The 144179-nt window shown below is 38.3% G+C and overlaps 4 protein-coding genes across 4 annotated transcripts in view; 3 read left to right on the plus strand and 1 right to left on the minus strand.

Annotated features, from left to right (window-relative positions):
* The first annotated feature begins 16774 nt into the window (after positions 1-16774).
* Positions 16775-50483, plus strand: chst15 (carbohydrate sulfotransferase 15). Its single transcript, XM_079260868.1, has 8 exons — positions 16775-16954; positions 36283-36881; positions 39323-39662; positions 42991-43134; positions 46566-46722; positions 47650-47806; positions 48970-49117; positions 50049-50483. The coding sequence occupies exons 2-8, from the start codon at positions 36441-36443 to the stop codon at positions 50246-50248; spliced, it is 1587 nt and encodes a 528-aa protein (XP_079116994.1). The 5' UTR covers positions 16775-16954; positions 36283-36440; the 3' UTR covers positions 50249-50483.
* Positions 50484-62456: 11973 nt separating this feature from the next.
* Positions 62457-94941, plus strand: cpxm2 (carboxypeptidase X (M14 family), member 2). The gene is made up of 14 exons (XM_079260385.1): positions 62457-62945; positions 64975-65076; positions 73253-73362; positions 74880-75019; positions 81881-81965; positions 82952-83102; positions 83525-83613; positions 86918-87041; positions 87217-87413; positions 88429-88608; positions 90001-90298; positions 90614-90753; positions 91394-91493; positions 93821-94941. Exons 1-14 carry the CDS (start codon positions 62663-62665, stop codon positions 94075-94077), a joined length of 2256 nt encoding a protein of 751 aa, XP_079116511.1. The 5' UTR covers positions 62457-62662; the 3' UTR covers positions 94078-94941.
* A 9804-nt stretch (positions 94942-104745) lies between these two features.
* On the minus strand, positions 104746-109165 carry LOC306771211 (G-protein coupled receptor 26-like; the record flags this gene model as incomplete). The annotated part of the gene is made up of 3 exons (XM_079260323.1): positions 104746-104974; positions 107713-107826; positions 108498-109165. The coding sequence occupies 3 exons, from the start codon at positions 109163-109165 to the stop codon at positions 104746-104748; spliced, it is 1011 nt and encodes a 336-aa protein (XP_079116449.1).
* A 20338-nt stretch (positions 109166-129503) lies between these two features.
* LOC306771358 (uncharacterized protein) overlaps positions 129504-144179 on the plus strand; it is a 17605-nt gene continuing 2929 nt past the window's right edge. Inside the window, exons 1-6 of the mRNA XM_079260524.1 lie at positions 129504-129652; positions 130174-130295; positions 131968-132068; positions 133025-133173; positions 134039-134267; positions 134592-134806. Coding sequence (XP_079116650.1) covers positions 130186-130295; positions 131968-132068; positions 133025-133173; positions 134039-134267; positions 134592-134806 — 804 coding nt within the window. The 5' untranslated portion in view covers positions 129504-129652; positions 130174-130185. The remainder of the gene's footprint in view (positions 129653-130173; positions 130296-131967; positions 132069-133024; positions 133174-134038; positions 134268-134591; positions 134807-144179) is intronic.

The raw sequence follows: 144179 nt of genomic DNA on the forward strand, positions 1-144179 counted from the left end.
CCACATGCCTTGGACACTCGGGTGAAGAGGGGGGCGGAGCTGTCAACTGATCACCACCTGGTGGTGAGTTGGCTCAGGTGGTGGGGGAGGAGGCCGGTCAGATCTGGCAGACCCAAACGTGTTGTGAGGGTCTGCTGGGAACGTCTGGCTGAGTCCCCCGTCAGAGCGAGCTTCAACTCCCACCTTCAGCAGAGCTTCAACCATGTCCTGAGTGAGGTGGGGGACATTGAGTCCGAATGGGCTGTGTTCCATGCCTCTATTGCTGAGGCGGCCGGCCGGAGCTGTGGCTGTAAGGTCGTTGGTGCCTGTCGTGGTGGTAATCCGAGGACTCGTTGGTGGACACCAACAGTGAGGGATGCCGTCAAGCTGAAGAAGGAGTCCTATCGGGTCTTTTTGGCCTGTGGGACTCTGGAGGCAGCTGATGGGTACCGGCGGGCTAAGCGGCATGCGGCTTTGACTGTTGCCGAGGCAAAAACTCGGGCATGGGAGGAGTTCGGCGAGGCCATGGAGAAAGACTTCCGGACGGCTTCGAGGAGATTCTGGTCCACCATCCGGCGGCTCAGGAGGGGGAAGCAGTGCTCCATCAATACTGTGTACAGTGGAGGTGGGGAGCTGCTGACCTCAACTCAGGACGTAGTGGGTCGGTGGAAGGAATACTTCGAAGACCTCCTCAATCCTACCAACACGTCTTCCGATGAGGAAGCAGAGCTGGCGGACTCAGGGGTGGACTCTCCTATCTCTGGGGCTGAAGTCGCTGAGGTGGTCAAAAAGCTCTTTGGCGGCAAGTCCCCGGGGGTGGATGAGATCCGCCCGGAGTTCCTTAAGGCTCTGGATGCTGTGGGGCTGTCCTGGCTGGCACGCCACTGCAGCATTGCGTGGACATCAGGGGCAGTACCACTGGATTGGCAGACTGGGGTGGTGGTCCCCCTTTTTAAGAAGGGGGACCGGAGGGTGTGTTCCAATTACAGGGGAATCACACTCCTCAGCCTCCCTGGTAAGGTCTATTCAGGGGTCCTGGAGAGGAGGGTCCGCTGGATGGTCGAATCCCAGATTGAGGAGGAGCAGTGTGGTTTTTGTCCTGGTCGCGGAACAGTGGACCAGCTCTATACCCTCTTTGGGGTCCTGGAGGGGGCATGGGAGTTTGTCCAACCAGTCTACATGTGTTTTGTGGACCTGGAGAAGGCGTTCGACCGTGTCCCCCGGGGGCTCCTGTGGGGGGTACTCCGGGAGTATGGGATACCGGACCCCCTTGTAAGGGCTGTCCGGTCCCTGTACGACAGGTGTCAGAGCTTGGTCCGCATTGCCGGTAGTAAGTCGGATTCGTTTCCGGTGAGGGTTGGACTCCGCCAAGGCTGCCCTTTATCACCGATTCTGTTCATAACTTATATGGACAGAATTTCTAGGCGCAGCCGAGGTGTTGAGGGGATCCGACTTGGTGGCCTCAGGATTGGGTCCCTGCTTCTTGCGGATGACGTGGTCCTGTTGGCTTCATCTGGTCGTGATCTCCAGCTCTCGCTTGAGCGATTCGCGGCCGAGTGTGAAGCGACTGGGATGAGAATCAGCACCTCCGAATCTGAGACCATGGTCCTAAGCCGGAATAGGGTGGATTGCCCTCTCCGGGTCGGTAGTGAGGTCCTGCCTCAAGTGGAGGAGTTTAAATATCTCGGGGTCTTGTTCACGAGTGAGGGAAGGATGGAGCGCGAGATCGACAGATGGATCGGTGCGGCGTCTGCAATAATGCGGGCTCTGCGCCGGTCTGTCGTGGTGAAGAAGGAGCTGAGCCAGAAGGCGAAGCTCTCGATTTACCAGTCGATCTACGTTCCTACCCTCACCTATGGTCATGAGCTGTGGGTCGTGACCAAAAGAACGAGATCTCGTATACAGGCGGCTGAAATGGGTTTCCTCCACAGGGTGGCCGGGCTCACCCTTGGAAATAGGGTGAGGAGCTCGGTCATCCGGGAGGGGCTCAGAGTAGAGCCGCTGCTCCTCCGCATCGAGAGGAACCAGTTGAGGTGGCTCGGGCATCTGGTCAGGATGCCTCCTGGATGCGTCCCTGGTGAGGTGTTCCAGGCACGTCCCTCTGGGAGGAGACCCCGGGGAAGACCCAGGACACGCTGGAGGGAGTATATCTCTCGGCTGGCCTGGGAACGCCTCGGGATCCCCCCCGCAGAGTTGGCAAATGTGGCTGGGGAGAGGGAAGTCTGGGCTTCCCTGCTTAGGCTGCTGCCCCCGCGACCCGACCACGGATAAGCGGCAGAAGATGGATGGATGGATGGTACTAGAACTTGACTGTGTTTATCTCTCAAAAACTGATATCAGAGAAGCAATCTCTGCAATAGTGTATGATTCACCTGAACCCTTCTCAGAGAGGCCTGATTCAGTGCTGAACACTAAAAAAAAATCATTGTACTTGATAACTTAAATATTGATTTTATTTCTATACTAAATTCAACTAGCTTTTTACAAAATGTCAACAGATCTACACAGTCTCATCTTCATACTCTTTATATTTCTATGACAGTTTTTCCTTATAATTTAGTCAGATAATTTCTTAATAGCTTTTGACTTTACTTTGTCTGTCTACACAATGGTGAAAGAGAAATGTGTTTATATAGAGCTGCTGAGCCATATATTCCTTGAACTCTCAGCTGTGATGACTTCATGAGTGTTACATCCTCTGGAAGGGGTGCAACAACCGCAGACTGAGAGCTAATGGTATTTATTCACAAGGCATCGCATGTGGAAATGCTATGGAGCCTGTGGGGAAGGAAGGGACATTTAGTTGTTCCCAATTAATAAAAACAATATAACAAAGAATGCCAAATTTAGGACCTACTCTGAAAACCAAAATGAAACAAAACAAACTCTTTACAAACTTGTATAATCAACAGAACTTAACCAGAACATATACAGTGGGTGGCAATAACCTCTGGGCCCAGTGTGTCACATTTCACTACATGCAGGAAATGTAAAGGGTGCCCCAAACTTAGTCGACATCCTCCCACCATATACCTGTTCCAAACCCACAAGAAAAAAAAAGAGCAGAAAAATGAGAGAAAGCGTGTCAGCTTCCAGGTGTGCTGCCTCTAAAAGGTGACCTCCAGGGGTGATTGGAGCATTCAAGATGGAAGCAGCCAATGAAAAACCAGGATTGGACACAGCTCCAGTTTGGTCACCAGGCAACACCTGAAGAGATAAGACAGATGAAAGCTGAAAGTTCTGCATGTAACGATGAGTTTCTTCATGTGTTTCAAACAACTGCATGTTTTCATTGTTATAGAAAAATGGTTGTTGACCCTACCAGGTAAACTGATGTATGGTATCCTGTCTAGTGTTCCAGAAACCAGCTGTGCAGGTTTTCTCCAGAGACAGAACCTCTTTGAGAGAAAAAAACAAGGAACATTAGCAGAGCTCCCATAAATCATATGCATTTCAAGGAGGAAAACCTCTGTTTCTCCTCAAGTGGTGCATTTAGCTCAGCTTAGTCAACATGCTATGTGGTTTATTGATCCCATTGAGTTTTGCAGGAGAAATATTCCATCTTTCCATTCGTCTATTGACAGAAAAAGGACAGGCTCCAAAGAGAACAGCAAGGTATGAAGACAATGGTCTGTGGCAGATTCAATTGAAAGTCCCAGTTCGCTGAAGTGCAGAGGCAGCACTGTTCACTGTAGCTTCAGGTACCGATGTCTGCCTCTGATTGTTCAGTCAAATATCTTAGAGAGATTAAAGCAGATTAACACAGGCAAGGATGGTTTCCCTCTTGATCTGAGCTGAGGGCACACATCAGCTCAAGTCATCAAAGAGCCCCCTGAAACCAGAAAAAAAATCTGTCCCCAGTAAGAGGTAAATTAAATCATTATTCCATCTTTAAAAACTATATTCCATAACCTTTTGTTGAGCCATTATGTCGGTGCTAAAGCAAATATTATGTGGTCAGATTTAAATGAGTGCTCAGCCTTGACACACACACACTCACACACCCACACACACACATACAGAATGAAACAGATGAGTGACAGCTGGGGTGAAAGAACTGCTCGGCAGCTACTGCCTAAGTTCCAGGGAATTGAAACCAGAATTCACAACAAGCACCTTTGCACAGATGAAAAATCCAGTTCATTCAGTTTTCATGACCAAAAATACTGGAAGCCTACTGGATAGAAAAGTCTGATTCATTCAAACATGGGTTCAGCATAAACTATGAAATATCCCCATGACTGAAGGACACATCTTTTCCGCCCCTTCACCAACAAGCCATTACTTCTCGTCTTACTTGACTGTCCCATGGAGCTTTTTGCAATGTTACAAACTACTTTTTAAGCGTCCAGATAAGTAAAAAAAAAAAAAAACAGCAACAACACATAAATGTAAAATTATGCAGTCTTGTTTTATGCTTAATTTGTTGTTGCTATGTCATTTGAGGTTTGTGCTCTCCGAGTGCCATGCTAAAACCTAAGGTAATACTAGAAAAGCCCTCGGAGAGAACAAACCTCCACCAAGGGCCAATGGCCCTACCTCACAGTGTTAAAGAATCCTTTTCCTGGATCCAAACGGTGATACGTATGACCACCCAAAATAAATCAGTTCTCCCTTTTCACATTTCCAACAACTTATGAAAATTTGATGAAAATCCATCCATAACTTTTTTTTTTTTTTTGTCTTGTCCAGCATTTAAGCAAGCAGACTGATGTTCTGGATGCTGTGTTCTGCTGAGCAAATTTATTTTGCCAAGGGGAACTTTTGTAGATGTAATGATCCCCTTGTATTTCTTGATTCTTATTTTATTTTTCAATTTGTTTTGGATAATAGCTTGTATTACAGAGTTTATGCTGCTGGACCCGACCGGAAAGGACAGGAAAGGGGCAGAAAGAGAACAGAAAAGAGAACATAAAAAAACAAAAAAAAAACAAAAGAAAGAGATCAATGCATACATGTATATGCACATACATACCCACCTACATATATATGTATATACACTCGCACATACATTATATATATACATATATACATACATACATACATATACACATACATACACATGCATACACACACATGTACACATACATGCATACATAAAGATAGATATACATACATACATATACACATACATACACACACATATATATATATATACATATATACACATATACATACTCACATACATACACATACATATACACATACACATACACACACATACACATACATATACATACATACACATACACTCACACATATGCATACATATATACATATCCATACACATACATACATACACATACACATACACATAAGTACACACACATACCCACCCACACACATAAATATATACACCCACACAAGCCAACTCTAGATTCGTGGAGAACAAAACCGTTGACAATCATGAGGACCAGAAACTAGCAAGTTAAGTCAAAAAGACAGAAAGAGAGCTACCTGCTGTTAGTGAATAAACTTGCTGGATGACTCAGTGACTGTGACACATGCAGAACATTCATGCAGAACATTCAGAGTGGAACGTGTTTAGAGAAGAGTGATCATGCCAATGTGACCCCGCCCGCCTACAGCTAGAGGAAGGCCAGGAGAACCCAGAGGCCTGGGTAACCGACAGTCACCCCCAAGTACAGATCCCAACCCCCCCACTCCAGAGCCAGCCATGCATCTGCCCAGGAGGTGGCGAAGGAGGTGCCCAACCAGAGCCCCCCGCAGTCAGGGGGAACAGGCCCCAGCAGGCCCAGGCCGGCAAGGGCCGATCCCGCCGGGCACCGGCCACCTAGGGCAGACAGAGCGCAGGCCCCAGGGCCCCAAGAGCCCGTGAGCAGCCCCCCGCCCCCGCAGGCAGAGGGCACAGCCCACACCGACGGAGGACCAGGACCCCCAGACCGCCACCCAGCGGCAGCCAGGTCGCACCCCAGCGCACCAGCTGCGCCCCGGGTACAGGACACCACCCCCCCACCACCAAACCACACACACATATACATGCATACCCCCCCCCCCCCCAACACGCACTCCCCTCACACATATACATGCATACCCCCCCCCCCCCCCCCCCAAACACGCACTCCCCTCTCAACCCCCATCCACACAACCCTCTGCACTCCATGCACATCATCCATCACATACACAACCCCACCCCACCTCTACTCACTCACCCATACCAAATCACACGAACCCCAATCGCCCCAGCCCCCACACACGCTCACCCCCCCCCACACACACGCTCACACCCCGCCACCCCATCCCTCTACTTCTACCCAACCACACATGCCCCACCAAACACCCCTCCACCACCCATAGCCCCCCTCCAAACTTCACCCTCACTCACACATCCCATTCCGCATATACACCCCCCCTACACACACACACACACACACACACACACACACACACACACACACACACACACACACACATACCCTCACTCCTCCAACACAGGCACACCCCAATACAACCCACGCGCCAACATACCCCTCCACACACACATCTACTCATCCTCACACATCCCTATCCCCTACCCACCTATATCCCCAACCCTAATCCCCCCCCCCAGCCATCCCACCATCCATCTGTAACCCCATACACCCACTCCCACACATCCTCACCTCACCCCTCCATCATGTCCCATGTGAGATGCCTCAGAGGGGGCAGAGGACAGGATGGCCCCGATCAGGGCCCCCATAATTACCGCCCACCACTCCCAGCGTCCCCCCCACCACCCCACAGATGCAGCCGACCCAGCACCCCCCCCAGGGCCGGCGACAACCCTCCTACAGCCAGGCCAGCCCAGACTTAGGCCTAATGGACGGCACTCTTCCCCCACCCGTACCCCCCCCCCCCAGTAAAGCCCCGAGAGCAGGGGCATGAGAAGACCCTATCGTCCCTGCCTCCCCCCCCGCTTATGACTGATTGTGAAGTATGTATTAGTTGCAATTAAAATTGAGGGAAGTGCCACGCGATGTTGGGAGAGGGACCACCTAAGCAGCCCCGCCCACCATACACCGCATGCTCTTCCCCCTAATCATGTGAGTCGTCAGTGTTTTGGTGTTTGGTGTCTAAGTGTAATTAAAACTGGGAGGTGAGCCGAGGCTGGGTGCAGCGATCAAGACCACCTTGATGGCCTTTCTCACCACCCAGCGCCACGTGCACACCTCCCAATACCCTGCCTGTGTGTGATGGGGAGCGGGGAGGAAGAGGGGTTGAGGGATTTAAGTCTGGAGGAAAGTGAGCTTTCTTCCAGAAGGTGAGCCGCCCGCGGCACTGGGCATGCCCCCTACTCCCAGGGCCCCCCAAGGACCAGGACAAGCCAGGGGCAGCCATCCGCGTAACCAGAGCCTTCGGCGACTCTAACCAGAGAGTCATCACCGACCCAAGAGGGGACCAACCCACCACATGCAGAAGGGGGACATGAGGACAAAGAGGAGGCGGGGCGGCAGAAGGGGAATCCCAGACCGATTGTCCACCGCCCCCTCACTCACAGAGGACACCCCCACCTGGGGACATGAAGTCCCCCCTTGTCCACACATCGGCACTTCACACTGTCTCAGCACACACCTACAGCCACACACACACACACTTCCGGACACATTCAGGTCCACCCAGCCACCCGTTCAGCCCACCCTTAAAACCATCCTCCTGACCCCCACGTCACATCCAAATCTCCCCCACTCCCATCCATCATATCTACACTTATCCACCAACCTACCACACACATGCACCACCCACTCCCCCATACATACACCCCTGCCCCCCCCCCCCCCCCCCCCCACACACACACACAGACAGCACGCCCCCCCCCCCCCCCCCCCCACACACCCGTATACATGCACCACCGCCACTCCCCACATAAACGCATCACCCCACTCCCCTACACACACGGCACTACCCCCCCCACAGACACCACGACACCCCCCCCCACACACGCATCATCACACTTCCCCACCCACACACATCCACATACCTATGTACCGCCACCAGTCCTCAACGCAAACCCAATACACACATCCCTCCATACACACTCACATCCCATCCACACTATCAAACACCCCCCACTCAACAAGTCCCAGGGTCGCAACCAGGCACCACAGCACGTACCTGCCCGCCGCCGCAGCGGCAGGTCCAGGTCAGCCCAGCCCCCCCCCGGCACAAGCCGACCCCCCACCCCCAAGAGACAGGGGACAACCCCGGGCACCGGAGCCCGGGACCCCGCCCAGCCCACCCCACGGCGGCACAGGCGCCCGTTACGGAGTCACGCCCGCCAACCCATCCCCCGCCAGCGACCTTGCCCCGCCGCTGCGCGGCAACTCCAGCCGCTGGCCCATCCAGGTCCACAGTAGGGCTAGAAACCTAGCCACTCCAGCAATGGAGCAGTCAAAATCCCCCCCCAGGAGCCCACCACAGACCCACAGCCCCCAGAGAACCCCAACCGGCCACCAACCCCGAGCGCAATAAGGTCACATTCTCCCCCCATACTAAGTGATGGAGCTGATCACAGGGGACCAGAGGGAATAAAGTTCAGCTGACTGATCTCTTGAGGAGGCAGACATCATCTCGACACTGATGTGATCTAATAAGAGATTTCTGAACTGCTGGATACACAGACTTTGTTTGCTTTTCCAGTTTAGAAGGATAGTTTTCTTTGCGATACATAAACTGGTGAGGATTAAGTTTGCAGAATTAAATTCTATGTTAATTTCACCCAAGTAACCCAGTAGGCCCAGTTTGGGGTTTGTAGGGATGTTACATTTGAAGCAATTTGACAGATCTTTACATACCTGAAACCAGAATTCCTGGACAGGTGGGCAAGACCACAAAGCATGGTAGTAGCTGTCAATTGTGTTGCCAGTGCAGTGTGGACAGATGTTTGATTGTGACAGACCCATCCTGAACATCCTGTGTCCTGTATAATGAGTTCTATGCAGAATTTTAAATTGTATTAGTTGCATGTTTGAATTCTTAGTCATTGTAAATGTATTTGAACAGATTTGTGACCATTCATTTTGGTCAAAGTTACTGGATAAGTCTGCTTCCCATTTAGAAGTTGGGAGACATATGGAATCGTCTAGCTTTGATAGTAATCTATATATTTTGGATAACAGTTTCGGGGCATTGAGATTTAAGAATTCTGCAGCCCTGATAGGTAGCTGCAAGTTTAATTGATCAGGGGTGTATTTCTTACCTATAATAGATTTAGGTTGGTGGTATTATAAGAATTTTGTGCTGCTGATTTCATATCGTGAAGTAATTGTATCAAAAGGGAGAAAGTTCCCATTTTCTATTAAATGTTCTGTTTTATTCCTTTATTCTTCCACTGAGGGAAGTTTATCATTTTCCGGTTTTGCTGGATGTCGGGATTGTTCCAAATAGGTGTAAGTTTGCATGGAATAAGCAAGGATTTGGTTAGTTTAAGAAATTCCCACCAGGCCATTAGTGAGGAGCTGATATTAATGCTTTTAAAGCATTTTTGGCGTTTGACAGCTGTGCTGATAAATGGCAGGTCTGAAATTGCCATATCCTCACACATAGCTTCTTCTATATTAAGCCATGGTTCATCTAGATAGCTAGGTTTAAGCCATTTAGAGATGTATTGTAGTCTATTGCTTATAAAGTAATTTTGGAAATTAGGCAAGTCTAAGCCACCGCTATCTTTAGTCTTCTGGAGTGTTTTTAGACTAATCCGTGGTGGTTTGTCTTTCCAGAGAAATCTAGTAACATTAGAGTCCAGCGATTTAAACCAGGTGGAGGGAGGTTTAATGGGGATCATTGAAAACAGATAATTGATTTTAGGTAGAATCATCATTTTTATAGTTGCAACTCTTCCCATTAGTGATATGGGTAAAGATTTCCACCGTGTGAGATCGTCCTCAATTGTTTTTAGTAGAGGGACATAATTTAGCTTTATAAGGTCTGACAGTCTGGGTGAGATGTTTATTCCCAAGTATCTAATATCTCCTGACTGTAAAGCAGTGTCAGGAGTATTATGGAAGGAACAGTTGATGGGTAGAACGGTGGTTTTAGACCAATTAATGGAATATTCAGAAATTGATGAGAATTTATTGATGAGTGCGATTGTCTGACAGATGGATGATTGTGAATTTTGAAGGAAAAGTAATACATCATCAGCATAAAGACTGGTCTTATGCTCCATATTTCTACAGTTAATGCCTTTAATGTCTTTGTTTTGTCTAATGCTAGCTGCTAAGGGTTCAATAAAGATTGCAAAAAGTGAGGGGGAGAGTGGACAGCCTTGTCTGGTGCCTCTCTGCAATCTGAAGCTGTGAGAAGTTTGATCATTTGTCCTGACACATGCATTTGGATTGCTATACAGTATCTTTATCCAGTCGATAAACGATGAGCCAAACCCGAATTTTCTTAATGTTGCAAATAAGAATTTCCAGTTCACCCTGTCAAATGCTTTTTCAGCATCTAGAGAGATTATTGTAGTTTCCAGGTTATGTATGGTGGCATAATCAATTAGATTTATTAGTCTGCGCGTATTAGTGGTGGAATGTCGTCCCTTGATAAATCCTGTTTGATCAGGATGTATGATAAGTGGAGTTATTTTTTCTAGTCTTGTAGCAAGCACTTTACTGATTATTTTAAGATCTACGTTCATTAGTGATATTGGACGATAACTAGATGGGAGTTTGGGGTCTTTTCCTGGTTTTAGTATTACTGTAATACTAGCCAAATTCATGTTTTGAGATATTCGACCTTTTTCCTTAATTTCTGAAACCATTTTATAAAAAGTGGGTGCTAGTATAGACCAAAATTCTTTATAATATTCAACTGGAAAACCGTCTGGTCCTGGAGCTTTATTGCTGGGCATGTGTTTTAAAGCTTCATGTAGTTCCCCTACTGAAATGGGTGCGTCCAAAACCATTTCCTGATCCTGTTGTAACTTTGGAAGATTGAGGTAGCTGAGAAATTCCTCAATGCTGTTGTCTGATGGATCTGTTTCTGAGGAATATAATGTTTTATAGAAATCCCTAAATGTGTCATTTATTCCATCAAGATCATGGAGGATATTTCCTCTTGAATCTTTAACAGAGGAGATGGTTGTTTTCTCCTTGTTTGCTTTTAATTGATTTGCGAGAAATCTTCCAGATTTGTTGCTATGTTCAAAATTCTCTAAGCGAAGTCTTTGTAGCAAAAACTGGGTTTTTTGGTTAATTATTTCATTCAGCTCTAGTTTAGCCTTTCTTATGTGATTCAGCACTTGCTCTTCTGGAGAAGCCTTGTAGGCATCTTCTAGTGATTTTATTTTAAGCTCTAGTTCAGATATTTTTGAACTCTCCTTCTTTTTCTTGTGATGAAAATGAAATTATTTTCCCTCTCATTACTGCTTTTCCTGCCTCCCAAAGAACACATGCTGATGTTCCTGGTATGTCATTGTTTTCTATATACAAAGACCACTCCCGTTTGAAGTAACTGATAAAATCAGGATCTTTAAGTAATGATGTATTAAGTCTCCATTTGCTATAAGATGGTTTAGTTTTCTTATTCATTAGGGTGAATGATACTGGTGCGTGATCACTGATAGTGATGGAATGGATTTTAGTTTCTGAGATACTGTTCATCATAGAGCTGTTAGTGAGGAAGTAGTCTATTCTGGAGTATGAGTGGTGGACAGATGAAAAGTGAGTGTACTCTCTAGCAGTGAGGTGTTGTGAGCGCCAGACATCACAAAGACCAAAATCCTCCATATATTGTTTAACAACTCTTGCTGACTGCCAGACCCTATGTTTCCCTGCTCCGCCCCCCATCCATAACTTTTTAAGTTATTAAAGGATTCTTTAACATTTTGAGACAGGGTCATTGGCCCTTGGTGGAGGTTTGCGCTCTCCGAGTGCTTTTCTAGTTTCTAAAGTAACTTAGAGGCTTTTCTTTGTGTTCCTGATAAAAAGTCCCGTAAGTGGGGATGTAACTTTTTTGGCTTCCTACCTCATAATGTCAGATAGTAATATTTTAATACATACATCACACTGTTGTGTTTTCATTTCCCACCCTTACCCTCCGTCATAATTCCTGGCCCCCTAGTTTGGGAACCGCTGCATTGGGCTTTACGAAAAAGTGAGGCTGGCTGCTGCTGAAAGGCAAAACTGACTGCAGAATTTGGGACAGAAATCACATCCACGTTCACTTTGAGGCGACCCGTCTTCACATATTCAATTCATCTCAATCTAATCTCTTTATTCAGCTAGATACTATTCAGAAATTATATGCAGTACAATGACCAAAAACTCATATTGGGAAGAAATTATATGCTTGAAAGCCTATTATTTCCCTTGACTTAGTTGTTCTTTGCAATAAACAAAGGGATCTGCAAAATGTTGGCAACAATAGCTGTCGCAGATCTATGGAACTAGCGGAAAAACTACTGATGCATCACAATGATGATGATCGCTGACTAGAAAGCAGGAACATAAATGTGAGACAACATATTTCCCAGATGAGCATGTTACTAAATGAAACTTGCAGACAGAACTGCAGTCCCATGCTGCACAGTCACCAGTCAAGTTCTGGTTTGTGAAACTGTGAATCATCCAGTTGCATTATGATGAATCATACCACATCTTGGTTGGAACTCATGGCTGCAAAATTTAGGGTGAGATGAAACAGAAAGCTAGAAAAAGAAACTTTATTTGGACCTAATATATTATCAATTTTACCTTTCTCTTTGAGGAAAAGGCATTATTTTCATCCAGTGAAATTTCTACAGAGACCTGAAAAATACTGGATTTGGATAGCTGATTTTTTAAAGCTGTTTCCAAACTGCAGGAGCGAAGGCTTATATAAATATAAGATCTGTTAATAGCAAGCTTAAGAGGGTCAACTCAACTAAATAAAAAGAAAAGAAAACCACTTTTTTTCCATTTGCCATCGGCATTTACTGGCCATCTGTCTCTGAGATTTAAGCTTCAAATAAAATGCAATGGGCATTATTCCTCCCACCGTGGTTAGTATAATTCTTTTAATAAAGTAGAGCTATTACTGGCAACATATCCAATTTAAAGGGCAAAACAATCAGTCTGTTACAAAGTCAGTGTCACGGGCTCTACGTCTACTCGTTCATTTAGGACTTAAATCTTCGAAAATAGGCCACAAATATGTTCATGTTTTATCTTTTTATTTGTGGAGATAAATTTCAGTTGATTGTCATTTGATCATGACACACAGCTAAGTTTTATCCATCTGGTAACACTGTGACTTTGTTTTATGGCAACTCAGCTAATGATTCATTGAACCATGAACAGATTACTGAATATTGGGCAAAAACCATGAGGCCTAGTGAGCAAAGGGTATTCTCGATTCTGTCCAAGAAAAGTGAAAGAACTTTAGACAGAGAAGCATAAAAAAAAAAAAAACTGAAAAGAAAGAGATGTAGAATGAAAAAAATGTAAAAATGCAAACTCATTACAATTTGACTCAAAATTACTAAAGTAGAGATATGAAAAGGATGTGAAATGATGCAAAAAAAATCAGCAAAGAAGACAACTGAGCACATGTAAACCAGTAAAACTCTCTGCTCTTTCTGTTTGCTTCGTGTATCTAGGTGACTCATGATGTGGTGATGATTAAGCCATTTTTTTCCCTCCTTTTCCCTAATGTTTTCGACAGTATTCTTTTGACTGTTTAATCTATCCCTTGTCCTTTGCAGCTGCTTGTCTTTATGACTTAAGGCAAACAGTTGAAATATTGCCAATATGAAAATATGAGTTAGAAACGGTCAATTGACTTGGCACAAATAAACAAGCCAGTATAATCCTGCCAGAATGTTGCTGTATTGGTTTGGCCACACATGGTTGTAGGCTAATAAACAGATAATGATAATAATAACAGGCATTGAGGTTTATCAGTAAAATAGAAACGCAGAGAAGAAGAAAAAAACCCAACCCAGTAGCACCGACCACATATAAGGAGGAAAATAAGAACAGTTCCTGTGGATTTTTAAAATGGAAATTAAGAACCTCGTAATAAATGATTGAATGGTGTAAGCTGGACTGGGGATGTTCCCACTCTGCAAGAGGAAACTGCTGATTAAACGAGAAGGAAGTTTCTGAAAATCAGAAATGAACCATCAAATGTCTGTGTCCCATTATTTAAAACAAACACAGATGTTTTCTTTATATAACCACTGACCTTTTAGAATCCAAATGAAATGCTAAAATCTGCACTAAAACATTGACAGTGACCCATTTAATAATCCAACTCAAATCAGTCTAAAAATTTTAAATAAATAAGCCATTCATGACATTTATTTGATTTCACACATAATGAACCTAAGATATATATATGTATATATTTTCTTTTGAAAACGTCATGTCATTTGTTGATGGAGATCCACTTCTGTATTCCAGAACTGCAACACATTCCCCCAAAAACGGCCTGTCTCCCATTTGTAACATTTCTATTCATTTCCAAAACACTTAAAAGATGTTCTGGCATTGCAGGGACTAAACCATTAAATCCTTTATTTGCTTTGTCTTCCCATTTTCTCCTGCAAACCTGTGTTAAGGTTTGCAGAAGTGCAGGGCCACCATTAAGGCGTTTTCTATCTCAAAATTCTCCACACATTCTACAGCTGTCATTTCTGCGTAATGTGTGCAGAAAGTGAGTATATGAGCTTTACTTACAGCACTGATACACAAAATCATCATATAGTCTGTCTTTGGACTTGTTGATGATAACAGTCTGGAGATTCCTTTATTTGTTTTTGGTTCAGGGCACACAACACCTATTTTTTCTTTAATACCGCTCGATGGTCCCTCCGGCTGTTTCTAAACCCAGAGAAGCTGACACAACATATGGACAAGATTAACATAATAAGAATATATTCTTATCTTGCACATTACTGTGGTTGTTGGGCTTGACAAAGGTTTTCCAAAACAATCCTTATTCCATGTAGTTCTAGCCACTATTTATGAATGACAGGTCTTAAAGCAGTGCCATCTGAGGGATCAGAGATAATAGGTGTCCAGTGTCTTTGCCTTCACACTGCAACCCCTTTCAGATGCCCTGAGATTCTCCATATCATGCAGCATAGACAGATAGAAGTGTAAATCCTTTATAATCCTCCTTTATTGGATATTGGTGCAAAATTTTAGCAATTTTTTCAATGCATTTGTTGTCTAACAGAAGATTCTCTGTGCATCTTGTCTCCTGAAACACTCCGCTTTCTGTGATTTTTCTCCTAAATCACCTAAAGACATCAGCTATTTAAAATGTTTTTTTTTCTTCTTAATCTCATTGTTGGCCACAAATTGGTTTGATCAAGACAGTCTCATGAAAAGACATATAAAAGTGAACACAATTAACCCTTTATGGGGCAAGTGACTATTTTTGATCACTTCGTATTCTTTCATATTCAGCATGTAATTATTTTCTTTTTGTTTACGTAACAACAGAATGGAGGTCTCGGTACATACCTGAAGGACAAATTTAGGTAAAAAATGTCTAGTTTCAAGGTATTTTATTGAGTGCCATATAAAGGGTTAAGGCTCAAAAATTCAAAAATGTCATAAAGACATTTCCTGTTCAGACATGCTGTAGCGAGCTATTGTTTCACATGTTGACTTGTAACGACATTATTGTGGTAATGCTGGTTTTCCCAACAGTCGACATGACTTCACAAAGGGAAGGAGAAATTGATGGATGGCATGAGAACAAGGACAATCACGCAAGAAATTGCTAGTTTGAGATTGTTCCACTATTCCTTCACTTCATTTCACTCCCCCCAACTCAGTGTATTACTTTTCTGCCTTGTTCTGGCTCGTGAATGGTTGGGAGTAAGAAGTATATGGTTAGTGTTAGATACAAAATAATGTAAAAAAAAAAAAAAAAAAAAAAAAAAAAAGCATATTTTACTGCTTTAATCCCATGAAGAGATGCTGATGCTGACCTGTTGTAAAATAACTTCATTGCCATCCCATTATTTGCTGATGAGACTGGTATGGTTGCAGGAATGGTGTTAAGGAAAAAGAATACAGGAACCAAACAAAAAAAAAAAAAAGAAAAAAAGAAAAGTAAATTCAAACAAACAAGGGAATAAAAGAGGAGAAGGAAACAGATGGAATACAGGTGAAAGTCAGGCTGACAGAAGAACAGACAAGACTTTTCTTTACTCAGGAGTAATAAGGTGACATAAAGCAACAAGAAAGGAGACATATGTGCAAAATATAATTGCAATAAGACCAGGGTAACCTTAATACAACAGGAGGGTTTCACAAAGACAAAAACACTTGTAAACCATGCACTTTGGTGAGCGCAGGAGTCTTACCAAAGTAACATAACAAGAGTCCAAATACAAAAGATGAAATCCAAACCAAAACACAACAAAACCCAAATCAACTGATGAATAAAATGTAGGATGAGAGAAAAACTTAAAAAAATGTTGCACTAAAAAAAGTGATTTGTAGTTGTATTTCATCATATTGGGGGTGGTAAGAAATCTGAAACTGAAATCTATAAATAAACACGTGCGTGTCTGCAGAAGGCTGCGTGTTCTTTTATTTGATTGGTCCTTTAAATGTGTGTTTTGTACAAACAAAACAAACAAAAATCCAAATAGAACTATTCTCCCATTATTCCTATGGATGTTTTTTTTTTTTTTTTTTTTTTTTTTAGCTTGTATTGCAGTCGCTGGTAGGAGAGTGGTGGGGGAGGTGGGGTCCTCCGCTCCCTCCCTCGTGCGCCCAGCTCACCCCTCACCCTCACCGCCCCGGCAATAAAGACGGAAACACAGAGACTCCCTCCGTTCATATATGGGAGCGTCAGACATTCACGCAACAGCCAACTGCAACTTGCTCTCATGCGATCAGAAAAACACGGAATAGGAATGATTCCACGCGTCTGCAGATGCCGTTAAACGCGCGTGCGGTGACCGGAGTGGAAATACACGCGCCGGCAATGAGAACTTCTTTTATCCGGCTGCTTGTCTGAGCGCACGGAACTCATGGTAGGTTTAATTCGGCATTGTTCTTGTCATTTAACACTTTCCCTCGCGTTTTATTGTGAGGCTTTTATTCTTGCCCATCCCCTGAAACCTGATTGTCTCCACCGTGGGGGTGAAGTTCATGCCCTCGGTTTTCTGGCTGCGTGATTGTGGAAGGAGCGGGCGCATAGATGGAAAAGTTTTTTTGGCTGATTTGACTGCATGTGTGTGTGTGTGTGTGTGTTCTCTGTATAGCCTACAACCGAGACATCACTAATATAACGGACTCCTTTCAGCGGAGAGGCGCCCGCTGCCCGTATAGAGAATGAATGGGTCACTATGCATTCTGGACTCATTTTTACTTTAAGTGTTAGAAAGAATTTATGGTCCTTAACAGCACCATTAATGTGGGCAAACATAACTACAGAAATAAAAAAACAAATCACGTGCCAGACATTTAAGAATGTGACTTCTAAAAGTATTCAGACAAAGGTCTATTAGGCTGTTTGATAAAGGAAGGTTTAGCTCCCACTCATGAGATGCGGGGTTTATCAGCCTGAGAGCCAAAACAAAAGGATATTGTGCTGACCAATGAGAGAAGGGGAAGCCTCAGGAGGGACGGAGTGGTCCTCTGTTGTCTTTGTCCAATCAAAGACACCCCAACAGACCACATAGACCACAGCTGTGAAGCAAATAGGGATGACTGGGATTGCTTGACCTATCAGTATGTCCCAAGTGTTTTCTTTTCTTTTGGATTTCTTGATTTTTATGGGAAATTCCAAATCCATCTTACAATACCTTTTCTGGCAAATCCAAATCATGGTGATCTAAATTTAGAACTGTTCCACAAAATCCTTTCCACTAGATTTAGTTATATTTAATCACAACTTGAACATGTATATTTTGTAATAAGTAATGTGAGGGTCTAAGAAATGTCTCCAGGGTTCATTATTTTACTTTCAGCTTAACATTTTTACCCCCTTTTTCATAATAAAGTTAATTAAATTTAGTTCCAGAGTGCATTGGACTTCCTTTTATGTATAACTGCTTCTTACTGGTATATCTGCCTAGATGGTTTGAAACATCCATCCATCCATTTTCTCATCCGCTTAGTCCAAGTCAGGGTTGGGGGGAAGCTGGAGCCTGTCCCCAGCGGGGCGAGAGGCAGAGGACACCCTGGACATGTCGCCAGTCCATCACAGGGGTTTGAAATGTAGTTTGAAAAGAAGAAAGGGAAGCCACAGGAGGGGGGACTTCTGTTGTTTTTGTCAATGACAACAGAGGACAGCATAGAACAGATAACAGAAGACCAGTGGGATGACAGAGCAGAAGAGATAAGGAAACAGTTAAAATCACTGCAAAAACATGAAGTCATTTCACTAGAAATGGATTCTGGAAACTTAACCTGAGAAGTATTTTTTATTTTCAGTTTCTTTATTACAACAACAGCAGCTCATGGCGATAAATTATGATAACGGTGACAGTTTTAAATAATTCTATTAATAAATTAATTGATAAAATTAATTTACAATTGACCTCTAGGATAAAAATCATATCATGCTTCATAATGAATCTAAGATAAATTAAAAGCAAGCTTTTTCAGCAAATTTTGCATGGAGTTGGATTCTGATCAGATAAAACGTGTGCAATCTGAACACACAAATACAGACACACAATACTTGCTTACATTCACACCTACAGTCAGTTGCAAAGCACAACTTAATCTAACGTGCATGTCTGAAAACCCACGCAGGCACTTGTAAACCTGAAGTCTCCATGCCAGATATTCTGACTATATTCTGATCTCACAGCTCTCACTAAAGCAGCAACAAGCAGTTTTGCTTGGACAAAATGAAGCTACCAAAGTTTTACAAACAAGCTCTACCTATAAAAACCGAATGACTTTTTTTTTTAGACCTGAGCAAAGTGTTTGTGTCAGCTGCTATATCAGAGAAGACAGAAAAGTCTTTTCTAATCCTATTTATTAGAAAATCAACCTTATTTTTTCTCAGGAAGAAAGTATTCGTTTATGTTGTACATTCTAATTTAACAATAACCTCACAGTTCACATGCTTACATTTCCACTCGACACACATTGCAAATGAGGTTACACACCAACTGTCACCCCTGAGTGAAATCTAAAATACGTTCAAGTCATTATTTCCTGCCACACATTTCATAATGAGGCCGTTTACAGGAGTGGTTACACATATGCACTCCGTGTGTCATGTTGGCGTGTGCAGCTTTCTGCAAGTTGATGAAGTCTGTGTGGGAAGCTGAGACACGCTGTAGGCGTTCTAAATGTGGCGAGGATTCTCCTGCACGCTGCAATATATTATGATACAAAGAGTGGGATGGATGATTAGAATGATTTAGGCTGGCTGTAATGTGTGTGGCCTCCAGCAGACACACTCTTGTTTTGCTTTTGCTCATTTCATCTCTTCCGCCGCGGATTTCTGTGGAATGACAGAAACACTTTGATGAATTGTTCTGTCCAGCAGAAGTGGAGCTGCAATACCTCTGGCTGATAGGCCTTGATTTAGATGTAGCGTTAACTTTGCTCTCCATTGTTGAGCTGATGAAGTATTCCTTCACAAAATGACACAGATCTATGAATGAATGACTTTAATGTCATAACTCTTCTGTCGTGTGTATATGTGATCGGAGCAGGAAATGCAGCTGTTTCAATGAACTTACCGCCAACTTTTTGTGTCAGAAATGTGAGCGCTAGTGGTTCTTTCAACAACGGACCAGCTGTTGACTCTTAATTACTGCAACAGACAAAGAAAGACTGTCTTTGTTATTGAAATACTTGTCAGAGATTTCTCATGGGAAGAGCATTCGAGAGAAAATGGAGAGGGAAACAACGGAAATTGGATTTTAAATGGCCTTTTTAAAGTTGCTTCATTATAAACGTGGAAAGCATTTGGCAGCAAACATACAAAGAGTCGTGCCCCTTTTCAGTCATGGGTTTGAGCTCAGTAGACACTGACAGTGATAAAACGTTCATCTGTGTTTTAGCAAATGCAGAACTGCACAGAGGATTAGCGCTGGCTCAGAAGTTGAAATAAACAGTATTGTTGAGTTGTTTCGGGATGAAAAATGGACATTGCAATTTGTGGAACGCTGCGTCTTGAATGAGTTTAGACACTTGGCTTTCCTGTGAATCGTTTTGCTATCCTGCATTTAATGTTACTTAAATTTAATATAGTGATACTTTTGTTTATACACACTTTCATTTTTATATGAAACATGCAATAAATCTTGAGCCAGAGGTCTGACTTGTGTACTGATATATCAAAAATCAGATTTAAATTAGAGGCAGTAATAAACACTGCGCTGCACAACCTGACTTGTTGCCAGCTTTTTTTTATATTTTGTGAGAGCATTGACCTGTTTGGGACATTTTTCACTGTTTGGGGCAGCTGAAGCTCTCTGTTTTTTACTTAAACTCTTTGGCCAGCTCTACATTCCAGCCCCGCTCTGATAACTCTGACACCTTTTTAAAAAAAATTTTCAAAATTTTTCTTGCTTCTACACATCCTTTTTCAGCCTGAGAGCCAGAAGCAAGACTCTGTGCTTCACAAATGGAGCATCTGACCTCTCTGTTAGGGGTCTTTAATTTCAGTCGCTGCTGCGGGATGCTTAGAGTAAAGAATGTATCTGGGGCCAGTCACCAGGGCACGCTAGCTATCCCTTGACCCCCAATCCCATATACCTTTCCTAATATGGTTTTCTAGTTAGCCTGCTTTAGCTACACTGTGCCAGGTGAGTCTGCAGAGTCAATTGTTTTCACAGCAGCCTTGAGTTTCCTTTTTCATTGTGTGTATATTCTATTCTACAGTCATTTAGCAGATACTTTTATCTAAAGCTACTTACATATCCCAATAGGCACATCGGGGGCAATTGTCTTGCCCAAGGACACTTGGGCATATAGTCTTGGGAAGTGTGAAATCCATCTCCGATCTTTCCAGGTGAAAGATGACTGCTCTTCCTCCTGTGCTACAGCCACTCTATAGAAATGTCTACTTTAAAGGGGTGCTATTATGGTATTTCATAATAAAAGTATCTGAGCTTTCTACAGTTTTCCAGTGTTGAATCCTCATCAGACATGTGAACGGCACTGTTTTTTATCACCTAAACGCATGTTTGAGTTTGAGTTCCAGCACTCTCTCCGTTCGGTTTCCATGGCGACGAAAAACGCGTCGCTTTAGAGAGTTTTTTCTACTTGGAAATCCTTGTGACGTCACGGGGGATAAGGTTCGGTGATTGGTTACCTTCTACTGGTTAACAAGGGCATGTACAAATACATCAGGCGGGTGGAAAATGTCGGATAAAGTTATTTCCAACGATGGCTGGTGAGTTTACCAAAGAGAGACATCCTGCTGCATTCGTTGCTGTGGGTTGCTGTTTTCCACTTCGTTTTCAGGCTCTGATTCAGGTTCCAACATGTAGGGCTGTATGCTATGTGTTGACATGGTACTTTGTTTTTTTTATTGAGTTCATATTAGCCTAATCCTTCTGTTTATGAGATGTTACAATGACGGCGAAAGCAGTTGCGGTGCGCGCTCCCGATGTAGTGCAGTGGCGGGAGGCGGGGCTTAATGCGGAAGAGTCTCAATCCACTCATTTTGCCCGCAGGTTGATCTGACAGCCTACAGAGAGGGTCGGTCTGAAGTAAATAAAGCGATTTGTGACAATAATTCAATCAATCCCAGCCCTTCTGGTCTCAGAAATAAAAATAAATTAGCCTGAAATGCACATAATAGTTCCACTTTAACTATTAAAACATGATTGTGAGTTCCATGTTTTTTTTATTTTTTTGCTATTTTAAATAAGTAATATCCAATCGCAGTCATTCAAGAATTTTAGGGCATTTCGTCTCCCAATTTTAGTAGTTTCAGTAGTCTTCTGGAATGGTTTAGTTTTGCTTGATGCATGAGACCTTTCTGATACAGACAAGCATCTTTTCTACCATCATGGGATGTGCCTCCAGACATGGTTGCTTAATAAATGAGAAGCTACTCGCTATTTCAGTTGCATACCTTGCTACTGACCAACATAAGCCAGTGGGAAGCTCTCTGTGTATAAGTTTAGGCCAATTCTGCTCATTTTGCTCTGCAGCTTTTGTTTAAATATTGGCAAACAGAAAAATTAGCTGAGAAATAAAAAAGGCCTTCATGTAGGGATGGGGGAATGCTCTTAAAATCTGCTCACCTCTTCCTGTGCAGGTTATCAAGGTGCATTTTATTTTGCTCTGTTTTGTTGTTGTGGAAAAATACTTGCGCTGACCCTGCACAGCTCAATTGCTCACAGGCATTCAAGGCATGGCTCAATGTGGCTAACCACACCACAATGGAAAAAACCTCTAAGACTTTATTTTTCCTGAAACCAGCTTCCATAAACTCTCCTTAAAGCCACAGAGCAAATATTAATTGCTTGCTGTCTGTATCTGGGCAGGCTTTAAAAATCAATCTCAATTGGGCAAAATGGCCACTGTAATCGTTTGCTTGGAGATTATTGGTCTGTGTTGGAAATACTCATTACATCTTAAACACAATTAGTCAATTTTTGTGAATTTTTAATAAGAGAGAGACACTGTCATTACCAATGGATCTACATTCCAGGCTTTACCTACAGTTAAGAGCTGTGGTTAGGTATCAAAAGAATGAGACTCCAAATACAAGCAGCTGGAATGAGTTTCTTCCGAAATGTGGCTGGGTTCACCCTGAGGGACAGAATGAAGATGATGAGATCCGAGTCATGCTCCTTCGCAAAAATAGGAGCTAGTTGAGGTTGTCTGGGCATCTGGTCAGGATGTTTTCTGGATGCCTCCAGGTATTTTGGACACTGGAACAAGGCCAAGGGGCAAACCCAAGACTTGCTGTGGAGATATTTATATATATCGTGGTCGACGTGGTAACACCTCTATGTCCCTGTGGAGGGACTTAGGAAGATGGACAGAAAGAGGGGAGCCTTAGTGTCTGGTTCCTCCTTGGATGGTCTTGGATGGTTGTCTATAACATGGATGAATGGTACTGATCAGAACTGAAATACCAGGCAGTCTTCTTTGTGGTAGAATCTCAAACACTGGTTTTACTTTGTGTATTTGTTTTTTTTTTTGTTTTTTTTTGGTTAGCATGTTGTGTTTTTTTGTTGTTAGTTTAGAGAGTCAATGTTAGTTAATCAAATAAAAACATTTTTTTAAATGTAAAAAATATATGTTCTAGGTCAACTTGTGTTGGCATAAACACGTGAAGAACATGGATGGATGGATCAATTTTGAGGCTTCAGATTATTTAAGCTTTTCAGCAACCTATCATAACATGCCATCTTCAGCACCATCCCTGACACCAGTGTTCTGTTGCATTCATTGTCATAGCCAGACTATTTTTATGAGCTAAGTGACAGCAGCCACCAATTTTAGACTGAATGTTTTGCACTGGAAACAGTATCCACCTCCATTCTGGCTCTGCTTAAGTATAGGAGTTGGACTTTGAAAGTAATGGTGCATTCTGGGCAACCAGTGATGGATGGATCCTCCAATGAAGTTATGTTATGTATTCCTGAGGACAGTGGTGGTTCGCTGGCGAGGATTTATATGGCTGTGGATGAGCAGCCACTCGAGAAGATGTTGTCTGTATGAAGTAGCGGTCCAAGGCTGTTTGTCATTGTGATTGATGATCTTCCTGTGATTAAACTACCACACTGACAGATATGCATCTGCTTTGTCAAGTGACTTACTTGCATGCATGTTTTTTCTCTTATGTCACTGCCTCCAGTACGTTGTGGGTGGCAACATGCATGCTTCACTCACCTTCTGCATGCTTGTTTTTTCAGACAATAAAAAAAACATTTCTGTGTGGTTTGTGAATTTAAATTCAAACTTGAAAGAAAGGTATTTTCAAGCCATATGAAGCAATAAGTGCAATGTATAATGTTAGAAAACAACATGAAAACAGCTGGCCTCATGTGTAAAATAACATTATTGTGCATAGCGTGTTAGTTTTTGTGTGTGCAACTTGTCATCAAGAGTAAAATATGTCCAATCTTGCTGCTAGGCTTACATTTGAGGTGCGTGTCCACCACCACCAAAGTGAAGGGGTCATTGCTTATATTAATGATGCTTGCAAAGCTAAACTGGCTTTTATTTCCCTCACCATCTGTACCCAGTTGTGGCAGATAGATGAAAGCTGGTGAATGAGCTGATCTTCCTGCGGTTTATGCCATGATTTATGGGGCTGATTGTTGTGGAATAATAAATGTCAGGAGTGTGAACTCTAATCACATGACTTTGACTCAAGTCAGGCTAACAAATGTAATTACTTTAGACTTGTTCTTTAATAGTAATGAGTCAAGAACTTAGTTTAACTTGAACTTTTGATTTGAAAACACTAGAAAGACTAAAGATTAATAACACACGCAAAAAAGTTTTAATGTAAGATAAAGAATATTTTATTTCAGTGGCTAAAAAGTTAATAAAAATGTTGCTTCAAAAGATGGGATGTGATCATTTAATTCATATAGTCAATTTCATACTCAACATATGAGAACATAAATCTCTAGGACATAATTGTAGTTTCAAAAAATCATGTATGCTTTTTAGAAAATCTGCCATATCATTACTTTAGGTTTATTGTTTCAGTTCATATATATTTAAGAGCCCACCATAAGTATGCTGATGTCACAAAATCTATTCTCAGTAAAGTGACTAGTGAGGCTTGGCAGTCAAATGTCCATGATCAGATTGTTTCAGTCATGTTTTTGACTTGTACGCTTCTCTTTATTCGAACAAGTATTTCTACATTTTTGCATTTTGCTGTCATCGTGTTTTGTGCGAATTACTGCTGTGAAAGAGAGAAAGCTGAAAAAAGTACGAGAGTCAACCCAAATGAGTCTCTAAGGTGGTGTTACAGTGAAATTAGGCATGAGCATTTAATTATTGTGTTTTTATGTTAAACATACCGTATACCACTCGATCATGGATGCTTTCATGTGGCACACGCAGTCCCTTTGGGTAGCAGAGAGAAATGCTATTAGTGGTTGTGTTTGTGTATGCTGCTCAGTACCCATCACCCAGATGTCACGGTAATGGGGCCTCATTGTAGACCCGCGGGGACCCTAAACAATAAAGCCCCAGAAAAATGTCTTCATTTTTTCAGTTTTCCATATACCTCAGGGTCTTCCTTTTAAATAAGCAGCTATTTTGTAGCTTAGCCATTACTGGTTTTTTTTTGTTTTTTTGTTTTTTTCCTATGACCCACAAACCACTGAGATTGTTCTTAATAATTTCACCCAATAGACTTATCTGGTTCATCGCTGACCGGCTCAATTTATGCTTTTGCTGTCTCATTTGACCCACGGTTATTAGAACCACCAGTAGTAGCAGCTCTGGGGCTTATTTAAACCAAGCAGGAGGCGGTGTCTTAACATGCACGTGCCACTTGGCTGCATGTCTGGCTGAGGTCAGAGGTCAACATCCAGTTCCGTTTACCAGACAGCTCTAAAATGCCCTGCTGAGGTGTCAGGCACACCTGCAGGGTTGTTTACATTTTTAAGGTTATCTGGAAGTGAGGAGAGCCATTCTGGCCTGGAAGAGGTCACAAGGAATTTGTACAAATGCTATTTTCATCGCTGCAGCTATCAGTTTGTGGGATTATCCCTGCCAAGTTAATTTGAAGCCAGAGTTTTTATATCTGTGCAGGCAGCTGCTACCGATACGAACCGCTGGCGTAGCGGAGAAATTGTTACGCTTTGCAAGATGGATTATCTGTTGTAGCACATCTCTCACCCTGCCGCTTTTTATTAGGATGTGGCAAAGCAGGTAGAATTCTCCCTTTGTGCTGTAATCTACTACCTAGGAAGCAGAACATGTGATTTATCTGACACCCAAATTAGAGCATAAGTAATCTTTTGGCTAGAGGTGGAACATTTAGGCAGCACTAAAAGAATTGAGATACTCAAGTATAATTCCTTCGTATTAAAAGGAGACCGCTCTATGCTTGTCTTAAACTTAGAGCATTAACCTGCCTGCCTGTTTGTTAAGCTTGGGAAATTTGTCCAAGCTGTCATTACTGTGGAGTCACGTGTATAATGTAACAAGGAGCCCAGGATCTTATTAGTCGAACATCCACAGGCTAAGTTAATATTATGGATTTACTGGGATGCCTCAAGTAGCCTCCCTAAAACTTGTTTTGCATTAGACCCACTCCCAAGCGAGGGAACTGTAAGCCAATTCTCACATTTTCTTGTCAATCCAGGGCCAACAGTCAGTCTTTGGACATTTCCCTAACTGGCAGGAGGCTCAGCACAGTTAGAGAAGACTGTTGACTTGGTTTACAACTCCACTGCACAGGATTACTTCATGTCACCTGGATAGCCTTAAGAAATAAGGGAATAAGAGAGGAAAGTGGAAGCTGCTCTGAAAATATCACAGCCTGCAGTCCTCTATCATACTGTCAAAGATGGAAAGTATAGTCTTTAATAAAAGACTCCAACTCACTGAGTTGAGATGGTCCCTTGCTGGGCTGCATGAAACTCCAAGTTGTGTTTGCAGAGAAAAGCTGTCTTGACTGCTGACTTAGTGCTGAAATCCTCCCAACAGCAGTAACTTGCTTTGTGGGAGATACACAGGTTTTCCTTCAGCTTTAGTTTGATATGTTTATTGTAAGAAGGCAGGGAAAGAGCCTGACCAGAGAAAAAGATTCAGTTAAGCCTCTTTTGAATGAAGAAGTTAGTTTTCATTTCATTTTCAGCTTATCTTATGAAAAAACATAACAAGTAATTTTCTTTCAAATAAAGACGCCTTTACACAGCGGCTGTGCAATTAGGGAATCATATCCAATCATAAAATCATGACATTTTGTCACAAATGTAGCGTGTTTTATGGGCTTTTTTCCCTCTGCCTTCTGTCATATTTCATGCAGTGACATGAAGGCATACGTTTTTACCCTAACTTTTTTATTCATGTTTAATAGCTTCTGATTTCTTCATTTGAGTTCCTCTCTGTTCCAAGTTATTATCAAACCCTTTTCATACCTGACTAGATAAGCTCTTAACTTAATGAGATGTGCTTTTGTTTAACAGGGAGTCAGGATCAGGACTGTGAAAGAGTCACCAAAAAACCGTGCTTATGTCAACATAAGTAATTTTTTATTTTATTTTTCAACTTGGCCTGTCCAGCAGAATAGTCTGTAGAGATATACAATCTTAGGTATGATTAGATTCAAATCAATTTCTTTTTCGATTCAGGGTGCTTCAATTATTGATTGATTATCAAGATTTTAATGCATTTTTTTTTCCCACATTGATGTTTTTTTTTCTCACTCTATGCCTACCTTTACACTGCTTTATTCTGCATTCAGTATCCATTAATTCATGTAACCAAGGAAATTTATCTCCATTTATATCGAACCATAAATAAATCCAATACGTATCAAACATATTTTTCAAGCTGCCTTTAAAGGTTTCCCAGGAATCTTCAAGCAAAAATGTGTTAGGAGTAGTTAGGAACAACAGCCTCTAACCTGCTTATCAATCCTATTCAGGTGGAAACATGAACAACTGTACCAGATATTATGAAAACTGCTTGAAAGATAGAAAATATATTTAGGATTTTACTACTAGAAAAGACAGATATCATTAAAATATGCTAATTTAATATATCTGTCTGGTCAAATAGGACACACTGTACCGCTATTGTGGCAAAAAGTATTCATCCATTGTCTACATAGACCACCGTGTTGTAGAAAAAATTACTAGAGTCTGGGTGAATAGGAAAAATATTAACAACGCTAAGTTGTAGGGGTGGTAAAATCTAATCGAAAATTTTTTTTTCAAATAAATAAATTTAATCCACTGTAAAATGTTTTAGCATTTTTATTGATCTTTTTACTTGTCTTCTTGGGCATTATAGCAGCAGAATGATGATCTGTGTTGTTTTAGACATTTTTTTTGTTTTTAATCTACTAAAATCAGCAATATAGAAGAATTGTGAGAATCGCAATTTAAATCGAATCGGCACCAAAAAAATCGGAATCAAATCGAATTGGACAAAAGCATATTGCTACAGCCCTACCAAGTTGTAAATTCACATAGCACAACCATAGCTCACACATTGACGTGGAGCACAAGTATAATGATGCTGTGTGTTAAAAGAGAAATGCCAGTAAAAAGAGAGTATAAGAAAGAAGATAAACTGTGAAATCTCCTGTACACACCATCACTATAGATGTAAACATGGTGAAAAATAAGTGATTAGTTACATAAAGAAACCCAGACATTACTATGCTTCTCAGTTCAGTTTTCACATTTAAAAAAGCTGTTGAGAACGGCTGCCCACAAAGTTGGCATTTAACAGATGTAGGATTGTAAGCCATGAGTAATTTATCAACCAAGAAAGAAAAAAAAGTCAGTTTAGATTCAGTAAAAACATTTTTAATCACTGTTAGTGCCTATGGTCGGGAGCAGACAGTCGTAGCTCTTTGTTTGGAAATTTCTGGGCTTACACTTTCATAACCATTCAATTGACTGTTTACCAGAAAAGGTGATATATTTAGTTACATACAGCTGTGCCATACAGGGATTTTAGTTGTGGTTGACCAAGCTGAGGCTTTGAGTCATTCCAGAGTGCTGAACACTGTTTACAGATGTAGCCCTGACTGCCTAAACCGTCAATGGACACATTTTGAGTAGAAAAAAATCCTCCACAATTGTTCTATTGGTTTACAGTCAAACATAGTCTTGAAGTGCTATCCACAACATCTGGCTTTCTTTTGTATACACGTTTCTTTTGTCTGTTTTTACTCCAAATGTCTGGTTTTCAGTCAAATTGGATGAGAATAACTTACACTGCTGTGGGGATTCAGAGGCATTCCACTGGAAATGGTAAACATTCCCACTGGATTAATTATCAGCTCCTTTTGCTGTGGCCTGTCTGCTTCTTGTCAAAAAAGGAAACAAAATAGTGGACTGAATTTAAGTCCACATATAGTAATCCTGTTGGACAACAGGAAAAGGTGCTTGTCTGAAAGTTAGATCAGGTAAAACTTAAAACAATATCAAGTTGTTTTATGTTTTGTATCCTGTTCTTGCCATTCTAGTTATGTTTTCAGAGCTATCTCTTTTATTCTCTGTCAACAAGTTTATGCAACTACTACCTGACAGAATTTCATGAAACTTGACGACAAGCAAGACCTTGAATTCTGAAACAGATCCATATTATGTTCTTTAACCTGATGTGAGAGGAGATAGACCTTTATGGATGACTGTGTGTTGTGTGAGTGACCTCTTGGACACTGTGCTCTTCCTTTTTATGTGAGTGGTGCATATTTTAAAACTGGGGAAACAGACCAGCTTATGCTTTATGTAAATGTTGCAAGCTAAATTTGTCAACTGCATGACTGGACATTTAAAACACCAGAAAAAGAAATAATGAGTATGGGGAAAAACACAGTGTTTTATAAATCCCCAACATCGCCGATCATCCTATTACAGATTTAATAATATATTAATTACCATTAATGTTTTCATTTTTGCCCTGTAATTGAATTAGTTGCCTCTGCAAGCCAGAGGCGTTCTTTTTCATGTCTTTTATTTCAACCTACATCTCAAATGCTCGCAGAGAAGATGATTAATATTTCGCAAAGAAAAGATATGAATCAATGTCAAAGATTAAATAATTTGACCACAGATGCAAAACGTTGGGTAAAAGTTATCATGAAAAAAATGTGCTGAAGTGACTGTAAAATCACTGTTAAAAAAACCTAATAATAAAATGTATCTAAATATCTATCTATCTGAAAAAGAGACAGAATGTCACCAGAATTTGAATTTACATGGGAATAAATTTTCTTAAGTTGGTTACAGAAAGTTAATTTACAGAAACATTAAAACCAAGTACATGCTGATGAATTATTCATAACTGCTGTGCGGACACAGCACTGTTTTGCATATGCCCCTCAAAACTGAAGCTACGTCATTCATACTAAAAAAAAATCCTGATTATGTTAAGGATGCCACTCTCCAAATAAAACCACAGTAATTCGTGGGAATTTGTAGAAGGGTTACTTTTACTTTTATCACATGATGCCTCTCACAACACACCCATTATCACAATCAATAATTTAAATAGCAGGCATTGTTTTTTTCTGCACTTTTTAATGACACCATCATAAGCACTTATCCACCTCGGGGGGAGTTCTTGCTGTGGGATGCTGCCGGTGAAATTAAGACAATGAATAAAAGATAAGGTGGAGAAAAGTGCTGAACTGGGACTCCATCTGAGGTCCAAGCTGAGCAGCAGTTATGAATCCAGGGCAAAGGCCATGTTACTCACCAGCCTCCTCTGCAGAAAGACTGTCCACGGGGGTGTGTTGATAATTTGACCCCACAGCTCTTTGGTAAGGTCGAGGGCAGGTCTGTTGGTCTCTTCGGGGAGGGGTTACTCTGTTCTCCGACATGACTTCCTAGAAATTAGATGTGATCTTCCAGCCAACTGTGTGATTTGGATGCAAGTGTTGGATGAGTTTTCCTTGGATAATATGACAAAATGAATTCCCGCTCAAGCACAGTGAATGTCCATCATCTTTTTCGTCTTTGTTTTTTGTTACATGGCTGTGATTAAACGCGGCTGCCGACCCACTGGGGACTGGGGAGGGACGTGACATATTTGACAGGTCACATAGCTCATCTCGCTGTTGAATCCGGGGTCTCTGTGGCACATCTTCGACTTGTAGTCCAAAGCAATCCTATTTCCAGATGCTGTCTTGAATTCCCGGGTTAATGTAAGGATTAATTTCACGCTTCAGTTGCTTGCTGTGGTTCACACTTCATTTACTTTCCCTGGCTATGCCTTTGTTCAATTGAATTCAATTATTTAGATAAATATTTTATATTTAAAGCTCACAAATAATTTTTTTATCACATTAATTGTGGGTATTTGTTTAGATGAGCAAGATAAATTTCTAATGAATAAATTATTATCAATCCTTATTTTTAAGCAGATTTTCATGCAGAAAATGCAACTTGTTTGACATAGTCAACAACAATAACATAAAATAAAATAAAACAAAATAAAATAAAATAAACCAGAAAATGGTATTAAAAATGGTAATAAATGCAGTAATAAATAAGAAAATGGTATTAAATGCAGAAAAACTGCTTCTTACAGGCATTTATAAGTCTTACCTTTATTCTCTTTACTTTCAGTGACTAAAAGCAGGACGATACTAGGAAACATCTTTGGCTTCTGGGTATGTGGAAGTCAAATATTAACTTTTCATACTGCTGACTTCTTCCATCAAAGTGAAAAACTGCAGATTTTAGTCCTTTCATAACTTTGCTTCTTGTGTGCAGCAAGAAATTTGATTGGATCAGCAGATTGTTGTACTTGCTCCTCCTCTATACTATTTGAGATAAAATAGCTGCTCATAGGGCTGTGACCACAGAAGTTGCAAAATCATCTTGACTGATTTACCTTCATCTGATGAGGTGAGTTGAAATACGATCAGTTCTGCAAAGATGGATAAATAATTTTGTTAAATCAAAGTATTTTTCAGGCATTTTCTTTCATTTATCGGCTTGTCCTCTTTGAATGCAAGTAGGAAAATAAATTAGACATTGATAATCAAGGAATGGCAAATCATTGGCAGCTATTTATTATTATCTTTCCTCAATCAGTCATGAGTGAGCTCCAGTGCCAAACGACAGATTGAGTTTCATCTCACATCCAGTGGCCTCTTGCTGAACTTTAATTATTGTGAGCGACCTAGTGGAAAACCTTTTTTTTTTTTTCTATCCCCCAGTTTATACAGCAGTGACAACCTCTTTGTTCCACTCACTGGTCAGTTCTATCACACACACGCGTATTGTTAGCGTATGCTAACAAAAATCCACTTTCTGTTACTTAAACATATTACAGAGGTTATGTGGTTGTCCAGTAATGATGACCAAATGGTTTCTCAGAAGCCAACTCAGACTGAAAGCACATCCGTTGTAAAATTAGTATTTTCAGGCAGTTAATGGGTGTTTCTGTAAAAGAAGCCATTATGGGAGGCAGCCTTAGCCTGGAGGCAGTATGGACAATCTGCTTACAGCCTGAACTGAGTCTTTAGCTGTCTGTTCTGTTTGTTGTTCTTGCTTGTTTGCTTTGGAGCATCTTTAAATGGTCTTAAATGGGAAGTGGCTTTTTTGTTGAGAGGATAGTCTCTAGAATAACATCAGACAGTTGAAAGTGTTTTCTGAGGACCGGTTTTAAGTACTTCAATGCTGCTGTCTGCAAGGATGTCCATGACAAAATACTGTCCTCTCGTCAATACCTCTCAAACATATTCACTTCTGTCTTTTCAATGAGATTTTTCTTATATTTCATCACTCACTGCGCCTTGAACAAAGCGCTTTTTGGCAGTTACATCTTTCTTTTCCAATGCTCTCCTCCCTTTCGTCATCATCCTCATCTTTGATTTACCTCTTGATCATAAATTTAGCATCCAGGGATTAACATGTCTTTAGGTTTTTTTTTTAACAATCTTCCTTTGACTTTTCATGTTGATATGGATCAGGCTTGCTGGAGCTTATCCACTTGTTCTCTACAAAACCTCTGCATTCCAGCCTCATTGCGGGCTCTAATCTGCCTGTTGCTCTGGCAGATAAGGGAAGTTTAAGCTGCCATGCAATGTAAACAGCCCTGCATAACAATTATTAATAAACTTATGGTGCTCTCGAGTAAACACACATATTGTATTCCAAGGCGCACCATCTCCCAAAGCCTCTCCCTTTTAAGAAAATCAAAGCATTAACTTCACAACAAAAGTGTGTGCTGTGTCCAATAGAAAAGACAACCATTTTATCTTTCACTGCAGTTAAAGATGAAGACATTACAGCTGAGATTAGTGGGAGTTTGCAGGTACATTTTAAAAGTTTTGTGCAGCAGAGCTTTGATACTTTGCTTTCAATCAGCCGGGCCCATCAGCAGGCTGTGTAATTAAATTTTCTCCTTAGAGAGCCGAGGAAGTAAGACAGTGCTCTCCATTGCACAGACTGCTTATCTATCCAGGTGTAAAGATAATTCTCTGTTCTGGATTCAGGAATGAATGATTAAAAAGACCGTGGTTTGTTCTTACCATTCTTGAAATTTACTGAAAGCAAAACAATGTCTATATGTTCCAACTAAAGTCTTTTTCTCCTTTCTGTCCCACATAATCAGCATGGCACATTTATCTTCACAGCAGGAAAAAGACTGAATTTTTGTTTTGCTCCAACACATAGCTTAATGATATTCAATAATAGATCAAGTCTGGTGTTTTCCACATTCTGAAAATATAGTTTTTCTATGTACACTGCAACCCATAACACAAACAAGCATTGTGAATTGGCAGCAACAAAAGTACATTAGAGAACAGCAGTTAGGTGCTGGTTTGTGAAATTGCTTGGTTTTTGCATGGGGAGGGGGAGTAGCTTGGAGAGGAGCAGACGACAGACTTTAAACAAATCTGCCTGATTGCCTGTTTCACTCATCTCTGAATGGCAGGGCAGAGAGTATGGAAAGGCCTTCCTCTGATGAGTTATTAAGGCCGTGGCCAATCCCATTTGTGTTGCGCGGGGAGGGGGCAATCAACACAGCATTCAGGCCATTACTAGTGATGCCATTTGAAGTTAATCACAATCATTTACCCATTTGAGTTATCTGTGTGGTTAATGTGATTGATCTTTGAAGTTCTAGTCTCTTTGATTTACAACGCAGAAATATTTTCTTTCTTTGTATCAGTTTTTAATTTAGTTTATAAGAAGATGTCATACTGCGTGTGTGTGTGTGTGTAGAGGATATACATTAGGAATGAGACAGTTTGTAATAAACTAGTTTCAAGTTTTTCAAAGACAAAATCATGGAAAGAGCAATTATACAGCATAAATAGAGGAGTTTAAAACAATGAAAACCAATGCAAAATAAGTAAATAAACAGCAAATCTGGTCCACATAAGCTTGATATTCTGTAAAAGCCTTTTAAACTAATCATGGGATGTTTCTATCAAACTTTCTGATGTTGAACTTTTACAATAAGCTCTGAAATTGGTCCAATCCTGCCTTGAATCTTTGAGATAATATGTTAAATTCAACACAAATATCATCATTTCCAAAGTGTAAAATGAGTATACCACAGGGTTCTCTTTTAGGGCCATTACTGTTTTGTTTATACACTACTAGTTAAACATTTTAACATGTTTACGCTTTGGATTTAATGGGAAAGTCTGTCCAAACTATTCACTGGTACTCTACTTGTTCATGAGTTACCAAAAAATAGAAAAGACCTCCAAGTGATGTTATTCATTCATGTTTCATCAAAGACTTATCAAAGATTAAACTTAAAGGAAAAACAGGGCGAAACATGAAACCTTTACAGAAGCAGGTAGTACACGCCAATGTTCAGAGACCTAAAGGTATGTCGGAGATACAGAAATAAATGTACAAACATCCTTGTTTAGTGCAGAAAATGTTCAAATCTACAGTTTTTATATGACATATCTGAAGGTTTGTCAGCTGGAAAAGGTGCAGGATGCAACCATGTGTTCTCCTTGCCCACTTCCCTCCGGACATATTTCTGTTGGAGTTAAGCTATTTCATCAGGTTTGATGGACAGGAGCAGCGTATTTGCTTTATGAATAGAGCAGATCTGTCAAGCTGCCAGTCGCCCGCTGCTACAGTTAGCAGACTGATTGATTTAGATGTGACTTCCCTTGAGGATGACATTCTCTCATCAATGACACAGTTCCCTTTCTTCCCCTTACCATCCTCCCTCCATCCTTTCTAGTCTATTTTTACTTGCCTCTCTCCCTGTCTTTCCATTTTTCACCCTCGTGTTCCCTTCTTTACCTCTCTCTTACTCGGCCTTGAGCACAACAATCAACACCATTGACTCAGGCGATTTTGAAGGACGCCGACAGTCGATAAGTGCTGAAGGCATGCCGATTTCAAAGGGGTGCAAATGCTTATCAATAGCAGACAGTATCATGCTGATAATGGCATCCTTTCTTTAAAGCTTTGATTAGATGGCATAGTTTCCATCTTTATGATGGTATGTCTGGGCTGCAGCGAGTCAGTGGAATAAATCAAGTATTAAGATATCTGATGCAGGCCATATGATTTTGAAAAAAGAAATAAGTCTGCTTTATTTGCTTCATTGCTAAAGTGAAAGTACTAATATATTATGACAGTTTTAGCCAAAAACTGCTTTGAGGACCAAAATTCTCAGAGCCGGAAGTCAACCAATTCGGAGCACGAACTGTTATGTCTTCACCTGTCTCCTAGAATGACTGTTACCGGGGGTTGAAGCTGACGGCCCAGCAGGGGGTAAATGACACTGCTTGAACAGGGAGGCAGGAAACCTCCAGCTTTCTTATCAGCTCTGCTGCAAGCTCTACAAATACAGCGTCGTGCTAAAGGTGTGGGCGATGGATGGCAGTGGGGGACAGGAGACAACATCTGTAGCTGTGATGAAAGCACGGTGACTCACTTCCACACTGCCCATTTAATAAAATGATGTATGCAATCAGGAGCAGGTTGCAGGCGTTTCATACGTCAGTGTCACGGTTGCATCCATGCAGTTATAAATGTGAAAGTGTCAAACAGCCTCATTTCCGAGTGTTCAACCTTTAAAAAAAAAAAAACAAGTGTCCTAGACCCTTGGTTCTGTTGGCTTTTGCAGCGGGGCTCTATTATATTTACATCCAGTCATGTTTGCTCAGTTTCAGACACAAAGGAAGCCTCAAGGATAAAACCAACGTGTGCTACTGATGGAGCATTATCATTAAAGATCCACAATTCTTTGATCCTTTTAGACACTGGCCCTCCTTTTTATCTGTTGGTGACTGTTCATTCTAGAGAGGAATACCATATTTCTGATAATATAATCCCTCCTGCTGGTCAGATCAAGTATTTCTGATATTGGTATTCCTCCCCAGGAGATTCAGACATGCAGCCTCTCTGCTCTCAGTCTGAATGCGATCCTCATCCTTATCTCGCCCTGCATATTGTGATTCTAATGCTTAGAGGAAGTGGTTGCAAAAACCTGCATCACGTGATTTTTGGTGATCACTTTGTCACGCTGGAACATAAAGTGATGATATAAAAAGTCCTTCAGTTTGCTGTTGCTTTCTGTGTGGTATAAAATAATAGCCTATTACTGAAATTGCACACAAGTTTAAATGGAGGGTGTAAAGAAACAGTGATTTCAATGCTGAGAGTGGCTCATGTTTCTGCCTAAAAAAATTGCAGCTTTACAGCCACATAAAAACAGCAAGAAAATATTAAGTACTGCCACTTCTCCTGGTTAACGTTCCTTTTCTTTGAATCAACAGGTGTCAGCAGATGAGGTGGGCTGATCTCCACAATCCATCATGGAAATCAACTACTGGGCTTCCCTCTATCCCAAAATGTAGTGTCTGGATGGCTCTGGCTTCATAACACCTTCCTGTGTCCGAACTGTGATTCTTCGGGCTCACAGGCTGCAGACAGCATGACACAAATGGACTACAAGTATAGCCTGCTGGGCTCCACTGTGGATGAATACCGCAAGAGGCCTCTGCTCTTGCAGGTGGACAACACGCCTATGAACTTGTTTGCAATTCTGGAGGTGAAACGGGAGATACCGAAGCACTGGAACACCCTAGGCTGCTTCCGAAAGATGCGGCTTTGTGGCTTCCTGTTCAGCGTGGCCGTTATGTTCTTCATCATGGCTTCATATATTTTGACAGGGGACAAAAAAGGCCTCCTCCTCACCCCATCACCTTACCACTTCAGCAGTCTGGTCAGCCCGGGACCTTTAACTTTCAACCTCTCCTCTGTGAAAGATTATGCACATATCAAAGTGGTCGTGAAGTCCATTGCATCAAAAGTGGAGTTCAGAAGCAGTCGGCATCCTCCAGAGCTCAAAGCACTGGTTAAGAGCGAGCCACATGTGAGTAAAAATCAAACAGTAGCACATATCTGTCAAATGTTCTATATCAATCAAAGATGGAAAAGCTTGGTAACAAGGTGAATTAAATCAGTATTTGGGCCTACATGCTAGGGGTGGGAAAATCATATCGAAAAATCGAAAATTGGGATTTTTCAAATTTTACTTTCAAATTTTAAAATAAAATAAATAAAAATAAATCCATCATACATTTTTTTTTGTCATTTTTATTGTTTTCGTTGATCTTTTTACTTTTCTTCTTGGGCATTATAGCAGCAGAGTGATGGTCTGGCTACTGGGTTGTTTTTTCCTAATTGAAATAAAGAAAAATGACGTGGAATTTTTAAATTTTTTTTTAATGTATTTATTTTGTTTTTAATCTACAAAAATCAGCGTTATCCAAGAATTGTGAGAATCGCAATTTAAATTGAATCAGCACCCAAAAAATTGGAATCGAATCAAATCGAATCGGGACAAAAGCATATCGTCCCAGCCCTACTACATGCCATATAAACGGGATTCAATTCATTTAGATCAGTTGTAATTTTTTTGAAAAGCCAAAACATCAGAAACTGCACAAATCTATATTATTTATCCACAAGCACGATGGAGCTCAATGCCCCACAGTCTTCCAGCACACGGTTCCTGAATCTCCCCCAGTGTCCACTTCACCTCAAAGTCTGCTTCAATTAATTGTTACTTCTAGTTATAATGGCTTGAGGCTACGCACAACAAAGCTCATTTCTTATTGAATAAGTTCATGAATAAAAGAGTGTGGTTGCAGGACAATCAATACAGCATGGGTGTGTGGACCTGGTGTTAATTGTCTTTAATGTAGCTATGTCTCACATGCTAGGGAGCTCGTCACAATAACTTGTTCAGTTTTGGCATTTGATCAATAAATAAGATTGGTAATACTCCACCAGGCGAGATTCATTTTATATTTGTTCACAGAGAATTTACAACAACTGCACGGGTAAGAGCATGTTCTTTTTTTAAAAAAATTATTTATTTGACTTTGCACAAGACCCTGAATTTGAAGTTTCTTTAATCAGTCTGTACAATCAGGTTCAGCATCTAGAATAACAACGCGGTCTGTTTTTAATCCTAAATAAATGTCCAATAAATCTGTCTACTGCACATAAAAAACACACACATATTTAATGTGTTACAGTCTTAAAATGATGCCGTTGCTGTCATTCAGAAAATCTACTCCACAGACTAAACACACCACTGTATCTGATAAGAAATACTAAAATATGTTTATTTGACTAAATTTACCAAAAAGGGGTCGGACATAGCAGGAGATCAGGTTTTGGCACAGTATTGGGGAATTTTACACAAAGAGGTGATGAAGTTACAATGAGTAAGGCCCTGCCTCCTTCATTTCATCCCATCTCCACAGGATTACTTAAACAAACAAAGATAAAACAGGCAGCAATGACTGGAAAACACATGTAAATGGGAGAACATTCTTTAGGTGCTCTTGTCTCAGAATTCTACATTTTCTGACTTCCCATCACTTTCTCTATAGGTACACTGTAAATAATTGGTCAAATGTCAGAGTCCAGCCCCTATGATGTAATGGCGACCTATTTAGACTTTACTCTGCCTCTGGCCTTGTAGCTGTTGGGACATGGTCCAGCCCTGGCTGGATGAAGGACACAATAGCTAAATTTTCCCTTCTTTCTTCTTCAGTAGAGCTATCTTGTTCCTAATGATTTTATTATGGACATTATGGACACTCACAACTTGATGTTACTGGTATTTTCCATTCTTAATTATGGCAAATGTTCTCTGGCAGGTGGTGTTAAACTCTTTAACCTACAGTTAAAACATTACTTGTTTAAACATTTTTTCTCATACAGCTATTTTACCTTTAATCCTCCATAGTTACGTACTTTACTTATCATTCCACTGCTCACGGATATGATTTGAAACTTGCACTGGGAAACCACTTCACATCTCACAAGTGGGCCAACATTTCCAGTTATCAAGATTTGCCGAGATTGGGGTGAAAAATCTTGTCTGTTTCTGATATTATGGTCTATAACCTTCACGTACTCGTTGAATACTAATAACTGTATTTGCTGGATACAAAGATGTGTGCATTCTTCTAAAGCTGTCAAAATATCATTGAAAACATATATATCTTTTTTAAGTTTGATCAGTTGTTGCTGCATCTACAGCCTGGGTACCTCAAGCCTTCCTTTCTAACAGACTACATTTATCTTCTGCATAAAATCCTGCATACAAAACAGTATTTATCTTGTTTCACAAACCTATTACTTTAATGTGCATTTGAAGCAACTCAGATTCTTTTGCCTTCCACTGTGCAGCCTCATTAGTGACAATTTGGAGCATACAAAAAGCTTTGTCTGACGTGTTTTTGAAAGTAATTAGACTGAAAAGCTTGACGCAGCTTGTTTTCTCTGCCATTACAGATGTTTTCTGCTATTCCTCACGAATTCCTTCCTAACATCAAGAATCCCTGCTGGTATGAGGAATACACTGGGAACATCTCCTCGGACCCATACAGGGCAAATTTGTATGGACGCTATTCACGACGCTTCCGGACAGTATTTCAAAACTTAAGGACCACCTTCCATGAACATTTGTTTCACCGCAACAAGAAAGTCTACCGCATGCGGTGCCTGCCTTATTTCTATATTATTGGCCAACCTAAATGTGGAACCACAGACCTGTATGACAGACTGAGGCTCCACCCAGATGTCAAGTTCACCACTTTCAAAGAACCCCACTGGTGGACCCGCAAGAGGTTTGGTAAGTTAAGACCAGATTCCTGTGGCAGGAGAAAAGTGTGTAATATACAGCTTATTACCTTGGGAAAAATAGATTTCAGGGGTTTCAGGAGCACATTCGGTGACTGCTTCTTAATACGATGTGTCTCCTACACTATTGCTGGCATCTTACTGGTATAATGTATGATAATTAAATTCCTAAATTTCTCAACATTTCAGCTGTTAATTAGAGAAAAACTCCTTTGTAAATTGAGTGCTTCAATCAACACAATCAAACCCTTTTCTTTTATTTAAAATGCAAAAATTACACCCTAAATTTTACATGTATTACAATATTCTGACTCACACAGATCAATACCCAACTATAATTCCAATGCAATTTACTCAGAAATGAATATTCAAGACCCATGCAGTGTTGTGCATGAGAATAAATCTATTTAGTTCATACTCAACCTGAGAATGGTTAGCCTGGCGTTTACAGCTCTAATGGTGTATTTACAATCTTAATTGCCTCCTCCATGTAATATTTTGAATGCTAATTGCCTCACTCCTCTTGCCTGGGTGCTGTTATACCATCATTAGCTTCTAGCCACTCCAACTTTTCTGTCTTTTTTTTTTACCAACCTTGTAAAGCTCATGGGGTTGTGCTGCTTATTAAAAGCAGAGCTAGAACATGCAGACGAATCTAGAATAACTCTGCTGTCACCTGCGTCATAGATTTGTTACTGTGGTGGATACCACTTTAAAAGAAGATGTAGAAAGCAGTGTCTGATGCCTCCCCACACTTTGAACCCACATGTGTGGGGGGAACCAGTGCTTGCACTACTTCAGCACTTCTTGTTGCACTCATTTCTTGCGACATCTCTCTCTGCAGTGTTTTCTTCCGTCAGCATTTACTTGTTGCTTATTGTGCAGCTTTCTAGTTGCTCAAGCTTTGTAAGTCTGCATTTTCTTCTTTTTAAAAGGGTTATTGTGCAGTCAGTCATTATTTTAATACACTGCAAATCATTTCATTTATTGATGGAGCTGCTTCATACTCTATAAACTATAAATGGCATATTTAAGATGGTTGCTTACTGGACATATTTGCTAAATCAGCAGGTTGAGACTTTAATATTATTTAAAAAAAAACAAAACATCAACATGTCTCTTTTCAGCATTTTCAAACAGTTTACTGCAAACACAATTGTGGCTTGGCATGTAAAGAGTTTGAACAGGTGGCAAACAAGTCATTCACTCAAACAAAGAGAAAAACATTGGGTGTTGAGAAGTAAGAGCTGCTTCACAGCAGACATCTGGTCGTGTGGCACTTCTGTCGTCTAGAAGTGTGGCAGCTATCTTGGTTTTTACTGCGTAAGCATCTGTGATGTTAAAAGAACCACCACACCATCACAGGTGGGACTTAAAGCCACGTAAGAACTGCTACTTGAAAGTATGTTTGTTTAGGAGGAATGAAAAAGCCTCCTTTTCAACAACGCTCCATGAACCTCAACATTTTGGAGATCAGAAATGTTTTCAGTGAAATTTAGCTTGTGGTACAGCTAATTAAACTTGTTCTGAGTAGTTTACAATTTTAAATGGTCTTTAAAATTCATGAATAATGAAGGATCTTCAGCAGCTCTGAGGACAGTATTCAGTGAGTCAGTGTGTGTGGGCCACTCGTGTGTCTGCATTTAAGAAAAAAATATTTTTAAGAAATGGGGAAAAAAAAAAAAAAAAAAAAAAGCAAAAGCAACAGGAAAGCTGTAAATAGTTGTTCTGCCACTTATCTAATGACTGTTTAAAGTCTTTTTTTATATAATGATTAGATAAATGCATGATACTAAATTGGTTGATAAAACTATGTAAATAATTATTTTTTCCCCTTATAAATGGCTCAGTTATCTATCTGCTTAAAAATGAATTTTTCCCAGAGCTATCAAAATAAAAATGACTTTTAAAATGAATTTTTATAAATTCTGTCAATTTTCAGTATAATTAGTGAAAGGGGTTCTACCTATAAGAAAAAGCTATATCTTTTTTTTTTTTAAATCATCAAAATTCACATCACAAATATCAAAAGCGGCTCAAAAGTAGCAGCCAAAGCAATTCCTTTGAAGTCCATCTAATTGCTGACTCTGCCTCTAATCCCTCTGAGACTTGCAAAATCAAATTGGTGGATTGATCAGTCTGCGTGCAAGACTTTTTTCAATGTGTGTTTTGTCTGAGTTGATAATTATTTGTGGATAATTTATTTGCTTGCTTCATGCTTATTGCAGTAGAATGTGATGCTGCATGCAGCTGTATTTAAGGAAGATAATCTCTTCTTCATTCCCTCTTCTTTTGTACTTCCTCTTTATCCTTTCTAGACTCTTTACTTTGAGCTATTTGATGGCAATCAGCACTTTTGTCTTAAGACATCCTTTGAGAGCGCTCTGAATTCAAATGGCCTTGTTTTGTATTAATTTATTTCATTCCCTGCGCAGTTTCAATCAGCTGAGGCATTGAAAAGGTGATTTGATGTGATCCATGCCTCATAACCTTCTCATAAGTCTGAAGCAGATGTGCCTGCTGCATGTGTACAGTTGCCATCAAGAGACCTAGCAGATTTGGAAACTGCCTGATGCTTAATTTATATACATAAAAAACGCAAAGGAACAGAAAAAAAAACACAAAAAAACCCCAAAACAAAACCCTGAAGGGAATCAAACCAGAACCACACGACTTGCACAAGTGTGACTGTTTTAGATGAATAATGATGCAGCCTGGCTGTTTGGAGACTTTACCAGAGTTTTCTAATCATGTTTTGCTCCAAACACGCGAAGGTATTTTACTGAGACACCATCAAAGCATCATTGAAAGTAACAGGCGCCTGAGTTACCTCATTATCCTGATGCTGCATGGATCCTCCTTCACCAAGCCATCCACAATTGCCTTGTAAATTAGAATTACTTTGTGCACTGCTGCAGCTGAGATGGAAAACACATTTGCTAGTCCTGCTTTTAAAGCATTAAGTTGACATTGCCCCATAACTGAAAAAACTAAAAACAGAGAAAAAGGCAACTTTTCCTTTTCAATTTGAATTAGATCTGAACTTGGATTTTATACGGTCAAGCTGTAGTCAGGTCAACAATGAAACCCTAATGGCCTCATTTAGTGTGATCACAGGCAAACGAGAATGGACGGAGGGGCCGGGCAGGAATGAAAACAGGCTTAATGAATGCACAGTCATCTTTGGCTGCAGAGTCCCACTCAAAACAACGTCCACTATAACACTTTATCAGCCTCAAAGAGATGTCAGCAAATATAAACATACCTTAAGATAAAATTCTGATTTCAAATCTACATTCACTCTCTTGTCTTTCTGTCAGGCATCATTCGTCTTAGTGAGGGCTTCCATGATCGATACCCAGTAGAAGACTACCTGGACTTATTTGATCAGGCTGCTTACCAAATCCAGGGCAACCTCACTGAAAATGCCAGTGGATCTCCCGGCCACCCTAACATCATCATAGGTAAGTGACACAAGTCAGCTTACATTTGTATAAAAAACAAACCCAAACACTCAAATACAACAGTTGGTTAGAGATACATGAAAAACTCACAAATAACTACACATTTATTAGAAAGTTTACTTAGTACTGAAGAAGCATTACACTTCTTGCTGTCGATGGAACTCCTTTTTGTCACATTTATGCTACTTTGCATGCTCATCATGGATTTATTATAATGTAACCCACCTTTCTTGTTACATATACCATATAGATTGTTTTACAAACAGACCAGTGTAAACCACAGGGGTGCCCAGCACCGGTCCCTGAGGGCCACAATCCTGCAGGTTTTCCATGTATCCTTATTCAAACACATGTGACTCAAAATAATCACTCATTGTGCAGAACCTAATTAGCTGTTGGATCCATTTAATGGAAGCCAGTTGTGTTGGACCATCAAAAACCTGCAGGACAGCGGCCCTCGAGGACCAACTTTGGGCACCCCTGGTCTACAACATTGCTGGGTTGCATTGCATTAGCACACTGTGTAACCGACAGCAACATATGTCATGCATTTTAACACAAAACAATTAAAAACAATAAAACATCTCAGTGTGAAGTAAAATGTTCTTTTTTCTTTATTGTTACCAATAAATCTGAGTGAAATAATGCAGTCACAGTCACCATGTGGAAAGATCATTTAAACATGATGAAGTCCAGTTACCTCCTACATTCATGTAATGTGATCCTCGTAAAATATAAACTTTTTACTCTCTTGAATAAAGTAAAAGTTCAAATTAAAATGAATTTCCACCCAGCCCTTGCCTAAAGCAATCCCATCCAACCTTTGCATCAAATACTTGCTTCGAGGTTAATGATGAGCTACACCTCAGACGCTGACAGTCTGCCTTTTCCTCTGTGCAAGCAAAATGCAGCTGCAGATTGAGCTCTGCAAACCTGCACAAGGGTTACACGCCAGGAAGTTATTTATCAGCGTTCAAATGTTTCAGTGAAATTACCAATCTGTTGCACAATCAGTATCTTAATGATATGTTAGTCAGGTGATAAGAAGAGCCACGACCAACGTCTTGTTGACATCTAGCTAATCAGATCTCCAGGCAGTTTCAGCTGCATAAAGACTTCCTGTTCTGCATAATCTGTCTTCCTGGCGTCACATCATGCCAGAGCAGCTTCTGCCCCTCCTCCCTCTTGAGTCATGCTTGTTACTCAGGTCAGGTATAAGAGCTATGATACGTGGTGAGGAGTGCTCTGAACGGCATCAACCTGCAGCCAGCAGCATTTTGGCTCTGCGTGAGCCGACGTTTGCCTGAAAAACTACCTTGTAATCTTGTCACTAAATTTACAAAGTTTCTATTAACGCAGCAGGCAGTGAGGTTGAAATGCAGAGTTGCTCTGATCCAGCCACTTTTACTTCAGCCAGGAAGGGTCGTTTCTTGAGAAAGCTAGTGACTCAGCCTGATAGAGAGGCTCTAACAGCTTAATAATACTGGACTTCCTTCTGCCTCACTTAGCCACTTCACTGAAGTGCTGAATAAAGGAATAATTGTTTTTCCTGTCAGGATAGCAATAATATCCGCAGCGGGGTGGAGAAGCCAAGTAAACCTCCTTCCTCTATCAGCATATCCTGTTTCCAGCCTCTCTGCTTCTATCTGTTTCTGTCCTTTCCCATCGTCCAGGCACTATCTCAAAGAAACTGCTCAGCTGCGAAGAAAAACTGATTTAAGTTCTGAACAATGGTCTTTTCACATTGGACTGAGTCGGTGCATTGAGCACAGCTTAGCATGCGGCCCTGTTTTGTTTCTTTCTTTAAATAAGTAATCCTTGTAATGAAGGGGGGGGGGGGGGGGGTAAAAAGCCCACTCAGTATTCAGACCATGCCCTGGGAGAACCCAGCAAGCAAGGTGCAGGCCTGTGGCCAGGATCTTGGCCTCTGAGTCTCTTCAACCGCCTGCCAAGCCCGAGCCACCATCGAGCACCAGAGGCACGCTGGTCTGGCTCCTCCATTTTTTTATTTTGCTCTGTTTCAGCTTCTCCCCCGAGGAGCAAAATAAACCCCTTTAATGGACACGAAGACCTTTAAATAGACTTGATCACAGTGTGTATCATTTCAGGCATAACGGCATTAGCAGCGATCCTGTTTCACTTCCACCGTTGTCATTGCAGAAAATAGGTCCTGGCTATCATTCTTTCTCTGAGGAAGAAAGGAAGATAAGGCTTGTGTTGTGCTCCCGCCTAATACATCACGGCCTCACTTCACTGATAAGAGGATAATGAAGGCACAGACAGCCTAATGAATCCTGAATATCATTTCTCAGCGCTGCCTGATAGAGTTTCTGGGCTCAAACTGTTTGAGAAATGACGCTTTCTGACTTTTTATGAGCTCTGTTTGGACCACAATCCTTTTAGAGCTTTTCTTCACAGCTAGAGATGCAATTATTGTTGATTTTTTTTTTTGTTGGTGCACTTGCTTTGGAGTCTCATTAAGATGACCTGTTACTCAGGCTCCAGGAATTTGCATGCAGCCTCCCTTTAGAGGCGACTGCATGAGGAAGCTGAAACAAAGCCATATGATGACTAAATTATTATGTTATATTTATAACTCAACGTTGATTTTTCAAAGACATAGAATTAATGGGATTTACGAGTTTGTACTGGTAATTCTGCAAATGACAGGAGAGTTGGAGTGAAAACGTTACTTTAAAGGTGGAGTATGTAAGATTTTCAATAATTTTCAAAATAAATTAACTAAAAAAATAACGACAATCGTAATTAGATAGCTTTTTTAAACATGTAGGTTCCTGTCTGTTCATATTTGATGCGTTATTAAATTACAAGTTTAATTATTGACAAAGACTTTCTTAAATGTTTGCCTACCAGTAAAAAAAAAAGTGCTTTTTGTCATTAATTAAACTTGTAATTTAATAACGCATCAAATATGGACAGACAGGAACCTACATGTTTAAAAAACTATCTAATTATGATTGTAGTTATTTCATTAGTTAATTTATTTTGAAAATATTGAAAATCTTACATACTCCACCTTTAAGGGAGGTAATCTGATCAGTGTTGATGTGTACATTTTAATTATTTCCAACCGCAGGTCAGGCCAAGCTTTCACAAGAGAAGTTAATAATCATAAATTTTGCATTTACTTTAATGATAATGGTTTCTTCAGGAAATATAAATCATGCTTAGTAATGTTAAGGAAATTATGCTGGTTGTGTGTGCTGGGGAGGATAGGCTAAACCACTCTGCGGCTTTGAAAATCTACAACAAACATAAACATGAGCCATAGATATAAGCAGCTGCAGTAAAAGTAGTCACAACCTCTTTGCACATGTGATTTGCTTTGACTCTCTCCGCCTGCATTATTTTAAGAGTCTGATGGTCTGCGTGCTTGTTTTCATTTCAACCGCTGTGGGTGTATCTTGTAGGCGAAGCCAGCGCATCCACCATGTGGGATAACAACGCCTGGGTGTATTTCTATGACAACACCACAAAGGGGGAGCCTCCTTTCCTCATCCAAGACTTCATCCATGCCTTGCAGCCTGATGCACGCTTCATTGTCATGCTCAGAGACCCTGTAGAAAGGTGGGAGAAATCTGCGCTTCGCTACCCTCAATTACGTATCTGCTCCAGAGTGGCAGTAATGATACACTGCAGAAACTCTATCACAGCTGTTTACCCTGCTGCCACAAAACAGATGCTTTTCTGGTTCACAGCAGAAAAAAAAACATGTTTTCATGCAAAATAAGTTGAATTTTACTCAGACGTGTGGTCATGTTAAGTTTCATGATGATGATGTCTTTGTTAGACATGTACAGAGCTCATTATCTAACAGATGAAAGATTTTTCACTTTGAAATAGGATTTTAAGGATTTAATTTTACTTAAAAGAACATCAGACCATGTTCTCTAACTTTCTGTACACCTTTTTTTTTTTTTTTATTTAAAAAAAAAAAAAAACTATTCAGAGGGAAATAAATTAAGCTCAATTAGACTAACCATGTCATTTTTTTATTATGTCACATTTGCTTACAACCTGGGCTCGTCCTCAGTACAAGCACTTTGTAACGGCCCTAACTAAAAAATGCTTGAGCTTTTACATAGTTCCATCTCACAACGTTTGTTTTTCTTATGGTATCAGGGAAAATTATATACAGAAAAATGTACAATATGTTAATTAGAAGTACACACCGGATTGTTATTTTTGGATTATTTTTATTGCTATTAAAAGCTGTTTGGGTACCAACCAAGATACCAATGGTTCAGTTGAGTGGCTGCATAATGAGCTGCTTTTTCAGATTCACTGTACAGGACTAGAATAATTTTATGCTATCAACACAGCGATAACACCTTGTATACTGTCAACCGCTGAGATCTGTGCCTGTGTCGCTGCAGGGAGCGTTGCCTCTTTAATGCATAAAGACAACAGCACGTTTAAAATCATTAGCTTTAAATTACAACTAAATGCTGTGTTTAATTCACTTTCATATCTGTTTACCCTCCCTGTTTGAAGGCTCTACTCTGACTACCTGTACTTTGGTATTGCCAACAAGTCTGCAGAGGATTTCCATGAGAAGGTGTCCGAGTCGCTGCAGCTATTCGAGGGGTGCCTTACGCAGTACACAATGCGTTCCTGTGTGTACAATACTACTGTCAACAACGCCATGCCAGTGAGTGGTCCCTCCCTCCTGCTTTTGTCTCCCACATGCTGCTTGAAAGCCGTGTTTAGCAAGTCGTTTAAGAGCTGGTGGGAAGGGGAACGTAAGAAAAGGAGGGAAAAAAGCAGATGGAGTGAAATCCATGCTTCATTAGCACACGCTAAAGCTTGCATGGCAGAGTTTATTGAAAAGGATTGGCAGCACTTATGGGCAGTCAAATGTTTCAAACATCTCTGTGCAACAACAAAACCTAGTTTAGCAGTATTATGAACTTCCGTCTCACTCACAGGCCAAGTCTTATAGTGTCTGGCAGTGCAGGGCCCCAGTGTTAGGCCCATGGCCAGCTTTTCCCACAGTGCCCTGAGGCAGACGGCATGAGAAAGGGAGAAGGAGAAACGGCCAGTCCTCTTTTGGCTCTGCGTATAAACGGCCTTGTATTCAGAGGTCCTGCTCTCCAAATACCTCTGACAGGCATTGTGGCCCTGTGGGAGCATGCTTGCTCTCTGCAGCTGGCCTAAATGCCCATCCATGAATATCAGAGTTATTAGTCCATGCTGAAAAGCATTACAGCTTTTCTTGCATTACTCTCACATTCCTGTACCACCTTGATGAAATTTCTGAGCTCAGATAGACTGAAGATTAAAAGAAGAAATATATGAATGAGGGCACAATTATCCTATGCTGTTATACCAAGTATATTTTGCTAGTAAAGAAATGAACTGAGATTCAGATGGATTATTTAGGTTGCAATCATCCCATTTGCTAAGAGTTATGACTTTTGTGGTTGAGTTTTAAAGAAAAGAAGAAACATTGCTTGTTTGGCCGACAGTTGTCGATTAAGCACGTCAAAGTCCAACAATAATTTTTTATATTAACAAAAGCAAAAACAAAAAAACACCTTCAAATTGGAAGAAGTGGACCACAGTAAACTATAAAGTGATGTGGTTTAATGGCAAGATGTGATGCTGTTTTCTAACTCCAGAAGTAATTCCATTTTCCTCAGGTGTCTTAACTAATAAACACCACAAATAACCTACACGTGTTTTTATGCCCACACAAAGTCTACCCTTACCCAGATGAATTTATGAGGAAATGAAAGAAAACTGTTGAAAACTGCAAAGTAGTAGGACAAGACTCGGTTATCTCATACTGGTTTCTTTGTTTTGTGCCCACAGGTGAGATTGCAAGTTGGCCTGTACATAGTATACTTAGCGGATTGGCTGACTGTCTTCAGCAGAGAGCAGATTCTTGTCCTCAGATTGGAAGATCATGCTTCGAACAGGAAATACACCATGCACAAAGTCTTTGATTTTCTTAGCCTCGGTAAGTAAGGTTGATAGTTCCCTTTAGGGACTTTGATCAGTACTGTATAATATAGCTCACTAAATATATGTTAGGAATATATGTTAGTGTTGCAACTGATGTGATTATTGGTTGCAGGATGGCAAACAACTGCTTATTAAAGAAATAAAACTACAAAAAATTAAGATTTTGACATCACTTATAAGTCTGTACTGAATTCTGGATGAAAAAATCTGCCTAAATATTCTTGGTTTGCTCATGTGGGTTGCATCCATTATGGTTTTAGGGGGCCCTGCTATATATTAAAATATATATATATATATTTATATAATATATAATATATATATATATATATAATATATATATATTTTTTTCCATCCGGACCAGAACCTCACGCCACAAGAACAGTTTCTTTCCCTCTGCCGTTGGACTCATGAACACTTTATAAAACATTGGACTCATCACATGGTCACTTTACACCTGTCACTTTATTTCTCATACTAGTATCATCTTTCTACTTGCACTTTTTTTTTTTTTTTTTTTTTTTTACTTGATATACTTATTTCCTTTGTATGCCCTTTTATTTTATATTACATTTTTAAAGTTTTTTTTTTCATAACTAATATTCTTTCTTTTATACTATTACTTTATTAATGTTATATGTTGCACATTAGCATCGAAGCAAGTTCCTAGTTTGTGAATTTTGTAACTCACTGACAATGGCAATAAAATTTATTCTGATTCTGATTCTGATTCTGATTAAAGATGCCAGTATTTTCTTAAAGAGCAGATTGTGGTTTATGACCTGCTTCTCTCTAATTGGTATAAATGCCCTTCGGCGTCTGCCCAACTTAGCTGCCAAGAAAGACTTTTTCATTCTTCTCAGAGTATTTTTGTTGCAATTGTTTCTAGAAAATATGATGTGATACTGAGGTGTCTTTGTGTTTTATAGGGCCACTGACAAAAGAAATAGAATCAGAAATCACAAGAAATCCAGCCTCAAACACCAGGAGACCTGCTGACAAAAACCTGGGACCCATGCTGCCCATCACTAAAGAGATCCTACGGGACTTTTACATGCCGTTCAATGAGAAACTAGCAAAAGTTCTGCACAATGATTCCTTCCTCTGGGAGAACAGTTCAAAACTCTGAACCGCCTGACTTTGGTTTATTTACAGTAACAAATAAATAAATTGGGGATAAAGAAAAGAATCAGGCAAACCTCTTGTTTAGGGTTTTATCTCTCAAGTGCCCATGAAAGAATTTTTTTTTTTTTTTTTTAATTTAAGTTATTTTTAAGTTATAAAAGCGGAGATGAATCAAAGATAGAAAATAGCACAAGCGAGTATGTGTTTTATTTGTGAGTGTGTGTGAGAGAAAAGGAATAGTGAATACAAGAAATGCTGGCAGGTATGAATTGTTGTTTTCATGTGAATATATGTACAAAATTAAATAATAAATTTCAAAATGTTAATTGTGGTATTGTGGTATTGTGGTAATGGTATTGTGTTTTTTCCTTTCATTTTATTTGAGCTAGAAATTATATCCCAGCACACAATTGAAATTAAGCACATCACAGTTTTTGCTTTTATGTTCAGTATTTTAAATACATAAAGTATTTTATTATTTGCTCATAATTCCCAGCTTTGTTTGTGAAATAGAAAAAAAAAAGAAAGTGGCAAAATCTGCACTTGAAGCAAAATACAATAGTGACACAACATTACCCTCTGCTGTGAAACATTTGGAAGTGCAATAATATAATATAATATAATATAATATAATATAATATAATATAATATAATATAATATAATATAATATAATATAATATTATATAACAAGAGAAAGGGACCTCTTATTTTCTTTATTATGGCTAAATTTACACAATTCAGTTTTAAAAGAATAAATAAAAGTAGAGGCATTAAATAGGCAGTTTTTTAAAATGAAGTAAATCAGGCAGCTAAATAGTCTTCTGTTCTATTTTCTTCTATCCTTTAATAGTAAGAGTTATGGGGGGGAAAAGGAGAACAAGTAATACATAAAAAAAAAAAACATTTTTTGTGTATCTTTTAGTTCAGTAGAAAGCTGTGATGTCTCATAAGGTACAGGCTAATACTGACATTTTCATTGCAGTAAGTGATGACATGAGTTAAGTCCTCATTTGCTACTATAAACTATCATTTATTGTAATGTTTTTGGGGTAATTTACACCATATCCCTTTCAGAAAATATTATGTTTGAGGGCTTCAGAGCTACTTCAGTTGAGGCTTTTCTGTGTTATTTGCATGCTTTCTCACACTCCAGCCTCATTTCACAATCCAAAACCATGTGTCATGGTACCAGTAATTGGTGTTTTTAAATTGTCCTGAGGATTGAATACGTGGACATGTGTAAAATCAGTATATGGAGAAGGACTGGTGACCTTTTCAAAGTAAGGGCCCACTCAGCCTCTAGCCTTGCTTTTACTGAGATCCAGACCCCTTGTGACCTTATGTGTGAATATACAGGTTGTGTGCAGATGGATGAACAATTGTTTTTGTCATATCCATTTTCTCCACCAGAGGGCGCCAGTACCTAATATTACACAGCTGAAATTTGAACAGGTTATCTGAGGAAGAGCAGCATCATAATAACAACAATGCGTGAGTACTGGGAACGTCCAAAAAAAGATTTATTTTCAAATCACAGTGGAAAAAAAAAAAATCTGATATTAGGATTAATGTCGCTTCTCTCTGGAGACTCTATAGCTTTAAATAACCTTTAAATCCAGCCAAACCTCTATTACGTACAAAAAACCCCCAACTTTATAGTACTTGTTAAACTGAGTAAAATCCAGTTTTCTCTTGCTGCTTTAAAGAACAGATGTAACTTTTTTTTCCTTTAGCTTTACATTCACTTTAAAGAGCCTACAGTGTTTTCTTCTCACTTTAAATAACCTGACTGTGTATGGATACGTTGCTCCATCAGACACCTGGAAACATCAGACATATCTGTCCAGAAGAGTGCAGTCTTGTGAACATCAGATAGTGTGTAGGACCCTCAAGTTCCAGGACTCTGTAGAGGATACGAACCCTATCCGTAAAACACAGGAGGGTGGGTGAGGGAAGAGTTTCAGCTGTATCATAATACAAAGACAGAAAAACTGTGGCTTCTGGAAAAACTCTTAAGAGTATATCAGATATTTGAGATCTCTTTAACTCTCTTTTTATTACTTCTCTGCTGAATTTAGTCATAAAAATACGAGTTGTTTTATATATACATATATCTATATATATATAGATATATGTATATATGGCAACCCTTACAGTTGACCACCTCCATTGAAACTCATTTATAAAGGCATCATAGGGTTAATATCTGGCATGGTGTCCCTGACCTCTACATATTCCTCAAGGATGTGCTAAATTCAACCAACAGAGACCAGGGAGAAGCTGGATGACAGGGGAAGATAACCTGCAGATGTTGGGATGAAATGCTGGAGGATAAGCAGCACGATGCCACAGAGAGAAATTCTTCATTCAACAGACAGCAGATGATCATCAGTACATATAAGTACATATAAGTGTGCCCAAGGTTGTGAATTAATGCAATTAAATGCAGCAGCAACAGCGTTAACCACAGAGGAGCAGTGCAGGAAAATGTAATTATGATAATGAAGTGTAGGCTACAACTCAACTCAAAGCTTAACTAAATCTCCTCTTTTATGTTAATTGTTCTCCAACATTTATGCACAACATAAGTTGCTGGTATAGAGAAGTATCAAAAGAAATATCAAAAGCTACCAATTTTTTACAAAAGACATGACAATTTAGATGAAAACAGGTTAAATCAGGTTAAATTTTACGTATATATATATATATATATATATATATATATATATATATATATATATATATATATATATATATATATATATATAAAAGTGATCTGAATGTGTCAAAGAAGCTAAGTTGTTCAGGAATATAACAGTGACAGGGTATCAGGAGGTTAACATGCTAATGATACTAAAGCAAAAAAAGCCAATGGAAAAGAGTTGAGTAATGACTGAGAAGGTGCATAAAGCTGCATGTTGGGAATGGAGCACCATCCTCTGTGAATCGCTCTCCCCTGCAGTACCTGGGGATCAGTTTTCATCAGTCATTTTTATTCTTGGCCGTATTTACATGAGCAATTTTTAATGGTTTGGTTTTTAAAAACTTTGAGTTACAAAATAGCTATGAAAAATGTGAATTGATTTATGTTACAAAGTTGTATGCTGTTATTTTCATGCGTCATGTTGATCCTAAAGTTGTATTTCATTATTGAAACTACAAATGCTTAAGTATAAAAGTGCTCACTGAAATTAGATCTCATAGTCTGTTCATGTAAAAAAAAAATGGCCTCAGATCAAGTGGGAATACAAACTGGCATCTAAAGCTAATGCATTACATCAACACATATTTTCTATATTTATTCACATATCCATGTTCACATAAAACTAGATCCTATTCTCCTCACCAGACAGCAGTAAATCCTGTGTGAACAATGTTGCCATAGCAATAGGGCAGCAAAAAATAACAAATGTAAGTTGGCTTTGAGTTTCAATTGCACTGTGGTAGAAAGGTAGCTGATGCAGCTTCCACTGCCAAGCACATCCGTCTCATCCTCAAATGTGCTTCAGCTGTTTGAACTGTTATGAGGTAAAGCTTATGAAATTTTATTTTTACGGAATTGCTATTTATTTGAATAAATGACTTATTGACAAATGGTTTGCGGTTACCTGATTTAAATTTGTTGTTTACAAATAATTTAAGACAGCCCAAATTTTAAGTGTTTAAGTGAAAACACAAAAGGTGCAACAGCAGATTTCCCAAATATGCTAATAGAAAGAGGTGAGATCATACCAGTGACCTCCAAAATCAGTAAATGCTAACTCTACCAACGTAGCAACATTACATTCAAGTAAACATGCAAATTAAATGAATTTAGTATAATCAGAATATGTAAGATGAGCTGTAGATAGATTCCTTCAGTGAAGCTCATTATATGATTCCCTCAAGAGCTGATGCAGAGCAAGCGATTCTGTTTTAACAGGATTTGCTGACAAAAAGAAGGTGAAAAAATCTGCTTTATCCTTTAGGGTCTGTCAGCTCCATCATCCCATGGAGCCCACTCACTTGAAAGAAAAGCCATCTAGACTTCTGTAGCATGACAATTGAGCCTGTGAACCTGTGTAAAGACGTAGGCATGCTGTTTCCGATCACATTTGTGGGGTTTTCAACAGGATGTTGAAGGAGGTTGAGAGAACTTTTTTTTCTCCAGGTTCATTTATCCTTGGTGATGTTAAGCTTTGAAGTGGAGCTTCAAAGATGGTTGACTTTTCTTTACTTCCTTATCACTTTTACAAAGTTGTGGGGTTTTTTTTACTTTTAGACATCTGACCAACACAGTCAGCAATAAGCACCAATAAATGGAGTAAATAATTTAAACCTGCAACTTTACATACTGATGATCTTCAACAGGCTTCCAAAAGTCTTCCATTGGATCATAGTTCTTTTCACATTGTTTATGATGTTTTTTTCCTGAAATAACCAGAAACAAAAAGCAACATAAATAAGATTTTCAAACCCTAATGCCTGCTGGGTGTTCTGACAGTCGGCCAGTTGTATTTGAGGAGACTTTGTGAGGCCACTTAATGTCCACCGATGGAAGAAATGCAGAATTTGGATGATTATATAGGGATAATTAACTGTTGTACATGTTATTTCACAGGGAAAATTGCAAAGCAGTTTTTTTTTTTTTTTTTTTTGTATTCCTACAAGAAAATGAGGATTTTGAACAGAAGAGTCCTTCAAGTCTTATTCTGTTCTTTGTCCTAACAATTGTTGGCGGGACTGAGCTTAAAACATCTGTTTGTGATATACAGAGTTATGCTACGCTGTTTTATCTATTTTGGACCTATGCTGTAGAAAAAGAAATGGTCCCTGGAAAAACCTGCTGTTACTGTCTTGTGTATTTCTACACTGTCGTTTCAGATGTTGTAAACTTTAAACGTCTTACTGTCAGTGAAAAGTCATGTTTATTGATTGTTTTTTTGCTAGTTGTGATGGTTCCTTTTCCATCTGTTGTTTTTTTTTTTTTTTAACAGTGGTTAGTTGTGATACCAGATGTTTTCTGTTTTGTTTCTGTCTTCTCAGGCCTCTTGTTTCCTTGCAATCGTGTCACTGTTTGACAAAGTTCAATGCATCCAGGGTAATTGCTCTGCATTAGCTCCCACTTCAGACTCCAGCAAAGCCTTTCCAAACAGGGACAGAATGCTAATGTGGCTACATCTGTGGCTGGGTGGGCCATTTCCCTCATGCAGTAAAGCTGCAAATGTCCTTTCATACTGTCCTTATAGGACAATTCAGCTTCTTCATCACATCCTTAATGGTGTGCTGAGAAAACCTGTGCTGTATAAAAGCTTTTTTTAAATTAATTAATTAATTTTTTTAATATAATTAAGTTGTAAACATGGTCTTTCATGAAGACTCATCATTTCTTGAGACAGCATTGGATTAGTGCAGTAAAAACCTTTACACTGTACTATAACACAGTGTAGTACAGTAGTACAAGCTTGGCAACACACCAATTCCCTAAATTATTAACATATTGTGCTGTGCCCATGTGTCAATTCTGTCTTCTATCAAAATCATCTTGTCATTCAAATTTAAAGCTGTTCATAGATAAAAACATCTGGCGCCTTTGGTCTCATCCAGCTGGAGCTCGTCCCAGTTGTTGTTGGATGTGTGTTAAGAATTAGAAACGCAGGTGTCCAGGAAGAGCGCATTTAAAAAAGGATGAAGCTGAAGGGCGATGGTGCTGAAACTCACCGGGATGCAGGCCACCTTGTTGTAAAACCTAAATGTATCATAAATAGAGCAGATAAAATGCTATTTCATCAGAGGTTGGACAGAGAGTGATTTTTCGTCAAGTACACAATAAACATTAATTTTTTCCCAGAACTGAAAAGGGTCATGTGTCAGGTGCTAGAAAGGTTCACTTCCGCTTGAAGAATTGTCGGAATTAGTGCAACTTTTCCCCAACACGTGGCTTTATATGTTAATGCAAAGCAAATACTGCATATGCTTATGTATGAAAAACAGACCTCTGGTGATTGTGAGAGAAACATGTGAAGGATAAAAATGGCATCCCTGGCACTGGTAGATGCATTGTAAAAAGAATGTATTTGGGTTTTTGTTTTTTGTTTTTTTACTAATTATCACCATTCTAACATTGCTACAGCCTAAAGCCAACCAAGAGATGACTAAGTTTGTAGAATTTTGAGTTTACGTGTAACAGTGGCAATTTGTAAGAATGGAAGAAACGAAGATATGTTAAAAGAAAAAAAAAAAGATTTTGATTGGAACCCTGCTTTTATTCTAACTTTGCCATAGAAATCTTTTTGTCTAGACATGATCAGGTAAGAAATGAAAATTTTTGGTGAAGATTTTTTGTTTTCCTGACAGAATACACTCTGGTCTTATAATCTCATGTCTCACCAATGCCTATGGTTGAAGGCTTTCCACGCAGCAGCCCCTGAAGTGTGTGAGTGTTTCATGTGCATGTGTGAATGATAAACACATTGTAAATCACTTTGAACAGCATAGACAGGAGTAAAAGATGTTATATAAATGTGCGTTTGTCTATGCAGGCTACAACAAATGCAATAGTTTCTGCAGGGATCATACAATAAAGTTGTCACAGGACAGGGTCATTGCCAAAAGGACAAAACCATAAAACCAAGGAAGAGTTGGAAGAGTAAAAAACAGATGCCACAAGAACATTTTCTCCCAACTGGCAAATTATCATACATGTTGACAAGTTTTTAATTCACATACCACTGATAAAATTTGTGTAAAAATGATAGTAAAAACAGCTATAGCCAGTGCTTCTGACTGCTGTCAGTGGAAGACAGCAGAAACAAGGCGTGAACAACACTGACATACATCATTATCATCTTTTAAGTTGACATGGAAACCCTGTTAGCAAAGTGTAGTGCAATTACACATTCAGCAGATCTAAGTTATATTCTCAGTTTATTTATAGACATACCTCTGTTTTGTACAGAACTAATGCTGCCAAGTTAATATTTTATAAGTTTCACTATCAGCTCATTTTTAACTTTGTACTTCCGAGCTGGGTAAATATTTTTTTCCCTCCCTAGAAACAACTACCTGCAGTATCTGAATATGTTTCCTTTTAAGGCACTAGGAAAGTGGGCAGGGAAGTCAATCAAACCAGTAAATATGAACTATTGCACCAAGATAACTCAGTAAAAGACACTGAAATATCCTGGAAGGAATTACTTGCTAGCCTTTCATTGTGGATACAGTGCCTGTGTACCGGCCACTTCCAGGTAGGACAACCAGATTTCATGCCAAGCTCCCTGTAGACATGCTGATGGATACAACTAGCTCTTTTTTTGCTTTTGTAAAACCCACCATGTCCTTTCATACAATGCTTTTCAGTATATAGCAAATTGTGGCCTTTATAATATATCTGTGAGAAGTAGAGCATGCACCTCTTAGATTTCGGCCGAGTTTAAAATTCTTTGCTCCTGGAGTTAAAATTTTATTGCTTCATCGGAATTAAAAGTGAGTTCTTCGCAGTACTGAAATAAATGTACATAGAAAGAGAAGAAACAAACAACAAAAAAGTTCTTACTTTATATTGTTAAGAGTTTAGACATCTTTTATTTTGATTAATTTTTGTTTACAGATGCACCCCCTCGCCCCACACACACACATACATGCACACACACATACACGTACAAATATCGCTGCAAACAAAAAAATACAATAACAATATCTAAGTTTAAAGAATAATTCCCAAAAATCTAACCCCTTTACATTCCACCAAAAAAGGGATGTTACAACTTCAGCCAAAAAGCTTGAAGATCTGTTTCAGGCAGTGGTTTCCAGCATTTTTGCACATGTAACGACAAAAGTTTAATGTTGTTTTTTATTTTTTACGTGAACCCTTTGTGTCCTGCTGTGAACATTTATTTGAAACTGAAAAAAACTGAACCGGATGTGTGGAAGCTCTCGGCATATTATGGATGAAGATGGACACACAGTGGCACCAAGTTGTTTCATCTGCTGTGGCAGCTGTACTGACTCCTTATCAGATGTTTTTACCAACTTTGCAACTCAGTTTGCACATGAAAAGAGCTTTACTGTCATGTTTGATTCCAACTCCCGGGTCTGTCTTGGACTCATGAGGAAGACTGAATATGTTTACTAGGAATGTAATTATTTTGACAGCCTCATGCATAAGGATCCCATGTAGCCCCTACGGTCTTTGGCACTGCCCTTAGGGGAAGTGACCCCAGACTGGGAATAACTGTTTTAAATTAAGGTTTCACCACCCACCGTTTTAAGCAGCTACTGGAAGCCAAAGTTGAGTATACATGTACAGGTACAAGATAGATGCATAAAGTTACCCGTACGACCATCACAGGGTTAAGTTTAAAACTCCAAATGCTAATTTTTTCACTTTTTAAAGCCGATTTGTCACACTTACAGCAAATGCTAAGAAGAAAAAAAGTGTGAAAAGTTTAACTGATCAACTTCTTGATGAAATCTGATCAAATCCATTTAAAATGCTTTTGCTGGAATCCACCCCTGACCACCCCTTAGCTCTGCCTCAGTAATCTCTCCATTGCTATACCAGCAAGTGTAAAGATGTGTAGTTTCTGTGGTAACAGTCTAGCCGAGTGGCTTCCTTTTAATTGTTATGCATCAAGGGTAAAATTCTTCTGCTATAAGATGTAATAAAACAAAACAAAAAAAAAACTGCACCTGTTTCAAATCCAAAACCTCAAAAATACCTTTAGTCTGATGCAACCCTGCTACTTTAATCAAGTTTCATACTGATTTTACTCACTATAAGAAGAGTACTGGAAATATCTTAAAGCATCTTGACTGATGAAACAGGCTCAGTTCCAAGAAGGAAACCATGAAAACATACACTGACATAGATGTCAAGTCTCGAAGCATACTGCTCTGCGCGTGTGGTGGTCTAGTGAATTGACCTTCGCCACATTTCACACTGTTTCCATGGACACAAGACAAACTGTGCCAGGATCCATCACCCTTTTGCTGCCTACTTTTTAAGATCACAGCTCAATTGAACCATTTTAGAGGTGCATTGACAGTTTCAGGGAAACAAATGAAAATTCCCATAGTTCAAACTATAAACAGCTGGAGTTTTCGATGGAAAACTAAACATTGACTCTATTGGGCTTAAACCTTGCATATAATTTGAATGAATAAAGCAACACTCTTAAATTTATACTCTGACGATATAGGTCCTATTCTTGCATGGAAATTAAACATGGCCTCAGGTATAAGGTGAGCATAGAATTAGCGTTTTGTTTTCACACTTGCCCAGGAGTCAGTGTAGACAAGAACTGAGACTTATCCATAATGAAGTGTGTATGCTCTGAACAAGCACTCTAAATGCCTGTTTGTGTAATAATGTGGCATATTTTAACCTGCAAATGTGCATGAATAAAGACAAAGTCAAGCAAAGCAGGCCTGTTTGTCCTCAATGAACTCTTAATATCAGTTTTCATTTAAATTTTTGTCCACCAGCCAGCTACATGCACTCTAAAGTTTCTACTTAATAGATGAACACAGGATGTGTTTGCATTGGTTTTTGTCTCTGTGTGTGCACACTGTGTGAGATTACACATTAATCAGATTCTCTCTTCCAGGAAAAACAATTTAAGGGCTGTGTGGTGTTCATTACCAACTTTTATTCAACTGATGTTGTGACTGAAGCAGAGTGTGTCTTCCTGCTTGCACTTGTATAACTATTTCTCACTATTTGGGGCATTAATCTCCAATTGCTTATTTTTTAATCATAGAAAACTTTGCTGCCTTGCTTAACCCCCTTGAACAGTACAGTATTATCATGCATTATTCTGCACACCCAGATTTTCCAAGTTACTCCCACCTTTTCATCAGTTACAACACGACAAAGCAGCAGCAGAGAGGTGTTTGCCGCCAAGCCACTAAATTGTTACTCCAGGCACCGTCATCCAATTAATGAGAATTCAGAGAATTATTTCTCTGTAAAAGATTATGCAGGGAGTAAAGAGACATCACTCTCAGAGATAGGATGTTTTTCACTTAGAAAGAGAGGTATTGTCAAAACATCCCTGCCTCTGGGTGCTTTTTTGTTTAGAACCCAATAAGCAGCTATTTGAGATGCCTTGTTCAGAGTGGCAGGTGTTTTAATACAGACGTTCTCACTCTCCCAGGCAGCAAAATGAGCAATTTATTGCATGCTCGAGTACATGTCAACAGTTTCTAAGTTTCTTCTAAATGCATACATTTTGTGAAAAGCATGTTTTGAGTGGCAGAGAGCATTTTGTGAGTTAGAGTACACTGTGGACGGGTTGCCAGTCCATCACAGGACCAACACGGGGACAAAATAAACAAGCAGCTTTGTACAATTTGTAGTTTCATATACAGTATATGTAGTTTGCAAACCACTGTATGAATCTAGAATGACAGTGTCTTTTAATAACTAACCTCATTTTATTTAGACTTTGTAAGTGGTATAAAGAAAATTAATGGGGAAAAAAACAAATCAAAATTACCATAAAAGCTAAGAAACTATTGGAAAAGGCAGCATTGTGGGAAAAAAATATCACCAACTTTGAATGGTTGCTATTGGAGAGGAAGGTCAGGATTTTTTTTTTCTTTTTACAATTATCAAGTAAATGCTTCTGTACCACAGAATAGTCCTCAAAGCATCATGGCCACAGTGTGTTTGTGCATTTGACATCCTAAACTGTTGAATTGGAGCTGCAGGAAAAATGTCTCAAAGCCTTCTGCTACAGTAAAATCTCACAATCCTTTTTGGCTGCCTCCATCGCATCCCTCCTTCTGTTTCTTCCTCCTCTCAGACAGTTCAGGATGGGTGTAGTCTAGATGAGGAGTGGGCGAATAGCGAGTGCCTGCCTTGTTGGCAAAGGATTGCGCCAGCAGAACACAGAGCCTGCCAGCCTTGAGCTGTCCACCCACTCCGGATTCTGTTCCTCTGTGATTAGCCTGCAGTCTCAGCCCCCCTTTTGCCTCTATTCAGCTCTCTGTTTTGGGTGTAAGTTGGATTTCTGTGTAACTTTTCCAGACTTGTCAGTATGCTCTGTCCACCTGCCTCGGTTGCATGTAATGAACCAATGCATCTAACGGGCAGAATTGTTGTAGGCCAATAGGCTTGTTAAGAAATTATTATCTATGCCTTGGTTTGTCTCGCCTCGAGATGATGAAATGTCAGAAAATACATTTTTAAATTGTGCAAGGCCTCACTGGATTCTCACTCCCAATGATTAAGTCTTTTATGCCCAAGGCTTGACGTTTCTTTACTTATCAGCATCTGCAGATTCTTTTCAAATACCACAAATAACACACAGGGAGACTTGGGAACTTTTGTAAGTTATTTCTTTAAATTTGAACTTAAATACATTTGTCTGAGCAAATAGAATAATGCATTAATATGGACTGTGTAAATTCAAGGCTTGCTTTAGGCTTTGTTTTAGTCTTTAACATAGAAAAAGGCTGCTACATTCCCATATGCCTGTATGAAAGAGAAGCAGAAAAAAAAGGGAAAGGCTTTATGAGGAACAGACAGTGCTGATGTGATGAGCAGTGACACACAGGGCAACGCTCCATCCCTGTGTTGGAACATGCCTGGATGCTCCACGGACAGTTTGTTTGGTTAAATTTCAGCTGCTTGTTAATGTGCAAATTACTGCACAGTCCTCAAATGTATTGTCTGAATGAGAACATTCTCAGAAAACAAGGCAGTCTGAGTAGGAGCAACAAGTTCAGTGTAGTCTTACCTTGTGTTTAAATGCACTTATATACACATATGAACATGATATTTTACTTTTCTGGAAAGGGTGAAGACTGCCACTTCTTGTTGCAAATGCATGTTTGATTCCATTTCAGACTTTAAACATACCTCTGCATTGACAGGACACTTCTTCTGCCCTTTTTAACCACAGAAATAAAGATACAAGATCTATTTAAGTGACCAAATTGTTTGCCCCACATGAAAGAGAAGCTCTTCATTTGGTAAAAGCAGCTCAGACAAACTGGGAGGAGATTAAGATGAAAGCAGATCCTGAATGTGTCATTTTATGATCCCATCCCTGATTCCTTTCTACCCAGACCAATGAAATAACTGAGCAATGTGTCAGCTGCATGAGTGGCTTTGGATTTTTAAGAGAAAAGGATAAATAAAAGATTCTAGTTTGAGTCACCTGTTTCTGCCTCCTTCCTCTCTGCTCCCTCATCTCCTGCTCTTTTTATGTCTCCCTCCCTTGCTGCATTTTTCCCAGACTTAAGCGTCCATGGACCCTCTGGCTCCACTGCTTCTGTCAGTAACTTGGAGTGCTCAGAGAACTTTGTGAACTCTTTGTGTTGGAGTGGGAAGGGAGAGGAAGGCGAGCAGTTGATGGGACACAGCCCGGCAGCACGCTCCTCTGGAGACAGCATCGGCACTCTTAGCTGGAGATAATCCTCCCTCAGGCCATGACAAGGCAGCGCCTCAGCCTTTTGACCCCCCTGGCTGTACTGGGACTCCTTCTGTGGTTTGCAGACCTCAGCTTTGGCTCTGCAGGAGAGGATGAGGATTACTACATGCAGGAGCTGCTGACAAGAGAACAGTACAATCAGGTTCAAGTGTTGGAAAAACCCATTTCCTCGATACCTGATAGGGATGAACATCCAAGACTAAATCTGACAACAAAAACGCCCAAAGGAAAGGCAGAAAGCAGCAAGAAGACAGATAAAGCCACAGCTGAAGCAAAGCCAGGTAAAAGCATGGTCATCTCCTTGGAAAATGGTAGATGAAAAAAACATTCTGTATATTCAAAGCAAGTGCTTGAAGTTCATCATCTATATTACTGGCATGATTGCATGACAGAAAAACAGATGCTTATGCTTTAAACAATGCAACAAACAATACATGCAAAATTATAACTTGCTGGTGTGACTTATTGTATCAGTTGGAATGAGAAACGGAAGGATTTCTCACAAAATGATGATAGATGAAAGCTTTAAATAAAAACATGTGACTAAAGGTGCACCTAAATAAAATTCCCATGCTGATGGATGTATGCTAAACAATGGCATCCTGAGGCGTCCAGTACTTCAAATCCCAGTATGCACAGATCTGAGTAATGTTTCTGCTTGTATTTTGCAGTCCAAGAAGAATAAAAGCTTCTTGCTCTGAAAGAGTTAAAAGGAGGTGCTAAAGCACATGTGATATCCATGCATTGCTGTCCTGTTGTGGTGCATCTGGGAACGTGCAGCTCAAATCTCTCCCGCTCTATAGGAGTCTCAGCTTAGGCAGGTTTGTGGGTATGTTTGAAATACTGTCGGATGATTGGTGAACAGTAGGGGGCGTGAGGGTTTTTGCTGTTTGGTGGCAGATTGAACAGTGACCTCATGTTTCAGGCATCTGGCTTCACATGTTTCTGGAGGGACACCTGCTGCATGCAGGTAGGAGTATAGAAAGAAGATAAATGGCAGTGAAAACAACAGATGTCACAGCTTTTTGCTCTTTGCCTTGTCACTTCTGAGCAGTTTAGCACCCTTTGGTTTATAACTTTTTGATATAATTTTTTAAGCGGGACACATTTTTTTGTGATGTGCTGATCTCATCAGCCTAAATCATATATAAATATGTTTTTAAAAAGCATAATGTGAACCACTTGCTTACAAATTATAGCAGAAAGGCAGAGAAATTAGGTGCTGGTAGAACTGGGTATCCTGACATGCAATCTTTGTTAAAAAAAATTAGAATGACAGTAAAAAAAAAAAAAAAAAAAAAAAAAACATTTGAAGACTTTAGAAGCACAACAAGCTTAAAAATGAGTGTAACCACAAAGATATGGGGTTTTGGTATTTCTTTCAAGAACATTTGCATCCCTTTTAGCTTGAGGCCAATGATCATTTTCAATTCCTTTTAGATTTTCCAGTATGAAATGATGAAAGAAATGTATCTTCATATATGGAGAGAGACATTTCTATTTGTTCTGATCTTAAAAATGAAAATAGTGTGTTTGTTGCACAATAACTTGGACTAACTATGCACAGATACAGATGTGGAGGAGAATGAATATGAAGCTAAAATAAACCTTTTATGTCTCTATAGAGCAAATCACACATGGTTCGATATTCATGGATTTATTGCTTAAAGAGTTTTACACAAACAAAATTTCACATTTACTTCAGTTTGTTTGGATCACCTTTCCATCCTCACATGTTGCTTGTTTTGCACCAATATCTCGTTGACCATATGTCTGCATGGTCTAAATCCATTATGCTGAACCACATCTGCAGCTCAAAGCGTTGTGAAGGATTTAACCTGTCCCCACAAAGAAACGAAGATAAAGACTTTCAGATGTGAGAAAGGTTGTTGTCATGTGGGGCCTTTCTTGACCTGAGCTCCGTCAAATAAAAAGCACACTGTTCGCTCCCATCTTCAGTCGGTGGAATGTGACTTCTTGGCCCTGTCCTGCTTCATGTACAGGGAGTTTTTATGATTTTATCTGAACCTGGAGGCAGTCATCTCATACATGATATCTTAATAAATTAAAGATCTTAAAGATGATTTAAATAAAAATGCATTTGAATAAAAATGCATAAATGAAGTTATATAAGTAAGGCATGTTGGGACCACCCTCCCTCCTTTTTTTTTTTTTTTTTTTTTTTTTTTTTTTTTTGTAACTCCATCCCACTGAATGTGATCACTTGAATCAACCATTTTGAATGCTTGAATGTCATAATGATTGTATATTTAATATTCTTTTCTTGTCCAAATGTCATTTCCATCATAGGAAAAGCACCCAACAAAAAGGCAGAGAAGAGCAAGAAGAGCACTGTTAAAAATTCCAACATCATCTCTGATGGACACAGACAGTACAACTTGATAAAAGAAGGTGAGTGAAAAACCAAGATCTCTTGTTTGTTATGAGAATTTCATGATCTCATAAAAATTCATCATTCCTCCAAAGTGCAGGGAGCATTTCTCCACCTCCACGGGAGCTGTTAGGATGGGAAGAAAGACACAAACTCTCCCAGAGATGACAAATATTTTGGAAAGGGCAGGGGTGTTCAGAAAGCATATTTTCCCTCAGAGGAAAGGTCTGGCAATACAAGATGAAACTTGCAGAAGTCTGTGAGGCATTGTGTTTGGTTTCCATGGAACACAGTTCAACTCAAGCCAGGATGCCTCAGTAGCTTCTCTTCCATGTCAAATGTTGATTAAACATTCTTCACTGAGAGAGCAAAGTGAAAGTAGTTTGACCTGAGACCTCTTCTGTTCAAAATGAACAGACATGGACCTTATTAAACTTTAGAAAATGCAGGACATCTCAGGCTGAGCTGTGTTTCATATTACTGAGAGCTGAGAAGTGGGAATGATAACCAGAAATGAATTCATGTTTTTATGTTTAAACTGTTGCAAATAATCTATTAAAACAGGTGAATGGCTGCCATCTTTGCTTTGGCATGGAGTAACAAGATATAAAAGTGGGTAAACTTGCAAAATAGAAGAGTGCACAATGGCAAACCTTGAGTGGTGCTCACTGGCAGGTGGCTCCGGCAGACAAAACAATGTTTTCATAACTAATAGCATGACTCAACATTGATCTGTTTTCTGATTTAGTTTTACTCTTTATTGGCAGCTGCTGTTGTATGATGTATGAGGGCTTTAAAATACGTATTCCCTGTAGCTCAAGAGCTTCACTGGTCAAGTTTTGTGATCGTTCCACCTCCCATCTGGTGCAAGGCTGATGTTAGCAGTGCAGCAGAACTGACTGGCTGCCACATGCACATATCAAAACATAGGAAGTTCATTAAATGGGGGGGATGTAAAAGCAACAGGGATTTGAAATCAACAGATGTTTCAACATAATGGCCATCAGATGTAACCAAAATGTGTTCAAACTAGTTCTTTCTCAGATATCCCACATGTGCTCACCAAAGTTACAGAGATAATTATCAAGTGTAGTTTGTCACGCTGAAAGGAAAATTTCTTTCCTTTTAATGCAATGAAAACATGCTTATCAAATGTTATTTTATACATTCAACAAGTGTAAGATATCCTCGTCAGAATGATCAACACCTTGCAAGAAAAATAATGTTGCTGGTATTGAAGGAAAATAGGACTAATTTAGTTATTCCATTTCTATTGCCACTTTGTTTTCAAGAAGTACATTCTGCTGTCACAATAATGTAAAGATTACTTCAATTTCAAACCAAATGAAAGTTAAATTAATTTTAATGTTTGTTATTTTCTGCTTTGTGGAATTAATTTTCTAACCTGGTTTAAACATAACGTTAGCACTATACAACAGAATGTTGGCAAAACAGGACAAAATTTTTTACACATATTATTTTGCTTTATCAGCTGAATGTATGGTTCCCATGACAACATGGTGCACAACACACACAATTATACCATGGTACTATGAGAATTCTAATGTCAGCTAGCGTGCATTGTGTTTGTATATATGCACAAGCATTTTGGCAAGTTAAATCATTGTTATATTGCTCCATTACAGGAGTCACCATAGCAACGCATCAATCAACTGGTTAAGATCAGCTGGTTTGTGATGGATAAGCAAAAGAAAGGCACTGAAGCTCGAAAATGTTTGTTTAGACTAAAAGTGCATCAAGGACAGCAGAAAATGGTTCCTATACTTTAGCATTTTAGCCAGTTTTGTAAAAAGATAAATAAACACTTGTTTAAAAAAAAAGGTTTACTGTTTTGGGACCATTGCATAAGCGGACGAACAACTAAATCCACGCATTACATTGTTTTGATGCACTTTGTAGAGGAACACCATTCCATGTGTTGCAGTGTTCTAGACTCTGTGTCGTGCATTAAAACCCTGTAATGCACAGCTCCTCTCTAAGTAACATAATGTATTTCTCATATAATGTCCTTAATGGGCTGATAATAATAAGTTGTTGTTTTTTTTATTTAAAAGTAGGAAGAAAAGTTTTTTTTTTGTTCAGGTTACACGTTATTTACTGTTAAGATGTCCTTTTATTATGTTTAGATTTAGTGATAAATATGCCAGTATTGGATATGAATTTACTGACTTATGAACTGTTGACGTAACAAGTTTTGTTCTTTACTGATATGATCATATCAGTATTAGTGAAGGGATACTGCTTTTAATAGACAATTTAAGCTCAGTCTGAACACGCATGTTTTTTTATACTTATGTACTTGGACCAATACTCTTCACGCTATATATGCTCCCGTTAGGCAAAATTATTAGACAGCATGGAATAAACTTTCATTGTTATGCAGATGATACTCAACTATACTTATCCTTTAAACCAGATGAAACAAATCAGCCCAATAGGCTACAAAATTGTCTCATAGACATAAAGACTTGGATGTCTAGAAATTTTCTCCTCTTAAACTCAGATAAGACTGAAGTCATTCTCGTTGGATCTGAAAAACTCAGAGCTACATTTTCCGGTTTTGTAATGAACCTGGATGGCATTACTTTAGCTTCCAGTGCTACAGTGAGAAACCTTGGAGTAATATTTGACTCGGACCTGTCCTTTGGCCCACATATTAAGCAGGTAACTAAAACAGCCTTCTTTCATTTACGTAATATAGCCAAAATTAGGGACATTCTGTCTCAGAGTGATGCAGAAAAACTGGTTCACGCTTTTGTTACTTCGAGACTAGATTACTGTAACTCTCTATTACTGGGCTGTCCTAAATTCGCCCTGAAAAGCCTTCAGCTGATCCAGAATTCTGCAGCCAGAGTCCTGACCAGAACCAGCATGAGAGATCATATTTCTCCAGTTTTAGCCTCTCTTCATTGGCTGCCTGTTGAATCTAGAATAGAATTTAAAATCCTTCTCCTTACATATCCACTATATATCAAAAACCTCATTGTTCCTTATATACCAAGTAGAGTACTTCGTTCGCAGACTGCAGGCTTACTTGTGGTTCCTAGAGTCTCAAAGAGCCGAGCAGGAGGCAGAGCCTTTGGTTATCAGGCCCCTCTCTTATGGAATAAGCTCCCAGTTAGTGTTAGGGAAGCAGACACCCTCCCCACCTTTAAGACTAGGCTGAAGACTTATCTTTTTGATAAGTCCTACAGCTAGGGATGGTTAGCATCCCTTAGTTATGCTGCTATAGGTTTAGACTGCTGAGGGACATTTCCTGATACACTGAGCTTCTTTCTTTTTCTCTTTATCTCTTTCTTTTACCCCCCCCCCATAACAGTGTTGCATCATTAACATGTATGTCTCCTGTCTCAGCAGGTCTCCGTGGCCGGGAGTGGCAGTTCCTGTTGTCTGTTGTCTTTCTGTCCTCTTCCCCCCACACAGCAGAGGCAGATGGCTGCCTGTCCTGAGCCGGGTTCTGCCGGAGGTTTCCTTCCTGTTAAAAGGGAGTTTTTTCCTTCCCACTGTTGCCAGTGTGCTTGCTCAGGATGGGAGATTGAGTTGGACTCAACTCAATCTGTTGGTTTCCTTATATAGGCTGTTATGAATTGGCCTTCATTATGTTTTCCCCTCTGTCTGTAAAGCGTCTTGAGATGGCATTGCCGTGATTTGACGCTATATAAATAAAGTTGAATTGAATTGAATTGAATTGAATTATGCTGTCTAAATTGGGACAATAAAACTGATACATCAACTTCTAAAATGCCACTGAAATATTAACAGGGATACAAAGGGATATAACAAGAAACCATTCTGTTTCTGCAGTTTTGACCTCCTGAGGTTCTTCTAAGTGCATCATTTGTCCCCAAGGTTCATTTTTGTCATTTTGATTCTCTTTGTAGTAATGATTGTTGTCAAATTGACCATTTCTTACAAATGTCATTTTAATTTTAGTAATTGTGAGTTTCATTCAGACTGTCTTCCATTTCTATATGGATCTCTGTGTCTTTGTTGACATTTTTGTAACTGCCAATTTATATTGGTTTATTTTCATAGAGTGTTGTTTAGCATCTATTTGACAATACATATAATGTTTTCTAGAAAAGACTAGAGCCTCTTGACTCTTTGACCTCACCAGGGTCTTTTGGGTCTATTTAGCAATCCGTCCTCTGCTTTGTTTTACTGAAGGTTTACAGAACACAAATTTTTTCACTTCACTGTGCTCAGAAATGAGCCATGTGTTAGTTTAAAGGCTGCAAAAGTTCTGTGTTTGGAAGGCGTTTAAAGATTACACTGTGTAACATCACAAAAGGGATAAATCACGCATTTTAAGTATTTCAATATTGAACAACCAGATGTGAAAAAAGAATTTGTGACCTGCACACTGACTAAATTTTTACTTCAGAACTGCAATGACATTGCAAATGGCCTGGAGATAATCATTTCTATTGCACATTATTGTTGAATCCATATGCTGTGCTCTTGTGTGGGCCTTCTTGGATTGCAATGCAGATGGTGATAATATTATATTTTTGCAACATGGCAGGTACCCACCTGTTTTCTCCTCCTATCTTTGATCCATTGGGATGCTTGAGGTTGTATCACGTATTCTGTAACATTTACAAAGCTTGTGGACTGGGAGTGGCATTTCAATATGATTGTGTACGTAGGCATTGTATGGATTTATTATACTAACTTCTGTTAGCCCAAAGACTCCCACCGTGTGCTTCGCTGCTGAAGCAGTGTGTCACTCAGACAACTGGTTACTGTAGTGCATATGTTTATTAAAAGTACACGCAACACACATGCTACACTGACATCTCTACTTGTAACTGTGCCAGTGCTATGTAAACTGTAAAAAACAAGGGTGAATAAAACATAATATTAATAGCATGTACATACAACACATGTGCATCCTTGTGGAAATAAGCACATTTTCATGACTGCAGCGTCACTCAACAGCTCTGCTTCACCAGCAAACAAGGGTAACTATGCACTGTGCAGAAAGGGGATCCAGTTTGTAAGATACACAGAGGGACTTGCGCCACGCCCCAGTTTTTTCGCCCCATGTACAACATAGAGAACATGATAGAACAACCCAAAATAAATACAGAATGGTGGCTTGCTGGTGATAAACCACAACACATACACAAATACCCCAACGTGTCTAAAAAAGGGATTTTACTTCACACAAACATAATTGGTCAGCAACTGATGTTTTATTGCCATATAGACTTACTGTGAGTACAACGCTTAACTGGGCTCACTGGTGACTTTTCTGCTTGCTCATTAATCATCTTTTTCCATCAGGTTTAAGCACATTAGTTTGTTCTCAGATTTTTACTTTATGCTCCACACATGTATTCTCTCTTGTTTGTGCTTTTCAATGTTTATCTTTTGCAGCTGTGACTTTCCTTAATTAAATCATACATATCAGGCTGTAACACAGCGCCTGTCATCTTTATGAAGAAAAAAGTACTTCCACTGTATTTAAGATTTTTTTTCTCTCTTCTTTGTGCCTTTTACACCTCTGTGTATTCTTTTGTGAAGGCAATCCTGGCGTTGTGACAGGGACATGTGCGGCATATGCCGCATGTACAAACAGACTGGTGCTTAATCGGAAATTCTTCCTCTGATGTTCCATTGCTGTGGTCCAGCTTGATCTAACCCAAAGAGCCTTTGAGCAGCCGAGATTTCAGATGTCAGGTTTGATTTGCCTATTTGGCTCTTAATGGATGACATTCACTGTAGTGTAAAAAGATGAGAGAATCTTACACAAAGAGCTCCTTTTAGCGAGAACCCTCTCAGTTTCTGCGATCACTTAAATGCAGGCGTTTTGTTCAAACAGAGTGAAACTCCATTCAGCATGGAGAAAAAAAATCCATCTTAGAGATGTGCAGGTTTCTTTTCTAAAGACTATGTTTAGCAAGTGTTTTTCCCCGAAAAAACACAGTGTCTTGAATGCGGCTGCCTACCAAACTATTGCAACTATTCATTCTGACACATGCTCATAATCAATACTACCAGTAAAGATATTATTAGAATCATAGGTTAGTTCAGAATTGGGCTGTAATTGATCCACACCATCACGTTCTGTCACCTTTAATTAAATTCTAATAATACTTATTAATCAGAAAAAATATGTTTTGTCTTATTAGCTTCAGTCATGTTTGAACATCTGACAATGCAACAAAGAATCACAGCCAAAACAAAGCCGCTAGAGATATTATAACAAATTATATTAACACGCACATAGTAGAAATGGAACACACACATTTCTAAATTCACGACTACATTGTTAGCTCTATAAAATATCAACAGATTTATTCCCCACACTTCAGACCTAATGATGACTCCAGCTGAGGCCGTGTCCACCTCAGAAATCTGTCTGTCATTACAGAGAGAAGGGACATGGTGGACATAGGTTTATGCATGAAAAATGTCTTGAGTCTCGTGAGACAAGAAAACTTTTGCATGTCAGCTTTCATATGATTATGTGGCTTGCTTAAAATGGAGAAACTAGCAAAAGGTAGCAGGCAGTGCTACTTTTATGTTGTTCATTTTAACATTGTGTGAATTTTGAACGTTGTTGCACTTTGTCAACTTTGTTGTTTTACAAGTGCTTCATCAATAAAGTTGCAGTTGTTTGTTTTTTTTACATTACCATATAATTGCTTGGAATATTGACTTAGTTTTGCTTGGACATCAGTGCTTTATTGTGTCTTTTACAAAGATCTTATGTACTGCATGTATCTCATGTATCAAGAAAACAAGATATTCCAGCAGACATAATGTGATGATGCACCAGACAATTCCCATACAGTGAGGCCTGTAGACACTATTCTCTTCTAGCAGTGACCACTTGTAGGATAAATATCATTCTGTTACAAAACAAAACCAAAAGGTGGTGGCTTGCACACTTTCCGAATACCAGAGTCCAAGGAAAATCTGTGAGATCTAATGGAAAAAGGAGTTCCAAAGACTCCAAATTGCTTCTTGCTGGGCTTGCTAAAAAATCTCTTGGTGACAGATATAATAGTTTAGGTGTGGAGCTTATCAGGTAGGATGGCTCCAGTTTGCATTGTCATTGCTATAAGGGAATCATTCCATACTGGAATAAAAGTTTAAGATGCCTCTGTTCCCCAGGCTGAATTAATCTAGGAAGGAAGTATTTTATTTATAAAGCAGCTGTCAATCACAACTGTAACTTTAATTGCTTACATAAAAGATGCTTCACAGAAAATCTACAGAGTACAGTTTTCATATCCGGTACTCTACTTAATTATTTAGTTCAAATTTTATATGACAGGGACAGAGCATATTAAAACTGAAGAACACTTCTGAATATGCCAGATTTAGCTATTGGGCTTCTTTTCATCTGTTGTCCCTGGCTAGATCTTACAAAGGCTCCCTGGAATAAGGGTTGACAGGACTTGAATCAAATTCAAAACTGACTTGAGTGTTGACTATAATTAAGTAAAACATGGTCAAAATTTAAAAGGAGTCTATTTGGTGATCTTACTTTTTATTTCTAAACCTGTGGACAAGTATTCCTTTTTAAAAAATTGCATTCTTCATTTAACCAATAGAAGCAGAAAAGAGAGCTTGTGTGATACTTGCTGCAACTTTCCATCATCTTCCTTTCAGGAGAACTGAAATATAATGGTTTAGTAATGAATTCTGGTTGAACTTTGATGGCTTTGATTGAGGTGCTTTACAAAATGTAAAAAAAAAAAAAACCCAACAAGTATTCACAGTGTGCAGTCATTAATCATCACTGATGTATGACAGGTTTTAAAATGAAATTCATCGAGGTTCAAACATCAAAGACTTCATGAGTAAATTTTCCTGGCTTAACTTTTGTGGGTTGATGTTTTTAGAAATGAAGGCAGAATATGGTTTGACTCTCAATGCACAAAAATATTCCTACTACCTTGTCTCCTTTTAAGATAAAAATATGATCAAATCAGCTGCACAGGAGAGCTGTGAGCTTCTTGCTTGCTTCACACATCACTGTGCAAAGTCAAAAAGAAAAAAAAAGGAAGCAAAAAAAAGTTATTGTTGAGTCAAGCTATTAACAAATGCAAGCTCAGGAGCTATTGTATATAATGTGCAGGGAGCAACTCTCCTGGAGCAATGCAACTCATGATACATAACAATACCATCACAGGCCAATTTGTCTTTCTCCTTACCCAGAATGCCCTCCCATGGGATTGGAGACGTTGAAGATTGATGACTTCCAGCTTCATGCTTCGTCTACGAAACGCTACGGCCTTGGTGCACACAGAGGTCGCCTTAACATTCAGGTAAGACAGGAATGTAAAGTGCTGGCGTAGCTTGGCCAAGCTTACAGGATATGTCAAGGCTTGCATTTCACCCTCAGCTATCTCACCTTTCCCTGGAGGATTAAATGTTTTATAGTCTCTTTTCTTTCCCACAACGCAGCAATACAAAAGTAATATAATTAGGAAATCACTATCCTTAAATTTCAGGATCAATTTAACTTACTATTTAAGTATCTTGGAACAATATCAGACGACAACAGTCTTCTCTGTGTTTGAGGGACATTATCTTGTTTCAGCTTATCACCAAGAGTATTTCAATATCCCATAGCTAACTACAAAGAAAGTAATGATGTCGCCATCAAATCAGGGACACGTCCCCAGACCTAATAAAAAAGACGGGCATCTGGGAGAAAAGGTATTTCCTGTTAGTGCAGACTGAGCTTTGAGGGTATTAGCCTGCAGAAAGTCTGCAGCAAACCTCATCTTCTCCATGCCGAGCTGATCCAGTCCAACTGCACAGTTAATGAAACACGCAAACACATGCTCTTAATTCAGTCAAGACACACCAAGCAACAAAACAAAGGATTTATTGTCTGGTGTGTGAACCCATGTGTGTGGAATTGTAGGGATCGTAGGAGGACAGAGATAGTGTCAGGAGAAATACACAGTGAGCAGATGTTGAAAGGATCTGTTGATTCCGGCCTGTTTCCAGTAAGTTTGGTTTATTTTCACTTATGTAACAGTAACAGTTTATTTTGATTATGGACACAAACAGCCCTGAAATCTTGAAATAAAGCGATAGGCAAAACGTGAACTAATATGCTACAGTGTTTCCAGATGGACAATAAGCTGTAAAATTGTAATAACTTCAACATTCATTGCAAACATATCTACACACTGTTCTCAACAATAATAAAGCAAAACCAGGAAGGAGAACTACTATCAACCAAAGATGAAAATATTCTAATTACATTAATGCTTCAACAACTTGATTGGAGCCCACTTTTCCCTGATTTAAATAATTCGATTTCGTAATTCAAATCATTCAATTCCCTAATTCAGCTAATTTGATTTGAATTAGGGAACAACCAGACACCTGTATGTTTAAGCTCCAACAGCTATCTGAACATCCAATGGATGAGAAAATTCTTTAGCACAAAAGCCTCCATCATTCTGGACTGGAAATAACTCAAAACCAACAAGAGATTTCCTGAAAGCAACAAGCCAATCTATCTATCTATCTATCTATCTATCTATCTATCTATCTATCTATATATATATATATATATATATATATATATATATATATATATATATATATATATATATATATATATATATATAGATAGATATAGATATATATGCATTTTAGCACATCATGACACCTCAGCTATATTGAATTGTACATTCTTCACCAGCTCCACTGCCAGCACTGCAAAACACTTTGAACTGAAACCCCTTTACCAGTCTATCATACATAGATTGCATGGGTGGTTTGACATGCAGTTCTGCTGCACATGACTGTGTTTGGCCTGCAGGCTGGCCTTTATGAAGATGACCTGTACGACGGGGCCTGGTGTGCAGGGAGAGATGACCCGCTGCAGTGGTTTGAGGTGGATGCCAGAAGGCTGACAAAGTTCACTGGGGTCATCACACAAGGCAGGAGCTCCCTCTGGTCGTGAGTAGGAAGCCTGCAGGCATGCACAGGAGTTTCAGATGGTTGCACACTGAGCATAAGGACTTTATTGTCCAAGTATAATGGGTTTTGTGCCAAGTGGTGTTATCTGGTTTTATTTAATATATTTGTGCAAACGTGTAACTCAGCAAGTTTAATGTTCTTTCTTTTGTTACTTTTTATATTTGCTGTCTGACTATAGTCCAGATAAAAATAAGATGAAATATGAGGAAGAAAAATGTGCGTAGGATATCTAAAATCACCAGTTGAATTCAGGCAAAGATTGACATCATGCTGTTGTATGAAAATAGCAGTCTACGGCCATGCTAGTGGGTCTGTGAAGCTGGCACTGTGGTCCAAATCTGAGGCCAACTTTGCCGTGCAAGAAGCCACATCGTTAGCATCGCTAATACAAACCCAAGCACAGCAAACTGCCAAATATCTAATTACATATGGCACAAGCTTCAAAATAACTTTAAAACGAGCTCTGGAAACAGATGATGGCGGTAAATGCTCCAGAAAATGAAGTGGTTGCTGGATTTTTTTTTTTTGTGAAACCCATGTGGAAAATTTGACTGCACAATATACACAAGAAAAGCTTTTCAAACTTCCTCAGATGGTGCTGAACCTTCACTTGCATTTGCCCTTTTCACAAGTCTTCTCTGATCCTCTGACAGAAGGATTAAGGATTTATGGATTTGATTGATTTGAGTGCCGCCTCATTCTTTTATATCTCTTTGAAGGTCAGTACATTATTAAAATAACACTGGAGAAAACTCAAAATTTCACAACTCTGCAAACTTTGTAAGAAGGGTAAACAGGGATACAACAAGTATTTCAAATACTTATGAAATAGTAATCATGAACACATTATTTAAAACTTAGTTGCACTGATAATAATTCTGCATTACTCCCAACCGTATGTGTCAACACAGTACCTAATTAACATGCATCAAGTCTCTGTTACATCTATGTCACTTATTCAATAGTTGCATCTTTCACTATCCTACCTTAACAGAATACATGGTTGTTGCCTGGGTTGAGCTAAGCAGCTGCAGCAGGATCACATGTGCGTATTCACACCACCTTACTGCTTGCATAAGGACGTATCTAGCAAAGATTTGATTCTGGCCATAAATATGCTGGTTGTATAATTTGTGAAAGCAAGTACATGCAAAATGAAACTGAATCTTTGCTAAAAAGCTGTTCCTTGAAGGTAACATCACTTGGAGCATGCAGTTGCAGTGCAACTCTAGAAGGCCCAAATATATGTAATGCAGCCTGCATGGATGTCCACCTAAACTGGAGCCAAAATGACATTTCTGACATTATACACTTCATAACCAACAATGATCCATTAAAAGGATGTTGATATGTGTGTGGGTGTGTATTTGGAAAGTTGTGAGAATGTAAAATGCAGATTCATGCAGCTAAAAATATTCTCCATTCAGATTATTCTATTAAGTTCTTGTGATCCATCCATCCATCCATCTTCTGCCGCTTAACCGGGGTCGGGTCGCGGGGGCAGCAGCCTAAGCAGGGAAGCCCAGACTTCCCTCTCCCCAGCCACATTTGCCAACTCTGCGGGGGGGATCCCGAGGCGTTCCCAGGCCAGCCGAGAGATATAATCCCTCCAGCGTGTCCTGGGTCTTCCCCGGGGTCTCCTCCCAGAGGGACGTGCCTGGAACACCTCACCAGGGAGGCGTCCAGGAGGCATCCTGACCAGATGCCCGAGCCACCTCAACTGGTTCCTCTCGATGCGAAGGAGCAGCGGCTCTACTCTGAGCCCCTCCCGGATGACTGAGCTCCTCACCCTATCTCTAAGGGAGAGCCCGGCCACCCTGCGGAGGAAACTCATTTCAGCCGTCTGTATACGAGATCTCGTTCTTTCGGTCACGACCCACAGCTCATGACCATAGGTGAGGGTAGCAACGTAGATCGACTGGTAAATCGAGAGCTTCGCCTTCTGGCTCAGCTCCTTCTTCACCACGACAGACCGGCGCAGAGCCCGCATTACTGCAGACGCCGCACCGATCCGTCTGTCGATCTCACGCTCCATTCTTCCCTCACTCGTGAACAAGACCCAGAGATATTTAAACTCCTCCACTGAGGCAGGACCTCACTCCCGACCCGGAGAGGGCAATCCACCCTATTCCAGCTGAGGACCATGGTTTCAGATTTTGAGGCGCTGATTCTCATCCCAGCCGCTTCACACTCGGCCGCGAATCGCTCAAGCGAGAGCTGGAGATCACGACCAGATGAAGCCAACAGGACCACGTCATCTGCAAAAAGCAGGGACCCAATCCTGAGGCCACCAAGTCGGATCCCCTCAACACCTCAGTTGCGCCTAGAAATTCTGTCCATATAAGTTATGAACAGAATCGGTGATAAAGGGCCGCCTTGGCGGAGTCCAACCCTCACCGGAAACGAATCCGACTTACTACCGGCAATGCGGACCAAGCTCTGACACCTGTCGTACAGGGACCGGACAGCTCGTACAAGGGTGTCCAGTACCCCATACTCCCGGAGTACCCCCCACAGGAGCCCCCGGGGGACACGGTCGAATGCCTTCTCCAGGTCCACAAAGCACATGTAGACTGGTTGGGCAAACTCCCATGGCCCCCCCAGGACCCCAGAGAGGGTATAGAGCTGGTCCACTGTTCCGCGACCAGGACGAAAACCACACTGCTCCTCCTCAATCCGGGATTCGACTATCCGGCGGACCCTCCTCTCCAGGACCCCTGAATAGACCTTACCAGGGAGGCTGAGGAGTGTGATTCCCCTGTAATTGGAACACACCCTCCGGTCCCCCCTTCTTTATATAAATAAAGTTGAATTGAATTGAATTGAATTGATAATTTGCACCTCAGTAAATATTTTAAAAAAAAAAAAAAAAGATTAAGTGTGGGATTTTTAAAAAAAAATCTTTTACACTCACTGCATTTGAATTCGTTCAGTCCAGTGCAACTTTCATCAGGAACAGATTATACATTTCAGAGGGCCAGAATGAGATCTCACTGTGCCATATGGAGGCTTATATCTTCAATCAATATTAGGTAATGGATTTTGGATTGCATTTAGGAATAGGAGACATTTTATGAATAATGTTCAAGCTGAAAGCTTTAAATGATTTAATTTTTTTACCTGGTAAAATATGGATCAAGTACACACAAATAAATAAATATATTTACTATTTAAAAAGACAACGTAACGACCAGGCTTACCAAATTATGTAAAATATAACTTTTTAAAAATTATTTCTGCTGATAGATTCAATAGTTAAAAATATAATAGGTCATTAAATTATCTTTATTTATGTATTTAGCTATTGTAAGCAAAAGATATTTTTAAAGCTATCAAGACTGCAGTTACATATTAGGAAATCCTTCATGAGGGGTTATTCTAAAGTAATAGTCAATTCTTCCACTGAAAATATTAATAAACTAAGTGATTACTTTTTCAGGTACAGTTAGGAAAGACTGGAAAAACTATTAATAAGGTGGGTCTGGGGTGGACTTGGAGAAAACTACCTGGCCCTGGCATTTTGGACCTGACTAGCCTATAATATCATACACATCATGAATCTTTGTGCCCTCAATGTAAATATCAGCACTGCAACTCCCTAAAAGCACTAAGGCCACGCTATGAGCTAGTCGGTATTAGAGTGTAGACAGATTAAAAAGCTCAGATATTGTAATTTGTTGATAAAATAGAAATCTATACTCCAACATAGGAATGCTTATGACAGTGGTTTTCATCCTACTTTATATATGTTGAAGAAAAAAAATGAGAAAGAACAGACATGAGAAATGGTGGGGTGAGTGCTTAAAATTTTAAGCGGGCCTCCCCAGTGTTGGACTGCTTATCTACTGAATTTTATGGACGAGTCAGACCAATAGCACAACTGTGACAGCCCAAAATTTAAGTCGGCCCACCGGGAAAATGCTGTGTATGCCAGATGGCCAGTCTGTCTGTGAATGGGTCCAAATCAATCAATAAATCATTTTTATAGCACCCTTTAAACAGGTTTGCAATAGCTTTCAAAGATTTGACACAAGGAAAATAGTCATAAATGTCTATTAAAGAGACTTACTGATGTTTAAAGAAATATTCAAAAGAATCCATATGAAACTTAATTTAAGGACACAATGAATTTCTTGGAAATTGTGTATTATTTACATCTCAGAAACATATCTTAGCCAAATAAAGTAAAGTTATCCTAGTTGTATTTTAGAGACGGGTTAAGGCTGTGGTAACATTTATTTATCTAATTAATTACACAGTAAATATTTGAGAAATACCATGTTGTATTTAAATTTTCTCCTCTACTCTGTTAATAAACGGCTACAACCTCCTCTCTCTTCTCCAAACAATCTGACTTTGCCCTGCAATAATATTTGACAACTTTCAGCTTTTATGTTTCTCCGTTTGAATGGAAGGCACAGACCTCTGCAAACTGCTGCATAGTTTGGGAGAAAAGAAAAGATTCTTTAATAGGCTGCATTTATAATTTGCCCTTAAGGCTAGCACTATCTGAAGGTGCAGAAGACACCGATGCCCGAGACAGAATTTCTCTGCAATTAGCTCTGTGGGGCATGGAAGTGTCTTCAGTGCCAACTCAGGGGCTTCTGTCTGTAACAGCGCTTTAATTAGTTGAACTGGGAATTCTTACCAGGCCGGACCAGCTCAGCACTGATGTCTTTATCCAGAAGCATGGGAGTCGGTGCCAACTTATGTATACAGAACACTGTGGGTAGAGCAGTGGCTGGCATGATGGGACATTAAGCCATTAGTGAATTCTTATGCACAGTAAAAAAAAAAAAAAAAAAAGAAAAAAAAGAGAGAAAAAGAAAAAATCTAAACTTAAAACAGTCAGGCAACCAGCTGCAAAGCTCTTTTGAATAAACTAGGGGTTTTGGTGTCGTGGGAACCTAAACTGAGAGGGAAACTCGAAGTAGAATATCATACCAAACAAAGATAAGGTCAGGTCGGCTCATGTCTTTGAAGTGAAACGACTCATGTTAAGTTCAAAATTTCTCTGAAAGAGTTGATCAACTTTATTGCATGAGTATATCTGACTTGTAATCTATACTCTCAAAATGTCAGTCATTCATGCTCACACTTACAACATGCAAGTTCTACACTGGATGGCCAAGGTTTGGAAACCAAACCACCACACCACTGTGCAGGCCATAGTCTATACTAAAGAATTCAAATGCTCCTCGATAAAGCATCTTATCTATGAAGAACAATTAAATATTTCATTGCAACTTCATTGGAGGCTATTTCAAAGCCACAATCTATTTTATTAACTAACAAACCTCTCTTGAACCTTCCTGTGCATTGGGTGCAGGTTCCTGAACACTTTTTGAGCTACCCTAAAAGCATACTTCAAGTCCTCCAGACAGTTCAGGTTAAGAGCAAATGAAGGACAAGCAAATACATTCTTTCATACAGACTTCCTAAGCTGCACGGTAGTGTTGTGGGTAGTGCCATGGCATCACAAAAGATGGGCTAAACTTAGCATTTCAGTATGTCTTGGTGGTGTCGTCTGCCTCTCACCAGCTGTTGGCATTGGTTCCAACTATTTTTTTGTTTTTGAAAACTGTAAAAGTAAGGCAATCAAATTTAAAGCATTTTTTAAATAAACATTAAAAAAAAAAAAACATTTGACAGGATTAGACCAAATAAAGATCGATCCAAACTTTGTGTAAATTTAAGATTCTACTTTGAATTGCCCTTTTATTTACATTCATACAACACCAAAACCACTTTGTTGAATTTAACCACAAAAAAAGCTTTGCGGTTGTTTTTTTTTGTTTTTTTTTACTTTTTTAAGTTCACTCACTTTATTTTTTTTTTCCGTGCAGGAATACAAAGATCACTCTACTGACTATGTTACATCTCTGAAGAACACCAATATGTATTTTCTGATTTGGTCACTGTTTACTGTAACTTTTATATAGTTTATTAATCTCAGGTTGACTTTTTTGTAATCAGAAACATCAAGTCCACTTTTTTTTTTTTTTTTAGAAACTTAATCGGTGTTGCCATATTGACTGTCAAAATGATTATATATTTCATTTTATGAAATATATGATTATTCATTTATCTCAGTCATGCTGTCATTGTAGATTTCATTTAGGCAATTTATTCGTTTACCCTCATGCTTTAGGTTGAGATGAATGGAGATGAAAACTGACATTTAGTCACAACATGTTTCAGCAGAAAAATGGCACAATTTTACATATGATTTAAAGTTCGGCCAATGATTTATATTTTTAGAAAGTGAACAGAATACATACAAAAAACCTGGGACCCTAAAGGCCTCTGGTTTGTCTCGAGATCCTGCTTGATTCCTTTAGAATCAAGTTATTTTGTTGGCTACAATTTTAAATAACATTTTCCAATGTGTTGCAAACATTTTTACAAAGATGGTACAGAAGACGAGTTTAAGATTCTCCATTGAGGGGTTGTCGTTCCATCAGAAGACCATCAAAGTTTACCAAAGATGACAGAAATGTACATTCTGACATGGAAAAAGGCTTCTGTATCCATGCAGTTTTTGGAAAAGAAATAAGTTTGTGTATACTGTGAACTGTGTATATGTCCTTATTTATTTATTTTTTTTGTTATCTATCTGTTGTAAATGTAATCACTTAAATTACAATATAAATTCATACTCTCTGGTTGTTCTATGTTCTATTTCTAAATAGGTTTCCACCCTAAGAGAATTTAAATGCTCCTGTTTGTGAAGCGAACAACATTGTCGCAGTCTCCTTGGTGCTCTGTATGCATTGAATTCTGGCTGACAATATATTACTTTTTTCCCCCGATGCCCTGATTTTCTTGTAATGTTTACAGGAGCGATTGGGTTACCTTGTACAAGGTTATGTTTAGCAACGACAGTCACACTTGGGTTACACTTCTGAATGGCTCAAAAGACATGGTGAGTAACAATTATGATAGAACCATAGAATCCTCTGACATACAGTTTCAGTGACATACATGAGATCATCATCACCATTTTTAAAGCTTTAAAAAGTTATCGCCAGCTACATGCAGAGTCTTGTTTGGTGTGCTCCTGCTTGACTGCAACCAAATAGAAAAATGAATGCTTGCTTGAGAGTAATTACAGAGGGAGATTTAGATGCCTGCTTATTTCCAAGCCTAATGAGCTGTGAGGCTATAGTAAATACTAATGATACTCAAGCAGATGGGAACTCATCTTGGCTTGCTGTCAGAGTTGAACTTGTTTTCTACTTGATGTTATTGAATTCAGAGTAACCAAACACAGCAATGCTTTAACTGTGAAGTGATCTCTGATGCCTTCTGGTGTAAATCTTATCACTGATGAAACAGCAAGTCAGAGGACATTTTTGAGGAGAATCTTAATTGTTGCTCCTCACTCTGGTTTACATGCCGGTTAATGAAGTTTTGTGTGACTGTACTCCCCTGTGGCTGGTGATGTTGTTTGTGTGGGTGATTATAACCTTAGTTTATTCAGTCTCTGCCAGAGGCTGTGTCTCACACCCACTCATTCACCTTTTGTGCCAAATGCCAAACTGCTCTATTGGTCTTTCAAAGTGCCAGAAAAGATCCCCAGCTGTGGGTGTTAAAATCTACAATGCACTCCTGAGGGTATCATAGTCTAACAATGTCGCACAGATGCACATCTGTCAAATATTTATCCTCATCACGTGTGAGTGCCACCATGAAATATGTGTAAGCTTAGGTCCTTTTTTTAAAATTTTTTTTTTTTTTTTAAGTTTATTTGGTTTCTTTGGTTGGTTTTAAAAGTCCTTTTTGTGACATGTGGTGGATAATTGACGATAATTAGAATTCCAGGACTATATTTGCTCAACGGTGTGTTAATGAAGACGTTCATCTACTCTTTCTTCTCATTGTTTATTCACCATGTGTTTGCCTCAGTAGATATTCAGAGCGAACAGAGAGAAAGAGATTCCAGTTCGCAACATTTTCCCTGCTCCTGTGGTCGCTCGATACATTCGAGTCAACCCCCGAGCTTGGTTTCACGGTGGCAGCATCTGCATGAGGGTGGAGATCCTTGGTTGTCCTATGCCAGGTGACGGGTTTGTATAAAGAAGGCAGACACATGAATATGTCGTATTAAACACACGTTAGCATTGTGCTTTTGCTGCAGATCTTGTGTTTTGAGGCTTTGCACAGATAAAAGTTTGGCCCAACAAGGTCTATAGAGATTATACTCAGTAACTGGGACACTGTTTACAGGAAGCTGCTCGGTTATTAATGTGTTATTGTTGAATGCCAAGGGGACCATTTATAAATCAAATTGAACTTCTTTTGTGTTGAAATTGTTGGGGAAGCAAATATGTCAAAGCCTTGGCAAGAACACATGAAATAGAGTTTTTATGGCGTTATTAACAGTTTTGAAAACCTTTTCTGTGAATACCATTCCAAATAAATGGAACTAATCCACTTGATTAAATGTCTGAATATCAGTAACTGTATTTAATCTGATTCCAGACCCAAATAATTATTACCACAGACGCAATGAAGTCACAACAACTGATGACTTGGACTTCAGGCATCACAGCTACAAGGATATGAGGCAGGTGGGTAACAGAAAACAGACAGCACCATTATCTCCTACTTACATTTTTTTGAAGCAGAGACCACAATACAGAGGGATAAAACAATGTGTGGAACTGTAAACCAATGCCAGTCAGGTTGCTTCCTCTGTAAAAGCTAAGGATGCAGTGGGACAAATGAACCAAGTGCTTCAAGCAGCATTAAAATGCATAAAGCATCTTCTGGGTTGTGTCATTACTTATTCATATAGTTGTCATGAGCAGAAGCCTGTTTGTGCTGAGAAGGAGGACAGCTGTATTTGTCACCACAGACACTTTGCTTGAGTGGCTGTAACGGCAGAAGCGCTGTGAATTGTAATCTTCTGTAATGCAGCATCTCTCTGTGCCAAACGGTGAACCTGAGCTTCAGAATTCCAGCCATAATGACACATTGTTAAATGAATGATGATTCATTATAAAGCACCAACTTCTTTCTAGTGTGACAGCCTGAATTTCTATATCAGAGTTAATTAATGGACACGTCATTCTATTTTATTTCATTAATTTATTTATTAATTTTTTTTAGGTCAATGTGTGTCACACAGAGGGCCCATTCTTAATAGGCTTTCACAAGAAAGGAAAGGCTATTTTTTAAACTCCTTTGCCAGAGCTATTTCACCCTTGACATTTTGCTTCTCATTGTAAGCACCAGGTACCATATCTTCCCTTTGGTTTGAATAGTGCTGTGAGAAAACTTTCAATTGGGGGCAACCCGTTGTGGCTTCTCAAGTAAAGTACTCTACACGCTGGTGAGAGTGACAAAGAAAAAGGAAAAGAAAGCCCTTAGATTGCAAACATATTGCCGTTTTCTTAGATCACAACTGCAGCTTTCAGACAGCAGTCACTAGAGAATCCATAGGAAAGAGTAAGAAATGAAATTTATATGATTCTCCTGTAGCACTGCAGTTCTTCCCAAATGACAGTTTTAAGTTGGCTATATACAAGTAAAGGAAATCATAATAAGTTATTTGGCTTTATTAAATTTCTTTGAGAAAAAAAATAAGCACTCTAAGAAGTAGAGATTCTAATAAAATGGAATGTCTTACATTGATTCTGGGAAATTACACAATCCAGGTATATTTGTCAGGGGAATGCTGTGTTTTATTAAACTGAGAGCAGGACTTTCACCCCATGTCTTGTAATCCCTTATTCCATCGGCAAAACCTGACATTTGCTTAATGATTTTCTCGGGCAGACAAAGTCAAAACTTAACTCAGATCTAATTAAAACCCCATCGCACCTGACTGGTTAATGAGCATCTGGAACTGGGGATAAACAACTTTCTGCTGGTAATGCAGTTGCTCCGTTCACAATTGGTTAGTCTTTTTCCTGCTTCACTTCTATGTGTTGCCACTTGTGTCTATACGGTTAAATGATAATTGTTACTATTTTAATCAGAGCATCAAAGCCTGTCTTAAGAATTGCCTTGACTAGCTATCCACAGCAATTCTCACTGGCTAGAATGAAATTAAATGAGCTCTGTGACACATCTCTGCTGATATAAAACTTGTAAATTTACGGGAGTTGATTGTATCTATCTTTTTTTTATTATTATTATTTTACTCTTGAAGTTGCAAAAGCCATGATCAAAAGAAGTAAAAAGATACTTGACAACAATAGCAAAAACAAACCAGAAAATATGTAGAAATACAGCTTTAAAATAAGATGACAGCCAGGTTAGGTGATCAACTTGTCATCTTATGTTGATTGAAATACTGGTTAATTCGGACTTGTGCAGTAGTATGTGGACCAAAATGAGCTTAACCTTAAACAATCATGGCACTAAAGACAAACACACAGAACATAGAAGTCAAAACATTAATCCAAAAACATTGCTTACCTCTTCCATCATTAGCAGAAAAGATTTTAACTGCACTTCAAAGTGCTTGAATTAATGTGTTTAAATATATATATATATATATATATATATATATATATATATATATATATATATATATATATATATATATATATATACATATATATATATATATATATATATGTATATATATATATATATATATATACATATATATATATATATATATATATATATATATATATATATATATATATATATATATATATATATGTGTGTGTATATATATATATATATATATATATATATATATATATATATATATATATATATATATATATATATATATATATATATATATATATATATATATATATATATATATATATATATATATATATAAATATATATATATATATATATATATATATATATATATATATATAGTCCAGGTCTGGGAGGAGATCCCTCAGGAGAACATCTGCCGCTTCATCAGGAGCATGCCCAGGTGTTGTAGGGAGGTCATACAGGCACGCGGAGGCCACACACACGACTGAACCTCATTTTGACTTGTTGAAAGGACATTTCATCAGAGTTGGATCACCCTGTAGTGTATTTTTCCACTTTAATCCAGGCCTCCATGGGTTGAAACATTTGATTTTCATTGATATTTTTTGTGTGGTTTTGTTGTCAGCACATTCAACTATGGAAAGAACAAAGAAGAATTTAATAAAAATATTTCATTCATTCAGATGTACAACGTGTTACTGTGCTACTTAGTACTTAGTGTTCCCTTTATTTCTTTGAGAAGTATATTTATATATATATATATATATATATATATATATATATATATATATATATATATATATATATATATATGCACATATGTATATATATATATATATATATATATATATATATATATATATATATATATATATATATATATATATGTATATATATATATATATATATATATATATATATATACATATATACATATATATATATATATATATATATATATATATATATATATATATATATATATACATATATACATGTATATATATATATATATATATATATATATATATATATATATATATATATATATATATATATATACATATGTGCATATATATATATATATATATATATATATACATATATACATATATATATATATATATATATATATATATATATATATATATATATATATATATATATATATACATATGTACATATATATATATATATATATATATATATATATATATATATATATATATATATATATATATATATATATATATATATATATATATATATATATATATATATATATATATATATATATATATCTGACATGTTACAGTATATAAACTAAGGAGCAAACAGTATCTCACACTGAATTTAGCCAAATTAGCCATTTATTTATGCCTCATTCTTTATTCCTCACAGCTCATGAAGGTGGTGAATGAAATGTGCCCCAATATTACCCGGATCTATAACATAGGAAAGTCCCACAGTGGCCTCAAGTTGTATGCTATAGAGATCTCTGACAATCCAGGAGAGCATGAAGTTGGTGAGTAGTTAAAGCAACGATGTGGTTTAATGCAACGGGGCTTAAATCGTTGTACTTACATCCTACAACTCCACATTCTCAAACATGTTTTCTGTCACTTTTGTTCTAGCGCTTGCATAATTAATTCTAATCTCTTTCTCTCCTAATTCCCCCTTCATGTGATCCTGTTGACCAGGTGAACCAGAGTTTCGTTACACTGCAGGTTCCCATGGCAATGAAGTGCTGGGACGAGAGCTGCTCCTGCTGCTGATGCAGTTCATGTGCCTGGAGTATCTATCTGGCAACCAGCGGATACGTCACCTGGTGCAAGAGACCAGAATCCATCTACTGCCATCTGTCAACCCCGATGGGTACGAGAAGGCCTTTGAAGTGGTAGGTCTGCAAGACAGCTATTAGTGACCTCATTTCATGAGCTGGTTTGTTGTGAAAACAGCACCATATCTGCCATAACTGGTAGGTCTTTTGTAAAGTGTGTATGTTGCAGGTGCCTGCTGTTAATTTAGTTTGAATGGTCTGAAGAAATAGATGAAATGAACAATGACTGCACGTGGGCAGCATGTTCTGCTGTGATTTATCACTGTGACACACATGTTGAGGCTTAGATTGTTTCCAGCCAAAATGAATGGCCCTGTTTTAACAAAACACGATGAAGACAACTCAGAGTGCTTGTCCTCTATAAGTCACACAGTCCTCTAGATGCTAATTAAGGGATGCAAACCAAGACTGTATCTGTCAAATTCCTACATTAATAGCAAAAAGAGTCTGTTCAGCCGTATTTCTAACAGCAGCAAGGCCATTTTAGCCAATAAAATCTATGATTCTATCATGGTTTTGGCATTACTGTGAGGATTTAAAGCTATGATGTAATATTCCTTGACAGAAATTTTAGTTTTAGAGTATTATCCTTTGGCACCACATTGCCTTTAAGACTGAAAATAAAACCATAGTTATTTGAATCATCATAGAAGAAACAAATCAAAACCAGCAATGTGATGGTGTTTGTTTCCAGCAAGTTTTTTTTCTTTTCTTTCGTTTTTCTTTTTCTTATTTCCAGAAAAAGCAGCTTTCAAATGTTGGTTTAGCCTTTTCTTCCCAGTTTGGAATATCTTCCTTTGTAGGGCATGTTTTTTTTTTTTTTTACTGACAAACCATGAATATGGTGAGGAAATCATTAGTATTATATTATTTTCATTAATGTATCTGGAGTACAACCTACTACAATCCCTGCACCTCCTCGACCTGACATTGATTCCTCTAGAAAGTCTTTTTCAGGGTAAAGACAATGCCACCGTGTGCAAGGCTCCACCAAGAATCACAGATTTGCATTCTCATGAAAAACTATATTTCTCTGCGAATTTCCAACAACCTATGTTACTCTTTAACACAGGGTTCAGAGCTCAGTGGCTGGTCTTTGGGTCGTTGGAGTAATGACGGAATAGACATTCACCACAACTTCCCTGACCTCAACTCCATTCTTTGGGAAGCTGAATCCAAGAAGTGGATACCTCGCAAAATGTTCAACCACCACGTAACCATTCCAGACTGGTATCAGTCAAAGAATGCCTCAGTGAGTTCATTAGATAGACTGTTGTGTTGTATGTTTAACCAGAAATTTCAACATCTCAGGGAAAACCGTACTCAGAACTGTATTTCTTTTAAATCTTCTGTTTCCAGCGCTGGACACTTTGTAGTAACCCACAAACATTAATGCAGCAGGGGTTAATAAACAATTTTCACGCCCAAAGAGTGTTTGTAGCTGCAAACAAATACAAATAGATATCAAATCAAATAAAACTTTATTTGTATAGCACTTTTTATACAAAAGCATATCAAAGTGCTTAACATTCAAAAAATAAAAACAGTTTCACATTTAAAAACACACAGACACGTTACCCATACACACACACAACCCAACCCTTCCCCTGACCATTGTTGCCAAAATATGCCACTGGCCTTTTTGATGCCATTTTAAGGGGTAGATAATGCAACATTCCCAAACATCAAGCAGTTTTCCAGCTGTGTTATTAAGTTTTTACATGATAAATTAAAATAAACTCACTTTTTTAAAACTTCACATCCATGTCATTGCCCTGCTTTCCCTTTATGTGTTTACCTTTTATGTAACCAGACCAGATGGTACACTAACTCACAAAGTCGTTTTCAGTCACGATAATCTTTACCACGAAACCTTAACCCCTAAACGTGAACATTTCTCACTTAAAGTTGTGTTTGTTAACAGCGTTTTGGTCATAAATGTCTATAGATTCTGTCTTCCATGTGCTGCACCTTTAAAAACGTGATTGCCATTTAGTTTTCAGTGAGTTTCCCGTAACATGACAAAGTGTGGCAGTGTGTTCTTGTCCTGCACCTCCTCCAGAATAACAAACAAATCTCCCAGTGAAGACCATCAGGCATTTGAAAAGGGTAAAGCAGTCACGAGGACACATCAGCGCTGTCTATTTTGGGAGAAGCGGATGTGTTCGCAATGTATGACGAAGAGGCTGTAAGCCAAAATACAACCAGCGTTCTATTAAAAGCTCATCCTCACGAGTGTTTTGACGTTAGTGAGAGCCACGGGTGACTCATACTGAGCCTCCAGAATAGCTGCTGCAACTGTAGAGCTGGGATTCCCATCTGTGCTCACAAAGCAGTGAAAACTATCCTTGTTTGCCCTACTGACTGATCCAACTAGTGCTCAGAGATAAGAGATGGTTTAAATATACAAGTGCCATCAGCACGGGCAATTCCTGATTATAATATGCATGAACATGACTGGGTGCCAGATTTTTTCTTTTTCTTTAGATACTTTACCGTTATTTTAATGGCTTTATAACTCCCCTATGAGAGCAGATTGTAAAGAGTTTTATTTGTACCACAAGAGGAGTAAACTGAGCATTCAAAATGTTGAGATGATTGCATTAATTTCATTAACTACGCTGCTTGTGTACCCCTGCCGTAGGTTGCCTTGGAGACACGAGCTCTGATAGCATGGATGGAGAAAATGCCCTTTGTGCTGGGCGGTAACCTCCAGGGAGGGGAGCTGGTTGTGACCTTCCCGTACGACAGAACTCGCTCGCTGGGGGTGACCAGGGAGCAAACTCCCACCCCCGATGACCACGTCTTCCGCTGGCTGGCCTTCTCCTATGCGTCCACCCACCGCCTGATGACAGATGCCAACCGACGGGTCTGTCACACAGAGGACTTTGCCAAGGAGGACGGCACCATCAACGGAGCATCCTGGCACACTGCAGCAGGCAGTTAGTGTCCATATCTGCTGGTGTTTTGTCACTGATACTAACACTGTCCTATGTAGGAATTATGCTCAGCTCAAAGCCTTTGTGTTGTTGCTTTGTTTGGTACGTATAAAAGCATCTGGATATGCAGTATACTGGGCTTCTAGATTGTAACCTGAAGCATCATGTAAGCATTTAAGCACAAACAAAAAAAAACTGCAAAATTTCCAGACCCTCAAATCCATTTATGTCTTAATTCTCACAGTTGTGGCCAATAAGGTGACACAATTCTGACCCTTGAGTCTATGCATGAGAACAAACATGTGTCTTTCTTGGCAGGTATGAATGATTTCAGCTATTTGCACACCAACTGCTTTGAGCTGTCTATGTATGTGGGTTGCGACAAATTCCCCCATGAGAGTGAGCTGCCCGAAGAGTGGGAGAACAATCGCGAGTCTCTTCTTGTTTTCATGGAGCAGGTACAAAGGCAAAGGCACCCCCCGCAACTCAAGCATGGTGTGCACAGACCAAACATGAAAGAAAGTTGGTTAATTCATGTTAAAAGAATCTGCGTTTACATTTAAAGTCTTCCCGCTACATTTCTTCAACTAAGTACAAATACAACCTGCTGACCAGATATGGTAATTTAATGGCTGTTATGGTAAAATTAATATTATCATCTTTCTTTGAACTATGCATTAAATGCCAACTGAAAACTGAATGAAGGGATATTTCCTTTCCACAGGAAACATAAAGGATGATAAATCAATTAATATTTCCATTTCAGAGGATTACATCATGTAGGGATTTCAAAGATCTCCATACATTAGCATAATAAATCTGCCCTCACAGCACTGCAAACAAAACTTAGTGATGAAACCAGTTTCCTTTGTTTATTTTCTCTAGATATGTGGTCTTCACACAATCTGGGCCCTTTCTGTGGCAAAGTCTTTATTAAAATATTGATGCTGGATGTGAAGGAAATGTATACGCAACATCTTTAACTGAAATCCTCTTGTATTATACATCATATCAGCACATCATGCAATATACATTAGATTAAATTAATGTATACAGTTTGTGCTGAAGACGATAACGTGTCTTGTTTTCCATGTGTAGGTGCATCGTGGAATCAAAGGTGTCATTCGGGACCTCCAAGGTCGTGGAATAGCTAACGCCATCGTCTCCGTAGAGGGCATAAATCATGATATTCGCACTGGTAAACTTTTTTTTTCAAACTTTGGTTAATGCTGGTTATTTTAAGCTTCCAACCAGCATGAAGTAAATAAAAATATCCATTTTAAAAATGCTGTTTAGATTTTGTGGAAGTGAGCAGATGTCTGTTTTGCAGCGTGTTTGTATGTGTTGCCTTTCAGTGAAATTTTAAGCGTGTAAGCTGAGATTTTGCAGTTGAAGCAGGAGAAGCGACCTCGGGGCGTTCTGATTCAGCTGTCTCTACACTTCAGCTCGTACCTCAGGAATCGGTCTCTCTTGTAACAACAGCAGTTCAGAAGATGGAATAAAGGGGAATAAACAAAAGCAGGTTATGTGATTTAGCTGTGCCGCAGGTTGGAGTCTGTTCCTGCTGTGAATTTGACTATTGATTGCGAGTCCTAAAGGCAGTTTCTGCTGATGCCTAAAAAATACAGCACATAAAGCCAAAGAAGCTTTTTACTCAGAGCGTGAAATCAAATGTCCAAAAGGACTTTAGCCGTCAATTATTCTTGGAGCAAAAATAAGTCGCTGCTTCCATTCAGGAACTTTTCTTTTCTCAAATGCAGTCAGGAAGGTTTTTTAGGCTGTTTGTTGAAAAAAAAAACAACTTCTCAGCTGCTTTGAATTTACTTTGGAACAGCATGAACCTTTAGGAGCAGACTTTTGCAAAGCAGTGTGTCTTCCATCACCGAGAAGACAGAGCAGACAGCCTCAATGTGGCTGATGGATTCTGTTAGAAGTTTTTGTCAAAGTAAAAATTCACTTCAAATGAGCATTTCATGAGACATTTAGAGTCTATTATGCCTTATAGTTGTGGCCGATCTGAGCATGGATTGCAATGGATAACTGGATATGCAGGCAGATCTGCTTTATTTGTCTCAGGTTTGTTTTAAGATAACAGAAAGAAGGCAACAGAAGCAAATTTGTGTACTCCAGTAGAGTTCACAATGGTGTGCTGTACAGATAGCATTAAGCACATGCAAACAACTCAACATACCACAGCAAAGCTATATGACATGGAAATTGACAGAAAGTCAGTCAGATGTTGCAAGATTACTGAAGGATGTGTACCAGTTTTAGCTGCTCCAATCACTAATTACCTGCAGCATTACCCGAAAATGTAGCCATCTTTCTGTCCAGTGCAATTTGGGGTACTTTGAGAGAATAGGAAATGTCTCCTTCTGACATGTGGTTTGGAAAATGACTCTTAATTCCCCACTCTAACCCTGTGAATTGTCCACAGTGTTGACTGAAACAGCCCTGGTAATCGAGAATATTTAATGGCAAATGTCATATTCTGTGCCAAGTGAATGATATTAATGTGTTGAAGGTGTTAAGTAGACTTCCACAGTTTCCACATTTTCTGAAGGCAACGGGTTTTCAGAAGAATGTTGTGTCGGTCATGCATGATTCCACATCCCTATCTTCTGTCGCCATGCCCACCACTCCAGAGCTTGGCCAAAGTCTGAAACTGACAATTATAAATCTAAAAATGTAAAATATAAGTGTGAAGGTGAAAGAAAAATAGGAAAATAAGGGAAAAAAACCCAAAAAACTTCATTTTATCATCTTTGTTTTAAAATCTTGGTACTAACTTTCCGAGCCCTACATCAACAGGGCCCTAGTTACATTGAGGACTTAATAAAGCCATGGCCTAATAAAGTCTGTCTCAAAGTCTGAGGTCATGCAGGCTGTTGATGGTCCCACGAACCCATTTTAAAACTCGAGGGGACCTTTTAAAGCTGTCGCTCCCCATCTTTGGAATGGGCTTTCCCAGGATTTGCGCTATCTGGAATCAGATTAAAAAGCACTTAAAAACATATTTGTTCAGGCAAGCATTTTAGCTCCAAATAGACTCGGTGATGCTGTTTTGTATTTGTTGTGAAGCACGTTGCGACCTTGTGTCCTTGTAAAGCGCTATATAAATAAAGTTTCGATTTCAGCTAACATTTTTTAATTTTCATAGATTTCTTTTGAATAAAAAACATCATTACCCTGATTTGGCTCCTTATCCTTGATTACGTCTCTACTAGTTATTCTGCAGTTATCTGAAAAAATTGTGCCAGTTTTCAGATAGTTACCTTATCTTAGTTATCTAAAAAAATATACCTTATTGTTAAATGTTATGAAAGAACAATAAAAAAAAAATTTAAAAAAATCTAATTCAGTGCGTCAGTATAAAACAAAACAACTTCCCACAGAATGCTTCACTCACTAACCCTGCAGTCATGTTATTTTTTACCATTTTTAACAATAGAAACTGCTCTTTTCTTGGGAGCTAAATCCCAGAACTGTTAAATATTCACTTGCTTGTGTTTCATTTTCTTTCAGCCATTGATGGTGATTACTGGCGCTTGCTCAACCCCGGGGAGTACAGAGTAACAGTCAGAGCTGAGGGATACAGCCTCAGCAGTAAGAAGTGTGAGGTGGGCTACTTGATGGGTGCCACCAGGTGTGACTTCACCATCGGCCGGACCAACTTGTCTCGAATCAGAGAAATCATGGAAAAATTCAACAAGCAGCCCATCAGATTACCTGTGAGGCAGCTCCAAGCACACAGGTCCAGAGAAACCCATCTGGGAACATAATAACCTCATGAGAAAGCCAGTGGAAGAATTAAAAGCAAACATCTGCTCTGATCAGTCTGGGTTGAAGGCCAAGCCTAAGTTTGGACCTGTGTCAGTTTCTTCCACAGTGCTGTCAGCGGAATCAGTGTTTGGAGACTGAAAACATGGATTAATTTAAATTAATGCTTTATTTGATTTCTATTTGATTTCATTCCAGTTCATCCCCAGGAATATGCTCTCTCGCTTCATTGTTGACGTATCAAATTTATTTTGTAGCACAATTGTGCAAATACTTTGTTTAGTCAAAGGCCAAGATTGTTGATGTCTGGGAGAAATATTAAAATGAGTGTCCCTACGCCATGTTAGACTGACGATAAATACTGTAATACAGACTATTGTCCCAACACAGCTATTTTTTTTTTTTTTTTTAACAAAACTGAAACTTAAATTATGACAAATTGTTGCAACAACTAATTTACTTCCCTGAAAGGAATTACAGTAAATTTCAATAAATACATACCTTATATAATAAAACTATACAAATAATTACAAAAGATCTATTACTTGTATTTGCATTATTTTCAGTTTGAAAAATGACTTGTGACCTCTTGTGTGTCATTGATTTTTTTTCTTTATTGTTGTTTTTAAACATAACTGGCTTTTAGTTTAAAAAATAAATATTTACACAAACAAAAGCTCTTTAACTTATTATGTATATGGATTTTACTCACATTAAGTATGACAGAAATCAAAGCACGTTTTGTAACATACTTTTCTTTTACTCCAGCCTAAACAGTCTGTACTTTCAGAGTGATTAAAACATAGTTTACCTCCTCTTTGAAAGTATTTTGTATTTCTTGCTAAATAAAGAAAAAATGCAAAGATTTTGGTATAATTTCTTTTCCTTTATCTTGCAGGCCCATCTTTGGACTGTCAGCTGAACATATAAAAATGTGAAATGCAAAAATATTAGAAATATGAATTTAAATAAAGGCAAACTTAAAGTTCAAATTACATGGAGTATATGTGATAATATATCCTTTTTATTTAATTAATATGATCATTAAAACTAACATCAGTCCAAGATAAGGCCAAGGTTTTTTTACTGTCTCACTCTGGTTTAGAGACAGTACAGACAGGTATTCTCTCATTTGGAAAGATGTCAGTCTATTATGTTCTAAAAAGGGTTTTTTAATCTAGCATTTAATAGTATTGATACAGTCTTGCCTTTATTAAACAAAAGTCAGATGAAAATGTGATGTGTCATCAGTATATGAATAGTAAAATTTCTAACAATTCTTTGGAATTATGCCAAGTAAAAACACATAAAGATTAAATATAAGTGGATGAATGACTGACCCAAGCGGAAATCTAAACCATGTATTTTCCAGTTGTAAAAAAAGAAAAATGTTGAAACATGGAAATTCCTGTAACTTAAACTAATAGAAACTAAGACCCTGACCTGTCAAACCAACTAAGTATGATACACATCAGTTAATTATAGATATTGCAAAGTATCACCGCTTCACATACTAAGAAACACAGTGAAAGCTCTCAAATAAAAAAATGGCAAAAGGGTTAGTACTTCACAGATTTAAAGTACAAATTTACGCACATTTTATGTATTTATTCAGCTCACATCAGTGCAAATACACTTCATCAGAGCAACTTCAGTCACAGTGATGAAGGCTCAGTGACTTCATCTGATGCATGAGACCCTTGAGAGCAGCTCCAAAACCTCAGTTGGAGAAAGGCAAAGTAAGGAATAGTCAATTCAGTATATTAGATGTGCAAGATATCTGAATGCACTGCACCACAGAAAACACTGCAATGATTAAAAAAACTATAGAAAAAACACATTTCACAAACCAAGCATTTAACAAAACTTCTCAGAAAACACAACAAAAAGAAAACATTTGACAGAACACAACATTTCATTCAATGTTACTTAATATAAAACAGAATAGGATAATAAAATAGAACACATTGGTGATTTTTCACCTCAGTGTTTTTTAAATCTGTGACTCTTTTTGCTTCAGGTCTTTATCTTCTGACATTTTCTTTAATTGATTTCCTTTTTTGAAGCAGACAAATGATTTAGCCTGTAAAGGATGTGTGGTGGCCAATTAACCTGCCTAAATGATTTTTACCACTCTGTGCTAATTGTTTTGAATATTATTCAAATCCATTTGCACTTTATTAGAGGATACATCTTGAAAAAAAAAAAGTGAAAATCTAGCAGAGAAACAGGTAAAAATCAATAAGATTAGAACCACACTCAACCACACCTACTCTCAAATCCATGCAGTACTCTGCTGATCTAATGTTTGTTTTATGGGGATGACAGTAATCACTGAAAAAGTAAAGCCGCTGCATAAAGACGCAGTTTACTGTGGAGGTTTTAGATTATTTGTATAATAATTGTTATAACTGCATCTGATCTTACATTCACTCTTGCTTAACAGTGGTTAATTTTAAGCATCAACTCATTTACTTTCTACAGTAGTGAGATTGTATCCTGGGAGTGTCAGGATAGACAGTCTAATTATCGGAGCTCTGCCAGGGCTTTTACAGATCACTGGTTTGTTCTGACAACAGTAGCCTTCCTTCTCTCCGGCCAACATGTAATTAGAGGAAAAACTTTGCTTCTGATTTCCACCTCCAAAGTTTACTGAATGGAGTCTCACACACCTGTCATATCTCAGCACACAGATCAGAACAAGACTTGTCAGTTTGTTAATACTATAGTTCTTTCTGGATTGCTGCGCCATCATCAGAAAGTTATTGTGAGCCAGAAGTGAGACGTATGTATGTCACAGAGATGATGTGGTGTTGCATATCAAAGTTTAGCTTGTTTCAAACCACTGAAGAACATTAACAGAACAATAGAGCACCAAATATTAGTCAATACAGATAAGCTTTGCTTCTTGTTTATTAAACTAAAGCAGCAATGAAATGTTTAACAACCCCAGTTAAACCAAAATGGTCACTCTGTGAATGAGTTTAAGCAACCCTTATATGTGTTAACCCAACTCACATATATTAAGACTAAACCACCAAAACTGCATCTTGAAATAAAGCTATTTATGTGGAAATCCGTTATATAGTAATTTGTTGAGTGTAAGATGTACTGTGTGAGTATTCATCATGAGTCATGCTTCTGTTATAACTCATCACCAATCATGAGTATTTTCTATCAACGACATAACATGAAACAAGACCAGCTTGAGGAAAAACAGGAGGGTTTTCCTCTGTTTAATTGACTTGAATTTATGGGCAATTAAGTCTCTAACAGACTAAAGTTATGCTGAGCAAATCAGTCATGCCTCAAAACATATTTCTCTTCAAGGCTTAAAATCCACTTAATTATGGGATCACTTTTAATAGAAGCACCAGCACACTGGTCATCAGGGGGGAATCAATAACTGCTGACATCAAAATAAATCGTGAACCAAATTAAATGTAAGTTATTTTCAAATTGGTGTTTATTTATTTATTTTTTTTAGATCACCTCTTGGCAACCTATAGTGGTACAACATGTCAGGGTGTACCATACCTGGTTTTCTGCATTTATGAAGTTTTCTAAAAAAGGCAAGCCCAAAGGCAAAAGTGAAGAGATGAGCAGGGACTCTCCTTTGTAAGAAGAGACTGTAAAACAAACTGCCATCCAGACTTCAAGCATATGGTTGGTCATGAAGGGGGATCATATAGTGTGCAGTGCCACTGCAGCCTCCTGCAGCTCCGATTTTGTGCAGATGCGTTGAAAGGCAACAGCTTTCTTAGAAGTGGGCTAAGCCTTTAATGTTTTAGAGCGCCAGCATGGATATCACAGGAGAGAGTTGCCATGGAGTGCTAGTGAAGTGAGTCTTAACCTCCCTCCTTTTAAGCTTCAGAGTCAGCGCGAACACTTCACAAGGACATGAAAGAGAGGAAAAACTTCCTCAAAGTGCAAAAAAACATTTATATTAATAAGTTCAAATTAGTTATTTTGACTTTCATGTGACATGGGTCACTTCTTCCATTTGCCCCTACCTTCTGTTTGAGGCAATAGCACTTTCCTTTATATTATACAATAATCAGACACATAATTCTACTACTCACTCCCATTGCTATATATATATATATATATATATATATATATATATATATATATATATATATATATATATATATATATATATATATATATATATATATATATATATATATATTTATATATACATATATTTATACCCAGTCGACAAATCCAGTGTTTATAAAGTGAGCACATGAGACATTCCTCTGTTTTTCTTGTCAAGGTGTCCACTTTTCACTCTGAGTTGTGGTATATTAGTCACTCAGGGAGGTCTGTTGGCCGTGTGGGTTGAATCCTACTATGATTAAGCTGTGTGTCATGGTCAGCACCACCTACTTCAAGATAATCATTGGCTCCTGGCGTGGTAATCAATGTACAGAACCTCAGCCATTTTCTGCCAAGGCCATTTCAGGCAGCTGCAGATGTTGTTTCATTACCACCTGCATTGTAGTGTGAACAGAAAAATTGACTCCCTCCGTCTCAGACTGATTGCAGGTGGACACCATGTGAATGACTCCTGGTATATAAAAGTCCTAAAATCCTACCATCTCCGCTGTGTCTGTATCACACTAATGCATTCTTAAAATTGTCAGCACCTGTTAAGATCTGCGTTATGACTCATGCAGTGGATGTACTCCACCTGAACAAATCCGTGGTTTAGTGAAAGGGCCAAAAATAAGACTAGTGAGCATTCAGCCGAGACTGTAAAGCAGAGGTTTGTATCCTTGCAGAACAATCTACTGATCAGATCAATAAAAGTCAGCACTAGTAACGGCTACCTTTTTTTATTAATTTTTTTTTATCCAAGTGGTAATTTACACATACTGATTGGTTTACTTACTGTTTCATCCATAAGTATCTTGGATCTGTTAACAGCTAGCCCCTCTTTGTGAGTAACCTACTGGATTTGACACTTGCTAAGCTTTGCATTTTTAGGTTGGCAATAATTACACCTATACATGTGACATGTAATATAATTACATGTCACCGTTGGCATCATGCTAGTGATACTTCTTTGATCACTGGCATGCCAAAGCTAACTGGATTAACTTCTGTGTTTGTTCTGATTTTTATGTAGCTGCACATTCTGGATTATGTTGTCACCACCTACTGTGCATCAAGCAAATGCACAGCTGAGACGATGGTTCCCTCAATGACAAGCGGTTAGACTCACGAGTTACCGCCCAGGTCTTACGAGTAGTCATTGTCTCATTGGCTACTTCAATAGTCAAATTTTTGGCCAATTTAATGTGTCATAAGTTTCTAAGTAATCACTGTCTTATAAATTGACATTTGTCCTCATTAAATATATAGAACAAGTATTCACACTTAACTGTTATTCAGTAATTCACAGCCATTAAAACATACATAACATTGTCAATTAATAAAAATAATTTTGAGAAAATGTTCCTTGTATGGCTAACCTGTTGTAATAATTGTAAAACAAATAAAAAATTCACCAATTGATTTGTGTTCTGAATTATTTCTAGTTGCTGCCATTGTACAATAATAACTATGTTAGGAGAAGACTGCATGAAACATGAATAGAGTTAGCAAATAAAAAGGCATTTGGGACAAGCAAAAATGCCTTAAAAGAATTTGTTTTTATTTTAATTCACTTTGATTTTTGTTTTCTCTAAAACCCAACCAAGTATAGAAACTACAGGGAAGCAGTGCCATAGTGCCTAAAATATTATGTTGTTGTTATACAAAACAGTGTTGCAATGCATGAGAGCATTCAAGTAGTTGACTCTTAAATCCTTCATAAGATAATAAGCAAGATGATAAAGAGAAAGACAAAGATATACTATATTAATCCTGAGGGAAATTCCGTTTATGAGCTGCTTTCATTAATTACTCTTAAAAAAACAACAGATATCAATCATAAAAAAATTCTGATTTGGATCAGTAATTTGAATATTCAGTCTTTTGGTTTAATTGCTTTGGATCACTTTTGAAGCTGAAAATTTGTTAATTTCCCTTTTTTTTATTATGCCATGTGTCATTACTTGCTGATTTTATTGTCGCCTTTTTGTCTTTGGCATCACATTTATTTCATAAATTGACATTTTTAATTAAAAATGTATCTTTAATATATCTTTGCCCAGCTGTGTTTTCTCTGATTTATCAACATGCTTTAAATATAAAATCCCATTCATCACCCATACATAGTGAAAAAGGCAAACAAGTCAGAAGGTTGATTACTTATTTTTGATAAATAGTCACTGTGTCTCACAAAAAATTGTGAAATAGACACAAAATAAATTTGATAGTCGTTGATCAGATCTAGCATTGCTTTGTAATTTATATTATGTAACAATATTCCAAAAAGTAAAAGCGCACTAACACTGAGGCGCTTTATAAATATGTAATGACAAAATAAAGTTTTACTTGACTGTACTTTTACTACCAGTTCAGTTTGTTTGTTTTTTTTGTTTTTTTTGTCTTTTAGGGATTTATAGCTGCTTCCTAATCTAAGTATTTCCTTGTGAAAGCAAACATCAAGAATTGTGGACTCTTTCATAAGCAAGCTAGTTGAATACACAATTTACTTTAATCATTTTTGTCCAAATTTAAACATCTTCTTCATTTTCACCAACATAACAGTCACCACTGAAACCAACTTACAAAAACAAAACTTACCATAATCATCAACACCTGCGAACACATTACCCTCACCAGTTTGTCATCTTCACCACCTTTAGCAGCAGCTTCAAGTCAAAGTTTAATAAATTAGTAAGTACATAATAAAACTCTTGACACAGTCAAGTCAATAATCAACAAAGATAATGAGGTATCTTACACTCACCTCACTTGTTACCTATGTGCAACACTTAAAACCTAATTTGCATTTGAAGCAGCACATTATGTAGCTCAAACACGTAGAATGCCGTCATAAAATACAAGTACATATATCAAAAGAGCCAAAAATACATATTTATCTAAATCTTTCAACATATAATGTCATAGCTTATTTCTCATCAATAACAACAGTCATCATATATGTTCATCAATGAGAACTTGCCATGGAAATCAGTAGCACACAGAGATAGATCAGCTGATGGATAAACAAAAGTTAATAAGGCAATGATTGTACTCTACCTACACAGTGTTATTCATATGCAATTGTGAATGGAAAACAATTGTGTCACCACATATAGAAGAAGTTAAGGCATTATTTGTTTTAGAGTGTAATATATTGATCTTTTAATTGCAGTAACAAATTTCTCTTGTATTACTTTATGTATAAAGAAATATAAACCATCTAGGGGAATCATTTTGGCACTTTTCCCACTTAAATTATTGATTTCATATATATATTATATTTAATCACTAAAGCTGTCAAATGTCTTTTAACGTCACATTAATGCTGTTTTTCTCAGTTTTCTCTACAATGGTGGGAAGCTCCTCTGTGCTGTACAGCATGTCAATTCTCAAACAAGTGGAGCCCAGTCAAAACCCCCTCGTACAAAGCTACCTCTCTTCTGATACAGAAAAAGTTACATAATTGGTACATGTAGCCATAGTTGATCAAGCTGGCTCATGGGCTTCGATGTGTTTTCATAAATGTTAATTAGCTACAATATGCTACAGCAGAAACAATGGGACAAAGTAGATGCGGAGAAAATACACTGTATTCATATTAAGCTAAATCAACCTGCCATATAGTTTTAAAGCTACTCGTGTTCAAAGACTTATGGTCTCATAAAATCTTAGTTAAAAACACTGCTCTTTCAATTCTTATAGTTAAACTACACAACATACAGTAGGTATAGATTTTAGTTATACATTTCTTAAAAAGATTAAGCAAATAAAAGTGGCAGACCAACCTGTTTCTTTGTTTGATTCAGATTAGATTAGATTGGTTTTCTTCTTTATGCCTGTGAATTATTATAACAGCACAATTAAAGGCTGTGCTTAATTTAAACAACATTTATTCCCCAATTTAAATGTTTGTGTAAATGTTAACCCAACACTGATTCAGTTGGATTTAATCATTTCCATTTTGTCTTTAAAATAAAGATTATTTGAAAAAGAAAATACAAATAATAATAGCAAAAGACACAGAAATATTATATCTTTCATAACATACTTTCCTGTTATTTGTAAAAAAAAAAAAAAAATAAAAATTTAAAAACATCTTACATGGTTAAATCTGTAAATGCTATTTCTTGTTTACCTAACCTATAATAAACAATTTACATAACTGATATTAGACTTTCAGAAAAAAAAAAACGTAACACAAAATATAGACAAAAAATACAAAGATGTAAACAAACATACAAATACCGAAATACCAACCTTTTGTCTTGTATCATCTCAAATCCAATTTTCTTTTAACTTTTTGGAAAGTTTATGGCTTAACCTAATTAAATAAATAAATTTTTTTAAAAAACCTTCAAGACACGTTTTTAAAGCATTGGATATTGGAAATAATTTGTTCCTGCAAATTATTTATTCAAGAAATGGTTTGTTTGAGTTATGTTACTAGTGGTAATCTGTTTGTGTTTGTCTGCTGGTAAGATGGTGCAAAGCTTTCTCCGTTTAATATCTTGAACCTTTTCCAAAAGATTTGTGGGATAAGATTTGGATATAGCTAATAAATGATTGTTACGCGCTGAACATTTTTGAAATTGCTAAATAAGATATCAGCCTTGTTGAGGGGATCTTAAAGTGTCATTTCAGTCACTGAATTTCTTCCAAGCCCAAGAATTGAATTGTTTCATTTATGATACTAATTTTTTTTAAAGAAAAATTGATCTCAAGGTTTGCGTCTCTGTCTTCAGTTTGTGATGATCCAGTGTTGGTGAAGGCTTTTTCCATATAACAGGATAACTGCCAATTAATATACTACTTTGTTCAGTTGGATTTAAATGCTTATAGGCATACAATATAAACAAAAAACAGTCGATATTGACCAGTCACATGCCAAAGCATCAAATCAAACAAAAATAAAAACATTTACAGATGGTTTTCCATTGTGTTCTGTTTCTAACAGATAACAGAGATTTTAAATTAAACTTCAAGCTTTGAACCATTAATATATCTTGTTTATGTAGCTTGAACATAAAGGAAAAATTATTTTAATCATTCCTGATTCTTTTACCATCCTCAAACCTATATGTTGCTACTGGCTGGTGTTCACGTACCCTCTGTTACAAGGTTGCTGCCGAGGAACATGCTAACCACAACAAAATAACAACTTATGCAACTACAGAGAGCAGAATTGTCTCCACAGGCAGATGCACCATCACGAACTTCTACTAGGATTGGATGAATGCAATCAAATCCAGTGACTATAGATATATTCATATAAATAAACTGAACCTGTCAGTAACTGAAGCTAACTTTAGTTTCATGCTGAGAACATCATGTGAAACACGAGAAAACATTTAACATTCTAGTCAAAATATAATCTGAAAAACATCACCTCTAAGGGTAAGGATAATAGCAGTTATATTAGCTTTTTAAAATTTAGCTTTTTTAGCTTTTTAAAATATATATATATATATATATATATATATATATATATATATATATATATATATATATATATATATATACTTATTTTTACTACTTAATATATTTTGTTTACAATGTTGTACAATGTTCATTGCGTTCATTTGTTTCCAAAATTGCCCAAATGTCTGAAAAAGAACCTTTTTGTGTCACTCTTGTCTATGAGTACCAACCAAGGCAAATACAGCTGATCATGCTCCAGTTGGCTAAACAACCTGAAGGCAACATGCCAGTCATGACAGCAAAGACAATATATCTAAGGGTTATTATTTTTTTTCCATAAAAACTTTGTTTGATCAGGTCAGTAGGTGCTACAAATGAATTCTGAAAACGCAAGCTTATAGATATCCGCAAACTAAAAGAAATGCATAAATGTGCCATTTCTCTTTGGGTTGTATGATACAGTGTACAAATGGCATAAAATTAGAAGCTGAAATTACTTAATTGTGAGTGTTTTACACTATTAAACCAGAGAAATCATTTCTGTAAGTTTTGTATGTTTTCTCCTAAAATACAACTGAGGGAGTTGGTCGTTCATGTCTAGTTTTGATTCAGTTAGTTTTCAGTGCTACATAAAGAAACAATGTATCCACTAACCACTTGCAGACATTTTGTACACATCCCCAACATGTTAAAAGATGAGACAAATGTATATCAAAACAAAAACGAGCAAAAATCAATACATATGAAAGTCTATGTAGACTGAAATCTAGTTGAAATATTGAGGCTATGAGCTGGCCGTTCTTCCTGTGTGAGCACATCTGTCTCTCCAGGTGGATGTGAAATCTTCTGTTTATTGTCCTCACAGCAAGTTCGCTGCACTGATCTGCTGCTCTGGGCGCTCAGTATAGAAACACGGTGGTACTCCTGTGCAGAGGTTTGCCCTTGTCTGCAGTGACTTCTTTTTTTTTTCCCCCATTTTCGACATGTCAGACTAAATTTAAGCAGACGTGAACAGGAACAACCAATATTTGTCCTTTTTTTTTTTTTTTTTTTTTTTTTTTACCCCCATCAACAATAAATGAGGTTCATGTTTCCCAGACAGCTGCCAGGTCGCCCCCCTGGACGTATCCCATCAGTATGCTTCCCCTCTGTCACTCTGCTGTTGGTATGCTGTTGCCCTGATAATCAGGCCCACGTCCTGATGCATTCAAGGAGCTGCGTTTCAGGAGCCTGTTGATGATGTCTGTGCATGTCTTCTTGTACTGGTGTCGCAGCAGGGAGTACACGAAGGGGTCGCAAGCCGCCTTGCTATAAGCTAAGCACTTGGAGACAATTCCCCAGTGAGGGTTAATAGGCACTGCTGGAAATAACTCCACGATCCTGCGGGCGAGCATAAAGAGAGGGTGGTGTGTGAGTGAGAGGTGAAAAGGCAAGTCAACATGCTGGAAGATATATGCAACCCCTGAGCTTACCATGCAGTAACAGAAAAACACTAATGCAAATAAAATATAACGGAGTGATTTCGTTTTAGCTCTGTAAATACAAATTTGTCTTTTTAAGTACATTTGAAACGTTTTCAGTTCCCGGCATCAGGTCATCCAAGTATATGTCATGCCTGGAAGGACACTAGAATGACCTCAAGTCATTTACTATACTTCTGCCATCTTGCTAATCCTGTGGTGAAAGATGAATCTAGACATAACATATCCATATTAATAATAACACTGACTTCTCATCGAATTATTTACCATAGTAAAACAAAGAGCCTGAGCTACTGAGACAAATAAAATAATTGAGCAAAATTTACAATTTTCATGGAGACATATTTTATTCCATTTACTTACAATGTCTCATATGTATGGAACAATTTTCCATACATATTTTCAGTAAATTTTGATACATTGAAAAGTCTACATTTGCAGGTGGAATGTGACAACAAGCATACTGGAATACTTTTGTCAACCTTAATAAGTTAGTTAATCTTAACCAAAGAGGGAGAAAACATATTATATTATTCCAATCAAACAAATATTTCATTTAAATGATGATGTGTACCAGATTTTTATATTTCATATGCAAATTCAGAATTGGACATTTTCCTTCTGCTGTCATATTTATGGTGCTAATTTCTTTCAGATATGGTTCTTTATTAAACTTGGACTTTTCCTGTTCTAGAAGGAAGCATCATTTATTTAAAAAGTAAGGATTTGCTCATGATATTTGACCTTTTAACACTAAAACTACTTCAGTTTGTAATAAATATCACAAAGGCAAGCTGTCTAAAAGAATAGTTCAATTTAAAGAAAAAGTCAAATTATAATAATTAAAATACTTTAGAATTTAATTAAATGTGCAACAAATTAACTTGAGAGTCTTGTACACTAAATTCTTCTCAAAGTAGCTCATAAATGTCACTTCAGTTTTTTTTTTGTTTGTTTGTTTGTTTGTTATTCACACATGATTTATTTACCAGGGGTCATACAAAGTGTTTAAAAAAATATGATCTTCTACTCTTGCATTTCATATGGTTACTCTGTCCACAAGTGAGCTTTGTCAGCACATTAGCACTGACCTTTTGAACCAGCTGATTTTACTGACATTTGCTCCCCTCACTTGAGTGAAACAGTAAACACGGGGTTAATTCAGCTGCCACACCACACAGTAGGGATTTTTACTCTACACGCCATGACCCTGACATCAGATGAGCATCAGGCAGTGGAAGAGCTTTTAGCGTATTATATTCATATTTTAATTACACTGCCATTTGCAGAATGAGTGCATGTGCAGCCTGGTTGTTGTCATTGATTACTGGCAGTTTAGTGATAACACAGCAATTTGTCTAGTTGTCTGAGCAGATGAAAAGCTCAGTGTAGAGCCTCCCACTATGTAATATTTATGCCAACCTTGTTTAATTTCAAAATGTCACACTCTTTCTATTCTCATGTTAGTCAGCACACTTCACCGCCATCAAAACATTTGAGGACTTCCTTTTTGCAACACAATTTTTTTTCATCCCTACCTTAAAGTTTGAAATACTTGTACAATTAATGCCAAGGTGTACTGAAGGTAAATCGAGGTTAAAGATTCTTTTTGGTGGCTTTTCCCTTTATTTTTCTTACAGTTCTGTACTAGCAAGGGTGAACTCTTTTATAGATTTGATGGTGGGTTCTCTTCTGGTTAGTGGTAGCAGAAGGTAAAAACTGTAACTTGTGGCCTTTCTGTGAAGAGTTCGCATGCTCTCACTGTGATTATAAATCAAGTGTGAAAGAGTATTGACTTTGTGTAACTGTATAATTCGTTGTTAAACCCTATATGTTTTTACTCTCTTGCCAAACTGAACTCCGAAAATGGATGGATGAACCAAAGGCAGTTTTTCCTCATAAGACTGATGAAATTAGCCAATGGAGAACAACTACCCAGATTCCAGATTAGCACATCACTTCAATGAAACTGTTGAACTGTGGCTTAACAAGGCAATATTGATTATAATTAGTTTCAATCTCTAAATATCCAAGATGTTCAAGATCATTTCTTATACTGCATTAAAACTGTCATAGTGTGAGCTGTCTATGAACTTTAAATAAAGCAAAGCCAGAGTTCCAATAACTATTGGCTGATACTGTAGTTGACAGGACAAATTTTCTTAAAGAAATTATAGTTATAATGCATTTCTTTGCAATAAAAATGGAGTAGCTTGTCTTATTATTTCTGTTCCTATGTTCTACACTTTTGATATTCTCATGTTTTGCATGGCTTCTCACATGTCAAAACAGACGTCTATTATGTTTCACTTACTGCAGACCTCTTTTGATATCTACTCTTTGAGAAGTGACTGATGCAGGAGAATTTTAGCAAACTGGGATGCACCCGGCGAACTTAGACCAGAAAAGTGCTAATGCAGCACCAGCAACAGCAGAGCAGAGGCATATTACTTATCACAAGGTCAGCCAATCTCATTCCAACTCTGGCCAGTGTGGGGAGGAAGTAGCGAGGAAGTGGGAAGGGAGGGGTCTATATGGGTGGGTGTGCAAGCCTGAACAGTTTGGGGGTAACCAAAGAGCTGGGCATGCCATGGCATGTGTGCCATGTGGTTTCCCTGGTCTCTCTCCAACACTCACCTTGTGATCACATAAGGAGCAAAGCAGAGCATGAAGGTGCCGATGAAAGTACTGATCTTCCTTGTTGCTCTCTGTCTTCGCCTCTTTTGCTCTTCCAGGCAACGCTGACGAACACTAGAAGAAATGTTAGTTTAAACCATTATAATCAGTGTGGGCACATGAAAAGTAGTGTGCAATTCTATTGTGGGGTGCACATGAGGAGTCTGCTAAGGCAGGTTAAGAAAAATAAGTGTTTTTGTTTTTTCATGTTGTTGTAATAGACACTGATCGTCTGAACAATCACATTTTACTTGCTTACATTCAATTTGAACCTGAATGCATCGTGACATCGTGATGCAGTGATGATACATTGGTTGAAGTAATATTTTATGAAATGAGAGTCATCAGTGTGATGATTGCAGACAGGATTATGAAAACCTGTATAACCTGTGTAACCAGACTCGCTCTCGGACTCACAAATGCATACAGATTTTACCAGACCTTAACAGAGTAAATTAGACATTTTTAGTGTTAAATTTGAATTGAACTCTATATACACTATCTGAATGCTGATTGAAAAATAATAATGTCAGCATTACTTGATCCGTTTTTTCAGACGCAGAGGTGATTTCAGGCTTTATAACACAATAAAAGAGCTTGCTTGAACAGTTTGTTCTTAGATATCCACTCTTAATGACATCAACATTGCACAGCTGCATCAGGGCTTAAAATGTAAATCTCCAAAGCAAAGGCAAGAGACATACACAGACACACACACACATTGAGAATAACTTTAATAAGCTCACCTGGGGTGTATATCCACAAGCAGCACCAACGTTTGCATTGTAATAACGTCGATCCTTTTGCAGTGAAACCTTGCCACTTTAAGAACTTTGAGGTATGTGAAACATAATACTATAAATGACAGAAGAAAGGTGAAAGAGTGGAAAAAGACGGTGAAGATAACGAACTGGGTCCGACTGGTCGCCCTGGAGTTGGAGAGGGTGCAGGACGCGTAGAGCCGGTGGTATCCAACCCAGGAGAGGCAGGCGGCCACCGTGGAAAAGGACATGGAGTGCACCCACGTGTACCCAAGCACAAAGGCTGCGTCTTTGTGGCGCATTTTGGAGTGGTACCTTAAGGGAAACACAACTGCGATCCACCTGTCGATGCTCAGGGCGGCCATGCTCAGCATCGAGTTGGTGGATAGGAAGGTCTCGAGGAAACCCACGATCTGGCAGAAGCCGTCTCCTCCCGGCTGAGCCTTACTGACAAGTCCCACCAAAGTCAGCGGCATGTTGGACACCGTCAGCAACAAGTTGCAGAAGGTGAGGTTGAGGTTAAACAGACCGGGGACCTGCTTGCGGATCTCCGGGTTGTACAAAAAGCAGATCAGCACCAGCACGTTGGACAGCAACGACACTATAATGATCACAACCACCAAGACAGAAAGAATTACATCCGCAGTGTCCATCCTGTGGGTCCCCCAAAACTCACTTCTCCACACTTTTTGCGCGCATATCCAGTCGTTTTTTGCAGCTACATAACTGCATCAGTCAGCCACAACCGCGTCCGCGCTTCACCAAACGTCTCCATCGGTGGAGATTCCCTCTTCCCACCACTACATTTTCTCTGTGCAGCAACGGTCAGGAGGATTCCCGCATGATAAGTAGCTTATTTGTGTGGATTCACAAGCACGAGGCTCCAATTTTTTTTTTAAAAAAAAAAAAAAAGAAAGAAAGAAAAGAAAAAAACTACAGCAAATGAGCTCTCACGCCAAAAGCTGCTCTATTCTGGCACTGCGTCTTGCGGGGGGGTTTGTGGTCCTGTGATGCGCTCTCGAGGCATCACCCCTCCGCGCACACAGCAGTGTGTATGCTACTTGATTTCTACCTCGTCTCATTTGTATTATATTAAAACACATCCATTTTTCCCCTAATAATGGGATTTTTATTTTTTTTTTTATCTATTTTTTTGTTTTATTTTATTTTTTATATATATTTTTTTTTATTTAAAAAAAATAATGGGATCTTTTTTTTAAGGCAAATTATACACTCTCAAAAATAGAGGTACAAGATAAGGACATTTCTGTACCTATAGGTACATTTTAAAGAAATGTTCTCTCAAAAGTACAATACTGGTCTTTAAGAGACCAGAAGCCCACCTTCAGAGTACGAAAAAGGGTTCAAAGTGACATAAAGTACAAATTTGTACCATTTCGACCATAAGGGTACCTGCAGCATTGAAAAATGTAATGTTAATGGCTGTAATGTTACAAACTAGAGCAGAGTTGAGTGATGACAGTAGTACTACTTAACAGTCATTTACTACACCAGACAATGAAGGTCAGATGCTGCAAACTAAGTGTATGGCTGGTCAGTATTTTGAGTTTTTGAAGATTATTTCTAGATTAAAGATAAGATAATATTGCTAAGTGGAATGGACCAGGCCTAATCCTGTGAAAACATAAAAAAACATAACTTGATAAGGTGAGGTTGAACTTGATAAGGTACAAAAATAGACCAGAACTGAAGGGTACAGAAATGTCTCTCAAAAGAGTACACCCCCAGCGACAAGCATTTGTACCTTTTTAGGTACAAGCTGCTACCTCTATTTTTGAGTGTGTATGTTTTAGTCTATACTGGCGTTTAATAATAGCAGCTTTGCGTGTCAATTTTATTTTATTTATTTTTTTAAATGGAGAAGTTCGTGGGCACAGAATTTTATCATACTTGTTTTAAATTTCTTTTTTCATGCTCCCCTTTTAGTACAGTCAAAGCTGCATGAGACTAAATAACACAAACACATACAGTCAGTCTCTTACAGACAACCTGTTAAAAGTAATGCATCCAGAATGTCACAAATCATTAAAATGCAGGAGAAAACAAATTCAAGTTTATTTATTTTGCACCCTTATAGCTCATTTGAAATCCAACTGATTGGCACAAGACCAAATAAGTTCTGGTAGCTGTTTCTGGTCTCATTGATTTAAAGCATCAGTCCAGATTTATATCACCTCTTCATCCTATGTCTGCCTCATCAGATTGATAGCGAGTAGCATCTTCCACTCGCCTGTAAGCTGGATAACGCCCCCACACTCTGCTGCCCCTATATGGACTTTAGAGTGGAGAATTTTCACTCTGAACTATGGGACGCATCAGAGTGTGCTGCAGCACGTGAGCCACCGAAGGCGCTGGAGCAGGGTGAGGTGGTGGTGGTGGCTGTGATCAGAGGAGAGGGGCAGCAGGAATATGTGGGTGGAAGGAGGCATCGTTGCTGAAACACATATATACATAGAATTTGACTGTGGACATTTGATACAACGCACTCTACCATGTCCTTGTCCTTTTCTGCAGGGTGGCAAAATATGAACAGAAACAGGACAAAACCAAGGTGAGATTTGCTTTGAAAGTGAGGTCCATTAGAATCCTTTCCTGTAATGTTGTCCGTGCAGTATGCGGGTGGGTGTTTGCTGTTGATGCAAAGAGAAGGCAGCTGCAGGGGGAGAACAAACAGCCCTGCTAGCTTCAGGCTCAAATTAAGCTGAAATGCTACTCCATCTTGACCCAGGATGAAGCTTTAACTTTAGATTCATCTCCAGTATTATATGTTTAACATGCATTGAGGCAATCAGCCTTTGGAGAAAAACACACTTGAGTACTGCCATGCACACTCCTGTCACCTCAGAAGCCTTATCAGCACAGAGCCACCAGTTGAGCTCAGGCACCAGCACTGCTTCCTGTCTTTAATTATTCTTTTCATGATTAAATGGCAGTTCCACAGACAATAATATCTCTGAACAAAGTCTCTGCAGCTAGGAGGATTGAATGATGGATAATGTTGTGTGCATGGGTGAAAGGATTGTACTTGTGATGGATAGACTGCTGTTTCTGACTTTAAAGATGACAGGTTTTTGCATGAATCAGTCAGAACAAAGCCGCAAACAATCCCATTATGCATCAGGCCCGATTAAACAGATGTGCAATGGAAACAAGTGTTTAATAAATATGGATGTTGTTTTGTTTTTTGTTTTTTTAAAACAAAATTTCATCTTTCATCACACCTAAAAAGCTTTATGTCACTCCGCTGCTAATCGTTCTTCACTGGCTTCCAGTTGCAGCATGCATCAAATTCAAAGCCTTGCTTCTGCCTTACAAAACAATAACTCAAACGGCTCCTGTCTACCTTCACTCCCTAATCCAGGCCTACACTCCCTCTCGACAGCTACGTTCCACCAGTGAAAGACGCCTCATGTTACCACCACAACGTGGGACTAAATCACTAGCTAGACTCTTTTCCTCTGTTGTGCCACGATGGTGGAATGATCTCCCAAACTCTGTCCGCTCTGCAGAGTCCCTGTCTGCTTTTAAGAGCAAGCTGAAGACTCAGCTCTTCAAGGAGAACTTCAACACTTAATATAGCTGTATATATTGGAAAATTGGAGAACTTGGCCCAGTTCTTTGCAACAAACTTTATGATATTAATTCTTTGCATTGTAACATAGGTGACATTATATGGTGGGAAGGGAGTAAATAAAAAAATAAAAATAAAAAAATTAAAAAAAGCCTGTAGCACTTCATGCAAGGATCTGCATCCAAGTGGACAGTTCACTAGCATCTTCCTACGATGTCCTCTACTGTTTGATTTTGTGCTTGTGTTGTTCTCACTCATATGTAAGTCGCTTTGGATAAAAGCGTCTGCTAAATGACTGTAGAATAGAATAGAATAGAATAGAATAGAATAGAATAGAATAGAATAGAATAGAATAGAATTTGAAGAGAACATTGAATCTGTACAGGCTTGTGTAAATGAGGCCTAATTTGAGGACACATTGGCTTTGACACCTCATGAATTCAGGCTATAACACGTGAAACGGAACTACACTATGTCTGTTAATAGGGTAAAACAATGCCAAAAAGACAGAATGTGGCATGTCAGAGAATATGTACAATGACTTTTTGGTTTTTCTTTCAAAACCACAAAAAAAAACAATAGAAACATCAAGCAGAAAGCAATATAAACCTCATTTTAATTTCAAACCAGTGTTGATGTCTTTGAAATTAATTCATTTTTCTGAATATTGTTTCTTCTTGAAAGGTTAGAGAATATGCAAAAATACTTTATGGAATTGTCTAAAACCCATCATGATGCCTAAAAGTACTTCATTCATTCAGTGAAGCTAAAGCAGTGAAGAGAACAAACAGAGCAGCGAGATTCAATTATTACCAGGTTGATCTCACTGAGTAAAAGTTTGCTCAAAGCCACTCAAAAAATATACTTTTTTTGTCCCACAACCTTAGAAAAATGTGCTCAATCAACACACAAAGTGTGGTGTCAGTACATCAAACATTCACAGAGCTATGATCTCGCCTTACTTGGTGTCACTAATGATTATAATAAGCTGTGGGGACTTCAGTGTTTATCAGGAATCCATCCTACTGTTGGTAGAAATGCAAGTTTGTTTCAGTGCCCCTGGTAATCATATTTTGGTTCATCATGAGGTTCCATATCAATACGGATTTATACTTGCATTACGGTGTTACTGCAAAATGCTTCGGGTAGGTCTGCAGAGGATAAATGCACACCTCTTCCAGACTTGACATGCACCCCTTCTTGCTGCGTAATTATGACTAGCTTCTCACTAAATTTGTGCAGCAATCGTGGAAGAGAAACTGTAACATGACTCCATCACCCTGCACGAGTGTGAGAGGACATTTCTTAACATGCTGTGTTTACATGTAATCAAGGCAGCTAGCAAACAATATCCCTGAAAGTGGCTGTTTCATTGTTCAAAGAATGGATTTTAGCCTTAACATTACAAAGCAATGCTACTGCATAAATGCAGGCAGAGAAAAAAAAAAAAGGTCTTTGTTGTATCTTAATTTAACCCAGAAATTAGAAAAAATAAAGAAATAAATTGAACTTAAATACATCGTATGTGAATGGTTAAAAGCGTATAGATAGATAGATAGATAGATAGATAGATAGATAGATAGATAGATAGATAGATAGATAGATAGATAGATAGATAGATAGATAGATAGATAGATAGATAGATAGATAGATAGATAGATAGATCGATAGATAGGTAGATGTACTTTATTCATCCGTGTTTTGAGAGATTCTCCAACAGCCAATGAACTTCCGCACAATGAGTGATTGGTTTGAGTCAGGTGTGTTGGAACAGGGATACATGGAAAACCTAATAATTCATTTGACCTGAAAGCTTTTTTTTTATTTTTTTTATTGCTGTTCATTAATGTTTAGGATGGGGAGAAGGGGGGGGGGGCTCTAACAATAATGTTGCCTTGAGCACTAAAGTGGCCAGAGCCAGCTCTGACTGTGCCTTAGATAAGATATTGGGTCTCCAGATCTTTGAGGATAATTTCTCCTGTCAGGAAATTTAACAAGTGCTGGACTTGACTGTCAGAGATGGTGGGATGACAGAAAGCCTGAAGCACTTCTCCTTTATGCTGTGACAGTGTGGATTTGAATTTGCTGCCAGTTCCAGTTCCACACTTGACTTCCCTCTGATTGGCAGGCTTGTCTAGAACTCAAACCTATATGTATGCTTTAGCTTCTACATTCTCCTGACTATTTTCAATATTGACTTGTCACTTATATTTTCAACTTAACTTTCAGTGAAGGATTTCTTTGCAGAAAGAAAAATGAAGCATGTTTTTTTTTTCCCCCCAAATTATAAAATGGGAAAACTCAAGCTTGAGACTGTGTCGTATGCCTCGTATGGGTGTGTACAAACAGTACTGCATGTGCAGACTAGTCGCACAGCAGTCTTACAGCTCATAAAGGTCTCACAGGCGAAGACAGGAGGGACACTTACACAAGAAGCTATATACAAACAGAGTGAAATGTCAACCTGCAAGTATGGAGAAGGGAAGGTGTTGACACTGCTAACATTAATGCTGAGAGGCCAGCTTCCAGTTACTTCCAACTTAGTCATCAATACTGCAATCATACTGAGCAAAGCTTATACAGCTTCTGTCAGCTTGAGCTAGCAGATATGGTAAAGCGAGAAAGGACTATTGTGGTTATCCATACAGTAATGGAACATTTTTAACCACTTTATTGACATAATGTGAAAAACTGTCATTTGTATATGCTGGTTTTGTAATTCAAGACCAGGAAATAGTCATCAGGTCCTTAATGAATATACAAACATGTCCATAAATGACAAGCGTAAGCACTGAAAAGAGCTCTGGATAAACTTCTTTGTCACATCTCTTTTACCTGTTCACCATCAGACAGGCCTGCAATTAGTGGATGGTTGAGTCAATGTGAGATCAGGGCAGCTTCTAGCCTAATGAGGCTGTTAGAAATCATTTGAAGATGAAAGGCTAGAAATACCTTGTTCAGCTGTCTCATTGTCTGTGATTACATCCTGTGATCAACCCCATCTGCTTGTTTGAACAATGCATGGTTGCTTTATGACAATAGCATTACGCTTTGAAGATCAGAACTATTATCACTTCTATAATACAGTTTTCTAGTCAGTGAAACAAATATGTTATCTCATAGACACAGCAGTCTGTTCATTTATGCCACCACAGTTTTATGTTTGCACATCAGAGCTTTGTTTTAATATTTGTTCTGCTTTTATCCCTGTTTTTAACAACTTGTTTTAATTGCAGAGTATTGTTTCTGGATTTTTAAAACATTTAAAGCTACTCCACAACAGCATATTTATTCGCGTTTTACAAATTTGTTGATAAGGACTAATAAATTTTAAATGATTTACAATAATGTGAGATTAAAGGTAAAAGGAGATCTGGGACATGAAAAGCAAAATATGCCCAGTAATGACTTGCCAAATTATTTTGCATCTTATTCCTATGCTACATCATGACACTTGGCTAGAATAGGCATCACCTCTTTACCCATGAGCCTTTTAACTGAGCATACATTAGTATAGTTTCTGTAAAGATGGTGACACTAACGCACACCTTTTCTAAAACAGGCTAGTGGCAAAAAGAAAAAAATAAATCAAAACTGTTTGAAATATTTTCTAAATAATTTCCTTAATTGTTTATTAATATTGTACATACAGTGTGATATTAAAGATGAACCTTGTATTTGACTAATTTAAATGCTGTTGATTGACAGTCAGAAGGTCTTTATCATCTACACACTTTCCATGGAGAATATGTGTATATTTAAATTCCTGAGCATATTTTGTGGGGGTTTTTTTGTTTTTGTTTTTTTTTTTCTTTTGTCTTAGTCACTTGAGTGTTGATGGTGCTACAAGTAGTGTTACAAGTGCTTTTACTGTAAGCTTCAACCTAAGAGCTCCTGTCAAAACAAAATGTCATTACAGTCCATTCAGTACAGTTAATTGTTTTTCATTCTATGTGAAAGTGATATATGTGTGTGAGATATATATGTATATATATATATATATATATATATATATATATATATATATATATATATATATATATATATATATATATATATATATATATATATATGTGTGATGCAGTCCATATCTGACATTTTTCTAGTAATAGCTCTAAATTGTTTATTTATTTCATGTATTGTGCTGTTCTGTAAATAAAAGTAACTTTACACAGCTTACATACAATGTATAGTTCTAAATTAAACACTATATTGAAAAATTTCCTGAGTCATATACAGATAAAACCTCTCATGTAAATACATGAAGAATGATTCACAATGACCTAGAAATACATAAAATTAGCTCCAGACCAAACAGTACAATACTGCTGCAAATCTTGTATCTTAATACAATAATGTAATGATATAAGACTCTGTGTGTTTGATATGATTGTTTAATAAAGTCACCCTGCTTAGAGGTTTTTGTCCATGTCCTCCATCTGGATGCAGGGCTTGAGCAGTCCACCATCCAAACACAATCTGAGGCTCGTCTTCTCGCATTAGCTATGGCGATGTCAAGGAAAAACAGCAGCAAGCCTGAGCTTGCCAGCAGGAATTTATAAGCAGCACTGTATTGACTACAGGCTCATTTCAATTATGAAAGCAGGGGGATGTTGGCTGTCTGTGTTTAAAGCTGCAAATAAGCAACAGTTACAGACTAAAAGGCAAAAGGTTTTAATCATGGTGGGGTATTTTAATCTACGTGCTGAAAAATTTCTTTTTGCCACTTTACTAATTTACAGACTATAAAACTTTGAGCTACAATTATTACCATTTGTTGTAAGATTTACTGAAGAATTTACTTTCAGATTTCTGAGAATTCTATCAGATTTACAGCAACTACAAAACGGTTGAAGCTCACAGTTAAGTGCTGCATTGTTTTTCACTGTGGTTGATGAAGGAAAAAGTGTGAGCAAGTTTAATTCCAGTGGGATTTTAGCCACATCATCAAATAGAAGACACATTCAGGCCTTGTCACTCCAGCTCAATTAATGACTCAGTGATGAGGATTTCTGTCTTTCATCTCTTTATTTCACAGCTGAGTTCCCAGTGACACTCTCAGCTGTTCTTTGAAGCTCTCACTCCGTCAAATAACAAAAGCAAACACAATTTGCACTGTATTGATCTTGTTCGTAGTCATTCCCCAGAAAAGAACCAACTGTCAGTGTTGTGAAGCTGCAGAGGTTTTAGATTAAGAAGCACCAAGATAAACATTCTTCCCAGCAAAGAATTGTGTTTTGTCTTTTTGTTCTTTTAGAGCACAAGCTTCCGTCACACTGAAACGTACAAACTAATGCTGTTAAACTTGACAGCACTGAATCACAAAGTCATTCAGAAACATGAAACTGCAGTAAAATTCAAAAGTAAACGTGACCCAGTTTTCCTGTAGACCTGTCGTGACAAAACATGCTCAGGACAATCAGTGTCAGTCACCAAATACACAGTAAGAAATTACATCAAAGCAGTTTGCCATCAACACATGAAATATGGAGTCATTGAACATTCCCTTTTCTTTGACCCTAACAAAATATGGATCTATATGTCATCAAATTTATCCTGTTTTCAGTATGATTCTTTCAATTTCATGTTATTTTCTCAGAAAATGTTTACAGGTTCATCCATCCATCCATCCATTGCAAAGGGTCTGCATGATGCAGCTCCTGAGCTTTATGTATCTCTTTGGCCCTTCTCTACTGAAATTTTTGGCTGTAATTCGCAAAAAACAAATAATGTAACGATGGTATGAAATTTCAAGAACACACACATCACCTATTGAAAGGTACAAAGGTTAAAATGGCCAAAAAAAAAACCCAAAAACAAACATTAAACATGATTTCAGAGGAAAGCTGAGCAGTGCTACAGCTCCAGGTTTTGTGGTAAGGCCGTACTCAGATAGAGAGCATCTATTCTATAAGAAATTAGAGATATGTCCCTCTTGACAAAGACCATCAGGGACAAGACCAATGAAAGTGACAATAAAGATCACAAATCAGCAATTGATTCGATCAGCTCCAGCAGACATAGTCGTTTGTGATGATTTAAATGAAATTGACAATACTGAGGAAATAGCACCGTTGTGTACATCTGTAACGATGGTGCAGAGGTTTGCCATTTTCGCTTGTCATGATATGTAAAAAGCAATGTTAAGAGTTTAGTTTATTGTAACTTATTTTTAAAGGTCAGATCAATTTTGGGGCTCCAAACTATCCGTATTTGGAGAGACAGGTGATAAAAATGTTAATGGTTCTTTTGTTAATGCACATTGTAGATCATTGCATATCCACTTATTGCAATTTGCCCTTTTACTGCGGATGGGCTGGCGTCTTTCTGCTAGGCAAGAGGCAGGATAGACTGTGAACTGGTCACTGGTCCATCACAGGGATGTATAACTATTTTTTTTTATCCAAATAAATGTTTTAGGAAGGGTTTTTCCCAAAGCTGGCAATCCCTGAACTGTCACTAAAAGTTCACTGACTAAAGGATGGAAATTAAATAAATATAATGTTTCACTGCTGAGATGAAAGTCAGCCTGGCCATTTATTTTCTGTACAATTTTGTTCATTTAAAGAATCATTGCAATTCATGAGTTTTCCATGTGCACCTTCACTTCTGAAGAAATTATTTCCAGCCATCAATCAGTTCTGAGCTGATCAGTTTTGAGTTGCTCGGCTGTCATGTTGCCATCACCATCTATCCTGGAAGGTCAAAGTTTCACGTTCATTGGGGAAAGCCTCAGTGGTTGGTTTGCCTGTTTTTCTCTTCAGATCCTTCTTGCCAAGAAAACTTATCTTTGGACTCACAAGTTACCTTTACCTCCAGTTTTCACCATCATGAGTGAGTCAACAACAGCCCCAATGTTTTTGTATCTTAGAACAAGTCTTTCATATGGGTAGAAGTAACACGATCCTCTCCAGTCCACCATGATGCTTCACAATATTTTTACCATAGACAAGAAGGGACATACAGGTCACCATTCCTACTTTTTATTTGGGTCTATGTCTTTCAAAGTCTCAATGTAGTCAAATATTCATTAAGAAGGATGAAGCAGTACATAGATAACTGCCTAATTTTTAGATCTCACATAAGAAGTTATAGTTTTGGAGGTAAAATCATTCCAACAGGTAATTTGTACTAAGGAAGGTCACTAAACTCTGCCTTCCTGATTTGTTTGACAGCACAGTGACAGCTAGGAGCCATCGTTGTCCAGCAAAAAGATTGAGAAACTGCACTTCCCTTCTTTATTTTTCCAGGACAGGAAGTTTCATTAAAGCACCACATCACATGCCAGCAAGTGGATGTCAACACTGTGGCCGTTTTGAATCCACACCCTGGCTGATTCAGTAAAGAAATGAAAGAAGTAGATCAGTCTTTTCCTGACTAGAGAAAGCTCCGTGCAAGATGAACGCTGAATTAACCATCGATGGGGGAACATCACTAAGAAAATCCACAAAAACTCTGTGTAGTGCATCCTTAAGGTAGTAAATCTGTCTTTTGGTAATTCAGAGTTCAGAGATGGCTCCTTTCAGCTTTCTTATAAAGTAATCACAATAAATGAATGGAAAAAAATGTTCAGACAGAAATAAAGGCATGAAAAACGATTAAAGCACTAGGAGAGTGTAGATCTCAACCAAGCAACTCTTTTCAATCTAAATAATTCATTAATTCATTATTCTAACCACTTCATCTGATGAAGAGTGGCGGAGAAGCTGGAGCCTATCCCAGCAGTCTTTGGGTGAAAGGCAGGGTATACCATGGACAGCTCGCCAGTCCATCGCAGGGCCACACAGACACAAACAACTACTCACGCTCACACCTATGGGCAATTTAGAGTAACCAATTAACCTAACATGCATGTGTTAGGATGGTGGGAGGAAGCCGGAGTACCTGGAGAGAACCCACACATACACAGGGAGAACATGCTCAATCCCAATCAATCCTTTTAAAAATTGCTGTGTCCACACTTCCTTTCAGATCTCTGCCAAAATCGAATGAAACCTAAACTAGATCGGCAACCATTCTCAGGGAAAAAAAAATCTGAAAAATCTCCCTTGTAGTTTTTGTGTAAAGTTGTTAACAAACAGACAGAGAAATGCAAGTGAAAACATCCCTCCTTGGCAGAGATAATAAGTGTTTCCCTGTCTAATCACCAGCAAGAAACGGTTCGACTGTCAATTACAAGCAGTCTGCAAAGTGTGAGACACTGAACGATGTGTATTAGCAGCAATTTATAATCAAATTGTTCTACTTTGTCACTTATTTGACAAATTTATTATTCATGATGGATGTTGCTGATAATGTGACACAACTGTTTGTCAAAGGTTAACTATGCACATGCACAACAAATATTACAGAAGGGCATTCTAGACAGATGAAAATCAGATCAAATATCACACAACACAAACATATTTCCATCGCACTTCTACTGTAAATATTGTAAATATTAATAAAATATTCGGTATTTTTGTCTTCAAAGTTCCCATGAATTGGACAACAGATTGCTATTTGCGTCCACAAATTTACATGTTTCCTGTAAAAACAGAAGATCCCGCTGTTCACCCCAGGCACAAACCTCCTACACTGCATCTGCTTGACTGGTGGTTTTGTTTGAATTCACAGTCGTAGCCAAGGGATGTCAGAATTTAAGAGGGCATTTCACTGGACACTATGTTAGTATACACCCCCTAGTGCAAGATGAGTAATCTAGAATACTAGTAACAGTCCCAACACAATTCAATGTGTTTCTTTCTTTCTTTCTTTCTTTCTTTCTTTCTTTCGTTCTTTCTTTCTTTCTTTCTTTCTTTCTTTCTTTCTTTCTTTCTTTCTTTCTCTGTGTTAAGTGAGATACAGGTGAAAAGGTGACATAACACACATAACATGCAGTATGTCACCCATGTACATGTACCGTGCACGTGGGAGAACACATTAAATAACAGCAGCATCCAGAGGAAAATATAGGGAAGAGCATTAGGAATCAAAGAGCGCCTGCCTTGCTTCTCTAAGAGTAACCTGCACACTTGGATTGTTTGGTTAATACCTTCCTGCCATCTGCCAGGAAAAGGTTGAATTTGCTTAACAAGAGCCGATGATCTGAGCTCATAAATCTGCAGCATGTCTGAGTCTTATTACAATCCCACCTTTTCATCCCCTGCTTTGTGTTAAAAAGTCAATTTTCTCATTTACTGATCTAATTTACTGAACAGATTAATTTGCCAGTCTGATTCGATTTCACAGTAATTTAACCCCCCCCCAAAAAAAAAAATTATCAGTGTTTCATTGACCTCTGAGAGAAACCTCTAATTACAAATGCTAATGAGTAAATATTCTTTTATTTCCGGCTTAATGTAGCCAGTACAAACAAAATGCAACAAGGGGTCGAGATCATGACAGCAGATTTCAGTTTCAGAAAATTAATTTCTTATCAGCATGATTACATGAATACAAGTGTGTAATTTGTTTTTGTTTTTTTTTACTTGTTTGTATGAAGACACTCTTTCTAGTTTGCATGAGACTGCAATTAACCTCTGGTGTTTTCTCTCAAGTACGTGGCTCTCAAATGCTGATGTAACCATATGTGACATTGTGCAGATGGAAACCTGATCTGATCCCTTAAGGATAAGCTCTGTTAAGTCTCTGAAGGAATGCGAGGAAACCTTTTAACATTACACAAACATTTACTTGCGATGTGACACCTACCAGTGTAAAGCCATATTATATATAGGAACCTCCTTTGCATCTTAGTGATTTCTGTGGACCAGACTGAAAAACAAAAGATGTTGCTCATCTGTTTGTTTAGGTGGGCTGTTTAAAATAGAGATTCTTATGGAAGTTCATTGTTTCAAATATTGTTCATTGTCACGAGCTGAGTCCTTAAACGTGCACTCCTGCCATCTAGTGAAACATTCTGTTGTTACACACAAACCTAATCAGTGGTTCCTCCTTGTGTCAAAGCATGGAGGAATCACACACAGAAACAACTTTTTTTTTTAGTCAGGGTTATTTTCCTGCTTTTTACTACATGATTGGAATTTGTGGATTGCATTGCCTGCTTTAAACATTTATAAATAATTGGGCAAAATTTGAAAAAAAGCAAGATGTGTTGTCAAGGTCAGCAAAAAGTTGTTTTTTTTTTAAAGCTGACTAAAAAACTTATATGCAAAAATACCAATCTATCTTTCTTTCTTTTCCTTTTTTTTAAATAGTACTCTATTTTAAAGAACACATTTTTGGAAATTGGTTATACAAAGTAGAGCAATATTCCTTACTTTATGCACAAAAGAAATGGAAATTAAGTCAGTGTGTTGGATCTTGTGAGGTCAGAGTTAAAAGCCCAAGACTAAACTCCACTTAATTTCTGCAGCACTTTCAACAAGTCGTCCTGCTTTTGCAGCTGTGATAAAGCCACTTCTCTCCTTGTTGAGATTAATAGCAGGTACCCACAGAGGCCACTAATGTTGAAAAGCCACTGGCCCACCTCTTCCCCAGTGCTACCCTGGGAGCCACAACCTCCATAATGGCTCCATTCTCTAAATTAATAGTGCTCACCGGGAACATGGAAAAAAAGTGATTTAATTATAAGCTGCCCAAGAGTGGAGAAGTGAAAGAAAGCAGTAGAGAAGTCTTTCATGTCTAGAGCTAATTCAAGTTTCTGGATGTTTCTTCAGGGGATCTTGTGTTTTGCTAATTAATGGACATGTGAAGTTATTAACTCATATGTGTCAGTCTGATCAGAATACGATTGTCATCATTTTTTAATTCTTAATAAGTTATAATCTTGAATAAAAGTAGTTTGGTTTTGTCTTTTATTATTATACTTTGGACTTTAAAGGTATGATTCCCCCTCAGGGTCACTTACTCTACTGACATGTTGGTTGACAATTTGTCAGTTCAAGATTTTTTATTTTGTTTTGACACACCATGACTTCACAATGCAACTTTTGAATTAAAAACTACTAATTTGTCTTGCTTTATAAGAATCTTGTTCTTGTGACACTGAAAGATGTGTAGCCATTTGTCAGACTATAGCGACCTGCTGCAGCAGGCCTCACACCCAGTTCAACCCATTCTGAAACAGTATCCAAGCAGAGGCAGACAGTGAGAGTCAGCACCAACAAAAGAAGTCCAAGATCAACTGTCAGCAGCCAGCAGAGGATTTTCTAAACTTTCAAACTGTGGAAATGTAAGCTGAGCTCAACACTAAATAGACCATCATTCAGGGAACGTTTTTAAACAGCAAAAAGGCTTGACTACAAAGATACTTCAGCTCTTTGTGTACTGTAAATTTGGAGTATTTGGTAATGGGATAACTTGAACAATGATTGATGGATGGTGGTGACAAGATTTTTCCACTAAAGTAGATTATTGATTTAGAATACACTTTCTACTGCATCATTTGGGCAGTTGTGTGCCTTCTGAGGCCCACAAAGGGTGAGAGGAGACAGTCAGACCACTGAGGTTCCTTTACGTCTGAAACTCGAGAAGCACCTCTTAAAAAGAGTCACTTGCAATCAGAAAGCCTCCATTTAATTACAACACACAGGAAATTACTGAGTGAATGGGTCAGGTGCTGATAAGAGGCTGAGCCGCAGGGATGATGGTCCCTGAAACCTGAGGAGACCCAATCTCAAAGTTGAATTATCACAAAAGGCCAAGTCTGGAAGCCTGACAATCTGATTGTACTGTCATCCAGATTCATAATTAATATATTTATCGAATTAATCACTGAAAAGAGCCCTGGACTCCAGAACAGTGGGCAGATTCATTTGCTCCTGGCTCGCCTTACCGTTAATAACAGTGTTGTCAGTGAAATAGGTCCTGAGAGAGTCGATGCTCCAGACTTCATGACAGACAAATTGCTCATCTATGTGGAGATGATATGAGGAATTTAGGGAGTAAAAGAAAGAAAAATCTCATTGTTTGGTGACAACCACAATTGTACCCTTGTTCCAGATTATGAGCACCAAGTTGGAGGAACATGAAAGAGACATTTACTAGTTGGGAGAGAGCTGAAAATATCTGTTGTTATAGTTCTAATTTAACAAATCACTCATCAGGGGGGCTCTGTCTGTAACTCCCAGATGTTCAAGACTAAAATCATGTGCACATTTTTGCAACTAAAAAGAACTGTCGCAGTTTAGTGTTCAGTCACTTTCAGCCATAAAACTGAGGAGTAACAAGGAATAAATGATAAATCCATTAAACAAAGGTTTTGATGGTTTGAAAAATGCTTAGAAAGCATCTTTACATGGAACTGTGTGTAACTTTGTGTTAGTAAAGGATCGGGTCACAGGGCCTTCTCCCTATGAAGGAAAGCCCAGACTTTCCTCTCCCCAGCCACATTTTCCAGCTCATTGGAGGGATCCTGAGGCCTTCCCTAGCCATTTGAGAGATATAATCCCTCCAGGGTGTGCTGTGGCTCTACTGGGGTCTCCTCCCTCAGGAATGTGCCTGGAGCACTTTACCAGCAAGACGTCCAGGAGGCATCCTAACCAGATGCCCAAGCATCTCTAAGGGAGAGCCCAGTCACCCTGAGGAGGAAACTCATTTCAACTGCTTGTATTGTGATGTCATTTTCTGGTCACTACCCAGAGCTCGTGGCCATAGGTGAGGGCAGGAACATCGATCAACTCGTGAATCAAGAGCTAAGCCTTCTGGCTCAGCTCTTTCTTTACCACGACAGACCAGCACAGAGTCTGTATGACTGCAGATGCTACACCAATCTGCCTGTCAATCTCACACCTCATCCTTCCCTCAGTAATGCACAAGACCCAGAGACACTTTAGCTCCTCTACCTGTGGCAGGACCTCATTTCTGACCCGGAGAGGACATTCCTCCCTTTTCCAGCTGAGGACCATGGTCTCAGATTTGGAGGTGCTGGTCCTCATTTCAGCTGCAAGTTGCTTGAGTGATTGGCAGAGATTGGTAGTTAAGTAAAACAGCACATTATAATCAAAATCTCTCAAATTCCAAATACCTGGAATATCTAAGCATGATTGTCCAGAAAACCGTCTTTTGTAATATCTGACATTGTTTTCCATTTTTATGTACAGTTTAACACATTTTTGTGTATTCTATGAGGACTTAAATGAATTAAAGTTGATTCAATACCATAAAATCTATTATTTTGAAGAGCAGCATTTTGTGTTACTTAGAGGATAAGTTTACCAATTTTTCTAAGTTTTTTAATAATCATTTAATATGGCACAAAGAAAGTAGCACTCAATCATCAGAACAATCATCGACAAGAACTGTATGGAAAAGATACAAAGCTTTCAAGCAGGACAGGCAAAGTTCAGGACCCTACTTATCCCTGCAACAAGCTGTTTTCTATCCGGCTTTGGCAGAATCCCACAATCTGAGATGAAAAACTGGAAGGCATCACAGACAGCTTTTATCCTCCTGCCATCAGACTGCTCAACAGTTTAAGCACTCACTAACACAGAAGCACAAAACAATGTGCCATAATTCTGGACTCCAGTGCCTTAATCCAGCGCTTGCACATTGTTCATACTAATTTCTTTTGAACAGTATTTATATTTTTATAACAATTGCTGCTTACTTTTAGCTTTTTACATCTAGATTTTTTTTTTAACGTTTTCATCCACTTTGCTTTTATGGGATAGTTGCAGCATAATTTCATGCTGCAGTGCATCTCTGCTGTACTGTTTTTGAATGACAGTAAAGTTATCTATCTATCTATCTATCTGTCTATCTATCTATCTATCTATCTATCTATCTATCTATCTATCTATCTATCTATCTATCTATCTATCTATCTATCTATCTATCTATCTAGCTATCTATCTATCTATCTATCTAGCTATCTATCTATCTATCTATCTATCTATCTATCTATCTATCTATCTATCTATCTATCTAAAGAATTTATTTCTATGGGTTATTAGTCCTGTGATGGACTGGCGACCTGTCTAGGGTGTACCCTGCCTTTCCCCCAATGACTGATGGGATAGGCTCCAGCTTCCCAGTGACCTTTAATTGGGCTAAGCGGTTTGGGATATGAATGAATGAATGAGTTACTAGTCATTTCATCCCTTGTTTGAGGCCTGAAGAAGCAGTGTAGACAGTTTGTCCTCAGTCCACTCTTGTTTACTCTGTAATAATGTTGTTTTAACATGTTGTCCTCAGTCACACTTAGATAGTTGATATTTATGTTGTCCATCCGCAGCTAGTTGAGGTGCTTTTCCACAGCGAGAGTCTGGCTGATTCAGCCCAGCAGGTTTAATAGTCCCACTCTTCAGTGCAAAGGACTGCACCAGGCAGGTTGCAAAGGCTTTTCAGCAAGGTCTGCCTGCATCAATCAAATTACATAGAGGGCTCTTTTTGTAATTGCCAGCTATTACAATATGCAGCATGAGGGGTTCAACACTATTTTCAAGCTTGATGAAATGGCAACAAGGTCTCTTCTCACAGCCTCTGATAATTGAACAATTAAACTTTAGCATTGCAATGACCTCTTCATGTGGGATAACTAATTATAAATGCAGACTAGGCACAAAAATGGCTCTCAGGGATGATTAAAAAACTGTTTTCCAGAATGTAATGCTTCATTTTTTTATGTATTTACAGATTTAACTAAGTTTATTGTATCAGGGGAACTAATAGTTGTTTTTTTCTGAATATGTTGTAATGAAGCAACTTAGCAAAAAGAAAAAAAAACACATTCAGAGGGGTTACTGGACCTTATCCTAACACAGTTGTTCTGCTGTGATCCAGTCAGTTCCTGTATTTTTTGGGTGAAAGTGTTCTAATTACAGGCGATTGAAACCTATGGGTATTTTCAGACCTTTTACCTCAGGTCATTCATCTGAAACCCTCATTTAACATCTTTATTAGACAGGTTTTAAATCACCTCTCCTGATTGGAGCAGTTTAGCTCTTTATACTCTTCGCAGCAAAATGCTAATTCTCTCTGAAACGAATGGACATGAATCCTCGCAGAGCAGATGGAGAATCTCTCATATTAATAATTCAGATGAAACGAGCAAAAATTAGTGAGAAAATCATCAGCTATATCATGTAACCATTATTTCTCCAAATGAGATATTTTATTTGATATATTAAAAATGGAAATTTTGTATGAATAAAAAGGTATTTTTTCATAGGTCCATCCACAAGACCTGATGATAATGACAAACTTCATTGTCCATATTGTCCTGTCAATCCACCAAACGGTAAGTCTCCAACTCTGATGTCTAATTACACTTAAGAGGGGACCTGGCAGTGCTCCTCACACACTCTGGAGCTCTTCAGGTGCATTAGGTGAAAATGACATTAACTCAGACAATGGACACAAGGTTTCAGGGGCCACTTGAGGGATGCAGTGGATATGAAGAGGGACCATATTTTATCCCATAAAAACTGGAAGAAAAAGCATGTTTTCCAGCCACATGCATTGTATGACTAGCAATACTTACTTTTTTTTCTTTGTAAGTAAAATACAAAAAGGGACATTAAATGTAAAAAGGAAGAGTTTGTGCAAGACTAAAAATTTCTTCATGGCAATGTTTCACACTATAAGCTTTTCCCTTGGACATTCAGAGGCGAGACAGATAAATCTGATATTATCTGAAAAAGACCAAACTAAGCACAAAACACATCTAATATATATCGTGCCTATTCTTACACAGAAGTCATTTGCAAGTTCCAATACAAGATGATTATGTGTGTTGATACATCAAAGCAGGAGATGGAAATGATTGGAAATGTATCATGAGGTTGTGATTGTGGACAATATTAAACAGCACAAAGCAGCTTTTGTTCTCGAATTCTTGCAGCAGTTCAGCCAGTATTGCCTCTGCTTTAATTTAATATCTATTTATTTTACCCCATTGTATGGGTTTTATTGAGGTTGTGCCTGCTTTAATCTCACTTTAATCTCAACCAGAAGTGAAGGTCAGGACAGCCTCTGTTTATTGGCTTCCATCGAGCCCATATGAGCTGATTTGGCTATCTGCTTTTGATATTAAGCTCTTTTATGGTATTTTTGTGCTATACGGATATTGTTTATCACCACATTGAGATATTCAGTGTGTATTTACAGCTGAATTAAATATTATTCATCATTTTTGTAATATCCTTTTTGTAGTCTATGCAGGATGTATGAATCCTGTTGGAGCAAATCTATATTAAGTATGAGTTTAGATTAAAAAAAAATAAATCTTTTTTTCTCCTGCATGCTCTACAATATAACATTAAGTGCACATTCAATGGTTAACTACAAGTTTAAAATGAAATGTAGCTTTACTGCGAAATTCATTAGCATTTTGTTAAGCTGTATAGATCACGTGTTGGAATCAATTGATTATTAAAATGACAGGTTAAAAACACACATATTTTTCTGCCACATTTCAGTGTTGTTCTTTAAATTAATTTAGGCTATTATATAACCTGGAGATTAAAAAAAAAAAAAAACCCAATCATATTCACTTATAACATTATATATTTCACATTTTTACGATGAGAATCACACAATGGGCCGGACAGTGGCAAAGTGCTTAACAATGTGGCCTTACAGCGAGAAGGTTGCTGGTTTGAGCCCCAGCTGGGGGAAGGCTTGATCAGTGGCCTTTCTGTGTGGTGTTTGTATGTTCTCCCTGTGTATGTGTGGGTTCTCTCCAGGTATTCCAGCTTCCTCCCACCTTCCAAAGACATGCATGTCAGGTCAGTTGGTTACTCTAAATTCTCCCTACGACTGAATGTGATTGTGAATAGTTGTTTGTCTCTCTGTGTTGGCTCTGTAATGGACTGGCAATTTGTCCAGGGTGTACCTTGCTTCTTACCTGATGTTTGCAAGCATTGTCAACCCTAATTGGACTAAGCGGATAAGAAAATGAATGACTGACTAAAACTCTCACATTATAACGGTTATAAGGTTAATGACAATTTGATGGAAGAATGTTTGTTTATTATTTCCTCTGCAACTCAACTAGGCTACATCAAACATTTTTTAATATTTACAAATTAACTTGAAGATTAGTATGTAGCCTAATACTGATTCATACTGAAGATTCCCAGTCATTGTTTTAGAATTAGTTCACATATGAACAACAGAATCTTCAGCTTAATGCCTGTGACACATTTTCATAATCTGACACATTTTTTATGTGTTAGAGAACAGACAGCGAGGGGCCATAAATGGGCTACCTCTGCTAAATCTCTACATTACTTAAGCATATCTGAATGTACACATCCCCCACCACACTGCCAGGCACATTTAATATTCTCTAAACGCTTTTTCATTACGTACAAATAAGATTTATTGTTTTCTGAATCCATTGCTGCGAGACTGACTGACGTCATTGGACGTCACGTTTCCACGAGTCGAAATATGACGCTGCAGCGGGTGCACGTGGTCTGTTGTTTACTTCTTCCAGGAAGGTTGGAAATGCGTCTGGAGAAGGGGTGAAGTTGTGAAACAGTCTTTCTAGATAGAGTTACTCAGCACTTGGAGGAAAACCCGTAGACCGACAAAGACGCCGGGAAAATGTCGAGCTGAATATTTCCCTCTTGTAAAGCTCCGCGAGACCCGAACGGTAGGTACCTTAATGGTTTGGGGTTTTTTTTTTTTGTTTGTTTGTTTGTTTTTGTTTATTTTTGTTTTGAATAAAGAGCTCGCGCAAGTCCCTCGCTCCGTCTTGTTTTCTGCTCTTTGTTCTCAGAGTCTTAAAGTTGACGTTTTAGTATCGTCAACAAAGCTGTTAACCCTTCATTTAGCAGTGAGCAAGACAACCCGCTAGCAGTGTGGAAATAGTCATTTCCACGTAGTTGTTTAGCAAAAAGTTGAATTCAGCCGAAATTATAGCTTACATTTTAGTGATAGTTTACATAAAAGTAATATAAATCAGAACAAAGACATTTTCAATGTAGTTTCAACACCAGTGGGTATAATCTGCTTCACTGCAGTATTTCATGATATAAGTAGTTAAGTTTTGTAATACAGGCAAATTATTTACACAATACACGTTGTCTCTTTTTAAAATTACAAGTTAGTTGTATAATGCTGAGCTGTGACAGTTTAAAAGTCATTTGCTTTTTTTTTTTTTTTTTTTCCCAGATAAACACTACGATGCTTCAGCTTGGAAACTTGTTTACCCACTTTCATCTGAGCTCCAAAGGTTCAGAAAGTGAACAAAGCCAGCAGCTGCCAACGTTGCCTGACTTTTTACAGCATGTCAAGTAAGAGTGACATTGAAGCAAAGTTCTTGTGTCTGCTAGGATTTTAATGTGGAAAAAGATTACTGTAAACAGGGACCTTTTCTGACATAAAATGTTGTTTGTGGTTGTAATGATAGAGTGTCTTTATTTTGTAAGCGATAAAACAACAGTAATAAGAGTTAAGCTTCTGAACAGAAGAATGCCCCCCAGGGTCCCAGGACAGACATCACATCTGATTCAGTGATGCTATCATAATATTTTTGTTGTTGGATTAATCTACATTTAAAATTGATTGATTGTCTTCAGAACATTGAGCCTATTGATTATTACGTATCCTGATGTTGTAGTGTTATTATAGCAATAATCTCTTTACATATTGAAATGACTGCATTTAAATATAACTGGATTGACTCTTGTGACAGCATATTTAAGACACACTTGTTCAAAAAATATTAAAAAAACAAAAAAAAAAAACACAAAGTGACACATGAAACGTTTTACACAATTTATTTTAGATCTGGCTCTGCCATAATCGAGCTGTTATCTACTTTTTATGAGATTCATTTAAGCACAACCAGCTGGTCTACTTCTAAAAAATTTTTAATATATGAAAAGCTAAAGGGGGGGGAAAGTAACAAAAAAAAGCTCTCAAAAAGTCAATCATTGCAAAGGCACTTCTTTTATTATCGTAAAAGCACCATAACATCTTGACTAAAAGATAACAGCTTTCCTCATATTCATAAAGAAGTAGCTGCAGCTGATGAATCATAACACTACAGAAGATTTGCTTCAACATGTTTCTAATGTCAGCGTCACATTCTGCACAGTTGGACATACTTGCTAGCTGTAACACATTGCTCTAAAACCAGACTGCATTTTGCATATTAGAAATGCATTAATTAAAAGAACCTAAAAAATAATGGTTCACGTGGTTAAATTTAATGTGATGAGATTTATTTGCTCAGATAATCTGTTTTAGAATGAAGCCGGACGTTTTAGCACCTTTTTGTTTTAACCTAATCTTGTTGACCCTTCAACCAGCTGCATGTACAGCGTCAATCACACACAAAATAAATATACATGCACTGTGGAGCATTTAGCAGCTAAGGAGACAGATATTTTCTTTGATTGAAAAGAGTAAACAGATTTAGGTTTGGTGGTGTTCCGGATCATCGTTTGGATCCAGGAAATTTTTTTAAAATGCCATGGCGCAGTGCTTTTCTAGTTCGCAGATTTTTTTCACCAACAATTTTCTCTTTCTCGGCTGTTTAGCGGGAGGAGGCAAATAAACCGAGTCAGGTCGGGGAAATCCTTCCTGCATTTTGTCAGCCATGAAGAAGCTTACGAAATACAAGAAAAGAATAACTTCAATTCGGCCCGAACATTTAGATTGATCAGTGTTTTTACAGATTTACAGTAAACTGAGGGGTCTAACTATATTTCTTATTGTTCATGATTATAAAATGTATCGACTACAATCAGGACAAGAAACCACTTCACCCAGAGTAAAAGAAAAACCTCTCTGAGCAAGATTACCGACCCCAGCTTTACCTGTTAATGCATCACACACCATTACATTGACAGCTTGCACTAATAGATTGTCCAAAAGTAGTCTTAAAGTTTACCTTTAAAAAAAAATATATATATATAGTCTGTTGTATCTAATTAACTCTTATTTGCACTTCTACTGTAGGAAATTCACTGGGCTGAAGAAGGAAGATGTCTACTGCAGTCTTCGTGTTCCTGATCAGTTTCAGAAAGCCAAAGATGACATCGACATTGTTCTCCTCACAGGTTTGAAAGCACATTGACATTACTTTTCAATATAAAGCAGATTTTGGGATGTGAGGTGTTGTGTAATTTCTTACGTAGACCTTTTACAACTTGTGTAACTTTCTGCTGTGTTTAATTTTCTTCTTCTTTTATGCCACTGGTAAAAATTATTCACAAACTGAGAGCTGTAATGGAAAACAGCAGACACCCTCTCAACTGATTCCTTAAGGAGCAAAGGAGTAGCCGCAGCAGTCGCCTCCTCTCGCTGCGCTGCAGAACAGAGCGTTTCAGCAGATATTTAATTCCCTCAGCTATTAGAATATTTAATAGCAACTCCTGAATCTCACTCCAACTTTTACACACATCAACTCAGAGAGAGAGTTATTTTCATTTTTACTGTTTTTGGTTTTATTTTTATATATTAGTTTTATTTGTGATTTCAACTAATGTCTGTACAGGTTATTTATTTACTTACTTATTTATTTATTTATTTATTTATTCATTCATTCATTCATTCAGTTTTAAGTCTGTACTTGTGTTTTTACTAAGCTGCCAGACAATTTGAATTTACGTCCAGGCATTAATAAAGTTGTGTCTACCTACCTGCTGTAATTTCTGGGCTACAAATTGCTACGGTTTTTTTTTCACACAATTTGAATCCTGTGGCTTAAACAATAATGGATTTTTCATTAGCTAACCAGTCATTTTGAGCTTCATGCACACACCCTCATCATGGAAAAAGCACAAAGAAATGCATATTATGCAGTCTTCAAGTTAAAGGCAACTGATGTGGCTGTTAAGGAAGGAAATAGCTGCATGCTTGGTTAAGGTGCAGCTTACATTCAGGTCAATTCACTCATTAGCCCAGAAATTATGGCATCCTTGGACTCTACAAATAACTAATGCATGTAACAACGGTATAATGCTACTTTTAGTAGTCTGTCTAAACTTATGTTAATTCTTCCACGTTTCTTAAGGTCAAGGCATCTTCTGCATAGATGTAAAATCCTGGAGTGGAACAGTGTCTGCTCACAATCAAAACTGGCATGTTCAAGTGAAGGAAGAGGATCAAAACTTTACCAACACCTGCATTGAGCAAATTCAAGATCCACTCAAAGCTATCACGGTAAAAAATAAAAAATTAAAAAAGACTCAATTAGCTGACAAAATGCAAAAAGAAAGGGGAAAAAATGTCAAACTGTCTGGCACACTTAAGCCCAAGGTCCAACCAATTGTCCAACACGCTGTTTTTCATACAAGCTGCAGCGGGGTTAAGAGACTCTGAGTCACCGTAATAATTTATATGTAAATTTCAAACACTACAGCAGGGCTTCCTAAACTTCACAAGTAGGCACTCTGATCATTTTATTTACGGACGTGAGGGGATGGGGTGAATGCAGGCAGGTGCCTAAACACAGCTGTCACCTTATGGGCCTGAGTCTGTTGGAAGAGTCATTCATTTCCATTTCTATGGGTACTCATTTAGACTGAAGCTCAACAGAAGAGTGTGATGGTAAACACAAGCTGCACTACTGAAATAGTTGTGCGTGAAAAGGACCTATTAACTTCATTAACCTACACAAAGCAGATACTCCTCAAATCTTTGTGCTAATTTGAGGTTATATCATTTTTTTAATTGGTCGTTTATGCCTTTGAGGACTGTGCAACAGGCATGTCGAGGTATCACACTCCAGTGCTTGTTTTAGCAAGTATGAAACACTCAGTAATTAGGTTGTTTATTTACAAATGGTTTCTTTTAAAGTATTGTTGCTTTTCACCGTAATGGATTTTTTAAATTATTTACCTTCACAAGATATCTGCATTAAAAAGTGTGACAATCTAAACGAGACCAGAAATAGAATAAAGCCGTCAATGATTCCCTTTCTTTTTTTCAAGTTAAGGACACCAAAGATTTTTTTTTTATATAAAAATAATGTTAATAGAATAAACATAATCATTAATTTACTCTCTGATATATCTGTCTTCTCTAGACCAAAACAGCCAACTTATATGGACATTTAAAGAGGAGTGGAGTGTCTGTGCAGCACAGTCTCTTCTTCCCCAGGGTTCTCTTCCTGTCCCCAGACTGCAAGCTGGACGAGCAGCTGATGAAGAAGAGGGAGCTGATCTCTCACAGACAGATAGATGAATTTCTTACATCTTTCCAGGAAGGTTATATGACCTGGATATCAGATGCTTTGACTCCTTCCTGGATCTCAGGTGAGTTGGTTCCTCAAAGTATATACATTTTAACTTAAAGTTTTAGTTAATGTGATACTACACAAAGTTTAAAACATGCAGGATCCAGATGAATTTCTGTTACTGAGTCTTTAAACTTGCAACAAGAATCATAGAATGTCTTTTGATTTTGATATTAGAGTAATTAGAATTATTATTTCTAATAAAATCTCAATAAACAAACCATGCTGAGGAAAATTAAAAATCTTATGAGGAAGTAATGAATTACAGCATTGCATAAGATGAAATGAAACTGGCTTCTGATGTGAAAAACTGCTGGTTTAGCTTAAATTTTCCATCCTATAGGTCATCTGTCGTACAGACAGATGGAGTCAGTGCGGGAGATCCTGAGGAGGGTTGGAACATGGGATCTGGTGAGGCTGCACTGTGGCGAGCAGCTGAAAGGAGACTACCAGGGCTGCCAGTATGTTGCGCTCAACCGCCAAGAGACGGACAAGCTTGAGATTTCCAAAGTGAAAACTGCTGATTCACTGTGGGCTCTGCTGGGACACGCTCCTCAGGTCAGTCCACTTAACTGTCTCTGGTTAACCTGAGTGGAATCTGAAACTGAATGTAGTGTCAGAAGCTCTGACTAACAATGTGAGGTATAAACCAAGTATTAACCAGTAGGTGGCAGTAGTACTTTATGACAGTCACAGTCAATTTTTGATATGGTCCTATTATGATAATAAAGGGGGGGGGGGGGGGATACAGGTTTTTTTTTGTGCTGAACATGACACAAATTCTCTTGTTATTAAAAATAATTTGGGGTACAATTTTCAGTCAAAAATAATTACATAAATATCAGATTACATGTGTAAAATACAGTTTGGTCTTATTTAGAGTCATTCAGATACAAGAAAAATGCTTTAGCTCTCTACAATGAGAAAATTAATATGCAAGTGTCCAGTTAACATCCTGACTCAGTATTTAGAGATACAGTTGTCATGATCCATTTTCTCAGAAAGACTTACTTCACAAGAAAGAATTAGCTAAATTAAGCATTTTGAAAATCTGTTTGACTGTCTTCATTCTCGTTTTCACTCTATTAATTTCTATTAACTCTTCAAGTGTCACTTACTGCCTTAATGATTCAGTTTCTTTCATTGAGGTAATTAATTCTGCCAGACTGCAAGCTGCTCATTACGACAGCTCTCTTGATTTAATTAAAAAACAATCCACACACTCAGAGTAAGGATCATTTCAACATAGTCACATTCTCATATTATTTTGTATTTTTAAAAATCTCATTGCATGCTAATATGTTTTTTGAAAGTGAATTAATATTTTTTTCTTAAACCAGATGATCTCATAGCAAATCTTGACTGTCAGTCATGGTACTTCATGTATGTGAAGTTCATGCAGTCGTTTGATTTGGTCAAAAATTGTGTTCACAGGGGGGGGGGGGGGGGGGGGGGGGAAGTTATTTTTGTAACATTTCCACTTGACGTCATTCAAAAAACTTTTTTTTGTTGCTTGCTGTTGGTTCATCAGCCGTACTTGTCAGTTAATTTGCTGAATGAAGTAAATGTTACCACTTCAAGACTAAGGAGTATGACCTCGGCTCAGCATCCATTACCGATTCACACCCACCCTCAGCACCCAAACACTCAGCCTGGGCTTCCCGTACAAGCCCACTCAGGCTTCAGTTTGAACCCCCCCCAACAACACCCAGACTGTATGCACTCTCCCCTCTCGCCTCCAGCTGCTGTGTATTTGATACATGACCCAGCAGTCATTAGACAGTCTCCAGCGAGCTCTTTTCTAGCCCAAGGGGACACACACAGCGACAGCAAAATATATTATTTTCAAAGAAATATTTGTAAATGGAGGCACTGCGAGGAGCACTCTCTTAAAAAGCGTGGCTCGGGGAGTATGTGGTAAACAAGCTGCTAATGTATTTGTTTTTACTAAACCAAGTGTCGGAGTCTAGTAATTTAATCCAGAAACTACAGAAGAAATAGATTTCTCCAATGGATTTGCGCAATAAATTCACACACTTTTGTCTCAAATCACCGTGTCACCTACGCTGTCTGTAGACAGAGGGGGAAAAAAAAGGCTCTTTGCTCGTGTGCAGCAGCTGCAAGGGAAAGCTGGGGGGTGGCACTGAAACCTAATATCTCCCCCAGGCATATTTTCAGGGCTTAGAAATAATGCATACTTTTGATTTGTTACTTGTAAACACGCAGGCTGGAAGATGTGTGATATGACCTACAGTTTCACTCGGGCATCTGTTTGCTTGTAAGAGGTGGCATCAGATGCATTTATGAAGCCACTGTTGAATAAGGCACTAGGTATGTTTTTTTTTTTGTGAGGTAAGGCAATTACTCTGTAGCGAATGGGATGTCTGCATGCCCCAAAGTGGAGAGTGATTGAGTAGAGTGGGTGTAATTTATTAATTATGGTCTATATTCTTAGACCACAGTTCTGGCTTCATTCAATTTGTATGGATTGAGTGGTAATTACAGCATGTGTGTGTGTCTTTGTGTGTGTGTGTGTTAAGGAGACGGAGAAAAAGCTGAAGGTCCATTTGTGTCATGATTTAAAGTGCAGGTTACTTATAATGTTCATCTTGATGTCGTCTCCTATTCGTATGTTTGGCTGCATTATGTAGCCTGGTGCTAGTTCATATAATCTTGTTTATTTAGGAGAAGCCCCTGAATCTCAAAATGCTCCTAATTGCATAGCGGAGATTAATTAAGTTCTTTCAAGTGTAACATGACTGCAAAATCCTGTCAGCTGATTAATAGAAGCAAAGCCACCAGGTGAAAAGCGACAAAGTCACAACAGCATCTAATCTAAGCTAGATTAGAAATGTACAAATGAGCCAATCCTGGTTGCCGGAGCTACACCTTATCTCCCTGACAGACTACAGATTCTTCACAATTGTAGCTTGTTAATTTAACTCCACCCTGACATTCCTCTCTGTTTGGCCATCTCCCAGGCTGCACGTGTCGCGGGGCTGTAACAGACAGCCCGGTGCGTGTTGTGCTTTGCACAGAAAAGGCAGAGAGGAGAGGGGAGACATCAACTGCTTTGTGGTGATAATGAATGGAGGTATACAAAAGGCCAGGGGCAGGCCATTTACAAAGCCTGCAAATTCTGCTGCCTTAATAGATCCCATCATCAGACACAGTGGCTTTTTTGGTCCCTTTTTATGCGAGTAAAAAAAGCTGAACTAAGTAATTTCGAGTAATTTTTACTTAAAGATCATTTCTTGTAATCCTTAACAAATATTTATATATCTGTGTATCTTTTTCCAACTAAAAAAATTGTGAAATAACATTTATGTATGATAGCTCCAAACCAAAGAGATGAAAAGTAAAGTTGTTTCACTGAATGTGCATTTTGATTGGAAATTTCAGGTTATCACTCACATCAAGTTAAATCGATCTTAGGAATCATCAAGTGCAAATTAACCCTGAAGATTTCCACAGTTTTCCACAAGTTTTACAGAAAAAGTTTTCTAGTGAATTCTAAAAATTATTGCATTTTATAACATAAATGAAAACTGTGAAGTAACTAAGTACCAGGATGTTCACATTTCTGTAATTGCAGGACTGCCCTCAAAAGGCAACTGGAATTGGAAATAATTTGCAGCAGAGTGTGTGTAGGAAGCTGCAGAGAACAACTAGCCATGCAATTACGCAAGACAAGAGTGCTGCGGTCTCACAAGTGTCTGTAATGAACTAGTGAAGACATCAGCACTCATACAATGGAAAGCAATGATGGAAGCTACCTTGTTATAGCATGTTATTAAACTTGGTAAGCGCTGAACCACAGTGAAGAGTCCCATGTGGAAATTCTGCATCTGACATTTTGAAGATGATTCGATGTGTTTCTTTCTGATTCATATCCCAGTATGCACAAGCAGTCTTTTTCTAGGGTCCTTCAGGCACTCTTTTGTTAATTTAGTTAAACATCAAATACTATGGTTCATGTTTTACACATACCTACTTAAGACAGGTGCAGTTTGAGTAAATTTGAATACATATTTAAAATTAATATTAATATTCATTAGAAAGTTATTCTGCTGAATGCACAAAGAGCAGTTTGAAAGTAGATAACACCACGAGCAATGTTTATTAAGAAGGCAAGAAAATTCAAATGCTTTAGTAGGTTTGGGTTTATGATTAAAATCAATAGGATACCATTTTAGAAATATCCATGAATTCAGCAAGAGAATGAAAAGAGATTTTTAAATAATTGCTGTCCAATGAAGTAAATAGTGTTTTGCTGTGATGCTTTACATCAAAGTGTTTAGATTTAAAAAAAAAAAAAAGCAAACAAGCTTGCAATGTTTTAATTTTCATTGCTCTTGCTTTGAATAACTCTTTATTTAAAAAAAAAATTTTTTGCTGCTTGCAACCATTTTATTTTTAGAAAAATTAATTCTGCAACCTTTTTTTTTTTTTTACATAAAACATACATTTTTTTCTTATTATGAAAAATAAATTTTAGTTAGAAGCATCAAATGAATTATTTAATTACTTCAGTTTGGCCTTGGGGAAGTTTTACATATAATTCTGTAATATTTTACAGACAAAACACCAAAAAAAGAGAAAATAATCCGTAGGCTTATCTATAGTAAAAATAATAAAAGATGCAGGACTGCTGATACGATCACATAACTGCAATAGAAAGACATTGAAAAAAACCAACAGCAATGGCATTGAATTGTTGCAGAGCTCCGTGCTGCATCATATTTATTAAGATCCATAGATTTCATTCAGGATTTTCTCATTGAATGATTCTCTATCATTATCCAATTTGACATTAAATACTGCTTTTAGTGTTGGATCAGAACTTTTCCTTAATCAGTGGCTAATATGTTAATTTTATCTGTCTGAGCTCTGTTATTTGTTTTGTGGATTCAGGATATTACAGAGACCCCCACAGTAAAGGCTCTAAGATATGATCAATAGGGATTCATGAATAATGAAGAGGACAGAGTGGAGCAGAGGCACTTAATTACAGCTTCAAAAGCCATTCTTGCTAATTGAGGAGAATTAAGAGTGTGAAGTGGACTGTGTGCTGACATTTTACTTTTTTTCAAATCTGACTTTTTGTGTTGGAGCAAAATCCTGACAGCTGGGACACACCAGCTATTGCTATTGAAGCTTTTCTGTATATGAAACGTAAATGTATGTTTTATCTTATGTGCTGCCTATTCCTCTGACCACCTGTGAGGATCTTCTTTTAATGTTAAGGCTAATGTGCTACATATCCAGGCAGTGTGTAGCCGCTGTGTGCAGTAGATATATTATATAATTGACAGCATTGCCATCTGTTACATTTATGTGAAATTATAGATAAACTAGTTAACAGACACTTTGGCCCATTGTCTGTTGTTTTGATAATCACCCTTAATAACGGACTGCATCAATATGGTCTTTAAACCTGATTTGAGAGTTAATGGAGTCATATGGGAACGGTCAGTGTATGCTCTGGGGGTAATGTTATTAGAGATGTTCGTAAAGAGCAAATTAAATCAGTCATAGATTGTACCCTCTCAAGTCAGCCAGACAACCAGACCCATTCAGGAAAAAAAAAAAAAAAGAAGCGGATTCATATTTTAACCTCTCACAGAAAATGCACTTATGTGGATGGAAATAAAGTCAGAGCTGGGTGACTGGATGTAAATGGTTATTGCCGAGAGTCTAATGGCTTCCTGTTAGATGAGGCTGGATGTTTGGAAGCAGCTATTCAGAATTTAACCAGCAATTTAATTTTTCAGTTCATGGCTTCAGACAAACACGGTTATTGACGTAGAAACTCAAAGTTTAGGCATCTTAATGGACAGCCCACATATGCAGGAAGCAAGTTATGATGTTGAGTATTTCATACAAGAAGGATGTGCAGATACCTCTCAGTGCAGTGTGGACATCTTTATTGAACGTCCGAAGCTCTAAAACAGTTCGTCAATATGTAGGATAGCAAATTGTTTTTGCTTTACTAGCATAAAAATTTCTTATAAAAAGAAAATTTATTATTATATATGTTATTATGTTAAGAATAACCAAATACCAAACAAATAGGGTGGTAGTTTTTTTTTTTTTTATCAAAGGAGACACTGCGGTCAGATGGTCACTTAGAAGTAGAGAGTTTGGCAGCAACTATGTAGTTAGTTGCAGTTTTTACCTTTTAGCATTAAACATCCTACACAATGGGCAGTAAACCTCAGAGAATATTACAGCTTTATCAAGCATATTTTTCCACAGGCTATGTTTTTCTTTGTTTTTCTACCCCATAGCCTAATGAAATAATATAAACCAGGTTCATATTGCCATAGCAAGCCGTACCACAGACCCCAGACTCAATCTGAGAAACTCTGGGAATCCATGTCATAAATCTGCTGAAAGAAATATTGAACCAAATTGCTCCACTCCGACAGTAATCTAAATTAAATGCTTAAAGTCCAATAGAAATCAAATCAGCACTGCTTAATCTACATGTCAACTCATACTGTGATTTACTACTAATGTTCACTGTAATCTAATATCACATAACATCACAACCAATACAACAATTTTTAGAGTGGATATCATTTGATGTTTACTTTTTATTGGGATATATAGAATAATTAAATTAGGCAGAAATATCATATGTTGGAGTAAATAGTTTTAATTAACCAGACTTTTAATTAATGAATTAAGGATTAAAAGTTTAGACTCATTTCAGAAAATAAAACATTATTAATTGAGTGAAATCAAATCATCAGTTCATACCTCTTTGTACACATTTATGTAGCATACAATCAGCCGAACCAGACAAAGGTTTTACCATTTCTACGATATTTTGGCTCTACGATAAAGAGCTTTGGTGCGGCGGAGGTGTGTTGCTCAGCGTTCCTCCCCATCTGTGTCTGGAAAGACAGGGCATACAACAAAGAGCCCGTCGTCTGAAGCTGGTATGGCGTTACGCTCACTCAGAGTTCATCTGAAACACTGCACCGATGGCTCCAGGTAACAGCCAGTGCTCACTGATTCCCCACTGGGATTCTTTGACTTTATCAGTGGAAGAATCTGAACTTTGTGAATGGCAATACATGCAGGTGGTGACACATTCCTCCCCAATTACACAGTTCCTCTCATTAATCACATTCCCTTGTTAGACCATAATTGCTAATAATCTATAATATGTTGTGGCAATGTTAAATTAAGTTGTTTTAGCTTTTTTCCCCCCTCTTTAGAGAAACTTATTTCTTAATCTGTCATTTAACCAAACCGACTCTGAATCTGTGCCATAAACATCCCGACAGGAGATCAGTATCAGCAATTTGAAAGGAGATGTTTCTTTTTGGATGGAAAATGAGCTGCCGTCTTGTGTTTAAGAGGGTAAAAGGTGAAGAGTGAACCAGAGGCAGGATTTTTGACTATTTGCAGACTGTAAATAAGAAGAGGGAGTTTGCTTTGTTGAAACGTGAGGAGTGATGTCATTCACATGACTCCAGCGACACTGAAAGTGAGAGGCTGATCATGCTGGACACCGTTAGGTAAACTCTCAGCCCTTTGTGTGACACCCAGCCTTAGCCCCAAGGGTCTTGTCCTCGACATGAAGTGTTACAAATGCACACAGTCGCACAAACACTCAGGCCTGTTAGAGCTTGATGTAGCAATAATTCTAATGCACTTGTTGAAAGTTCACACGGAGAAGTGAGATGTTGTTGTAGTAGAAATTCATTTGTTCATCTTGGTGAAGATGGTGCGGCTGTGACAAATTGCATTTCCTCTTAAGGGAGATAAATCTGTCTGGAAATGTTATGATTGAGTGTTAACTTCATCTTTCTGACCTGTGACGATCAGAAAGAATGAAGACATCTTCGGCTGTTTTTGTTTCTTTAGTTTAGATCGCTATACTGTTTGAATATGTTATTTTTTTACATCTATATTCTGATTTTGTGTCAGTCGTTTGTGTGTTGCTGCTTGTTTAATCTATGACACCAGCTAAATTCAAAAGTTCAGGGTAAATAAAAACAAAACAAGTGTCAGATTGAGATTGGTCTTTAAGTATGTACATTAATCATCTTTACTTAAAAGCAGTTGCCTCAAGAGGCTGAGAGTATGACATACATGGTCAGTTCCTAAATGCCATCTTTGCTGAGTAATAACAGGCTAGCTAGACAGGAATCTTCTTTTTGAGTTATGACAAAGACAGCTCCATTTTTATCTCCTTTATTTAAGATAAACATATTTTAGTATTGTAATTTATTCTAATTGTGCACGACTCATTTGCTTAATAAATGGTATTAATAACCAATGGCCAGGAAAGGGGAACATTGACCTCCTCAGACTCGGTTCATATGATTTAGATCTTCAAAGTGCATGAGTTCATCATATGAAATAAAACGTTTTTTTCTATTTGGGTTTAAGGATTCAGCAGAAACAGCACTGTCTGTCCTGTCGTCTCAGAAACACATGGAATTACTAGACTTCAGTTCCATTAAATCCCCTAATTGCCGATTGCAAGCAATTAGTCTGCCAGCACTTTGCTGAAATATTTGCTCTCTGATGCTTTTGTCTTAGTTTATATGCTTCTGAGCCACCAGCTGTCATGAAGCTATTTTTCCATGCTTATTAAAATGAATAGACACTGAAGTGTCTGACACTATTGTAATACAAGCCATGTGGCATTCAGCCATGGCTGCAATATAAGACACAATTGTTTAGTTGGTTTTTTTTTTCTTTTTTTCATTTTTCTCCTGCTTTTAATGCACACTAATAAGTAAGTAAATGGTGGAAAGATGTGTGTCTGAAATCGCAGTGGTCTTTGTTGTAGATAATTAGGTTAGCAGCAAGAGCGTGCAGGTGCTGAGGGTGTACTGTGTGCTCGCGGTGTGTTATCGACTTGCTCATATTCGTAGGCTGTCAGGGGTGTCGCACTTCCCATCAGCCCCAAAGCTCAGCAACCTCTTCACTATTAAAATGATCACTTTCAATAGCAGACAAAGCAAAGAGGGAACATATCTAGTGCAGGGTATTTTCCCCACCTCTAATGCTTATCTGCCTTTTGATGTTGGCGTAATAAAAGGCCTATTGGGCTTCCACAATGACCTGCAAAATGGACAAGGGCCAATATACTAGGCTTTGACTGCCGATAGCATTAACTAAAAGGCCCAGACATTATGGAGAGCTGGGGATGAAAGTACATGAAAAAAATAATAATAATTGAAAAATTGCCTAATGCTAAAGTGAAAGAAAATGGAACTGTGAAAAGGCACTGTAATATTCTGTTATCCCCTGTAAATGCAGCCAAACAAGAGATGCAGCGAGGCATTCTTTTTGAAATGGATGTGGTTCAATTACCTGCATGTCTAAATCTAGTTAAGACTTCCATTGTCAGGTTTGAAATGTAACAGGCCGTTTTGATGTAGTGTTAAAGCGTATTATGCCCTACAACCTACATAAAATCACCAGGGATATGACTCCATTCAAGATGTAGAAGAGAATTAAAGCTCGCACTGAGAACAAGGTTAATTTAATATTTATTCTGTTTCAGATTTTTATTTGAATCACTGTTGGGGCACAGATACTCCATATTACAACAGGCTAATGGAAAAGGTTGGTTTTTAAGTCATTCCCATGAGTTTTAATCTTGTTAGATTTTTTTTTTTCTACTTTTTGATACATTTGACCAAATGAAAAACTATTTTCTTATTTATCTATATTCATACTGGCTGATTTAGGAGCAGAAAATCAGCATTCTTACAGCGTAGGGATTTTCAGCTGTTGCCCAGAAAAACAACTAACATGTGAAGATGTTTTTCAGCTTTGAGACGTTTGGACAACCCACAGCAATCTGACTATGTGTACAATCATGTGAAAGTCCTCCTATAGCCCTACTGACAGCTAACATGTTGGAGCATGTACACAGAACCTCTGATGGTATCCTGTG

This window comes from Telmatherina bonti (assembly GCF_933228915.1).
Source record: "Telmatherina bonti genome assembly, chromosome: 21".
Lineage (NCBI taxonomy): Eukaryota > Metazoa > Chordata > Actinopteri > Atheriniformes > Telmatherinidae > Telmatherina > Telmatherina bonti.

Coding starts and splice junctions, on each gene's coding strand:
- chst15 (XM_079260868.1), top strand. CDS start 36,441: ATGACACAAATGGACTACAAGTATAGCCTGCTGGGCTCCACTGTGGAT. Junction 36,882..39,322: donor TGGTTAAGAGCGAGCCACAT/GTGAGTAAAAAT, acceptor CTGCCATTACAG/ATGTTTTCTGCTATTCCTCA. Junction 43,135..46,565: donor CCACCCTAACATCATCATAG/GTAAGTGACACA, acceptor TGTATCTTGTAG/GCGAAGCCAGCGCATCCACC.
- cpxm2 (XM_079260385.1), top strand. CDS start 62,663: ATGACAAGGCAGCGCCTCAGCCTTTTGACCCCCCTGGCTGTACTGGGA. Junction 62,946..64,974: donor CACAGCTGAAGCAAAGCCAG/GTAAAAGCATGG, acceptor TTTCCATCATAG/GAAAAGCACCCAACAAAAAG. Junction 90,299..90,613: donor CTGGCACACTGCAGCAGGCA/GTTAGTGTCCAT, acceptor CTTTCTTGGCAG/GTATGAATGATTTCAGCTAT.